The sequence below is a fragment of the Megalobrama amblycephala genome, linkage group LG10 (genome assembly GCF_018812025.1).
Source record: "Megalobrama amblycephala isolate DHTTF-2021 linkage group LG10, ASM1881202v1, whole genome shotgun sequence".
Lineage (NCBI taxonomy): Eukaryota > Metazoa > Chordata > Actinopteri > Cypriniformes > Xenocyprididae > Megalobrama > Megalobrama amblycephala.
Window position 1 is genome coordinate 22,543,782 of NC_063053.1, and position 144,179 is coordinate 22,687,960.

Genomic DNA, 144,179 nt, shown 5'->3' on the forward strand with positions numbered 1-144,179 from the left:
TGCTTTTTACAATGCAGATTGTGTCAAAGTATAGCTTTACAGAGGGAACATAATTTTTGGCTGTACATCAGCTAAAATAGCATGATTGTCCAGCTTAAATTAGTTCAGTATTGATTCTTTACATTGTAAAAATCATTAGTTATTCATTTACCTATACTAAAAAGTCGTGTACGATAATTTTCTTCCAAATACGATAATTTTGAGCTTCTGGTACGATAATCGGACATTCCCAATCTGGCAACACTGCCCCGATACCAAAGACCGATACCTCACGTGACATAACTGACGGAATTGTCCGTGCACAGAGACAACGGAGGCAACAGCAGAAACAATGTCAGCCTCAGAGGTGTGGAAATACTTCAAAATTAATGATGACAACACACACATTGCGAACTACATGCTTTCAATCACAATTCGTTATCAATTTGTGAAGGCGGGATGGGCGGAATCGCGCTGAATGACACAGACCTCTCTCGTACGCGCTCTCTTTCTTTCTTGCCCGCGATCCCAATTCTCTCAGACAGCGCGCGATCAGTTCTCCTCACGCCTGAATGGTCAAATGCACACATAGTTGTCAAAATGTCCATCGTGTGGAGTATCTCAGGTAAATACAGTCGGTTGTGGCGTAAGTGGACGTAAACATTTGGGTGAAAACGTCTCGGGTTACGTCTGTAACCCTGGTTCCCTGAATAGGGAACGAGACGCTGCCTTGTCGCTTTGGGAACGCCTCTGCGCCAACGCAGCGTCGATGTTCCCATGAAAGGGAACAGGATATGTGTCAGTATCCATGGATTCGGTCTTAAAGGGACCGTAGCCTATATTTGTCATTAATGTTAATGAAACAACAAAATATGTTAAATAAATGTATACATGGTAAATAAACATACTGTATCTGAAAAACAAGTTTATTTAATTTGTATCTCTATAGCATTTGTTGTATTGTTTGTAATTTGTTTGTAAATTTCTTTTTATATAACAACAATTATATATATTGGTAATTATGCCCTTTGAAGGTTATTGGACACTGTAAAATTTTTGTTCTTTATTTTGTGACAAGCACATAAAAATTATTACTTTTTTCATTAGAGTAATAATAAAGAAGCTGTCCTACATTCATTAGTCTCACTGTGTTGTGCTTGGAAAATGGCGACATCACCAACAAAAAAAAAAAAAAAAAAAAAAGAAATTAGAGAGAGAGAGAAATTAATAAATGTATATGTATCGGTATCGGCGAGTAGCCTACTAGAAAAAAGTATCAGTGCATCTCTACTTATTTTTGTCACATACTGTTTTTTGCCTACTATATAGATGCAGCCATAGTTCACCCAAAAATGAAAATTCTGTCAGCATTTACTCACCTTCATATGGTTCCAAAACCGTATGACTTTCTTTCTTCTGTGGAACACAAAAAGAGATTCCATAAAATGAAAGTGAAAGGTGACCAAGGGCTGATAACCTCCAAATATGACAAAAAATATATAAAACATAAAAAGTATCATAAAAGAGGTCTATAAGACTTGTGTTCTGAAGCATCTGAGTGAGGAACAGAGCAAAATTTATATTGACTTTTGCTTTTGCTCCAAACCACTATCTCAAATATCCTGCAATTTAAGTATGCACACATTTAAATTTGGCATATTTTTTTCTCAAGGAAAGTATGTTCGGCTTCAGAAGACAGATTTTTTTTGTCATTTTTGGAGCTTGACAGCATGTAGTCACTATTTGCTTTCATTGTGTGGAAAAGAACAGTGTGAATATTTGATAATTAAGAATTATCAACAGTTAAAAGTGTTGATAAGTTGTTAGGAGATAAAATAGGAGGTATTGAAATTAGTCAAAGATTAGGACAGGAAATTTTCACTCAGAGACAAGTCATTACAAATATAACCCATAATACTTGCCACTGGAGGGTGAAGCAACACTGAGGTGGAGATCTCAATATATATGTAGAGATCCTGAATAGTTAGAGATTAGCACTATACATAAATTTGATTTTCCCATCACATTAACAGCCCACTAAATGTAGTGTCCACTATCTCCCCACAGCTGCCACCAATTGGGAAATTTACTCAAATCAGAGTCAGTCAAACCGCATACTGAGGCAGTTCTTTAGCTTAAGGTAGACATCAACCAAGCATGACGGGACTTCATTGAGCAGGCTAAAGTGCAAGCACTATCTCTACCAGCCCCTTACAATTTTCTATTACAGAGTAATGTCAGGTTGAAAATTGGTCGACAGGAAGCTGTCAAAACACAAATGCTCTCCAAAGTGATACAGTCACTCAACAAACAGAGAAACATGTCATTTCTCTATTCATCCATGCATCAGCAGTGACAGCGAGGTCTCCTTTGATAAATGGGAACGTGAAAGAGGAGTCAGCATGAATAAATGGAATCATTCAGCGCCTGCAACACATCAGTATCCATTATCCCATAATTCATAGTATCATCTTCTGCAAACCTGAGAGCTGACATGTTTACAAGAGTATAGCCCCCCAAAAAACTAATAAAATATAATAAATCTCACTCTTGTTTTGGAATTTTAAAGGACACAGTAATGTCAAAGAAAAAAACTTAACTACCCCAGCGGCTCGAAAATGTGTCCAGTTAAATTATGAAGGACAAGCAGCTTAAATGGAATGTCACTTTTGCAGATGAAGTTGGTTCCAAGCCACATGAGGCACCAGCAAATTGGCAGACTTCAGTTACCCGCTCTCCTTGCCAGCGTTCATGCTGCATTTCCGAAATACCCTGACAAGTGTCGTCCTTGAGTGACTTTCATGTGTGAGTTTCTCTGCCATCCAGGGGGTACATATTTCTTCATGTTGGTTTGGTAAAGAGTTGCCATCTTTAATTGTGAAGACACTGGGCAAGGTTCCACCATCTCCGGGTGAAGATCAGCAGTGCTCAGGACTTCAGCAAACCTCTTATTCCTCCTCTCCAGGTCTTTCTCTGGGAGTACAAAAGAGCCTAGACAGAAACAGACAGAGAACACAAAGAGATGACAAATGTGTGTGGTAAAAAGAAATGACAAAAAACTATCTTTTATACTCAACCTTGAAATTATATTTTAGTTTTTTTCTTTTCTCCTGTGCAAGATGACAAGAACCCTTGCTGGTGGCTGAGTTGGTTTCCTCAGAAAAGTTGGCGTTGTGTCAGACAACATCAGGTCCAGGGGTGGTCTCCAGGGCCCTCAATGGAGCTGCAGACGTTTTCACGCTCCCTGACCGATTAACTTCTATTTACTAGCTTGTCTCACTGCATCAGGCATTGAGAGTTTGACTGCCATGAACGGTCACAGTCTGTCTTTCTATTGCTGTCTGGTTCATGGAGGAAGATGATCTTGTCAAGGATGTTGCAGTCCATCAAGTGTCCATTTTGAAAAGAAAAAAACATGTTTGTTAGACTATAAAACAAATTGCAAAGATGACCTTTGGGTAACTCAAGCTTATTGTGTTATAGGAAATAAAATTAAATGATTTTGAATAGTTTTCAAAATTAAAACTGAAAATTAACATTGGCTAGTAGAATAAAAGGTGTTTAAAAGAGGTGAAACATTTTGTAATACTAATGTTCTCAAAGAAACAGCTGGGAACTTTTCAAGATAAAATGTTTCTGGTGCAAGTTATTCATTCGAAGGAATCAAGAAAGAAAGAAAGAAAGAAAGAAAGAAAGAAAGAAAGAAAGAAAGAAAGAAAGAAAGAAAGAAAGAAAGAAAGAAAGAAAGAATATGATGCAATAAATATAATATCATACGACAGGAAGATGAAAGTATAGAACAGTAAAGATGAATATGTAGGCTATTGTCTTTACACTGGATCCCTCACACTGGAGTTTACGTCACTATAGGCCTTTCGGTTTTTCTATCTTAATATAAATACATGTCCAGAGACAACCTTTTCCTCACATGTAGGCAATGCTTAACATGTTTTACCTAAAAGTGGGTAAAATTAATACTCCCAAGTGTAGTGAGTTTTACCTGTGGCGCTTGAAATGCTTAAATATTATAAAGTTCGGTACTGCCCTCTGGTGGTAGCCTACACACAAGAAAGGGTTTATCGCAAACGTTAGGGAAAATGCTCAGCATCAAAACCATTGAAAATCACGTAGTTGGATGCTTTTTCATTTATTCACTTTCCTGAAGTGTTCTAGTATTTCCATATAGCAACAGTTCATCGTATCAATGTCTGTAAAGCTCCAAAGAGAACAAATAACACAACAGAAGCACATCAAGCGGTTTACATGACACTTGGTATGTTCCAAGAAGCCTATTTCCTGCATATTCAGATTGATAGATACATGTAAGAACCAATGGTTATCAACGTAGCTGGGGTTTAAAAAGGAAAGATAAGAATCAGTTATAAGTAGTAGGCCTGCTTGCATTTTACAATGACCATAAAACAGAGAATAAAGCAAGGGTTAGAATATCTTTAATCAACACAATGGATCAATTTAAAACATGCTTTGACATTTCCAATGCTCAAAGGTCTCTAAGAAATTTGAATGTGCCATTACTTGCGTAGAAGCCGATCATCATTATACAACAACAACAAAAAGACTCTTCACCAAATGATTATGATGTAACGCTACACCTGTTCAGGATTAGTTAGGCTAGTAAATGAGGCCTAAAAAAGGAGATTATGTGGAAAAACTGTGGTTGCTCCCTCTGACCAAGCTAAGATTTACTAGGCGTTTTATGTGTCATCAGATCAGAATAGCCCTTCTTTCAAGTGTTCCCTGCAGTTTTCACACCGCTCAGTTCTTTTAGCACTCTGCTCGTTTTGGGTCTACCTCTCTCCCTCCTCCTTCCCCAATCTGCCTCTCTCCCAGTTTCAGTGGTATAGCCGGTGCCAGTAATTGTACAGTGTTTATAAATGAACTGCTTGTTTAGAGTGTGGGAAGAATTTTTTATTATGTAAGAAAACCCAACACCAGCAAATCCAGGAGCCAAAGATCACCAGAGGCTTGAAAAGCCTTTGATCTTCATTTCTTTCTTTTCTTCTTCTTCTTTTTTTCTTTTCATTAGACAGAAAAACTACAGACAATATCACAAAACAGACTTTTTTGCAATCTTTTTGAAAATTATCTATAGGTAACAATATAATGTTTCCAAAAGTGGATTGCACTACCATTTCTGCAGTACTGTTTTTGACAGGAAGATGGCAGTACATGTTTTGTTAAACTGTACAATATCTCAGAATCCTGAAGTTGTTGTTTGGAAGTCAGAAGAGAAGTCACGGGGTAACCACTAATCACTGCAAGGTCAAGACATAAACATCCTAAGGGACTTTCTCAAGTGTCTACTGCCTCCTTTAGTGTGAGATCTGCCAGTTTGAATGGAAAAGCCTCTTTTTGTAAAATGCATGGGAAATGAAATTGGAAGCCTTGAGGATTTCCCCTTCTTATTTCACCCAACTCTCTTTCATGAAACCTTTGCCCCTAATTTTGAATGCATGATTGACCTTCCTGCTGTCTCGTCATGTGACTGATTCATCCTCCAATTTAAAGTGATCCATCACTGACTCATTTACTACATATGCATCAATGGAAATGTATTTAAACACATGTACCAACTGATCTGATTCTGTTCAGTGGTGTCACGCACCTACTATTTTGAGAGGGCATTAGTGACAGTTCTAGAAGTTTTTCCTAAGACTGTGAGCCATTATAGCCTAGTTGTGTCATGGGAACCGGGGTTAAATTCTGATATAATATACATTTCCATAATGAACCAAGCACTAAATTTTTATAATGCAACTGAATTTGACTGCCAGTAATTGCCCTGCATTTTCATACATGGAAAACAGCTCATTTGATTTTTGGATAAAACTGTTTAGATTTAATGTATATAATATTAATATCTACAAACGATATATGACACAATATATATTGAATGGGCATGACGCCTATGACTCCATAATTCTGCTATGTACATAGATCTGTGACTGTGTTACTTAGTAATACTTCAGTCAGGTGAGAATTTCCAAAGAACATTTCACAGCTGGATGACCTCAATACTGACATAACTAGTTTGATGCCACCACCTTCCCACAGGTGTTTAGAAACCTCTCTAGACAACCTGTCAGAACTAGTTAGGCATTTACAAATCAAATTGCTCCACTTTACTCAACTCCTCTCTGCTCCTGATTTATTCCTTATTGCGAATCATCTTCCTGACCACACGCAAAATGGGGTTGATTTCGGCCCTTTGGCCAGTCTCCACGTGTTTGAGGAGCATGTGCAGTCCTTGCAGATTGAGCCTCGCTCCTGCCTGCCAGCCAGACGGTCCCAGAGAGGCCAGATTTACGTGCCGAAAACTCCCCTCACTAACAGAAAAACTTTGGCTCTGACCCCTGACAATAAGCATACTCCCTGTCTCACCAAGTATGCGGTTCAAATCAGTCAACCCAGATGTCAAAGACAAACCAGTTCCTTTCAGCTCCGTTCTGCTCTTATGAGACATCTAGTCTGGAATACATGTGTATCTTACATTTACAATAAATCATATAGCAGATGATTTTATCGAAATTGACTTTGAAAGAACACTCATGATTTGTTTACAACATCAGTATTTTATTTAAAATACTGCATATAAGCAATATCACAGATTTTTTTTGTTTGTTTTTTGCAGGTTACATCATTACTGCAGTAGGTGGCGACAAGCGACTTTTTAAGTGAGTCATTAATTCGTTCACTAAACTGATGCATTCATAAACACTGATTTATTCAGTAAGAGACAAGTTGACAATGGGCCTGCATGTACCAATACCCACACTTGCATTCGCAACCACTTGAAAACACTTGTACGCGACAGGAAGTAAGTGCACAAGACTGTCAAGGAGTGCTCAAGGTCTAAAAATGCCAAAGCTCAGTGCACACTAAACACTCTTTGGAGCAGTATTTGAGATATTTCTCATCGTTCATCATGTTCAAGATTTTGCGTAAAACTACAGTGTATGTTTAATGTAAGTGTATAGTATGATACGATAGTGGTAGTAAGACGTAAAGTGTGCATATTTTATTGGTATTTAGATGAGTATGTGTGTACTGTAAAAAGGTCTGCTTTTATCTCTTAATTAGAAGTATCACAAATAAATTGTGATGTTGTCTGTTATATGGACTACTGACCAGAAGTTTATTTTAAAATGCCTTTAAAATAGTGAAAATTAAATTGTGTAAATAAAGCTTTACAAACAAGGCCAGTCTTTTTCAGTCAGTCAGTCTGTCAGTCATTCCACCAATTCATTTAGTAGCACTGAATCATTCAGTCTTTATGAGTGAGTAAGTCATTGAATTATTCATTCAACAATACTGCTTTTTCCAGTAACGTGTTTTTCTCTGAGACACAACAGATTGCCTTTGGATGTGGTTTCATTGGCGGAGTAAAAGTAGACAAAGTAACTGGCAATATTGTGTTTGAAATATAAGTTTTTCAACATTATTGTACAAATTATTGAACTGTTTTACAAAAGTAATTACTGTATCACTTGCATTCACTCTTGGCATTAACTTTATTGTACCAGTTATGTTGTACCAGTTAATCGACTGGGATTAACTGGGATTAAGTCTGAAGTTCTTGGCTTTTAGTACGAATATGTTAACCTACTATTATCTATAAGCTAGTGTGCTCCAAAACCATGACAAAACTCGCATTTAGAAGATATAAGCATTCAAAACTTACAGTCTCTCATTTACTCCAATATGGATCATTGATTTTGATGACATCATGCTGCACTTCAGCTTCTCATCAGATTTTCTGTCCAATCAAAAGCTCTCTAGAATCTACAGCGTCCCACCCCCAAATAGATGCTGAAGCTGCGGCTAATGGTCACTTGTTCACACATTTACTATTTTCTACATGGTAAATGGCACAAAGTGCACTATATAGGGGATAGGGAACAATTCAGACAGTGTAAATATGCTTTCCATGGGGGTGAATGAAGTCTAGTTTCCTTTTAGGAAAGGAGTTACAAGGAGTTCTATCTGAATAGACATCTCAGACTAACCGTATGAGGGGGGAGGTCACTGGGTGCCAGATATTACTTCATAATAGCCAGTAAATGCCAAGTTTGTTTGTATTATATTTTTGTACAGAGAGTAATCCACTTTAGTGAATTTTCAACCTACATACCTTTTATTGGGCCAGCATAGGGATTTGAAGCAGGAAACCAGAGCTAATGCCTACACTAACTTCAAACAAATGCCAGGAGCTCTTTAAATGTCGGGTGGGCAGGAGTGGGGCTCGTGTTATGGGGGGCAGATGGGAGAGAGATGTACCTGGAAGTGCTGAGTTCAGAGAAAGAGAGACAGATGTCTGCTTCTGCTTATCTGGAAGGCTAGAGTTGGTCATATCTACAATCCTAAAACAGAACAGACGCCCAGGGGTGTTACTATACGGTTCGTGGGTCAGCCAACAAGCGCAATGCAAGAGTGCACAACTAGAACATCTTCCTCCTATAAGTACTGCTCCAAAAATCCATATATGATAAAACAGCATATGTTGTTAATAACAGACTCCTTTCCATCATCTTTAGTGACCCATTTTGGCTGCTAGATATGAGTCTATCCAGTGATGTTTGGAGTAAATGAAGACAAGATTGTCATTGCAGGTCATTATAGAGCTTGGCAGATATCAAAATGTCTAAATGTCCTTGCCTTGAATGGCTCATTCGGATGTAAAGAGGGAGTGAAAGGATAGACGGCTAAATTGTGTGTACTTGGATCGATTGTCTGCAGCTGTTTAACTCTGTACACACACCATAAGGTTGAAATGCTCTGGGTTTATATTTAAATATCAACTGACACTAACAATACACATTGTATGCATTACAAGGATAAACGTGTCCATGTTAAATGATACATCAACAGCCCTGCAGACTGAACTGATATAGTCTTTGAATGCGGTACACACACATGCCATGTCCTCTGGACGTATTGCATTGGCTGTTAAGCTGAAGTACAGACTGCCAGAAATCTTCGAAAAGCCACAGCCACCCTCACTTTGCTTCAACACCCCCCAAAAACAGCTCAGAAATGCCGAGCTGCCCCCTCGATTTGTTAAAGAGAAACTTTTTTTTTCCCTTAAAAGAGGCCAAACTATTTTTACTGGCTTCGGGTCCTTACAGAATGCATATATGGAGGTTTTTGGCTAGAGGGAAAGCGATCCCTCAGAAATGCACTATACGTCTACATGTGGCAAATATTTCTGCTCCATAAACTTTAGCAGCTATGTCTGACAGTCAGTGCACTGGAGAAATGCCTGTTGTGATGATGGGAATATTCATGCTGTGGCATCCTCAGGTATTCCATACGCAGATGACAGGTCTGGACGCATTTCAAGAACTGCAGTGTCAGAAAAATAAGATATAGCACAATAAGTACAGTGCTTATTTGAACACATTTAAATTAAAAATAAAAATAAACACATTTAATGAAAAAAATATTGAACAAAAAATCTGGTAAGGTCAAAAAGAATAAAAACAATTTACACACAGCAGTACATATTATTTTAAGTAATTATCAAGTTTATTACATCCAAAATTATTTTTTATAATTAATACAACAGATTAATAATAGTTTTAGGTGGGGTTTAGGCCATATTTGTCTTTTTTAATAGTTATTAGACTTGTTTTTTTCTGTATTCACTACCGCAATATTTATCAACTGATAGAAATATTCAATATTTCTTTCCACAATTTCTTTTGGTAACATTTTAGAATACCATTCCATCATTAATAAATAGCTACACATGAATAAATGAGTAATGCAATATTAACATTCTAGTAACTACTGTTAACTAACAAGAAACTCTGATTAATGAATTACTAAGTAATAGTGCTCAGTTTAATTAGGTAGTTCACTATTAGTTAATCAGTAACTATTATTTTTTCATACCTCCCTAAGGACTACTAAGAACTACTATATACAGATTCATAATTAAAGTGAAGAATGCATAATATATAATTAATTCAAAAGTAAAGATCATGGTAATTAGTAATTATTTGGATCAGTATTCTAAAGTGAAATGAAAGATTAACTCCCTAGTAATGACTAAAGTCATTGTAAACTTTTGAGGTTTTTGGTAAGGTATTGAGGTTTTTATAAATCTATTGATTAGCTAACAGTGAACTACCTCATTCAACTGAGCACTAACACTTAAAGGTCCAATAGGTGATTCTCTACAGAAACATTTTTTGTTATACTAGTTAAAAGTCTACAGCAATCACTATGTTAAACAGTCTAAATGTATTTTTAATAAATATATATCGTCTGTGGAAGGTGTAGGACTATAAAATGTTCATCCAATTAGTATATTCAGTACGATGTCCAAACTGCCTGTCAATGCACTGTATGTTTTTATACGGAGCCCCGCATAAGGCATGCAGGAAAAAAAGTAAATTGTGCGCATGATTTAGAATACTATTTTTTTTCCTACATGTCATGTGCGGGGCTCCATATTTTTACCCCGTGTTTCATGCTGCGCAGAGTTTCAGTCACGGAGCACCTCAAACAAACAGCAGCCAGCTTTTACAGTTCCTACCGACTCAAAACAATGAGCTTATGCTCAGTTCACACCATAACTACCGTAATTAAGAAATGGCAACCTGTGACGTTCTAACTGGAGCTGTTCAATCAAACTCGGAATTATGCATATCAATGTCAACAGTATCAACACCGAACTTAATCTGCAGCAGTCAGGTACAAGGTAGCAGTCAGGTACTCAAGTTGTTTATGTTCATTATTATTGTAATGTTATGTGCTTTGAGACATGAGGTAGTTTAACGCCGTTTCTTGTGATGCTTTGCGGAGAGCTGTGTATGTGCGTTTATGTGTTTTGGAGGCAGGGTTGCCCGGTTTTCACAACAAAACCCACCAAGTTGCTAAGTAGCCGGGGGTAAAATCTATGTTTTTTTGGTGGGGTCCCCCTGGTAAATTTTGCATTCCAGGGGTTAAATATCATGTTATTTGGGGTCGCTTCAACCCGCGGACATGAAAAACAACCCATGGCGACAGCGTTAAAGTATCCCAATTCCGCGGAAAAACCACGCACTTGGCAATGCTGGCCTGGCTTTGGATGGCGATTTGCAGAAAGGATGGAATCTTATGCTTTCAATGCTAGCAGGCTAACATTAGCATTTCCCAGATCACCTACTGCACCTTTAATAATTATTTAGTCAAGAGTTTCTAGAATGGTAATATTGCATTACTCATTAATGACAGAACAGTATTCTAAAGTGTTACCTTTCTTTTTTATTTTATTTTCATGCATTTTTTTATTCTTGTGCAACTAGTTGTGATTTCTGTATTATTATAAATCTTCTCTTCCTTATTCTTATGAATAAGGTTGTTGTTGTTTTTTTCAAAAAGAAAATACCGAAAGCATTTTTAGGAGACATGTCATGACTAGAGAGGGTGGGGAAGGGCGTAGGCTATTGAGAATCCCACAATGTCTTTCTTTCCTTGCCAGCAGCACTGTTTATGAAAGTGTGTTTGGATTGCCCTCCCTTGTGTGAACAGTTTGTGCAGCTAAATCATGTTTTATCTTTATCGTATAAGGTTTGGATGGACACTTCCTGTTGATTGTTTAATACTTCCCATGTGCTAGTACACCGAAGGCATATTTGTGTGCTGACAGATATGAAGGTTGTGATGAATGTATTAGTTGTACCTTAGATTAGTGTTCATGCAACGTACGTTTCAGCAGCCTATGAGAAAAAATTGACTCTGTGAACACAGTCTGAACAATGGCAAATGAATCACACACTGTACTTGAACATACTGTATTACACACAGTGTAATTCACTTCCACTACTAATAGCAGGATTCCTTTCCTTGAGACTTTCTTCAACTCCCACAGATAGATTCATATGACCACATAATTCCACCACAAAGGTCAAGAGGTCATGGGTCAGGTCACCTCCCTCCATTTGCGGGACCCAAATGCCAGTTAGAATGCCTAGTCTCTTTATTAATAGGCTTACAATGAAACCCACAAGGTTGAACCACAAGACCGGATATATGGGGTCCGCAGAGGCATCAAGATGTGGGGCTAAACCAGCACATCTGTCACACTTTGTGTGTGTGTGTGTGTGGCTTTCCTTTAACATAGATCTTGATTAAATCTACTAAAAACATTACAAAAATATCAGAACAGGGTATGTAACTAAAAGATTGTGCCCTTCCTGACAGTATATTCCATACCTGAACAATTCTCCTTTGTTTTTCCAAGAGAGAAGTAGGAAAAAACATATATTCTTTCTTTTGATTACACAGACTTCAATGGAATAATCTATGGTGGCTGCTTGCAGGTTTTCACATATTGCAGTAAACTTTAATCAGACCTCTTCATGAAGCTTATAATTTACAAATTTATACATAAAAAAAAACCTTTAACATCTTTAACAGCTACATCATTTCATTTCGCTCCTCGAGTCAATCCTTGACATGAGGCACTGTCATGGAAATAAATATTTAGCCATTTTAAAAAAGTTCAGCTTTGATATCTATATTCTCATTAATGTCAGTCTTACAGGAAGTTTCATTGCCTTCTATTTCACCACAGCTGCCTGTACAAAGTGAAAGTTATGACAATGATTTATTTTGCTAACTTGACCTTCATGGTTGAATGCAATTTAGAATTCAAAATGCCTTTTTCCCATGCAATTGCCATTTTTATGAGCAATTTTTGACTGACCCACCCATTAAATGAGACTATGGCTATTACATTAGTATCAACCCGAAAACATGAAGTCATACACTCCCAAAATTGAAACTGCCCCGAAATGACCCAGAGAATGCAATGCAGGGTGAACATATAAACCTCTTCTCTTACAAGACAAACGTCATTACGTTAATAAGTGGGATAAAACATCAGATATGTTTGCGTCAGCTGTGTCTGACTATGTTTCTGCAGAAAGACAGGAAAGAAAGTGTTAGAAAAGACAGTGTTTCTTCTTATCAACAGGAAAGACAGTGTTTAGTTGGTTTATATTGCTTGGTGTTTCTGCAGCACTTGTATGTCCTGGTGATCACTGATTGCAGAAGGGTTTTCCTGTGGATGCACTTGGGCCAGTTGGCGTAGGACAATGATGTGGGCAATGTGAGTCTTGAGCAGCAACTCCAGCTCGTCCTCACTGCTCCCCAAGACGCTCACTCCATTTACCTCCACCAGCCTGAAACAGAGACCAACATCCTCAGAACAAGAACACTACTAACAGGGGCGTCACTTAGGGTACAACAGGGCTAAAGGTGCACCGGGGTAAAAGGCGCATTTGACTTTATTCTCTTTTAAACCACTAGATAGCACACAATTCAGTTCAGCACTTTTCTTAACAACTGTTTTTGATGATGCATGTGGAAATTTGGCTGATCTTTGACACGATCGTGAAAAGCAACGCAAAGTTGATTCTGCGCTAATTTGATTTTAAAATGTAGATTTATGTAGCAAATGAGAAACGATAAAATTACTGACAATATTTTCAGACAAAGGTCTTGTTAAAAACATTTTTCAATAACAAGAATATGTAAAAGTATGGCGTTTGGAGTAAAAGGTGCCCCTGCTGTTGGGGCTAAAGGAACAATAATAAACAATAAACAATTTCTTAATCTTCAGAAAAGAAGTGAATTGGCCATCCCTCTTGCGAGAAGTGAATCAAACTGATGCTTTCCATGTTCTGTGTGATTGGCTGTTTGTCACATGTCTGACACTTTCAGGTGCACGCTCTTCAGAGTTAATCGCAAACTTTAGTTGACAGAGAACGTTTATACCGAGCGATGTGAGACCGCCGATGTGGGGCTCATAATAACATTCGCTGTGATGTTAATGTTAGTTGTTATATACCCCCTTTCCACCAGCACGAACCGGGTGCTAGTTCAGAGCTAGTGCTAGGGCCAGTTCGGAGTTGGTTCAACTGACGAGCCTTCTAAGAACCGGTTTGTCTTTCCACGGGCTAGAGAGCCAGCACAGAGCCAGGTCTTACGTCACTGTATACGTCTCATATTTCACAGCAAAGCTAGCGCCACAGCGCCAAACACAAACACACCAGGCTTGTTTGAGATGCGTCGGCTTCTCACAGATCGATCGGCGCATGACATCAAAGCACCGCGAGAACGATCCAAAAGTCGTATGCTCTTCAAACACTCCCGCGGATCCGCGGCACCCGCCGAATCGGTCTGCACTGCTCCGATGCATCTCGAACAAGCCTTCTATCAACAATCGCGGATGTTTCACTACTGTTGATGCTCATGGCTTTGCGAACCTACATTGGCATCCAAACACGGCTCGCCGTAATTTGTATATAGACGGCGATTACAATCGAGCTGCTATTTCAAAAATGGCGGTCACAAGTTTCTTGTTGGTCACGGTAACCCCGCCCCCAGCCCCTGACGCAAGCGGTTCTTACTTCTAGCCCAGCAATGTTTTGGTGCTACTTACGAACCACTTTTCCTGGTTCGGAGCTGGTGCTTTGTGTGTCGAAAGATAAAGAACTGATTTGAAACTAGGCTCTGGCTCCGAACCAGCACTCAAACTGCCTTGGTGGAAAAGGGGTAATAGAGAGCGTACCCCTTTATTTTATTTTGTATAGTTCATTTTGATGGTCATGTTTTCTAAATGTATGGTTGGGGTTAAAAATGTTGGTGCAAATGCATAAAATCCTGCTTAATGTGAGTAATGCTCAAGCAGGCATGTTGTTTTAGTGATCAGACAGGAGAGGGCGTCCGCGGAAGAAAGGTGCGAGCGTAAAGGACAAGCGAGAGAATTAGTTTTTGCATTGGTTGAAAGAGGCACGCAGAGATTTTGTGAACTACGAATAAGTGTAAGCATTAAACAACATTAAACTAACCCTTCAAACCAAGCACGCCTGGAACTTCATTTATTTCGGCATGCAACACTGACCCTGATCTAAACCAGGTTGGGATTATCTGGATTTGTCTCTAAACCTACTCTGAAACTCAGACTTTGATCAGCTAGCTTCATGCAACAGGCCTCTGGCTTCAAATCCCAATCTAAAAACATTTGAAATTATTATAACTTTAATTGTGTTTATGTACATATGTTTGCATACACATTGTGTATAACCCAGCTCAAAATGGAATACCTAAAACTCCAAGCTCATGTACTAATCATGTTTTTATCTGTTCCTTGTGCATAGCCATCCACATTTTACATTTCAGTGTTTTCCTGTTATGCTCCCTGTCTCCTACAAATTTCCATAGCAACAGGGGAAAAAACACAAGAGCTGATGGAACCTCTGTGATCCTCTCAGCTCTTAAAGGCTGGAAAATTCGGGATGTTTCTTGGCATGTTTTATAAAAGGCCAATTAGAGGCTTAATTCATCAAAACATCTATTGCACTGAACTGACCTCTTTGATCTCACATTCTTTCACATTTCGGTTGTTTTAAGACTATGACCCAAAGGTTATAGTTGGTGGAAATCATTTAAAGGAATAGATTGCTATTCCAATTTCCATTTTTGGGTGAACTGTTCCTTTAAATTCCAGATTACATTTTGGTGCATGTAAAAGAAAGCTTGAAGGCATGCTAAAAAAGACTGATAATATAGGTTGAAACAGGTGAAACATTCTTCAAATATTTTTAAATCAATTACCTGTCATTCAGACAGAGACTAGCACCCTCAGTGTGTACCACCATCAATCCCTGGCCCTCTACCCAGCGTGCAGAGAAACCATAATGACCGCCTGGGTCTGCTTTCACTTGGGTGGCCACCAGCATGACAGGAGACTGCAAAGAGACCAGCTGAGTCAGAGTAGGGCTCTTCCTCTTAGCTTTCTCCTGCAGGAAAAGGAGAAGAAGAAGAAAAACAGTTGAAAAAGCATAAAACGCAGTAAATATCTGATTGCTCTGATTTTATAGTAACAGAACTGGAAAGTCAAAGGATCTGTCCTTGAAAAAATGTGAAGTGTAAAAGCTGACAGCCTCTCTGATTTTATTATTATAGAAAAAAATTTACTTGATTATTTGTGGAGTAAGCAGAATTTTAAATCAATTTGTCACAAGCCAATGGCGGGAGAAAATTTTCTTAATTATTTCTTACCATCCATGAAACTGTATTTTGTATTATTTTTTTATTAAAAATATATATATTATCGTTATGACAATGCAATTTTTAGCTGTTTTTTTCTTTCATATTTATGCTTAAATGCGTTTAAATTAAATGTGTCATGACTAATGAGTACACCACTAGTAAACATGCATGATCACATAAATCCACACCCCCAAACCAATAGCTGAGACAAAGACTGAATACAGGAAGTGAGTGAAAAGATAGATGCAGAGTGATCAGGTTTCTCTGAACATGCAGCAGAAAAGTCGAGGTGAGGGCTCGAGTCTCCTGGCGTGTGAACGCCCTGCGGCCAAGACTACTGAGCCTCTCCCCAGACATGGGCACCAGACAGCTCGCTCACACAGGAAACCCCCCTGCAGAAATGCTTAGGAGCCCTTATCACCCCACTGTTTGGACTCCCTAGGGCAGGACGCATAGCTCGGGCCTCGCTCAATTATTTAAGAGAAGCAGCAAAAGGGCAGGTACTTAAGAATTAATCATTTCAGTCCACTTTCATTAGCTCATAATTTCGTCCAGCCTTCATACTAACCTAGTGATGGAGCGAGATGAGGGAATAGCTACTGGCCACAGAGCAAACAGAAACTAGAGAGCAAGCTGAACAATGGAAATACATATTATAACTTGGCAACTGTCTTTTGAACCGTAGATGTCGGGGAGGTGCTGCGCGAAGAACAATCGGTCGAGAAACGGGCACACCTTCAGAAATCCCCTAACTCTTATGAGATGGGAAAGGAAGTCGTGCCAAGCCCCGGATTGTAGGATTGTGTTTCGCATGAGGAAGGATTTCGGACTTGGTTAGAAAAGTGTGGCTGGTATTAATGATATAAGTGAGGTACTGTCAGTTACAATAATGGATTCGCAGGGCCCCGGAGTGAATTGTTGCATGCAGTAAAATGGCAACCTCAAGATGGACTATAAATCCCAAACAGAGCCAAAAGCTGCCACAACTATTAGCCACTGGGCCTCTTAGCCGCCAGTGCAGCTCAACACAGTGACCAAAAACACATCGGGAAGAGGGAACAATCAAAGTGAGCCTAAATATTGGGAGCTCTCAAGCCTGCCCGCAATCGCAGTATCTCAACAACCTTTTCCCATGAGAATAGTGAAACCTAATCTGAGTCTGCAACCACTACTACATCTCTGGCCTGAAGGCGAATGAAATGTAATTCAATTGAAATAAAAAAGGGAAGGTTAGAAAAGGTTTGGGACATATTACTTAAAGGGGTTTTTCCCCTTAAATCCCTGAATTTCAGCCGTAGACCCCACGTTTGCCGGCATGTGTTATTTTTCGCTCTATTTCAACAACTCCTCCCTCCCTTTTCCTGTCTTTTTTGATGCACTGCAGTCACGACGGATTGCTGAGATTAGAGGCGATGATGAAATATTTCCTTATTGTCAGATAATCTAGGAAAAATAAATGGCAGCCTGCTCCTTATTAGGGCCCAGGCTTGTATTAGTTCCCAGACTGCTCTGTGGCCTGACCTGCGCCTTTCCCTTGATTAGGTCATATGATAAACATTAGCGGCACTGCCTCTTTCCCACCAACTCAGCACCTAAAGACTGTGGCCTGAGGGCGGCAACGTGACACGCTCTTTTCTTACAAAGTCCCGGTCGGCATGTGTCCTTTCATGGCACCTCGTTAGGTCTCTACCGATGAGATGAAAGAGCCGCTTTAAAAGAGAACGAAGGTGGGAAAGAATCACCGGTACGGCCACAAGGCGGATAGTTTTACACTAGTGTTTTGTGTCATCCTGGCTTTTGAAAAACGAGTGGTGTTGGTGGCAATGGCTCACTGTTGTGGTGACCGTCATTGTGAAATGCCACCATTAATTTGCTTCCCATGAAGCAGATTAATTATAAAGTTTGAAAGATGGCAAAAGAAATAAAAAAGCTGTAACGCGTTACGAGAAACACTTCAAGACTTCATGTCAAATAACTATTCATTTTTTCCCCAACTGTTTTTGTATGTCCAACAAAGTGCTTGCATATTGGGAAAAGCCAAGACTGTAATGCTCACATTAGTACCATATGTTCAGCCTCATTAAAATGTGGTCTAAAATAATAACTACTGGCCTGCGTTCACATGTCAGCACTATATCATTTCATACTGCACCAGGAAACTCTTGGGAAACTAGATCGGGGGAGCCAGTCTCACCTTGGCCTGGGTCTTCTCCAGAGCTTCACGCAGGTGAGCCACCTGCCGATTTAGGTGGATCAGTGTGATCTCATCTTTAAACACCTGGCAGTTCACCCTCATCTTCTCCAGAAGTCGGACCTCTGATGGCCTGAGGAGTAAACAAACACAAGCTGCTCCCTTGAGCTCTCTTAAAGGAACAGTTCATCCAAAAATATAAATTGTGTGTTTTTATTCCCATGAGTTAAACTTCAGTATATTCTTCACACAAAGCTACCGTACGGCATCAGAAGACTTGTAATATATCCATATTGTTATATGAACCACTTTTATGATACTTTTAAGTTTTTTTTAAATTATTTTTATTATTCTTATTTGGACTTTAACAGTATCTCATTCACTTTAATTATATAGAAAAGAGTGGACATAACATTACATTAAAAATGAACATCCTACATTCCACAGAAAAAAAAAAGAAAGAAAAGTCATATGAGTTTGGAACAAAATAAATGATGACCAAATTTTCATTTTTAGAAAACTATTCCTTTGTCTTGGATCAGGAAGCTGATCTGAACAGATTTCCAACGTTCTGTCACTTTATATCAAAGATTAGGCTCTTTATTATTCTGCGGCTAGATCTTAAATAAATGCAAGTGGTCTAAACCTCTTATGTTCTCAGACTCAAATATCTTAGATTAATGTCATCCAAAAACCCTGAAACTTGAAAGATTTGTTTGCATTTTTGCTGGGGAAATGGCCAAGCACATGAAGGACATAACGAAACAAAAAACAATAAGCTTTCAAGCTAAGTGGCTTATCAGGTAATTAATGAGGACTTGGACATATTGATTTATGATGGTATTTTCTCACACCCTTATCCATTCCTGCTTTCAATCTGTCCAGCTCGAAAAGATGTCAGAATAAATCAAAGGCCGTAAATCTGAGAAAAAGCAGGAAACTACAGGGTGAGACCCACACTGGCTTTTTCCTCAAACACCCTTTCTTTATTTGCACACCTCATAAATTAAACAGGTACGGATTCCCATTTTGCAAAGGTAACTGTTTTCACATAATAAGGCTGATCCTTGACAGAAAATCCGTTTTTGTCTTCCAGTGAAAAAATAACATCATGAAACATCATAAGGGTAAATAATGAAACTTTCTTTAAACATTGTCAGAACCATGTAGATATTTAATATGTTAAGAAAGTACATTAAACGCTGGAATAATGGGTCCAATCATGAGGCAGGACTGGGCAGCAGCTTTCTCTGCACTTTAGGAAATTAGGAAAGATCTGTGGACTACCCATTACCATCATCCGACGCAACTTTCAGCACTGACGCCACAGAAAAATAAACTGTAACAGACTGTAAACAGAGCATCAAAAATCACAGGATGTACAGTCTCAACAAGGAAATTACACTGAGGACATCCAAAACCAGCTCTGATCATGAGTTCTTCCAGCCTCTCCTGCTGGAAGATGCAACACATCATTAAAGACCAACGCATTAATGAACAGTTTCTTTTCCATGTGATAATTCCATATAATTACTCAACTTCTCTGCATTAACCTCCAGCACATTCTATTCTGTTTTATGATGAGAGGATACTTACTTATTCTTCTGCACTGGTGCTGTGTTAAGACTGTCCCTGAGTGTTTGAAGGCTCTGTCTCTTCCTCTTCAAACTGTCCTGGGCTTCACTGAGACGCCTCTTCACTTCCAAGCTGTCTGTTTGCACTGCATCCATGTCTCCCTCCATCTTCTTCAGCTCTGAACAGAAGGCCACCAGGCCATGGTAAAGCTCCTGAACCTGGTTATCATACAGACACAGATCAACTAAAATCAATAGTGGAGAACAGGGTTAGTTGTCACATTTTTTCCTCATGGCAGGTTTATTATTCAAAGTCTATTTCTGCTTAAGAACATACCTCTACGTTTCAGATACAAAAACATTTCCACTGTTATTGCCAAGGAAAAAAGACACACAACTCTGTGACGACATGCTCCAAAAGTGGGCACAGTGGTACTGAAACTTTAATTTTTTGACAAAATTCACAAGAATTATTCTTATTTATGAGAGTTTTGAAGTAGAAACGTCTCGGTTATGGAGGGAACGGAGATGTACACAGAACGTGACAGACTGAAAGGAATCCAAAAATAAATTTACTATTAGAGAAAATAAGCATTTGCACAACTGGACTTTTGACTCAAAAACTAGTAGTTGCTGGTGTGACAACTAGCCCCAGTCTTTATTTGAATAAAATGGTGAAAAATACTTTTTCTGGTTTTGTTTTGGCTTCCTCCAACAGGATAATATTTACCTGTATGATGACATTTTGAAGGGAGGCCACCTGTTGGTTTAGCTCTCGAATCTTGCCAGTGTTGTTTAGCAGATTTTTGCTCTCAATATCATCAGCAGTACGAAGGTTATTTGGGGAATCAGGACCATCTTTCTGTGTTTTGAGAGGCAAAAGTTTAATTTTAAATTTTAAAGTTTTACTCCTAAGTTATGTTTGTGTGTTTTAATTTAATCCATTGAAATACTCGGCTTAAAACATACAATTCTGTCTACCTTCCTACATAAGTGAAGCTCCATTAGTCTTGTTTCTGAGCCAGGCAAATCTCCAATCTGCTGCTCAGGGGAGAACTCATCTGAAAAACGTGGAAAAATAGAGACGGTATGTAAAATTAAATTTACTGTGTAAATTCCAGAGCACTTACAAGCCACAAGCCATATATGATTCTCTCCAAATGCAAGACTAAATGGCTGATCTTTTCCAAAGAAGACAAAAGAAAAAGTCCTAAAAATAATACAATAAATTGAGCGCAAGTCAATTTATTTTGTGTATGTATGCATAATCCCCAAGGACACACTAATGGCAAATAAAAATCTGTATATTATTATCCTTTTTACTGCAAATAATATAATATAATATAATATAATATAATATAATATAATATAATATAATATAATATAATATAATATAATATAATATAATATAATATAATATAATATAATATAATATACAGTACAGTCCAAAAGTTTGGAACCACTAAGATTTTTAATGTTTTTAAAAGAAGTTTCATCTGCTCACCAAGGCTACATTTATTTAAAATAAAAAACAGTAATATTGTGAAATATTATTACAATTTAAAATAACTGTTTTCTATTTGAATATATTTGACAAAGTAATTTATTCCTGTGATGGCAAAGCTGAATTTTCAGCATCATTACTCCAGTCTTCAGTGTCACATGATCCTTCAGAAATCATTCTAATATGCTGATCTGATGCTCAAGAAACATTTAATGTGTACAATTGTACAAAATATTTGTGTACAATATTTTTTTTCAGGATTATTTGATGAATAGAAAGTTCAAAAGAAGAGCATTTATTTGAAATCTAATCTTTTGTAACATTATAAATGTCTTTACTGCCACTTTTGATTGATTTAATGCATCCTTGCTGAATAAAAGTATTCATTTCTTTAATTTCTTTTCAAAAAAATAAAAATAAAAATTCTTACTGACCCCAAACTTTTGAACGGTAGTGTATATTGCTACAGAAGCTTTGTATTTCAGATAAATGCTGTTCTTTTGAACTTTCTATTCATCAAGGAATCCTGAAAAAAAAGTACACAACTGTTTTCAACATTGAAAATAATCATAAATGTTTATTGAGCAGCAAATCAGCATATTAGAATGATTTCTGAAGGATCATGTGACACTGAAGACTGGAGTAACGATGCTGAAAATTCAGCTTTGCATCACAGGAATAAATTACTTTGTCAAATATATTTAAATAGTACACAGTTATTTTAAATTGTAATAATATTTAAGGTATTTGCATTTACTTGACAGTCTAAATTAAAGTGTTGGTGTCATCTTCTGACTATAAGGTAGATCTTCATACATCTACAAAGACAACATGTACTCATTTATAAATATTTTATTCCTTTTTGCTTGTATATATACAATACCTTCTTTGCTTTTCAGGTTGAAGTGATCTTTATCTTCATTAATTCCTAGCATCCTCAGGCAGGACTCCATTACTTTTCCCACACTTGTCTCTTTGGGTGTCCTTAAATGAACTGTTTGTTCTGACGCTAAATCAAAATAACAGACAGATATAGGCATTTTTCAAAGCTTTAAAATGAATTGTAAAAAATATATGTTGAACTATTAGATGGGATAAAATTGCATTGGCAGAATGGTACCATTGACTGTGATTTCAATGAGATGTGAGTTCTTCTGAAACCTAGCATTTTGCTCTTTCTGTCTGTGAGAGAGAACATGACACATATTCAGGTCAACCTGTGAATACTGTTATGAACATACTGTTAATTCCCTTTTGGTACTGATTTGTGATTACACTTCATTTTACATTCTACAGAGAAGAAGGACGCTCTACCTGAATTTGAATGAGCATCGGTTCATGTTGATGCTGCTAACTTGAGGAGAAGAATTTGACTTGGTCATGGACACCAAAGCCGCTGTGAATTTCTCAACATTGTGTGGACCAAACCTTTCTTTTGGGAGAGAGAAAACAAGTTCAAGTTAGCTTCTACAAAATTACAGACAAAAGTACTCAAACAATTCATGTTATGGTTATGCTATGCTACCCAGGAGGGAGTTGAGTCTTTGGGTGGTGGCGTTCGGTGGGTGTAACTCATGGTAGATGGCAGACAGGAGTCTCTCTCTCTCCTCCAGACTGGACAATTGAAGGATTTCAAGGGTGTGGAGATCAATAGAAGCGATGTGAGTTCCACTGAACTCTGCATCTGTAGGGTTTGATCCACCCAAAGCCACAACATTATTATTAACATCTCTTCAGACTGTTGCTTCTGATAAATAACACTAATGGATCTCTAAAAGAGATCTTTACTGGTTTGAATATTCAACAAATAGCCACTGCAAATCATTAGCTAGAAATGGTAAAAGTCTCTGTGGTGTTGTATTGGTGAGTAAATGTTGTTTTTCCCTTTCTTTTTAAGTTGATGCATGGAAATACTTCTCAAAATGACGCAATAACATAAAAGTGTAAATGAGTAATACATAATCTAAACAGCTATTGGTTTGCGGTCTATGCATTTGTCTCTTTGAATGTTTGGCGAATTAAAACATTTAAAAAGGGTGGGAAAATAACAAAAACAAATGTGCAAACTGTACTTTACCTCTAATGAAGGGGAGGCATTTCTGTAGACCAATATTACTAAACCACTGGCAGACCTCCTCCGTGTTCAGCTCTGCTAAAGTTTTGGCATTGTACCCATTAGAATCCTGCTAAACACACACAGATACAGACAAACTCACAATGCATACAAATTATGTTTAAAGTTCGTGACATGTATGCATGCAGACAGATTCATCAACTTTCAATGCAGACACATTCATCAAATAACTGTTCATGAACACACTTCTGCAGAGAATTAACACAATGGAAGATGTGTGCACACACACAAAAAAAAAGACCAAGTTAGAACATTCCACCATAAAAGACAGAAAATAGGTCTTTAAGAGATTTTTTCTTTAACCATGGACAATTTTCGGTGCTCCCATGAAACGTTGCATGAGTGTATTTGCGTATACCCTAAAGCTAGATACTTTAACTGTACATAAAATGAGGGGTATTTTCATGCGAAACAGCATAAAGGTTTACAAAATGGCTGTAGTTTGCAATGGTCTCATCAAGAAAAAGCCCAGTATTTCACTGACTGTGAAATATTTTTAGTGCATTTGAAAGGACTTTTTTAGATGGTCAATGGGGTTAAAAATATGAGTCTATGCTCAGTGAACATTATGTATAAATAATAAAGTCTGCCACTGTACTGCATGTCTGTTGACTTAGAGCCTAAAATTATGAGATATGAGACACATTACACAATTTTATCATGAAAAAACTGCATTATCATCAACACCAAAACTACTTGAGACTAAGACCTTGAAACAGAAGCAGAAAAGCAAAAAAAAACCAAACAAAAAAAAAAAGTTCTGAAAAAAAAGGCAATACCTTCACTGCATTTTCTCCAGTTTGGTCTGTAGACTGGGGAATGTAAGATGCTGGGAAGAGAAAAACAACAAGATCACTGTCATGCTGAAAAGACTAGATTTAATTTATATGCTAGTTTATGGTTAGTGTGAGTTTGGGGTCTTGCTTTTGGACCAGCACTGGCATAATATTCAACTTGCAAAAAGCTTATAAACCAAAAAGTTTTTCTGGTTACCCTAGTTAAAAAGCCATGGGAAGCATCTAAAACACAATACATAGTGTTTCTTTTTCAGCAGGGTGGTCATTTTCAGACCTGTCATTTTCATATGAGTCATCAAAACAATAAATACAATAGGGAGAGAATCCTAGCCTTTGTCATCCAAGCAATTGTCATCCAAGAAAAGTCACATCACGTCTTTACCAACAGTTATCCTTCTTTGACGTGGGGATTCCTCATCTTCAAGGATTTCGTCTTGCCCTTGGCAAGTGGAGTGAAAGGTATGACTTCTCTGCACCGTATCACCCAAACTACAGGACCTAGTGACTGGTTTCTGTGACAGGATGACAAAAAAGAGCATTCGTACATTTTATTAAGTTATATTTTTGCCTTTTCTTGGCTTTTTAGGATAGGACAATACAGGAAAGCATGGGGTAGAGAAAGGGGAAAAGGATCGGCAAAGGACCTCAAGCCGGGAATTGAACTCGGGTCGCCTGTGACACTCGACCCACAAGGCTATTAGCACCAACATTCGTACATGTTTAGTGCCTTTTAAATGTCTTCTGTGTGAAATATGGATCATATTATTGTCATTTTCTTACTTTTATTTATAAACATGTTTCATTTACAAAGGTTATCCCAAGTGATTTTACCTTTTGGTGTGTTAGCATGCTTATCTTACTGCTCAGCGGTAGAAGCCTCAACTCTTCCTTTAGCAACTCATGGCTGCTGGCATCCTTGTTGCTCAGGTCATCTAAATGAGTAAAACAACACATCAACAAGATGTCAGCACTATCAGATGATCCCTAAGCTGATGGGAAAGAACTTTTGGATCTGGAGAAGCCCTAATTCTGTCTGGGTCATTGAGTCCATCTCTGGGAAACAAAACAAGTAGAACTTTAAGCTAACATGGGAAAAATTGGTCTCAAACTCAAGTCTGGACACTCCAGAACACCATATTTGGTGTATTGTGCTCTGTGGAACACACTTGAAAGCTTGGTTGGAATTTGTGTCAAATTAATAATGTCAGCCGGAAACAGCTACTTAATCTCTGTATGCTAGTGCTAATACTTGAGCTAATAATGTTAAGGAGGGAATGAAGCCGTTTCTTTTCGTATATGGGCTCTGTAGCATCAGACATCAATAATTTATCACGAGCCTGGTCCGCACGTTCGGTAAATATATGCAAACACACAGCAAACCACAATGGAATACTGTGGCATGTTGCAAAACTGGGTTGACAGTGAAAAGGACAAGTGAGGGACTGTCTGGCAGTGGCATAGTTTAGTGACCAGTGACATGCTATGTTTTCCCACAGACAGCAGACATTCTAACATTCCCATAACCGCAATGCTTTTTGAACCCCCTCCACTTCCTTCATAAAAAAGAAGCAGCAAAAACAAACAAGTGCTGGGAATTGACACACTGAAATTATGGTCTTTAGCCCTATCAAAAGCCCACTGTCTGATCCCTGCAGATTCTGCATAATAGGGAATAGTATGTGTTTGGCATCGGTGCCAGGTTCGTACATTGCCTAAGGAATACTACTGGCTTCTATTAGATGGTAAAATATTAAGTGGAACACGGCTGACCATGGAGAATTTTGTTTGAACCTATTGATTTGTCAGTATTGCAATACTCATATTAATTACTTTCATTAAACTGGTTTTCAAACAGAATATGGTCAGATGAAGATGAATATCTCAGCCCAACAGGATAGCTTTGAGTGAACTAGAAAATGTTTAGTTACAAATGAGAACATCATTAGGTGACTCTAAGCATGTAAAAGCACAAAAATTCCTGAAAAAAGCACCCTGGTTTCCACAAAAAAATATTAAGTAGTACAACTGTTGTCATTTTTAATGACAAGACATGTTTCTTGAGCACCAAATCAACATCATAGAATGATTTCTGAAGAATCATGAAATATATTCAACATAATCATCTCTAAAAAGATCACAGATAAACTGAGAATACACAACAATAACTCCTCCCTCTATATCTGGTTTTCCTTACTGGCTGACCTCAGACACTCATAATAGGCAATAACTGGTCTGGCACCATCATACTGAGCACTAGATCCCCACAGGGCTGTTGTTCACCCTGATGGCTCACGAATGTACTGCCAAACATAGTACAAACCACATCATCAAGTTTGAGGATGACATCGCAGCGGTGGGCTTCATCAGCGATGATGAGTCATCATACTGAAAGTAGCTGGAGCATCTAGTAGACTGCTGTGCAAACAACAGTTTCTCTCTAAATGTTGACAAAACATTTGGAGACATCGACATCACAAAGTCCCGCACTGACCACCTCCCATAGCACATCAATAGGTCTCCTGTAGAGACAGTCAGGATGGAAACATTTCTGGGTCTGCACATCACTTGTACTACCTCAAGAAAGCACAGCAGAGTCTCTTTGTGCGGTGACTGAGGAGGGCAAACTTTTCCCCCACCCATTCTCACCAGTCACCACATTCTACAGAGAAACAATTGTAAGCATCCTAACAACATGGTTTGGAAGTTCAGACCACAAGGCCCTGCAATGCCTTGTAAAAACAGCTGAGAGAATTATTGGAAGCTCATTCTCTCCCATATCAGACATTTACCACAAACGGTATATGAACAAGACCCAGAGCATCACATAAGACCCCAGCCGTCCCTGCCTCGTTAAAAAAAAAAAAAAGGCTTACTTGAGTACGGGGGCCAACACAGAGAGACTTTGCGACATTTTTTTCCACTAAAGCTCCTCAATGGAGGAGAAAGAACTGATGCACTGAGAACAACTGATAAAACTAGCAATTAGTGATGCACCGAAATTTATGCAAAAAAAAACAAAAAAAACACATTTTACAATTTTTAATTTCGGCCAAAATAGTTTTGGAGGGCTGAAATCATCGACTTCTTCAGTGACGAGTTTTGACCATTTCAGTGTCTATCTCATACACACAACATGGATAAACTACAACAGGTAAACATTTAAAGGTGATAAAAAGGATCTTGTCGTCGACTGAGAAACCACAGACTTGTTACTGAGTATGCGTAAGAACAACCCCCCCTCATTTCGAGGGAACGCCTCCAAAACTCGTGCACGAGTATTTGAACACAAGTGTTTACCACTGGCATTCGCTGTGTGGTGTTAGTGGATTCATTATGTCGGACTCACCGCAGGTAACTCATAATCTGCAGTTGTTACTCCTGTCTCCTGACAAAAACATTGCATGCGGCGCCTGTGGAGTGTGGAAAGTTACTGGAGCGCGCAGCCGCGCTCATCTCTCACAAGGAACGTCATGGCAGTGATTGACAAGCCAGAGAGCCAATCCGCACACGTCTCTCACAAGGAATGTCACGGCAGTGATTGACAAGCCAGAGGGCCAATCGTTTACGCGATAATCGCGTAAACGATTGGCTGATGTTTTTAAGGCCCTACCTCGTGCACAGATGATGTATATTAATTTTATTCCTTTCAGTGCACCTAATAAATAGTCTTTTATCAGTTAGTAAAGACAGTTTCAAGTAATATTGCAAAAATGTATAAAACAAAACATCCTCTTTAGCACCTTTAAGCAGTGTGGACACAATTCGCATGACCAAAATTAATACTAGAGTAGCAATATGTAAAGGAGGTGGCTCGTTTTTTTACTACGACTGTACATGCCACCCTGAAAAGCATAAAGATTGGGGGAATTCCCCAAATTTAATGAACAAATTATTATTAATTAATTATTATAACCATTATTGCTACTGTTATCAGTGCATTATTTACATAGTACTTCAAGGTGACAGAGTAACCATTTGCATATGTTGCTGTTTTCTCAATTCAGAAACACAAAGCAACACATTCACAAAGCAAACACAATTTAATGGATTGCTCATTTGGGATCTCAGTAAGTCAGGGCCATCATTATTTAGCCATGTTCATTTGATAATGTATGCAGGCATCGCTTTTTAAATAAAACTACATTTACCATTGGCTTTCTGAATGCAGTAAGACTGCACTCTAAAAAAAATCCGTAAAAGTAGGGCATAATGTACTGCATTAATTTAACGGAATTTTCCGTGTATATAGGTGTTTTACCTGTATTTAGAATTCTGCACTTCATTGAGTTGTGTTTTAGATTTAACGGAAATGTCTGTAAAATTACTGGATAATGTCCAGGTAATGAGCTGCCAGTGCTTTTTCCATTATTTTACGGATTTATTTTTTACAATGTGTTATGGTAGTTGTGCCAGGCACATAGGGTTGATTTTGTGAATAAGAAGTAATGTTTTTGGCTAAACTAAAGTCAATTGTGGACAGTGGTGGGAAATGAGTTGCATTAACACACAATTAACATGTAAACTCAACTTAAATACTTTGTTTAGTGGAAACTCAATTTGGCAAAGTCATGAATCAGACATGTCATCCTCAATTTAATTTCTTGCAGTTAACTACTAGCTAGCAATAGCACATATTAGCAATAAACATTTTTGTACTTTAAGTCATGCACAGCATTTACAAGCACAAGGACATAAAAAATAGTACTTTAGAAGTCTTCAACAAATGGTTATATAAAACACTAACATATCAGAAACATAAAAGAACACTAAGTCTTACCATTTATTAATCTTGCTCAAAAACATCACTTAATTTCAATATTTACATTCCCTATCCAGTCCAATGCAAATAGAAATCCCTTGCCCAGTTTCAGTTAATGCCCACAAAGAGTATTCATGTAGTCCCAACACAAATGTATGAACTTCTACTTTACCAACTCATGTGTATTGCACACAACTGAAATTAAATTGTGACGTTTAAGAACTGTCCCACGATACCTCAAATTAGGTACACTGAACAACCAGCTTGTTTTTTGTTCTTGTTTAATTGAACTTTATTTTCCTGTATGTAAGCTGCACAGCAAACTTTGTAAAATAATTTTATTTTATATGGCTGGAATGACAATAAATGTGACTTGACAAGCAAGGGGAAGGGAGTGTGACTTCAATCAAGTGTGATTAAATTGTGAGATTAAATTGACCTTTAAATTGACATTCAGAATTGGTCCAACTTCCTGGACTGTGTGAAACTGTCCTATTTAAACAAGCGAGATACTTACAGAAAATACAAAAGCACAAAAGATAATGATTTCAAATAGGAGAAAGCGAGACAGTGTTTAGTCCCCAGACAGAGCTAAAATGCTCCAGCAAAGGACAGGAGGCTTTCAGAAACTGGGCCACTTCACACGGTCTGCGTGGTGAAGTCGGCCCTCTGACAGCCTCTGGTCGTTCTAGACAGTGAACAGGAAGAGGATATGTGCAGAGCCTGTCCCGAGACTGCAGAGAAAACCCAGTAAAGCCAAGGACTTAACACAGGTCAAGATCTGAGGGAGCCAACAACCAGATCTCGCTGCAAGAGAATAACATGCATATGTGCTACAGTCCAACACATTCTCCTCTGTGCAAAAAGCTAGTAAATTGCAAACTGGATTAAAGGAATACCACGTGGCTGAAGGAGGTAGAGGTACAGATATTCAGAGGATCAGAGCGCGAGAGGCCTTCGGGATCGTGGGAAGTATCTAGGTCTTTCCGCCCTGCCAGCTGTTTCCCCAGTCTCCACAGGGCCCCCACTGTACTCTGGACCAGTGTGAAACATAGCACCAGAGAATACAGTTTCCCCCAAACCAAACTTGCTGAACTCTCAGAAGAGCGAATGATGAAGAAACACATTCAAATGTTAATCGATTTAGGGCTTTACTGTAAAGCACACCTGTGTCATCAGCATTTATTCATACCGGCAATGGTATAGTAACAAATAGAAATATAACAGACATTGAGAAAGACTCATTTATAGAAGATCTGTGGCAACTTCTCCAAATGCCTGGAGCAACCATGTGAAGGTTTCTGACTGGAATACAATGCTTGGGAACAGGTCATATGGCTTCACGCTTGGGATAAATGTGTACAAAAGCTATCCCTCACCACAGACACCTTTGTCCTAAACAGATTACCCCTTGGTCACAAAACAGCGCCTCAGAGGGTGTCATTTCTCTAGACCAATCAATAAGCACCTTAGTTTTCGGTAAGGAGCAACAGCTCACTTCACTAAAGGGTCTAAATATGCTTTGAGGAGTTGCTTTGTGCATGATGAGACCTGCACAGTGGCATGTCCACCCACGCCATCTGAACTGTGCCCTTTCTGCTGAAAACCACACCTGGATGAGGACATGAGTAAAATTGTCAAAAAAGGATGAGTCATGAGAGACAACTTTTCAGTATTTCAGACTAATGCGTAGACGAACAATTCAGACTGCCTCAGATTTCTGCCTCATCTTAAAAATTGCTATGCAGTAATTAAAGGTTACATACTGTAGTTGTGCTACATACCAACCTCGAAATATTTGTAGATGTACACGCACCATCATTTTTCTGTGGTTAGGTTAAAATACCCAACATTTCTGATTCTCTTTCTGGTGATATGGCACATTCCACAAATACACTGTACACTTTAGTTTTCCATGACTTTTTTTTTTTTTTTTTTTTTTTTTTTTGAATAGAGGCATAACTTATTTATTTATTTATTTTTGTTATGAGAACTATTAGATATCTTTGGAAGAGTATTGTTTAATATAAAATTAAGTAGTATTAATCATATCTGATGTTGGTATACTCCCACCTTAAAATACCATTAAAAAAGGTTTGACATAATCAATTACATTTTTGCCATTAATATTCCTATTAATACCTATTTAAATATTGATATTTTATTCATTGTAGTAAAAATGCACTATATTTTTAAAATTAACTAATTATGCACAATTGTAACAGTTTTTATATTTTAAATAATATTTAAAGAAGTTAAATAATTTCCAGGCCGATAGAAATAAACTGTATGCACCTACTTTCACAAAAAAGAGAGAGAGAGAGAAAAGGCACTGTGTACCTTATTCGTAAAAAGTGCCATATAAGACAGCAGCTTCCCAATATTTGTCAAGCTGCTACAATCAGTCATACTTAGTCATCAGTTGTGGTTAAAGGTGCCCTAGAATTAAAAATTGAATTTATCTTGGCATAACAAGAGTTCAGTACATGGAAATGACATACAGTGAGTCTCAAACTCCATTGTTTCCTCCTTCTTATATAAATCTAATTTGTTTAAAAGACCTCCGAAGAACAGGTGAATCTCAACATAACACCAACTGTTACGTAACAGTCGGGGTGTACACCCCCAATATTTGCATATGCCAGCCCATGTTCCCAACATTATGAAAGCCATAAGACAAGGGCAGGCAGTATTAACGTCTGGATGTGCACAGCTGAATCATCAGACTAGGTAAGCAAGCAAGAACAATAGCGAAAAATGGCAGATGGAGCAATAATAACTGACATGATCCATGATATGTGATATTTTTAGTGATATTTGTAAATTGTCTTTCTAAATGTTTCGTTAGCATGTTGCTAATGTACTGTTAAATGTGGTTAAAGTTACCATTGTTTCTTACTGTATTCACGGAGACAAGAGCCGTCGCTATTTTCATTTTTAAACACTTGCAGTCTGTATAATTCATAAACACAACTTCAGTCTTTATAAATCTCTCCAACAGTGTAGCATTAGCCGTTAGCCAAGGAGCATAGCCTCAAATTCATTCAGAATCAAATGTAAACAATATAACAGTATACAATACTCACATAATCCGACGCATGCATGCCGCATGCATGACGAATTCTTTGTAAAGATCCATTTGAGGGTTATATTAGCTGTGTAAACTTTGTTTAGGCACTGTTTAAGGCAAGCGCGAGCTCCGTGGGCGGAGAGCACGAGATTTAAAGGGGCCGCACACATAAATCGGCTCATATTTAATGATGCCCCAAAATAGGCAGTTAAAAAATTAATTTAAAAAAAATCTATGGGGTATTTTGAGCTGAAACTTCACAGACACATTCAGGGGACACCTTAGACTTATATTACATCTTGTAAAAAAACGTTCGATGGCACCTTTAAAGCAACAGTTAAAAAGGATAGTTCACCCAAAAATGACAACTCTGTCATCATTTACTCACAAGTTGTTCCAAACCTGTATGAATTTCTTTGTTCTGCTGAACACAAAAGAACATATTTCGAAGCATGTTTTTAACCAGGCACCATTGACTTCCATAGTATGGAAAAACATACTCAATAGTCAATAATGCCCCATAACTGTTTGGTCACAAAAATTCTTCAAAAGTGACAAACATTCTTCAAAACATTCTTCAAAAGTGACAATTAAAAAAAATGTCACTACAGGTAAGGACTATTGTGAAGATTCATCACAAATCAAAACAGACTCACCCAGATTATGCTCAGTGAACTGCAGCAAACTGATTCCAGTATTGAGGCTTCCTGACAATGCAGACAAACAAGTGATTATTTCAGAATGTATCATGGTTAAAACAAAACTACTCTTGCACAAACGTGCCAGTGGGCTCATCATGCTGCTAACGCCTCTTACTTTTTCGAGGGTATTCAGGAAGAGGGGGTACTTGAAAGGAGCTACGCAGGAAGTGGATTGTAGACTTGTCCACGCTGTTCTTCTTGGTGGTTTCTTCCTCTTGAGGCTCCACCTGAGGATGTTCTTCATCTTTAGTCTCACGATTACCTTCAGACTCCACGTCTTGGTCTACATCTTCCTCACTTTCTTGCTCTCCTGTAGCAGCACTGCCAATACTGTCCACTCCTTCACTGCCTGAAGTTTGCTGCAGACTTTCTTCTTCCGAGTTTATGTCGAAGAACTGGTCGTCGTCTATTACGTCGGAAGGTGTCGGAGGTATGAGGTTAATGACCGGTGGTGTGAGAAGATCACCATCTCCAACATTAGTGCTGCCAGAACAATACAGAAGAGAGTCAAGAGCAGAGTCTTCCTCATTGTTCTGGATCACTCTGGGCTGAAACGGTAAAGAGGAAAGTGGTGCAAGCTTCTTCTTTAGCGCTGTTCTTTGGCACACAGACACAGAACTAGCAGAGCGACCAATGGTGATCTGTTGAGGTGGCCCACAGCGCTCAACTTCAGCAAAGCTAAATCCAGGGTTGTCTATTCCCAAATCTTCAACAGCAATATGGACGCTCTCCTCATCCACAACAGGCTTGGGATTTTGTGGCTTTTCCTGATTGTACTCCAAGCAGTCGTTCTCAACAGTCCGAAAGCAAGAGCAACACAGGAACCTTTGTATAACTCCGATGATGTTTTCTTGCCTGGAATGCCTGTTATCCGCATGCTTTGCCATTTCAATCGCTACTTCCTCCCCATTCCCTGACCCTCTCAGTCCCAGAAGAAACTAAAAGTCTGAGGATCAGAGACAGAAAAGCATGGCTTTTTCACCTCTATCACCTAAACCTTCATCGAAAGGAAAACAGACCCTCTCAAAGCATCAATATGCAAGACCCTCTCACCGAAACCCTTCCGAGCAATAAAAAATAAATCCTATGTAGGTTGTTGCTTAGCAGTGGCCTGAAAGAGAATAGAATGAGGCTTTATGCTTTGGCTTCGATGAATACTTGAGATGAATGCTAGTTTCAATTAAGGGCCTTTCATATGGAAAGTACTAAGGACACGGCTCTGCCCTCAAAGAGATGTGCGAATATAATTAAGAGCATAGCTGACCTTACCAATAGAAAAATTACAATTAATTTAGAAAGAGCAGTATATCAAACTACATCATAAATTGTACTAGGTTTAGGTATATCTTGTTTGGTCTGTTGTTCCACTTACAGTACAAAGTTGCTATGATGCTGCTAATGCTAAGCTTTCTGGTACATCTGATACACGAGGATGTCACTGAGAACAAACATAATTTGCCTGGTTATAATGATCTTTTCCTTCATTTGATCATTGTATAATTACTAATTGAGGAAATGTACACACACACACACACACAAAACAAGTTTTTGCATCAAAATACAGTGCAAAAGTTACATCTGATCATGAGACTAAAAGATTCATAATTTGAGATACACTACCGTTCAAAGGTTTGGCGTCAGAAATGAATACTTTTATTCGGCAGGGACACAAAATTGATCAAAAGTGACAGTAAAGACTTACATTGTTTTACAAAAAACAAAATTTCAAATAAATGCTGTCCTTTTGAACTTTCTATTCATTAAAGAATAAAATAATGAATGCAAATGTATCACAGCTTCCACAAAAATATTAAGCAGCACACCAACTGTTTTTACCATTGATGATAATAATAAATGTTTCTTGTGCACCAAATCAGAATTTTATGATTTCTGAAGGATCATGTGACTGAAGACTGGAGTAATGATGCTGAAAATTCAGCTTAGACATCCCAGGAATAAATTACATTTTAAAATATATAAAAATACAAAATGTATTTTATATTGTAATAATATATCATAATATTAATCCTCTGGTTTCGGTGAAGATGCCAGTACAATCACTTGCATTTTTTTCCTGATAATGGTGAAAAGAACTTAAAACATGTGTTTTACTGTATTTGTGATCAAACTAAATCTTTCAAAATCTTTAAATCATATTGACACAAACTTTTTAACAGCAGTATGCATAACAAGAGTTACAACCTTATCTGAGTTAGAAATGCAAATAAGGATTACAGTACAAGGAATGTATATATTTATAAAAAAAAAAACACTAAATAAAAGTATTGCTGCTAGAGGATTCCTTTCATATAACCTTTATATTTCAGGGCCAATAAAATGCCTTCAAGCACAAATCATAATGTTTTAATTATCACTAATGCCTTTGAGCACAGTTGGAGAAGAAAGAACTGTCAGCACTGTATCAAGCGCTCCATGCAGAAGAAAAGGTCACCATGCTCCAGTACTTTTTTAAGAGCCAGTTGTTAAGCCTGTTGATCAAAGGCTCCACTGATATTTATATATGTATTTAAGCAAAAACATTTGTGCACAATAAAGGATGACATTGTTGGCTGCAGTAACTGTGTTGCATGACTAGCATCCATCACAACTAGGCCAAGACAGAAGAATTTGCATTGTTTTCTACATTTCCTGCTGATTGTGGGTGGTAATTTGTGGGATTCTGCTTAATTTATTTAAAAATGGTCAAATATATTGAAAAAATAATCAAATTGGCCAAAATGCTTGATATACAAACAAATAAGGGCAAGGGTTGCACGGAGGAGTTCTGTGCTTGCAGATTTGGTGTAAGTCTAGTCATAACCAAAGAGCTTGAAACAACACTTCTATGTATACTGACAAATGGGATTTTACTAGAATCCAATGAAAAGCACACAACAGAGAGAGACAACTGCTATCCTGAGAATGGACTGCATTTCATGATTTCAACTCTTCTAGTCCTGACTGGAAAAAAAAAAAAAAAAAGATTTACATGTATACTGAAAACTATTTTACCATGTATTACAGTTTTGAGAAACAATTGCACAGTGGCTCATGTGCGTCATTCCCTTTTTTTGGCAGGTATCTGTTGCTTTTCCAGGCTCATAAAAAAAGAGCAACTGGTACATAAATGTTTCTAATCAGTGAAGCAGGTCAGAGGGAACCAGATTTGCTATTCGTTCATCAAAACATAATTCTCATAAAATAATTACTCATGTTCTGTAAAATACATTTTTATAGTATAATGACATTTTCATGATAAAATAAAGCAATTATTCTACATTGTGTCCTTTCTGGCAGCACAAACATGCTAATACCAATTAAGTTGCTATTAAGGAAACATGGCATTTGTCGGACTGCAGCTATCTGTCAGGATCCCACAGTCAACATAGGCTGAGTGTGTTCCTTCAAGGCTGCAGTAGCTCTTAAACATTTAATGGGTTTGAGCGTTTTTAAAGACTTTGAGTTAAAGCCTGACTTCTTCCCCCCCTCCCCTACAGCTTCCAAAATCTAGTACACACATTAACATCCCAGACTGTTAAAGAACTGAAACCCTACCGGGGTCTTAGTTCAGGAAACACCTCTGACAGACCTCTAACAGTCTGTCAAACTCATTTAAATTACCAAATTGTAGGGGCTCTGTATATTTAGTTCACATTTTGTATAGTTAAGCTGTATCTGCGAAAGGTAAGAAGGTGGAGGATTCCCTATGGTTGCCACAGAGTGTCACTAGCGTGCAGATGTTCTGCTATCAGAGAAGAGGGGAGGAGAGGGAGAGGCGAGTTTTGCAACTTGGTATTTCAAGTTTTTTGGGTCATGTTACTGAAGAACCACACAAGTGCTTTTCATTTACCACTCAGCAAAATGGATACGACATGATACCTTGATCAAATATTTGTAGGAATACCAATTTCACCCTTAAATTCTTTTAAACGATATTTAAACGCCATTTGAGAATGGCTGCAAACCGAATGCTCTCTTCCTGTCAAATGTTTTCATCCAAAAGCTTTTGCCAAGAGCTCTTATTTCAAACGAGAATATTTTGCAAATATGTTTTGCACTCATTTGAGCTAATGTAACACATGGCGCACTAAAATAATGAAATAACTTTAATAATTTTTTAAGGGGGTGGCTATACATCTTGTATAATGAGATTCTCTTAGGCACTGGTCCTAAATACATGCAATAAATACATTCTTCATGACAAATGAGGAGAGGGTTACTATCCCCCTTCTACTATTTCCCAACTTTTCTCTTTCGAAGCATGTTTTCTTTTGGTTTTGACTGCACTCGCCACCACAGAGAGGGAGAGAGAGGTAGATCCGGGAGAGGGCCCAGACTCATAGCCAAAAACAACAGTGAGTTTCAGCACTGTCAGAAAGGGCTCCTCGCTAAAGAAAGCTGCAGCACGGTTTTTAACACTCTCCAACATATTGAACATTTCCTGTGTTGCTCGTGTTTCCCTGGGCTGCTCTCCTGTTCACTGTCACAGAGCAAGCTGCTCTGTATGGCCACACCCACTTTGGGTTTAACAAATCTAATTGGTTGAGACTAATTCATACAGTATATTTACAGTCAGCTTCTTTCGCCATCTTCCCAGGCTTCCACAAATACGGACCCTTAATTGGCATTTTTCCTAGGAATTTGCCTGAATAACAACCATCTGTATGGGAAACAAATGATCACCAGTTTACATTAATTATAATCAACTGACGATTATACATAATAGTTTAAGGGGCTATTTACATGACACTGTTTTCAACTACAAACGGAAAACTTTTTATGTGTTTTGGCTGTTCATTTACACAACAGTGACGTTTGGGGGGCCTGGAAACGCAAACCTTTGAAAACAGGTTTCAAAGTGTTTTTGAAAACGATACTATTATTGTCTCCATGTAAACTACAAAAACACGGATTTGTGAAAACGGTGACGCCACGCCTATGCGTATTACGTGTTCAGTCTGTAGGCGCGTAGTGTTTCTTTACAAAGTGACATCGCCAACTACTGGCCTGGACAAGAGAATAAAAAGATGATGCCCCAAACAAAACAACATGGATGTATTTGTATAAAATGCTAGTGTTGCCATGTGAAATAATTATAAGCAACTATTAAAATAAATAAATAAAAGCTTTTAAAATAAATAAATAAATAATCAGCTGCAGACTATATTTGTGATATTAAATATGACTAAAGATATTGATATGACTATACCAGTGATATTAAAAGTTGTAGGCTATATACAGTAAATCCTAGCAAATCTTGGTTTATATCGCTGCAAAATGAAAAAATCATACACACTATTGTACAGTTCTAAATATAAAATTTGTTATATATTACTTTATCTACCTCCATACAGTACACTCGTGTAAAGCGATATATACTATATAGCATGTATCTCAACTGCCTGATTTATTATCGTCACAAAATCATCATATTAGTATATTATCAGCCGGCTCTTTATATAAGTTGGATATATAAGTATGTCCAACTTCATAATACATATATTATACTCGCGTAAGGTTACAGCATGTCTAAACTGCTTGTTTGATGGTATCATCGCAAAGTATGAACTATATTATCGCTCAGCTCTAATCTGTTGAATGCAACCATAAGGGATGAAGATATTACAAACATTAACATCATGATTTTCTGTGAAGCTGCTACAATGAATATTGCCAATTGCGCTATACAAATCAATTTGACTTGAATGCTGTTATCGGGTGTTATTTCCATTTGTGCAAGCTTATTTTGGTGAGGTAAGTCACTTAATATGGGTTTGTTTTGAAAGACCAGCGATACCGATCAAGCGATATCCGGCAACACTGCCAAACGGTTAAAGATTTGGATTTCTAACATGCTTTCCCATTGATGCACAATCCAGGAATTAGCGAGTTACTGAGATGACAGTACTGTTATTTTGGCCTTGAGCAAACAACCAACCAATACCATTCACAGAGAGAGTAACTAGCATGACTAGTGCGAGGCTATCCTTCAAATGATCATTCACAAGTTAAAAGTCTCAAGCACAAGATTCAACTCGTGCTTTCAACTGCCCCTCCTGGACGCAATTATAAAAATAAAATGGGAGTCAGTGCGGTGGAGGGATGGTGGACAGATTTTTGCAGGAGTGAGGTAAGCAGCTGTTTGTCTGCAGTGTTGTGATTCGGGGCATTAAATGAACATATGCTTCCTTTTTTTCTGGAATTCTTTTCCTGTAAATAACTCGGCATTAAAAAAACTTAACATAATATTTGGAAAAGTGTTCAATGCAACTGTCATTGAATGTGACAGGGACAAATACAAAGTGCATTAAACAACATCCACATAAAAGCTCCAAAATAAGGAGCATAGGAAGTACAAATATTTAGTTATCAATGATGAGCATGTTTCGCACAGCTTAACAGGGCTGTGTTTTCTTCAAAAGCCTGCTTTCTCCTTGCTTGTGAACCAGAAACTACTAGGACGCACCTAAACAACATCATCATGTTTGTGTAGAGCTCCTGACTCCAAAGTTGTAGCAAATGTGGCCAAATATTTGGAGTTTCCCCTGGTGGCTGGACCTTAATGACTATTGCATTGAAGACTCTGTCCAAATAATTGAGAGAAAAGAGGCAGAGAAGAAGGAGGGAGGCGTTGACCTGAAACCTCTTTCACCTCTCCCCCTTTAAAGCCCTGTGGCTTCAATCCCATAATCAATTATCCACTGAAGGCTGGAGACCACCAAAGTTTAGCTGCTGTGAGGATATAGGACTGCAGGAGTGTGTGTGAATGAGTGGGGGTGGTACAGCCAGTTTTTTTTATATATATATATACCATATACTTTGTGTGAATGAGCAATGAGCTATTTTGCATTTAAAAAAGAACAACTAAATGCAGATGTATGTATGAAACAACTGCTGTGCTCTTTGCTACAGCTGCAATTCTATGTATATTGATAAGTGTCACTAGACGGAGAAGATGAAAACGAAGGTAAACAGTATCCAATACAAAGTGATTTTAACAGACAGAAAGATTAATAGTGCGTGTGTGAAATGGGGTAAACACAACATGCAAACATCGACCGACAACTGAAGGGTGAAATAGAGCAACTTAAATACACAGTGATAATGAGGTGATAACGAACAGGTGTGATGATTTGATGAGTGTCCATGACAACTGCTGACTGATGGGAAACTAAGACAAAGAAACATATGTGACCGATGAAAACAAACCGAAAGTCCATGAAAGTGAAACTAAAGATGAATGAGTCCAGATAACCGTGACAGAATGCCCCTTCCCAGTAGCGACCTCACGCCGTAGTAGCAGAAGTGAGGGAGGGATGGAGAGGGCTAAGGAGGTGGTCGAGGCGATGACACAGTGAAGACAGGAGATGAGGGGATGGTGTAATCCGGATGATGAGACCCTGCCGGCGATGATGAAGGAGGTCTGACGGCACAGACCCAGAGCCCAGAGATGACAGCCGACGGTGGAGCCAAGGGAGGGAGGAGCCAAGGTGGTGTGGAGGCTGACATCAACTGGGGGATGACAGACGGAGACAGAGCCGATGGATCCCAGGGCACAGACGGAGAGCCGGTGGAGAAGAGGGGTATCGCTGGCACAGGAGGTCTGGGCGATGCTGCGGCGGCGATCATCTGAGGTGAAGCCAGACAGCTGAGGTGAACCCGAAGGGAAAAAGGAGCCTGCTGCAGCCGCAGGGGTGGAGGAACGGAGCGTAGCGGAAGGTCGGAAAGTCTGTGGTGAAGGTGGAGTGACGACTGACCAAGGGGGAGCCAGTGGAACGAGAGAACGTGGTGGAGCCATAAGGCCGTGGGTGACTGGTGGAGCCAAAAGTGGGAGGAGGCAAAGGTGTAGCCGACAGGTCGCCAGTCTGAAACAAAGCAAGACGATCTGAGGCCAAAGGCGGAGCCACGAGATCCTCTCTCTCAGGCGCTGATAGATTTTGCTTGACCTGAGGCTTGAGGACACAGCTGAGCATCCCAGGAGATGGCAAAGGGCTGCAAACTTTTGTCAGAAGTGGGGTTGGAGGACTGGCTGAGCAGGGAGGTGATGGAGGCAAATGAAGATCTGAGGAAAACAAAGCTAAGGTATAGTCCATTGTGCTGTCTAGAAACAATGGTGAAAGTTCAGAGGAAACTGATAATTCATTGTCCAAACAGTCCATTGTGCTGTCTAGGAATGATAAAGAACCTGAAATGGGGTGGGATAGGGTGGGAGATGATACCTCTGTACTGAAGTCCATCAGCCAGTCCTCAGTCTCTATTTCTACCAGTATACCATCGGCCACCGATGTTGCGGGCTCACACCTTTGGTCAGTCTCACTGGGGAGCTCCTCTTCCAGGGTGAGGGTCAGTGCTGTCCACTTATCCTTGGGTCTGGCTGACATGTCGCGGCGAGTGGTAGTGGTAGTTAGTGCCAATCCAGAACAAATCACACTGAATAATCCATTTTTGGGTCAGTCAATCTGTCACTAGATGAAGATGAATGTAAACAGAATTCAATATGAAGTGATTTTAATAATAAAAACAAGAACAGACAAAGGGTTTAACAGTGCATGTGTGAAACAGGGGTAAACACACACAACACGCAAACATCGACTGATAACTGAAGGGTGAAACAGATCAACTTAAATACACAGTGATAATAAGGTGATAACGAACAGGTGTCATGATTTGAAGAGTGTCGATGACAACTGATGACTGGTGGAAAACCAAGACAAAGATACACATTTGACTGATGAAAACAAACTGAAAGTCCATGAAAGTGAAACTAAAGATGAATGATTCCAGATAACATGTGTTACTGTAATTTTACCATGGTTAAGAAGTGCCCTATAATGAGCTTCTATAAAATGATTACAATAATAATACAACAAAAGTCGCAGATGTTCAATAGTTTTATGTATTAAAATTAAAGCTGCTGTCCGTAGGTTTTGCCTCTTTGTCGCCATCTCTGTTTGCAATCGGCAATTGCAGTGATATGTGGAATTATTATCTTTATGTGCATTGTGCATTCAGTGCGGATGAATCTTATGTTTGCTGTCAGTCACCATACCGGTGTGGATACTGTACTTCAGAATCACAGATTGTAGTCTTGAAGTATGACTAAAGTAGAAATTTTCACCGTAACATCCGTAACACCGTCCTCCTTCTTATATAAATCTCATTTGTTTAAAAGACCTCTGAAGAACAGGCGAATCTCAACATAACACCGACTGTTACGTAACAGTCGGGATCATTATATGTACGCCCCCAATATTTGCATATGCCAGCTCATGTTCAAGGCATTAGACAAGGGCAGGACGTCTGGATGTGCACAGCAGAATCATAAGACTAGGTAAGCAAGCAAGGACAATAGCGAAAAATGGCAGATGGAGCAATAATAACTGACATGATCCATGATATTTTTAGTGATATTTGTAAATTGTCTTTCTAAATGTTTCATTAGCATGTTGCTAATGTACTGTTAAATGTGGTTAAAGTTACCATCGTTTCTTATTGTATTCACGGAGACAAGACTGTCATTTTCATTTTTTAAACACTTGCAGTCTGTATAATTCATAAACACAACTTCATTCTTTATAAATCTCTCCAACAGTGTGTAATGTTAGCTTTAGCCACGGAGCACCATCAAACTCATTCAGAATCAAATGTAAACATGCAAATAAATACCATATTTACGCGATTAGACATGCTGCATGACGAACACTTTGTAAAGATCCATTTTGAGGGTTATATTAGCTGTGTGAACTTTGTTTATGCTGTTTAAGGCAGTCACGAGCTCAGGGGCCGGGAGCATGAGAATTTAAAGGGGCCGCAGCCTGAATCGGTACATATTTAATGATGCCCCAAAATAGGCAGTTAAAAAAATGAATAAAAAAATCTATGGGGTATTTTGAGCTGAAACTTCACAGACACATTCAGGGGACACCTTAGACTTATATTATCTACGGCACCTTTAATGTTAACAACATCAGCATTGCGTGACTGTGTATTTAGTGTGTATTAGCGTTACCTGTAGATTTCAATTTCTGTAGCCACTCCGCAGTCCGAAGTCTTTTGCTTTTTGACCACGGCTGAATCTCCAGTTGTCACTGATTATTGTCATTTGGACCTTTCTAGATTACAATCCGCCATCAAAATTATAAGTTTAATTATTTCAGCTGCTGTGAGAAAAGGCTCCGCTATCAGCAGTAGTCTAGCTGGGACTCCTTCCTTTCTGTTTATAGATGTGACGTAATGACGCAAAGAAGAACTGCTGCATGCTCGAATTTCCTGTGGAAATCCACCAGTATAATTTTATTATAAAACATTATTACAAGCTTACTGTTGTGAATCGGGAATTAATTATGATTATATAATTAATGTTGAAAACTTTAAGCTGTTGATAGCAAAGCAACATTAATATGTAATGTGCAGCTCTGATCCAAGAATTTAAAATAAGCAGTTTCGGTTTTATCATTTTGATTAAACAATTAACAAATTTTTTAAACAACAGTAAAAATACTTTTTATAACAATAATAATAATAATATTATTATTATTATCAATATTATTATTATTATAGTATTCTGACAATTATAAATAATAAATAATTTAAAATGATTAAAAATTATAGATATAAATAATTCAAGATATTTCGTTAATGGTGTTTATTTATTTTTTGTACCAAACAAAAGGGATACAGTTTATATACAGTAAAAATGCATATATACACTATGCTATAGTGTAGGGTTAGGGTTGCCTCTATTTGGCTTTGTGTTAAAGTCAAGGAATAGTTTATTTGCCTCTTTTTATAAGAACCCGTGCTGTTCCCACACCCAGTGTGGTTAAAAGAAAACCAATTCATTTGTCTTTAAATGAACTGATTGGCTCTCAGCAGCTAGAGTGTAAAGATGATGACATGAGTTAATCTCTCTCTCTCCCTCCCTCCTTTTTTTGGTTGGTCCCCTGTTTATCTTTTTATAGAAGGGGCCACTCGTCTCGTGCTTGTCAGCATTGTGCATTTCTTTTATCCTCCCCTCTCTTTTATGCAGGGAGAAAATGAGCGAAAGAACGAAAAAGTGTTTGTGTGCGTGTGTGTGAGATGTGGCTCATGAAGACCTGATTTACAGGATGTGGGTTGCTCAGGGTTCCTGACGTGTCCCAAACCCTTTCTTTAGCCCAGCTTTCCCCACACACACACACACACACTCATTTAATGGCATTATGAGCTGCAGTGGAAACGTTTTACACTAAAAGAAAAGACAAACTGAGGCTTTCTACAAACTTTCCCATGGGAATGGTGTTTATGACCACCGGTTCCTGCTTTAAGACACAGGTCAACTGTTATCAAGGATTCACTGGCAAAGATAAAAAGGCTTAGCTTGACTTTTTTTTTTTTTCTCATATCAGATGTAAAATATTTCAGTCAGAACAATTTACAGAAGACAGGAAGCAGAGAGGGGAAACAAGAAAAACTGTAGCAGCGGAGCAGAGAGGGCCCAGAGAAGCAGAGAGAAGTCTCTTTGGTTTCTGTGGTAACCAAGGGGGATCTGCGGTCTGGTCAAAGGTCCTATTGTGGCAAACGCATTATCAGTTCAAAGAGGGAGGAGAGAATGTAAATGAAGCACCATGAATTTCTTGTCAAAACAAGGCAATTTGACCATCCTCACTGTCAATGTCATGATCTTTCTAATGGACCTTACCAAAATATAATATAAAACCACCATAAGAACTGTACAGAGTAAAAAAATAAGAAGTGATTGCGAGATAAAGTTTAAAATAAGGTCACAATTGTGAAATATAAAGTCACAATTAGCCTATAATAACATAATTGTGAGAAATGTGTGAAATTACAGTTGTGAGATAAAGTCTAAATTCCTAATTACCATAAAGTCGCTAATGTTAGATATGAAGTCATTTTGAGATTGCAGTTGTGAGTATAAATGCATAATTATGAGATATAAAATCACAATTGTGTTTATAAATTCATAATTGTAATATATAAAGTCACAATTGTGTCTATACATTCATAATTGTGAGATATAAAGTCACACTTAGATATACACCAATCAGGCATAACATTATGAGCACTGACAGGTGAAGTGAATAACACTGATTATCTCTTTAATCAGTGTTATTTGAGTATAAAGACATAATTGTAATATAAATTCATAACTTTAAACACTACAGACTTTATATGGAGTATCTCACCTTGTACTTGTGCAACGCTCCATTCAGAAACCCTCCACTCCCCCACTAGCAGTGGGTACACAAGCCTTAGGGGCACACTAGCACACCACTGGCATGTAGTTCATGCGCTCGCCCCTTTAAAGTCCTTTAATGGCCCTTGCGCCTGAGCTGCCATAGAAATCAGTCCAAATGAATTGCAACACTTTAAGAATGGGCAGATTAGAGGAGGAGAGGAAACAAAGGGACATCAAATATGGCATGCAGCAGGTCGGACAACAAGTCCGTCCCCACCAGATTACACCGGCTGCCTGGCAGACTGTCCTTTTCAATACAGCTTGACCTAATTTCCAAAACATAAGGATTGTTTCCCGTCAAGCTCCATTGTATATCAGCCCAATAAAAGAGCCACTAGAGTGTAATTTGGATGGGCTTCTCTCTCAATTCACGCTTCTTTAGAAGTATGTCGCTTGAAAGGAATTATAAAGGTTTAATTGAGTGTGGCAATTGATTGGATGGCCCATATTGATCACTAGTAGGGGAAGTGATGGAGGAAGACACCTCCTCTTCAAAGAAAGACAAGCAGAAAGAGCAGATGGCTACAGTGCTATTCTTCAAATTCCCTCCCTTTTAAACAAATGGCCCATGGTGTCATGAGTTTTTCATGATGATATTACTGACACGAGGTGGACCTAATCCACAAGTCTGCTTGCTTAATGGGACAAAGGCTGAAAAGCGCTCATGAATAAAAATGAGGGGGCTTTCTGACAGGCCTTAAAGAGCCTCAACCTGACTGCTCCTTCTGAATCAAAGTAAGCCTCTGTCTCAGTCTGATCTGCAACCCTGAAGCGTCCCAAGTTCAACCACAAAAGTTTATAATCTCAAAAATAGTATAGACCTACTTGGTCAGAGCTATCTAAAGGGATAGTTTACCCAAAAATGAAAATTCTTGAGTCATTCCAAACCTGTATGATTTTTTTCTTCTGTGGAACACAAAATAAGACAAGACAATTTTGAATAATGCTTAATCTGCTTTTGTCCATTTTATAGAATCAAAGCAAATGGGGTCCAAAACAACACCGAATTCACTGATTTTAAAACACTGTTTCACAGAATAAATAAAATGATGCAGGTTTGGAACGACTCAAGAATTTTCATTTTTGGCTGAACTACCCTTTAAAACAAAAAGTTGAATTGAAGAAGGAAAGTTGTTACTGGAATTACTCATGATTTAACTCATTCTCACTTGAAAGCATCATGACAATGTCACATTCCACAGATGCATCCGTCATGATGGCTAAATCCAGTTTAATTGTTTGTCTGCTGTGTGGGCTGAACTTCTAATACTGATCATTTTTGTTTTGGGAAAACATATGCATTTCATGAAAGGCACACATGGCTCATGGCTTACCTCATATACAAATCTTCTTTTTGAGACAAAGTTTCCCTCTTAAAATCATTCTCCAAAGTCATAACTAATCTTGTGGCATGCTGTGCAGCTGAGGAATGTGTTTACTCACAACGAGTGGGTCTGCCATGGGCTTATGAGACAGAACCCAAGGCAAAAAAAACCTAAATGTTGAGTTGCAGTTTTTTTATGGTAAATTTATTTCTACCGTACTCAGCCTCATGTCGTTCCGATCAAACCTATATGAGAAATACGTTTTTTTGTTGTTGTTGTTGTTGTTGTTTTACAATTTCTTAGTGTTTTTTGTTCATACAGTGAAAGTCAATGCTGTACAATGTTGTGTTCAAAATATCTTCCATTGTGTTCTGCAGAAAAAAGAAAGTCATACAAGTTTGGAACAACAGAACGAGTAAATGACAGAATTGTGTTTTATAACACACAGTTCAGCTTGTGTGGAGGTGTGTTTGTGGGTCAGTGTGTGAGATGTTCACGAGACAAAGCAGCAAAAGAGCGAAAGTGATCATGTGACCGCCCCTCCTCTTTCTCTTTGCTGTCGAACATGGTGTAATGTCCTCAGATGGATTACAGGCAGCTGTGTGAAGTCGGAAACCTTCAGCAGTGAGTGTAATTATTTATCCACCTGTTTTACCCTTTTTTATTCATAATATTTGACCTATTAAAATAAAGAGTTTATACAAAAGAATAAAGCATATGAAATCACTTCAAATGGTTTATTTATAAAACATAGAACATGATCAAAGTGTTAGTTCCTCAGTACTCTAATCTGATTTGCTGAGCAGCATTCCAAAAGTGATGCACTACATTTCACTGGTTTGGAACACATATAAGTGGGATGAAACAAACAGAGTATGCTTGTGTGAAAATTATTTTGCATCCAGTTTAGTTTGCAGAAAAAAAAAATAGGAATTAAATTTAGGGCCAAATTTAGTCAGAAACCTCTTGTTTAAGGAACCGTTTCAAGCCGACCCTCAGTGTCTATTATATGCTGCCAAAGAGGGTTTCAAAGTACCATCATATAAACTTACCGGAGTAACAGGCCACTAACAAAGCACAAAGCCGGTTCTTGAAAGAACACAAACACGCATGCACACAGTCACACACACAATATGCATGTTGACAGAGGCTAATGAACGTCCTGCGATCAGCTGCCAAGAGCTGTGAGAACCACTTCTCGGGCTTGTGGTGTCCTGCTGAGTCCCTGGAGCACAAATGAGCATCGTGACAATATATTTCAGCACAGGAACACAAACTTAATCACAAAACTGGGAATAGCGCACCTACATCTGATACTGAAAAGTGCACTTATCCAACTTCATCAGAAACAAACACGGATCCTCAGCTTGCCAATAGGCTCTGTAACCAAGGGAATTGACATTTATTGTGCCGGAGAAACGGTTATAGGAAACTAGACACCTGCAATCCAGCCAATTAGCTTATGAGGGAATAGTACTGTTTCATTTCCTGACACTGAATGGCCTTTTCAAATGATCACGAATAGCCACGAGGGTTATTCATGCTCAGTGTTGGGGAAAGTTACTTTTTATAAGTAATGCATTACAATATTGCGTTACTCCCTAAAAAAGTAACTAATTGTGTTACTTTTTATGGAAAGTAATGTGTTACGTTACTTTTGCGTTACTTTTTCTCATCTGGGCTGGAATGTTTGATTGTTTGTTTTTAGTAGTGACGTGATTACGACGTAGCAAGTGGAGGCAGAAATCCGAAACAACAATGGAGGACAAAATTATTGTCGCTGTACGATACATCTTTGTACTTTTATAGAAACAGGAATAAAAAGGATCTTGCTTGGAAGAAAGTGAGCGAGGAGGTCGGACAATCTGGTAAGTTGTAAAAAATGCTCTTTACTCAGTTTGAGCTGTATATATACATATTGCGACTACAAGCTAGCTAAAGCCGGCAAATTGAGCTTATTCGCCGTATTTTACAACTACTTACCCATTGACGAGTTGATGTGTTTATTGGCAGAAGCCCCTCTCATGGCGCAAATTCGCGTCTGTTGTGAAGTGAATTTCACGCTCGAATGAAGCGAGTAAACTCAAAATGTTCAAGCGTCTAACTACACGCGAATAGCGCAATTTATTTGCGCAAGTTGTGTCTGGTGTGAACGGCCCATTAAGGAAATGCAAATTCATGCCTGTACAGTAGAGGGCACAGTTCAAACAAACAAGACTTTCTGGATTGCAGAAGAGAAGGATGCAGCTGTCAGTTAATAAAGAGGAAAACAAAGTAACTGGTGTTATTTACTTGAAAAAGTAACTCAGATATTTTGTTGTAAATTTAAAAGTAATGCGTAACTTTACGCAACTCTCGTTACTTATAATGCTGTTCATGCTCGACTTATAATCAAAACCCAGACAGATCTCTTTATGTACTTGCTTAGATGGGACTTTTGTCTCAGCGAGTTTAAGTTTTGTTTCTTTAGTTGGTAAGTCTATGGGGCAAATTCACTAAACAATTTACAGTAACTGTCATTGTTTTTGGTAAAAACACACTTATTTACTTCTTTATTTGTCTCAATTGCCTGTTTTATTTTTTACTCTGGGGAAAAACAGGCTTTCAAACAAATTGCTAAAAATCTCAGAACTATTTGCCTGGTGCAGTTTTTTGTTCTTTGTGTTTGTGCTTTTTTTTTTTTAGATTATGACAGCTGATATTAATCAAATAATGAAGAAAAGCAGTGATAGAATTGCTGCTTTAAAAAAAAAAAAAAAAAAAAAAATTAATTTAAAAAATAATAATAATTTAATTAAAACATAACAATTCCTATGTTTCCCACCTGTCTGGTATGGGATAAAACAAATCTTTTTAGCTATTAAAAACCAAGTACCCCAAGAAATTTAAATCACCATTCTTAAGGAGGCACCATTTGTGATCTTTTTCCTGTTCCACCCACTTGGTGTCTCATGGGTATTATATCCTACGGTAGACAGCGGCAAGCTGCTACATACTCAAGTTGCCAAAGGTCCTCCACTTGCCTTGACCCCGGCTGACACCCGATCCCTCTAAAGCCATCTTTTATTCCTCCTTCAAGAAGCAACATTAGGATCATTCTTACACCCCTGCTGTTTGGTTGTGGTGACCTCTAAGCTTATGGGAATCCAAGGCCAACAGCAGAGTAAACGGCAACAGTCGGTTTCTAACAATCATCTCTCTCTCTCTCACGCACGCGCTCTTCCGGCATAATGTTTAAAAGGAGAGATTGAGGGTTAACCGAGTGGTGCTTGGGTTGCTGTCTCCCGTTCCGGCTCTTGTCCGAATTAGTTCAGGATCACCGGTGCTGCCAATGGTGTGTTCTCAGGCTAGCACTGCATTCCTCACAGCATTTCATTCTTTCATACAGCATCTGTCCCTCAGCCTACAGGCAAACCCAGTCATTCACAGAACAGAATAAACTGCAATTTGATAAGTACTTAAAGGCATAGTTCACAAAAAATGTTCCGTTCCACCCGAATTTTGTAATCAGAATCATGCACTATCCAGGAAGTGATAAAATCAATCTGATCTTCAAGGTGTGGTGACTATGAAAACACCTTTCTTCAGCTGATTATGCGATATTTTAGCAAACAAGATGCTAATCTCCTGTCTGTCTTGTAAGTGCAAAACTTGCTTTTAAAGGTGCCATCAAATGAAAAATTTTATTTATCTTGGCATAGTTGAATAACAAGAGTTCAGTACATGGAAATGACATACAGTGAGTCTCAAACACCGTTGTTTCCTCCTCCTTATATAAATCTCATTTGTTTAAAAGACCTCCGAAAAACAGGCAAATCTCAACATAACACCGACTGTTACGTAACAGTCGGGATCATTAATATGCACGCCCCCAATATTTGCATATGCCAGCTCATGTTCAAGGCATTAGACAAGGGCAGGCAGTATTAACGTCTGGATCTGTGCACAGCCGAATCATCAGACTAGGTAAGCAAGCAAGGACAACAGCGAAAAATGGCAGATGGAGCAATAATAACTGACATGATCCATGATATCATGATATTTTTAGTGATATTTGTAAATTGTCTTTCTAAATGTTTCGTTAGCATGTTCCTAATGTACTGTTAAATGTGGTTAAAGTTACCATCATTTCTTACTGTATTCACGGAGACAAGAGCCATCGCTATTTTCATTTTTAAACACTTGCAGTCTGTATAATTCAAAAACACAACTTCATTCTTTGTAAATCTCTCCAACAGTGTGTAATGTTAGCTTTAGCCACGGAGCATATAGCCTCAAACTCATTCAGCATCAATGTAAACTTCCAAATAAACACTGTACTTACGCGATTAGACATGCTGCATGACGCACACTTTGTAAAGATCCATTTTGAGGGTTATCTTAGCTGTGTGAACTTTGTTTATGCTGTTCAAGGCAAGCGTGAGCTCCAGGGGCGGGGAGCACGAGCAATTAAAGGGGCAGCAGCCTGAATCGGCACATTTATAATGATGCCCCAAAATAGGCAGTTAAAAAAATGAATAAAAAAAAAAATCTATGGGGTATTTTGAGCTGAAACTTCACAGACACATTCAGGGGACACCTTAGACTTATATTACATCTTTTGAAAACACATTCTTTGGCACCTTTAAAGAATTAAAAACTACTTTGGAAGATGCACACACAAAAAAAATAAAAAAGTCCTCTTGATAAATTATAATTTTAAGAGTGTGCTTTTCACATTTTAATGCTAATGTTCATGTTTCGCTGACTGTTTATACTGACACCTATAGGTGTGGATGTATTAAGTTTGTTTACAAACTGCACTAAAAAAGCACTATATACAATAAAATACTCAATTTACAATAAATACAATTATGGTAATTGTAATATAGCTAATTAATATAATTATTTTTGCAATTATTAGTAGTACTGTAGTAGTAAGGGTGCATGAGAGTGCAACATAATTTTTATTTTTATTTTTTTTTTTAAACTGCACCTTTGGATTCATTGCATAAAGTGACGTTAAACAAACTTGTAAATCGGTGTAAATGAGCTTGGGGTGTAAAAATTTTTAAGACACTGATTGACAGTGTTGCGTCAAACAGGCTTTGATGATGTTTCTCTCTTGTAATTGATGCACATGGTTTGAGCCCAACCCTTGCCTGCAGCCACACTCAGGAATGTGCTAGAGAAGGGAAGTTCTTCTCTTTGGAAGAGCACAGTCCTTCATTGCAACCATAGAAACGCCCCGCCATGAGCACCTACACTGCATGCTAACAACTGCAGAATGCCAGAGTATTGTGAAGATCTGAATCTGTGTTTTGATAAGGGTGTGTGATCATGACCTAAAAAACAACAGAAAGGAGAGAACAAAAACACTACAGAATGTTAAATGCTTGAGACGCCCAAAAGTAGCTCTAAAGTACATGCTCTGTAACAAAACATTTAAAAACACATTAGCAACTTAACGTGTCTAAAAAAAAAGAGAGAGAGAGAAAGAGAGAAGCTTTGTTTATACAGTCACCGTACCTTCAATAAAGATGACAATGACTTCTGTATAACAAGCTCAGACATATTTTTATTGCTGCTCAGGTCTTCCATGACCTCACCCCATATCCAGATTCAGCCTGTACCTTCATTCAGGCTGACGTAGCAGAAGAATCCCAGGAAATCTTTTGGCAAAGAGGAAGTTTGGATTGCAGAAGCTCATTTCATCCGGGCCCTGACAGCACAAGAGGCAATGTCATCGTGGGCCAGGGCCAGAGCGTTTCATTGTTCCTGCTCATGGCACAACAAAAGAGGTAAATAAACATCAGCAGCCTTGACTCCCCTCTGCTGTCAGTCCAATTAACCACAAACCCATACCTCTCAAAACGTCTATTTACCCATGACCTCAACGGCTCGTGCCTGAGGTGTTTTTTTTTTTTTTTTTTTTTGGCGGAAGGGGAGGGGGGAAAGTCTGTGTGTATCTGTTTTTGTGTGTATGTATTTAAACTGCTCTCATACCGTTCAGAGATTTTTGCTGACTCAACAGTTATCTTTCCTGTTCAATGGCTGAGTATCCCATCCAGCAGATAAAGATCTGCCCTGTGTCCAAACACACCAAATCACACAATTCACACATTCACAGAGCCACTGAGATTTAAAGACCCATTAGGAACGGACATACTGTAGAGCATCAGCCTGAATGTATACTGCAAAAACAAAAACTCAAATATCTTTGTCTTGTGTGGTATGTTGTTTATTGAAATATTGTACTGTATATTGGTTATCATACTGTTTATTTGGACATTCTACTTAAACTGTTTTCTGTTTAAATTAGATGTTTAGCTTGCATTAATTTATGTGTGATTGCACTGTAAAGATTGCTCTAATTTCGCTGTACTTTTAGTATAGTGACAATAAAGAATCTTGATCTTGTTGTCCAGTAAAATATCTAAACATTACTAAAATAAATAAATAAAATTACCTGATAAGCATACCTGAATATAAGTGTATATATTCTAATTAAATACAGCATTGTTGATTGGCAGATGTTTGTGAATTTTAAAAGTGAATTTTACTGAAAAACAAGGCAAAAAATATAAAATTTAAAAAATAGTAAGGAAAGAAAATTCTCCAGTGTCAATGAGGGAAAAAAACATACAAAAAGACAAAATAAAAAGAAAAATCAAATGCCAAAATGTGACAGCAAAGCTATGCTAAATGTTTAGCCATCACACTTCATCCGGCAGAACCGGATTTCCTTTTAAATTGCAACCTGTAGCAATAACAATATTGTTAAGTAGTTAGGCAATAAATAAAACTGCAATATTGTGAAGTGTTTAGAAATGTTGCACTGTCTGTCAGCTATAAAAAAAAAAATATATTGTTTACAAAAAAATTAAATTTAAAAAAGTAAAAATATTGGTAGTATTATTCAGTTATTTAGTTTTAATAAAGCATTAGTAAAATAAACATTTAGTCACTCACAACTGTGTGAGTTATGGTTATTTGAAATACTGTATATTACAGCACCTCACTATTGGTTTTAGTAGTGCAAATAGCAATATAATAAAAATAACAATTTGTTAATAAAAATCATAATAAAACAATTATTACTATAGTTTATTATTAGCCTAACTTTGAGATTTTTACATTTGCCATAAAAAAAATAAAAAAAATAAAAACTAGAATTGAATACATAATTCAGCTGACATTCTGTCACAGGTGTATTTTCATTGGTTATTGTCAATAAGGCTTATTCAATCAGAATTTAGAATCCTGTAGTCCTGATTTCTGTTGCAAATTTAGCAATAACTGATCTGTGATAAATCACTGTATATAATAATTATAATTTCAAACGTCTCTCTTTATGGGGTGCAATCCAGGGGCCAGTTGCATAAACATAGCCACTAAGTTAAGACTGTCTTAAAGGGTTAGTTCACCCAAAACTGAAAATTCTGTCATAATTTATTCACTCTCATGTCATTCCAAATCCTTAAAGGTCCCGTTCTTCGTGATCCCATGTTTCAAACTTTAGTTAGTGTGTAATGTTGTTGTTAGAGTATAAATAAAATCTGTAAAATTTTAAAGCTCAAAGTTCAATGCCAAGCGAGATATTTTATTTAACAGAAGTCGCCTACATCGAACGGCCAGTTTGGACTACATCCCTCTACTTCCTTCTTTAATGATGTCACTAAAACAGTTTTTTGACTAACCTCCGCCCACAGGAATACACAAGAGTTGCGTTTATAGAGTGTGTTTGTCGCCATGTCGTCGAAACGCTGTTATTTTCATCCCGCAGTCCAATCACCGGGTCTGATTCCGGCTCAAATTGATAGGGTAAAATTAAAGACATGTTTACAATAACACTGAGCGCGTGCATCTCCACGTTATGGTAAGAGGCGTGACCTTTCCGGGCAAGATGCGCTATACTGCTGTCGAATCACAACACAGGAACCGCTGGCACAATCAGAACTCGTTACGTATTTCTGAAGGAGGGACTTCATAGAACAAGGAAGTCATCAGCCCATTTTTATGACAGTGGAAACAGCGGTATACAGATAAGTAAATTATGTGAAAAATACTGTTTTTTTACACGCGAAACATGAACACATGTTATATTGCACACTATAAACACAATCAAAGCTTCAAAAAACCATGAAAAACGGGACCTTTAAAGGGTAAGTTCACCCAAAAATTTAATTTTCTGTCATTAATTACTCAACCTCATGTCATCCCACACCAGTAAGACCATTGTTCATCTTCGGAACACAAATTAAGGTATTTTTGATGAAATCCGAGAGTATCCGAACCACACATAGGGGTCCAGAAAGGTATTAAAGACATCGTTAAAATAGTCCATGTGACTACAGTGATTCAACCTTAATGTTATGAAGCAACAAGAATACAAGTGCGCAAAAACAAAACAAAAACAATGACTTTAACAATTTGAACTGTTGTCATACGCAGTTGACGTAGTGAACGCAGTGCAGAGCTTCCGTGTTTACGTCCGAACGCCGGCTCAGTATTGGCCGATGCTGCGTGTGATACTGATGCAGGAGCCGGCCAATACAGAGTCGGCGTTCAGACGTAGAACACAGAAGCCTGCACTGCGTACATCAACTGCGTATGACAACAGTTCAAATTTGTTGTTAAAGTCATTATTTTTGTTTTGTTTTTTCACACAAAAAGTATTCTTGTCGCTTCATAACATTAAGGTTGAACCGCTGCAATCAGTGGACTATTTTAACAATGTCCTTACTACCTTTCAGGACATCAAAAGGTGCAATGTGTGGATCGGATTTCATCAAAAATATCTTAATTTGTGTTCCGAAAATGAATGAAGGTCATATAGGTTTGGGACGACATGAGGGTGAGTAATTAATGACAGAATTTTCATTTTTGCGTGAACTAACCCTTTAAGACTTTCAATCATCTTCGAAACACAAATGAAGATGTGTTTAATGAAATCAGAGGGTTCTGTACTTCCATTGGTAATCCACGCAACTAACACTTTGCTGATTCAAAAAGTTCATAAAGGGACTACAATAAATCCATATGAATTGAATGGTTAACTCCAAATTTTCTCAAGAGACGTGATCGCTTTATATGATGAACAGATTGAATTTAGGCTTTTATTCTCTGATTTTAGAGTTTGACATTATTTTACCTTTATAAAAAACACTCTTTATTGTCATGAAAACAGATCATGATTACATTTAAGTCTTTAATGTTGTAACAGATCAACATTACATTGTCCTATTATGAACTGCCACTGGGCATTTCATCATTCTAATTGTGTCATCTGATAAATAATGTGTGAACACTTGCAATGAAAAGGATTACATTTTAATTGCTGTGTGTTTGACAGGAATCTTATGTGTGAGACAACGAGATTGCTAGTGTCAGCACAATGTTACAGCAGACAGTGTTTGTAAGTGCATGTTTCCCGTCCATTATTAGCGATGATGTAATGACAGAAGGCGTTCAGTTCACATATTTACTGTCATCATTATTGGGAGGCTAATCCTGTCATATGACCATTGTTCATCACTACCGGCAGATTGCTTAATCTCCCTGAGAGCCTGAAGAGAGAAAAAGAGAGAGAAGGGTGGATTTAAAATGTTCTGATCTGATGACCCATGACATCAGTCTGGGTCATACCTTCCAACCAGGACCACACAGACGAACAGGCCTTCCATCAAATCACATCAAAGCATTGCGGAGAGTGATTGAGTCTGGCTGAAGACAGCCAGAGACATTGGCAAGACAGATCTCGGTATTCAAATCGAAGCTTAGTCACTCATTCAAGCCATATGACCAAAGCATGAGAGAAAAGTAACATGCATACCAACCCAAGAAGTCATCAAAACCATCAAAGATTATGAAACAATGGCTTGGCTGATTATTGCTCAATACAGTCCACCGATTACGGCTCACCTGCAATTAATCCAGAGCAAACCACACTCTCTCACTTTCTGCCCGGGTAAGATGATGCTCTGTGGGTGGTGGTCTCCAAAGGCCTGTCAGGACAATGGATCAAATGCCAGCGCTGTTCCTTTGAACTATTGTGTCTGTGTCTCTCAAAGGCATTATCTGACTCAGGACTACCTGGCCTGTCAGTGAAAGAAGCAGGCACTGCTCAATGTAGCAAAAAATCCACTTGTCTGGTATGTGACATGGGAAATACTTTCCTTTATTGTGCTGCTTTGGGTTTTCTCAGGGAAATCTTTCAGGTCTCTGAAGGGTGAATAAATGTGGATAAGATCATGATTCATAGAGTCCTTATCAAACTGCATTGCTTGCAAGAACTTGAAAGTGAAAAAAACAACATTTTGCTAATTTACACAAATTGTTGGATATAATAAAATCAAGAAATGTCAGTTTAGAAGTAAGAGATTAACTACATTACAAGTGTTTGCTATCAGCGATAGTTCTCAAGATGAATCATTGCTAAAAAACTGAGAACAGTCCAACAAAAACAGCCACCCCACTCCCTAACCCAAAAAACACGATTATCACAGTGAGGAACTGAGAATCCACCTCTCTGTACACGCTCAATATAGACAAGACAAGACAGCTGATTCATTTCACTGTTTAGGAATAAAACCACCAGCACCACCCTACAACTTGTTGAGAGTCGTCCAAATACAATATGTCAAGCTCTGACTGTCATGATTGAGCTGTTGTATCTCAGCAGTGTAAAGACTAGGGGTGCAACGGTTCTTGGTAAAAAAATCGAACCGTACCGTTCTCCACTTAAGGTTCGGCACGTACTTGCACCGTGGTTCATTTCTAATGACGACACATCTATATGGTTTGTTGAAAAAAGCAACGTGTAAAACAGACAGTTCGGACAATGTATGTTTCAGTCGATGAATACACATTCTGGCTTCCCAAAACGTTGTTCAAGCATTAGACAAGGGCAGGACATCTGGATGTGCACAGCTGAATCATCAGACTAGGTAAGCAAGCAAGGACAACAGCGAAAAATGGCAGATGGAGCAATAATAACTGACATGATCCATGATATCATGATATTTTTAGTGATATTTGTAAATTGTCTTTCTAAATGTTTCGTTAGCATGTTGCTAATGTACTGTTAAATGTGGTTAAAGTTACCATCGTTTCTTACTGTATTCACGGAGACAAGACTGTCGTTATTTTCATTTTTTAAACACCTGCAGTCTGTATAATTCATAAACACAACTTCATTCTTTATAAATCTCTCCAACAGTGTGTAATGTTAGCTTTAGCCACGGAGCACTATCAAACTCATTCAGAATCAAATGTAAACATTCAAAATAAATACCATACTTGCGCGATTAGACATGCTGCATGACGAACACTTTGTAAAGAACAATTTTGAGGGTTATATTAGCTGTGTGAACTTTGTTTATGCTGTTAAAGGCAAGCGCGAGCTCCGTGGGTGGGGAGCGTGAGCATTTAAAGGGGCCGCAGCCTAAATCGGCTCATATTTAATGATGCCCCAAAATAGGCAGTTAAAAAAAATCTATGGGGTATTTTGAGCTGAAACTTCACAGACACATTCAGGGGACACCTTAGACTTATATTACATCTTTTAAAAAGACGTTCTATGGCATCTTTAAACTAAACTCATTTAAGCCTTGCTAATTTAAACGTTCAAGAGCAAGACGTGAAAGAGAACTCACGCCCTTTATCTCAGACATCGCGCAAATACGGAGTTCTCTTTCAAGTCATGCGTTTGAACGGACAAATTCACACAAAAATTATGTCAACATGCCCGTCTTGGCAAGTATCCTAATAAACATAGTCGGTTATGTTTTGAGTGAATGTATAATAGTCGAAAAAAGAGCAAGTGTAATAGTATGTACTGGATCGTGCATTATGTCTTAAAGGGAAAGAAGCCTATTCCCGCTGCCTGTGTTTTTAATGTTAATTAAACAACAAATGACAAAGAAATCACTCACTGCTCTTGACTGAATAGCTTTTGTAGCTAAATAATGATTTATCTTTATTTGATTTATACAGTGAAGATAACATGCAGTGTTATTTTATATGTGATTATTTTATTCATTTTCTGTACCTGAAAACTACTGTTAGATACCTGAAAAGCACTGTTTATTTTATTTGAATCTTTGCTCTATTGCATTGATTTGTGCTGTTGCTTGTAGTTTGATTATTTGTTCTTATTTTCTTTATTTTTATTTGACAGTAGTATTTTTTTTTTACCTGAACATGGCACATACCGAACAGTACCAAAACTGTGAGCCTAAAACCGTGATACAAACCGAACCGTAAATAAAATAAAGATGTAAAAATGTTTGTTGGTGAAGAGTTTTTTTGTCAACAATAGTGAACATGAGCCAAAAATGTGTATTCTACCTCTCTGGTAACATTGCTGGATTCGAGGCCACCTGGGAACCCTTTCTTAATCATATATCCAATGTCAGGGATAACAGTGTAAATGTTTGAACTTTTTATTGTTTCCATGATTATCACATTGCCTGTGCCCGCATTGCCTGAGTCTCAAACACCATTGTTTCCTCCTTCTTATATAAATCTCATTTGTTTAAAAGACCTCTGAAGAACAGGCGAATCTCAACATAACACCGACTGTCACGTAACAGTCGGGATCATTAATATGTATGACCCCAATATTTGCATATGCCAGCTCATGTTCAAGGCATTAGACAAGGGCAGAACGTCTGGATGTGCAGAGCTGAATCAACAGACAAGGTAAGCAAGCAAGGACAATAGCAAAATAACTGACATGATTCATGATTACATGATATTTTTAGTGATATTTGTAAATTGTCTTTCTAAATGTTTGGTTAGCATGTTGCTAATGTACTGTTAAATGTGGTTAAAGTTACCATCTTTTTTAACTGTATTCACGGAGACAAGAGCCGTCGCTATTTTCAATTTTAAACACTTGCAGTCTGTATAATGCATAAACAACTTCATTCTTTATAAATCTCTCCAACAGTGTAGCATTAGCTGTTAGCCACGGAGCATAGCCTCAAACTCACTCAGAATCAATATAAACATCAAAATAAACACTGTACTTACGCGATTAGACATGCTGCATGACAAACACTTTGTAAAGATCCATTTTAAGGGTTATATTAGCTGTTTGAACATTTTTTTATGTTGTTTAAGGCAAGCGCGAGCTCTTGGTGCGTGGAGCACGAGAATTAAAGGGCCAGTAGCCCTGAATCGGCTCATTTATAATGATGCCCCAAAATAGGCAGTTAAAAAAATGAATTAAAAAAAAATCTATGGGGTATTTTGAGCTGAAACTTCACAGACACATTCAGGGGACACCTTAGACTTATATTACATCTTTTAAAAAAAAATGGCACCTTTAAAGGTTCTTTATGAGCCAAAGAAGCACTGTTGGTGCTGTTTAGCTCCATTTTTGTTGAAGAAATAAAATGTGATATGGCACCTCTTATGGGTTCTACATAGCACCATTTGACAAAGGTGCTACATAAAACCAAAAGTTGCTCCCTATGATTACTGTACGAGCCAAGAACCACTTTTAGTGCTATATAGCACTTTTTTTTTTTTAGAGTGTATTTTTTATCAGCTTATTTCAAGATCAAAGACCACAATAGGAGAAATAACTCCCTAAGAACTGGTAAGATCATTTAGTCTCACTATTTTAGTGAAGAAGAATATGCTCTAAGCTTCAGGATGTGACACCAATCTTTCAGTTTCAGTTGTGGCAGTTTGTGGCTTGCTGAAGAGATACTCAACTACTCTCATTTTTTAACATTTTGGAAGGAGTAAACTTGACATATGTGGCTTCAACAACCACATGCATTTACACTTGTCCAGTTTCATTTGGAATGAGTCTCAGACCACCTCCTGAAGTGGTTTGAGTGATCAGATTTAAATACATCTCAAAAGCGTTTCAGAGGGCATTTACACCTGGTCTTTTTAGGATCAGACAGCTATCAAATCAGAGAAAACACATGAAGTGACCAGGTGTAAACAGGCCCACAGACTCAACATTCACAAAAGCCATGACTGCTTTAGATTTGGATGAAGAGTGCCAGGCATGCTAGTTTGCAGAGCAGCTAAATGAGAGATGCTGGCACAGGTGAGGAGCAGTAAAAGCCTTGTAAATGTACTTTCTCAACCAGTTTATGAATGCTGGTGATTTATTAGTAAAATGTAAACCCATTAGCACACACTTGCTGTGGGTGAAACCATGTGTGGCAGCCCAGAATAAACGCATCGTTTCTCTATATCAGAACAATATCCAGCATACTGAATTAAACACACCAAACTCCAATTAACAATGTTTCTTCTTATTTTCTACACAACACAACAAAACAGATTGTATCTACATTGCACATTATGAATATTTGCTGTTAATAGTCAAATGCTGTTAATGCTAAAGAAATACTCAAAATATGCCTTCAAAAAAACTTACGAAAAAATTAAACTCACATTCAATGTCCTCTTGAATTGTGGTCAGAAATCCATTTAACAGCACCACTCACCGCATACAGTCCACTTTCTTTTGGCTAGATACTGTAGACACACTGTGAACGGGTTGGGTGTAATATATGTGTGTGTGACACTGCAGGATTACAGCATTAAGAGTGTACAGATGTGGGAACATCCACAGATGGGCCATCAACCCACTGAAGTTGGCACACTGACCTACTGATGGGCACCAATCAGCTTCCACTACCAAAGTAAAGAAGATGAAATCATTTATCATTAAATATAGAGGTGGTTCCCATACATCCAAACAAAAGCTCTTCAAGACCTCAGACAGTCAATATTTTAAAGGGTTAGTTCACCAAAAAATGAAATTTCTGTCATTAAGTACTCATGTTTGTAACGACATTGTACCCCCATGTTGTTACAAACCCGTAAGACCTTCGTTCATCTTCGGAACACAAATTAAGATATTTTTGATGAAATCAAAAATGGCTGTTTTGATGGACGTTGTTGCCTATGTGGGGTTCAGAAACCCTTGGATGTCATCAAAAATATCTTAATTTGTGTTCTGAAGATGAACGAAGGTATTACGGTTTGGGACACATGAGGGTGAGTACCTAATTACAGAATTTTTTATTTTTGGGTGAACTAACCCTTTAATGCAAGTGCTTAAAGCAGATACTGTAATGGCAGGAGCACAGACAAGATGGGCTAAAGCCTCTTTGAGCTAAAGCTGATTAAAGAGGGACAGATGGACCCATATCTGAGTAAGAACAGCATTATTCGCACATACATAACACTGTGCAGACATCACTGCACATACACATCTGTACACATGTGGGGGATTCATCATAAAGTAGGTCAACAGACATGAGCATCACTATTAAAAAAGGTTAGAAACCAGTGGACTATTCAGATAAATATCAAAATTATAATAGATCCATCCATACAAAAAAATATACTCACAGGTTTAATTCCAGCCTTGAATCATAATGGGAAATGAAGTTACTCCATGAACCACTAATGGCAGCACAATGACCTTTGCCCTTCCTTCTGTGGTCTTGCTTCACTTGAGAAATCGCTCTGGGCAAGTCTGCATGATTGTTAGCCAGCCAATCTGGAAGCTGCCATAAATCTACTGAGGAAACAAATTGCTCAGTCAACACTTACAGAGTAAAACAATTAGGAATGCATTAAAGTATAATCTCATTAACCAATATCTAAACTCTCAGGCCTGCTGTCACACAAACTATTACAACTAAATTAAAATGCTCAGAGTATAGTTATTCAAATGCACAGCCTAGGAAGGTAACTGCAAGATCTTTCCTCTTTTGTCTTTCTACATGCAGATATCAATTAAAGGTGCCCAAGAATGCTTTTTCACAAGATGTAATATAAGTCTAAGGTGTCCCCTGAATGTGTCTGTGAAGTTTCAGCTCAAAATACCCCATAGATTTTTTTTAATTAATTTTTTTAACTGCCTATTTTGGGGCATCATTAACAATGCACTGATTTACACTCAGCGCCGCCCCCTTAAATCGCGTGCTCCCTGCCACACGAGCTGTCGACTATATTACAGCGCATTTACAAAGTTCACACAGCTAATATAACCCTCAAATGGATCTTTACAATATGTTCGTCATGCATGCTGTATGCATGCTTCGAATTATGCGAGTAAAGTATTTATTTGGATGTTAACGTTTTATTCTGAGTGAATCTGAGGCTGTCCTCCGTGGCTAACGGCTAATGCTACACTGTTGGAGAGATTTATAAAGAATGAAGTTGTGTTTATGCATTATACAGACTGCAAGTGTTTAAAAAATGAAAATAGCGACGGCTCTTGTCTCCGTGAATACAGTAAGAAACGATGGTAACTTTAACCTCATTTAACAGTACATTAGAAACATGCTAACGAAACATTTAGAAAGACAATTTACAAATATCACTAAAAATATCATGCTATCATGGATTATGTCAGTTATTATTGCTCCATCTGCCATTTTTCGCTGTTATTCTTGCTTACCTAGTCTGATGATTCGGCTGTGTGCAGCTCCAGACATTAATACTGGCTTGTGTAATCCCTTGAACATGGGCTGGCATTATGCAAATATTGGGGGCGTACACCCCGACTGTTACGTAACAGTCAGTGTTATGCTGAGATTCGCCTGTTCTTCGGAGGTCGTTTAAACAAATGAGATTTATATAAGAAGGAGGAAACAATGGGGTTTGAGACTCACTGTATGTCTTTTCCATGTACTGAACTCCTGTTATTCAACTATGCCAAGGTAAATTCAATTTTTGAATCTAGGGCACCTTTAATCTTGTGAACACTTTTTGTTTTTTTTTTTACTTCAAAGAATGAGAGGTGGATCTGTCAGTCCTTATACCCAGTATAACCCCTTATTTAAGTGCAGATACTGAGTCAAAGGGAAGTTCTACCCAACTTCATATTAAGTGCTCCCTATTTATGCTTCCTTGTTTCATTGTCTGCAATATGTACTTTCATTGACAGGAAAGACTTCAGCATGTAGTGTCTTCCTGTTCTCGAGGAAGGTTTTGTGATTAGACACTGACTCAGCGACTGCACTACTGATTGACTCAACAGATGCGTAATTCTGAATCTGTGAATCATGAGAGCTTTAAAAATGTGCAGGGTTGCAGCAAAGTGCACTAACTGCCAAACATGCACTGCACTCACTGTGGAAAAGTAAATATTAAAAATTAATTTTCTTAATCAGTTCATTCTCTTTGTCTTGCGTTTGAGTACAAATATAAATATAAATATGTTTTTAAAAAAACTGTCTCTTAGCCCACTGAAATTGTTTTAAGAATGTAAAACAATCTTGTAAAGGACAAATGAAACAAGAATCTCATTAAAGGGATAGTTCACCCAAAAATGAAAATTTGATGTTTATCTGCTTACCCCCAGGGCATCCAATATTTAGGTGACTTTGTTTCTTCAGTAGAACACAAATTATGATTTTTAACTCCAACCGTTGTCAGTCATATAATGCATGTCAATAGGAACACCATCTATGACAGTAAAAAAAAAAAAAAACATGCACAGACAAATCCAAATTAAACCCTGATGTCCTAAGACACGAAAAAATCAACAAAGAAATTGCCTTGAGCATCCGGTGTGTGAGGTCTGATTCCTTCTGGCAACAGCGCGTTTTCAAACCTTACACACCGGATGCTCATGGCAGTTGGATATAGTGGTGTATTAGAGGTAAAAAATGATATAAATACTGTTCGGTTTCATGCACAAACCGATTGTTTCATGTCTTAGGACATCAATGTGTCATCACAAGCCGCAGGGTTTAATTTGGATTTGTCTGTGCATGTTTTTTTTTTTTTTTTTACTCTCATAGACGGTGTTCCTATTGACATGCATTATATGACTGACAGACTGCAACGGTTGGGCTTAAAAATCATCATTTGTGTTCTACTGAAGAAACAAAGTCACCTACATCTTGGATGCCCTAGGGGTAAGCAGATAAACATCAAATTTTCATTTTTGGGTGAACTATCCCTTTAAGAAGTCATTTTTGCAGTGCATTTACTTGCACATACAACATACTATTAAGCATCTTTAATCTGCGGTTTTACCAGCATGGCCTCCTAAACATGATTTTCCTCTTTATTACCTCAATAGATGATTTGGTTGTTTTCATTTGTGCATTATGCTCCAGATAAATTACTCCCAGCGGAAAATGAGGCACATGTTGGAATAATGGTGATTAGCATGATATTTCCCAGGGTGTGTTTGCATTGCAGATAGAAATCTTCAAGGAAATGTCTGAGAAGCTATGATGACAGAAACACTATTATGAGGAATTCAAACTGGTTAATCAGAGGGAAGTTAGCTAATGCTACAGTCCCAGGCTTTAACTATTTATTTAGAGTATAGTACGTCTTTTTCTGGATGCTTAACAACAGTTGCTTTATGCCGTGCTGTTTCATTGGACGTCCTAGCCACATTGTAAAATTAAATAGTAACATTGTTTGGCTTTGTAAATAGTAACAGCAACAATGTTAAAACGTTAGAATCAAAATTAAGTGCATATATTTTATTTATTTTTTGCGTCTATACAGGGAATACAAGACTACATACACATACTTTTATAGCGCATATAAAGAAAACCGTTGCTATTGCAGCGGTGTTGTTCATATGCATTTGCCAGCTCTACTGTGTGTTGCATTACAAGCAATTATGGCTACTTTAGGGATCTTATAAAATGCACTGATGTAGACATTTAACAAGCTCAGACAATCTTTTCTCAAGAATTAAATTTTAAAAAACATTTAGGGTGACATCATCTGCTCCTATTATTGGATTTGTATCTGTACAGCTCCACGAAACTGACTAGACGGCTTTCCTATCTGACCTCCTGGGCTGTTCTGGACTGCGCTGGTGTCGGACTTGCCTCATGAGATTTATTAAACTGTTTTTTGACTCACGCTTGGAAATAAACCAAGCTCTATTTGTGTAAAATGGATGTCTAGTCTACTTGCTAGTCGAACCGACAGCTATTCTGTACTGATTCCAGTAGGTTTGTCTCATGCACTTGACCAGGATTTTAAGACAGAAAAAAACCTCTTATGGAACCAAACCATGTGCAAAACTCCTCACAACGTCTTTAAAGCTATTTATAGTATTTTATAGTAATGCAACTATGCTAATAAAATGGTCTTTTAAGGAATAACATTCACTAAAGCCTTTTAAGTGAATCATTTTCCATCTAAACATCAAGTTTAATGCAATGCTATACAAGATTATAAAATATTTGAGAGCTTTGTTTGTATTTAACGATATATCAGAACATCAGTTTCAAAGCTGTCATTAACACCAGTAATCAGATATGCTATAGCTCCAAGCATCACAATGCACATTCAGTAAAACTCACAAGATATCCAGATATCAAACACTCATTCTTTGTCCAGATAAGAATGAATTGGCGGATCTTGAAATCATCACATCTTAAAAGCCGACATGCTTTTTTTCTAACAATGCCAAATTATTCCACCCTCAACGGTCGTCTAGAAGCCCAGATTCTCTGCAAGTCAAAGTATAACAGTGAAGTCTTAATGCTAACAGAAAACAGCTCATACAACTGTATAGCAAACGGACCCTTCAGTTTGATCATTTATCATCATTAACGCATTTAAATAAAACAAGTTTATATTGTTTGGAAGCCAAAAATAAAAAGCCTGGCTATCTTTGGTGGTTCTTATTTTTAATCATGGTTGTTTTGACTATGTTGTATTTTATGACTGAGGGCCGGTTTTCTTTCACTTACCAAAGTAGACAATTGCAGGAAATCAACTTACTTAGCACTTAGCGAAGTGGCTAACAGAGCAAATGAGAGTGTGTTGTCTTGATTGCATCGTTTCAAAGCCAAGGGGTGTGCGTTCATGGAAGAATTGAGAGATTGCCCAGGAGCCCATTTTTAACAATTCCCTCAACCTTTCTTCTCCTGCCAATGCATTGTCCGCCCCAAAATGCCTCATTCTTTTGTAGCAGCAAAGTTTAAGGGAAAAAACAAATGACTTAAATGGCTATGCAATACATATTTCCATTTGGCTCCATCTTAAGAAGTAGTTGTTTGGTCTAGTGCTGATTGAAGGTGATCACTTGTAGAGTTTCTATAAAACATGATGATTTTGGATTCAATTTGAATGGAGTAAACTCAAGAAGTTTGGGATATGACTCAGAGCTGTTTGTATGGTGAGACGCCTAATATGAAAGAGATGGATGACTGCTTTGAGATCTAATGTGCACAGTTGGCGTAGAGATGGATGACAAACCACGTGGTGGTTTTGGCCTGCCATGGGAGATGTGTGGGTGAACAACAGACAAAAGTCTGTACAGCTGTTTTGAGTGACCCAGTTAGTGAGTGACATGCTGGAGAGTCTATTGTCTATTATGTGTGTATCTGTGATGTGTCTGAAAAGCATACGTTTACCAATGAAGGCTTGTGGTGAGTAAGTTGGTGGCCCATGAAGAGGAAAGTCCACAGCATCACATCTCCTCCCGCCTTCTCCCTTCCTCTCACACTGTAAGCAAATCTACAGAAAAATGGAAAAGTACTGATCGTTTTCTGGCAGGACATTAGCCTATCTGTTAAAATCTGCCGGCACAGCATATTTTAAATGTCTGTGATATGATATCTAACACACTTGATTCAACTCATCAGGGCTGCATTTTCCAAAAGTATCATAAGCCGAAATAGTTTGTAGAACCATTGCCACCAATGGTTTCTACAATCAACTTGACTCACAATGCTTTTGATAAACACAGCCCAGATAATTAGCAAAGGCTCCATGACCAGAACTTGGCATGTCAGATTATTGATACACCTAAAATGTGAAGCGCTGGGAGACGATGAACTTCTTTTTAGAGATATTTTATGTTTTGTATATGCAGATGCATATGAATTTGTGCACATTGAAGGGTCTTTCATTTATTACAACATATGATAAATATATGTAGAGTGAGAATTGAATCATACTGTATAAATACTCTCATTTTATTTTTTCCAATCTATTGATACAGTATACAAGTCTGAACTCAAAGACACATACATATATGCAAGTAATTATAAAGCATTTTGTCTTGCTCTGATTCTTATGTATCATTTGTTTTTGTTTTCAATGTCTTGATCTTCTTATAGAAAAGAAAAAAATGATTATGTACAGTATAGTTGTAATTTCTTTCTCATGTCTGATAACTGCACTCCAATTTAAATAATAAAACTATTGGCTTTGTGATTCAGGAAAACTAATTAGTAGCACTAACTGATCTGAAATAAAGTACCCCAGTGTAACTCATCAGGGCTGTCAACTTTTAAAATCTAAATATGAATTGAATCTGAATTAAAGTAGCAAACAGGATGTAGAATCACAATTCAAATTTGAATTTAATGTTCATCAAGACAAACTTTGAATGATGGAAGAAATTGCATAATTCAACATAATTCAAAAAAAAATGTATGCATCAAGTATAATTAATACAGGTGCTGGTCATATAATTAGAATATCATCAAAAAGTTGATTTATTTCACTAATTCCATTCAAAAAGTGAAACTTGTATATTATAATCATTCATTACACACAGACTGATATATTTCTAATGTTTATTTCTTTTAATTTTGATGATTATAACTGACAACTAAGGAAAATCCCAAATTCAGTATCTCAGAAAATTAGAATATTGTGAAAAGGTTCAATATTGAAGACACCTGGTGCCACACTCTAATCAGCTAATTAACTAAAAACACCTGCAAAGGCCTTTAAATGGTCTCTGAGTCTAGTTCTATAGGTCTAGTTCTAGTTCTGTAGGCTACACGATCATGGGGAAGACTGCTGTCTTGACAGTTGTCCAAAAGATGACCACTGACACCTTGCACAAGGAGGGCAAGACACAAAAGGTCATTGCAAAAGAGGCTAGCTGTTCACAGAGCTCTGTGTCCAAGCACATTAATAGAGAGGCGAAGGGAAGGAAAAGATGTGGTAGAAAAAAGTGTACAAGCAATAGGGATAACCGCACCCTGGAGAGGATTGTAAAACAAAACCCATTCAAAAATGTGGGGGAGATTCACAAAGAGTGGACTGCAGCTGGAGTCAGTGCTTCAAGAACCACTACGCACAAACGTATGCAAGACATGGGTTTCAGCTGTCGCATTCCTTGTGTCAAGCCATTCTTGGCTTGACACAAGCCAAAAAGGACTGGACTGCTGCTGAGTGGTCCAAAGTAATGTTCTCTGATGAAAGTAAATTTTGCATTTCCTTTGGAAATCAGGGTCCCAGAGTCTGGAGGAAGAGAGGAGAGGCACACAATTCACGTTGCTTGAGGTCCAGTGTAAAGTTTCCACAGTCAGTGATGGTTTGGGGTGCCATGTCATCTGCTGGTGTTGGTCTACTGTGTTTTCTGAGGTCCAAGGTCAACGCAGCCGTATACCAGGAAGTTTTAGAGCACTTCATGCTTCCTGCTGCTGACCAACTTTATGGAGATGCAGATTTCATTTTCCAACAGGACTTGGCACCTGCACACAGTGCCAAAGCTACCAGTATCTGTTTTAAGGACCATGGTATCCCTGTTCTTAATTGGCTAGCAAACTCGCCTGACCTTAACCCCATAGAAAATCTATGGGGTATTGTGAGGAGGAAGATGCTATATGCCAGACCCATCAATGCAGAAGAGCCGAAGGCCACTATCAGAGCAACCTGGGCTCTCATAACACCTGAGCAGTGCCACAGACTGATCGACTCCATGCCACGCCGCATTGCTGCAGTAATTCAGGCAAAAGGAGCCCCAACTAAGTATTGAGTGCTGTACATGCTCATACTTTTCATGTTCATACTTTTCAGTTGGCCAAGATTTCTAAAAATCCTTTCTTTGTATTGGTCTTAAGTAATATTCTAATTTTCTGAGATACTGAATTTGGGATTTTCCTTAGTTGTCAGTTATAATCATCAAAATTAAAAGAAATAAACATTTGAAATATATCAGTCTGTGTGTAATGAATGAATATAATATACAAGTTTCACTTTTTGAATGGAATTAGTGAAATAAATCAACTTTTTAATGATATTCTAATTATATGACCAGCACCTGACATGTGACCCGTTACTGGCAAAATGAGTTGCAATGAGCAAATTTTCAAAAATGAGTTATTATCATTCTCACATTCTCTGTTAAAAAAACCTTCAAAATGGTGTATGATTTGTTGGAATCTGACAAAAAATGACATCTGTTTGTGTTACACCAGTTTGAAGCTGATAGAGTCAGCAAAGTCAATCTTGAGAAAAATCAAGTTAAAGTTTTCTGGAAGTTCTGAAACAAAATCACCTAGCAACCATACCTTAAAATCCCTGGTTGTCACAAACCAAGTCAAAACTCATATCTATAGGAAAAATATACATATTCAACTTTTTTTTCCATGATTCCACAATTGTTTAAAGGTGCCCTAGAACCAGTTTTTACAAGATGTAATATAAGTCTAAGGTGTCCCCTGAATGTGTCTGTGAAGTTTCAGCTCAAAATATCCCATAGATTTTTTTTAATACATTTTTTAACTGCCTAATTTGGGGCATCATTAACTATGCACCGATTCAGCATGCGGCCCCTTTAAATAGCACCCTCCCTGCCCCCCGAGCTCTCGACTATAATACAGTGCATTTACAAAGTTCACACAGCTAATATAACCCTCAAATGGATCTTTACAAGATGTTCGTCATGCATACTGCATGCATGCGTCAGATCATGTGAGTATAGTATTTATTTGGATGATTACATTTGATTCTGAATGAGTTTGATGGTTCTCCGTGGCTAACATTACACACTGTTGGAGAGATTTATAAAGAATGAAGTTGCGTTTGTGCATTATACAGACTGCAAGTGTTTAAAAATTAAAATAGCGACGGCTCTCTTGTCTCCGTGAATACAGTAATAAACGATGGTAACTTTAACCACATTTAACAGTACATTAGCAACATGCTAACGAAACATTTATAAAGACAATTCACAAATATCACAAAAAATATCATGTAATCATGGATCATGTCAGTTATTATCGCTCCATCTGCCATTTTTCGCTATTGTTCTTGCTTGCTTATCTAGTCTGATGATTCAGCTGTGCACAGATCCAGACATTAATACTGGCTTGTCTAATGCCTTGATCATGAGCTGGCATATGCAAATATTGGGGGCGTACATATTAATGATCCCGACTGTTACGTAACAGTCGGTGTTATGTTGAGATTCGCCTGTTTTTCTGAGGTCTTTTAAACAAATGAGATTTACACAAGGAGGAGGAAACAATGGTGTTTGAGACTCACTGTATGTCATTTCCATGTACTGAACTCTTGTTATTCAACTATGCCAAGGTAAATTCAATTTTTGATTCTAGGGCACCTTTAACATTAATGAAACAGACAGCCTATGTATTAAAACCTACTGTACCAAATGGATCTAATATAATGTTACACATCAGATGTTCTTCCCCAACAGTTAACCAAACGTTCACTCAAGGCATAATAGATAATGTTTGCGTGAATACTCGCCAAGACAGATTTTCTGAAATACTGTAGTTTTGTGTATTTGTGTATATGTGTAGAACGGGATCACACGCTGTCTGAGCCGTCTTTGTCCTTGCGCTCCGGATCTGTTAGTCAGCGCTAGTAAGATCGTTTTGTTTACATCAGCTTTAGTTTGAAAATCACATTTCATTGGTTCAGACTTATGCCATCGAGAATTTGCTATATGTATTCACAAAGTTGGAATGCTGAGCTTTACAACGATACCAAACTTGTGCTGTGGGAAGCACCAGTAGCCCAGAAGCGAGCAGAGAAAACGGCATTTTTCATGCACAAAGGAAAGGTACTCCTCTCAGAAAACATACAAATAAAGATACTTTTAGATGTTTAATTTCTATTTGGAACATTGGGATCGCTAGACAAGGGCTTAATGAACATAGTTTTGTGAAAAACTCAATTTCAACCAAAATTGACATTTTTCATTTTTTTTGCCTGTAGCTTTCACGCATTCCGACTCATTTTGCCAGCACAGGTCATATATATTATTGCACATAATTCAGCAATATACTCTTTCTCTCATTCCAGTTCAGCTTCCTGTGATGTAGCAAATTCAATTCAAATTCATGCTTCAATTCAAGGGAGCCAATTCTTCATATATGAATTCTGTACAAACCTTATTGTCTTAATTGTAACAGTAATTTCTGATTTAATACAACTGCCCATTATAGCTGTAGAAAATTGTAACATACACAGCTCGACTACTCGTGATGCAACTCCACAGATGATTTAGCATGACATGCAGAGGTCCATATGCTGCCATGGACAGCATTACTCTTCTCACTCACTTTCTGTACATGCATGCTTTTGCTCTGCAATGACAAAGACCTGCCTTCCTCTCTACTGGCTATTAGAGAAAGACACACACACACAGTTTCACTCTCTCCACTCTTTCTCTCCCTCTGTTTCTCCCCACTTCCCTCTCTGGGAACAGAGGCGTGCTTCAGGCCGGGTCTGGGAGAAGAACAGACAGGGATAGGCCTTTGAAAGAACAGTATTGTGAGGTCACATTCTTCCCAAATGCGAGCGGGAGCCAAGTCAGTAGCTGTCGGAATTACCCCATGAATCATACCCATTGTGATGCCTACTCCAAGATGAGAACATGGAAAGGAATTAGGTACGGCTAGTCTTATCAGTCCTCCGACATGGACACAGGGTAGCCAAGTGTCCGCAGCGACAGGGCGACGTTCCTGCGACCATCAACGAGAAGAATTCCTCCGCTGCCATATGTTGTTACTTAAGGGTGTGCTGCAGCCAAGCAGAGTGTGCTTTTCCATACACGCCCGTCTTCCTGTCTGTGCACTTCCTCCCCTTGCCGTTACCCAGAGATCTTTGTGGTGGGTCCTGGAGTTCAGGCAATATTAGGTTGCACCTCTTAAAACATGTCAGCTTTGCGGTCAAAATTAAAGAATGGAAAAAATGATGAAACGTAATGTTTTATTGATCCTTTTCTTCAAGTTTCAACTGTTAAACAGAGAGAGAGAGAGAGAGAGAGAGAGAGAGAGAGAGAGAGGGTGAGAAGGGGAATGGAAAGACGGTTTCGGAGGAGGCGTGCGAGCGTGACCATCGCCACTCGCGAAGGGTGGTTTTCGACAACTTGGATTTATTAAGCATGGAGAATTTGCATGGAAATTGTGTTACCTCCAGTGTCTGACTCACTGTTTGGTCTCTCTGGCGGCACTTTGATTTAAAAAAGCGAATGCTGAGCTGGAAGTTTTCTGGGTTTTTACAGTCAGACCTTTGTTTTTGCTCCTCTCCTGTTTTCACTTTCGCAAGTTCATGTTTTGATGAGGAAAAAATGATTTTTACGAAGACCTCCAGTGGAAACATCAAAACACATGTTGAATATTAGATACACAGATACCTTGTTAGGAGGCCCCTGACTGCAGAGCGAAGCAGTTTCCCCTTTGAGCCGCTGTATCTTCACGGCAGGCCTGGAGAGAGGGAGATGCAAGCGAGATATGACAAATGAACTGTGTTCTTCAAGTTAAAAGAGAAATGTGTTTGTCATTTTAGTTACGGAGGATGAAAGAGGCAGAAATCAACAATGAAGCAGTGTAATCTAAACCACTTTACAATGGAAAGAGGCACAGTCTCTCCCAGGATATGGGAGGGGAGGACAAGGTTAAGGAATAATCGACTGGACCATTCAGATTGTTAGACATATGAGCTGTATGTCCACAAAGAGCTCCATCCTCATGGAATCCGATGATGGATGTGCACAGTGCCAAAAAAAAAACATTTTGAATGAAGTAATAGCGCTTTGAACAGGAAAACACACTGGCAGGAAATCTCATGTCAGCATTCTCCATGCACAGACCCCAAAAAAACACATGAGGAGAGGGAAAAGACAGGGTGGAAGGAAAAAGAGAAGTTAGGGATTCTCTGAACTCAGAGACACACATCAAAACAGCAAGTCTCGTGTGAGAGGGCTGTCGGTGAAAGTATTTATATGTTCGTGCACAGTCTGCACGCGCTCTGGGATGCTGTCTGTCAGTGGTCGGGGGAAAGAGGTGGTGTATATGTGCGAGTCATTGGTGGATCCTGTGGACCATACTTCATGTGGCCCTACCTCTCACTTGGAGGAAACGTATTAAATGGGTGTATTACAATATGTAGACTGCAGAGCTTATGGCCCTGTCCCAAATGGCACCCTAAACACTCACGGTCTTCCTACGAGTCTGGAGATTTGTGACGTAATGCCGCTTTGACTGTCAGGAATAAGTCTGCTGCGGAGCTCACACCAGTGCGTGCTTGGCAAAAGTGCGCATCGAGGGCGCATATCGACCGCAAAGGGGGCGCTCGCGAGCACCCATCTGAAACCTAAAATTGACAAATGGGACACCCCACCGTCTCGTGGACTTAACGGACACACGCATGCGTCAGCCATTGTAAGTCTACAAGATCGAAAGTGCTATGAAGTGTGCCATTTGGGACAGGGCCCTTAGGAAGTTTACTATGCAAAAAAAGAAGAAGAAAAAAATGCATAAAAAACCCAAAAAGCTCAGAAGAAAATGCATACACTAACTACAACAATTAGTCAATATTTTGTTCAAAGAGTTAGTTCACCCAAAAATTCGGTCATTAATTACTCACCCTCATGTTTTCCAAATCCGTAAGACTTTCGTTCATCTTCGGAACACAAATTAAGATATTTTTGATGAAATCCATGAGCTTTCTGGCCTCTGATAGACTGCAACGTTATTACCACCTTCAAGGCCCAGAGAAGTAGTAAAAAACGTTGTTAAAGTAGTCCATGTGACTACAGAGGTTCAACCTTAAAGTTATAAAGCAACAAGAATGCTTTTTGTTCGCAAAAAAATAAAATAAATAAATAACAACTTTATTCAACAATTTCTTCTCTTCCATGTCAGTCTCCTATGCTGTTGACGTAGTAAACACAGTGCAGCGAGACCGGGTACTACGTCAGAACGCTGCGTGTGATGCTGGCCAATAATGAGCCGACATAGAAACCAGAAGCGCTGCACTGTGTTGACTACATCAACAGCATAGGAGACTGACATGGAAGAGAAGAAATTGTTGAATAAAGTCGTTATTTTTGTTTTGTTTTTATGCACAAAAAGTATTCTCATCGCTTCATAACATTAAGGTTTAACCACTGCAGTCACGTGGACTATTTTAACCATATTTTTACAACCTTTCTTGGCCTTGAAAGTGGTAATAACATTGCAGTCTATCAGAGGCCAGAAAGCTCAAGTAGGATTTCATCAAAAATATCCTAATTTGTGTTCTGAAGATGAGGTCTTACAGGTTTGGAATGACATAAGGGTGAGTAAATAATGACGGATTTTCAACACTGTCATGATTTAAAAACATTGAAATAAAATCAGAAAATATAAAAGTTAATGCCAATAATTATTCTGGAGTCTCAGAAAAAAATTACATCACGATTCTGATTGGCTGATTGTGCCATAGGAACACAAACCATTTAATCACTAGTGTACGCCACCAATATTTGCATATACCAGCCCACGTTTCCAACATTATAAAAGGCATTAGACAAGGGCAGCCAGGATTAACGTCTGGATGTGCACAACCAAATCATCAGACTAGGTAAGCAAGCAAGAACAATAGCGAAAAATGGCAGATGGAGCAATAATAACTGACATGATCCATGATAACATAATATTTTTAGTGATATTTGTAAACTGTCTTTCTAAATGTTTCATTAGCATGTTGCTAATGTACTGTTAAATGTGGTTAAAGTTACCATCGGTTATTACTGTATTCACGGAGACAAGAGAGCCGTCGCTATTTTCATTTTTAAACACTTGCAGTCTGTATAATGCATAAACACAACTTCATTCTTTATAAATCTCTCCAACAGTGTAGCATTAGCCGTTAGCCACGGAACACTATCAAACTCGTTCAAAATCAGAAGTAAACAATATAACAGTATACAATACTCACATAATCCGACGCATGCATGCCGCATGCATGACGAACACTTTGTAAAGATCCATTTTGAGGGTTATATTAGCTGTGTAAACTTTGTTTATGCACTGTTCAAGGCAAGCGCTAGCTCTGTGGGCGGATAGCACGGGATTTAAAGGGGCCGCAGCATAAAATCGGCGCGTTTATAATGATGCCCCAAAATAGGCAGTTAAAAAAATTAATAAAAAAAAATCTATGGGGTATTTTGAGCTGAAACTTCACAGACACATTCAGGGGACACCTCAGACTTATATTACATCTTTTAAAAACATAATCTAGGGCACCTTTAAAGGTTTCGGTTTTGGATCTGCATCAGAAATGGCACATTAGATACATCTTACACTTGCAGCGACACAAACAGCCGTTTCGTTTACTGAAACTAATTAAACCTAAACTAAAACATAATAATAATTCAAAAATAGTAATAAAATAAAAGTTGCAATTTGTAAAACTGCAATAATCTTGTTAAGAAAGCGACAGAAAAAGCAGATGAAAACATGAAGGAGATGTAAAAAGTAGCGGGTGAGTGCGCAACAAAGAAACAAGCCCCCCCAAGTTGATTTGCTTGCTGGTGAGTAAGCTTTCAGTCCATTAGGCCAAATAACAACCAGGTGCTGTCACTGCAGCTTTTCATGTAAGGAAGGTCTGCTCTGTTTCATGAAGAGACGCAGGAGGTCGGGAAGCGGTCCAGCCAGAGCCATAAAGAGAGTTCTCACTGCATTTAAACTGCTCTCCTCTTGTCCTGTCACCTGAGTCACCTCTCCTATTGTCCAAAAGGGCACCATACTTTTCATTTCATGTTCTGACATCAATGTGCATTACAGTACTTTATTCCTTTGTAAACGTGGGTGTCATCTCCCTCTGAGTGAGACCTCCCTCCATTAACCGTTCATGCTGCTTCCCACAACAGAGCGCGAGGCCCCCAGGCCAGCACCAAACAAGCTCACCCCCCCCCCCCACCCCCCTCCCTCCATCTGTCTCCCCCTGAACTTTTAATGAGAAACAAGAAAAAGAGAAGGCGATGGAGGGAGAGGAATGTTTGACAGAAGTACAGAGGAATTTGACAAAACAACCACAGACAATAAATGTGAATGACAATAAGAATGGGAACAAAGACCTTTCCGACTGAGTTCAAACGGTAGGTTCTCTCGCAAATTCTCTCGGACCACCTGGACCACCTCAAGAAATCAAGAATCTGACTAACGCAGAGAGACTAGGAAGATTTTGTCTAAGAGTTTCCCCAAACTTTTCAAAGTTTTCTCAAAGAATCTGTGACATAAGCTCTGGAGAATCAAGGCTTCGACCAAAAACCACAGCAGAAAGAAGTGCAGAAAACATTTTTTATAAGTATCCATCCATAATTCAAAAAAGAAATGACAGGGAAGTCAATGCCTAGCTTGGGCATGCCGCATACAGTAGACGCTAACGGGTAAAGCCACTGCTGTGTACACTGCTCATTCGCATTCATACAATCCTTCCTTCAATGGGAATACATGTCAGAACAAGGACAGAAGACGTTTATCTCTTCCTTCTTGATCTAGTTTGTCAGCCTACTCTACATCTCAGCATCTTAACTTTGAAAAGCCCCATTCTAGAATCTTTTTGTACCTCTGTACTTGTTTGTCCCTGGAAAAACAAACCAAGTGGAGACGCTCATGTGTGACATCCAGTGTTAGTTCTCACTGTACGTTCACTCAACGCAAAGCGACGGTCAAGAGAAGATGGTATTAGAGTCAACCCAAGCAGAAAATCCACTCATTTATCTCCCCACCCCCCCCGATCTGAGAACTGTCATTATCTGACACTAAAGAGCACTCAGTCATGAAACGGCACTTCTCAGATTAAGGGACATTTTGGGGGGCACTACACTGTATGACTCCTCGGATCATATGTTCCTTAAGCTCGCTGATGACGGACAGCTTTGTTCATATCTCATAGTGAGACACATTCAAATACCTCTAGGCTCGAATCAGGCTGGGGTGTGGCGAGTCTTAATGCTTTTTTATGCTCAATGGTTCAACCTATATTTAAAGAGCCGTGTTTACCAATTTGTACTGAACCACTGAACAGTAAATCCGATGAGCATTAAAAACAGAATGAAATGTTTTAGTGGGAGGGTTTATATTGTTGCACGCATGGCAAATATCACTTCTCTTTCCATCAATCAACTTATACATAGTTGTTATTTAATCTTTAGAAAGGCAATGAGATGGAAAGTGCTTTAGAGGCATTAGACAAGGTCTGGAAAACCAGCAAATAATAATTTACATAGACTTGCTTTCACATCATTATTTCATGCAAACATGAAAGAATTTAAGGTTCTATACTGTATGTATTAATTAATGCAATAGCTAACATGAATTAACAATAAGCAACAATTTCAAACTATTTATTATTCTTGGTTGATGTAAATTTCTACTACATTTTTTTAAATTATGTTTATTCAGTAAGGATGCATTAAATTGATCAAAAGTGACAGGAAAGACTTACATTTTTACAAAAAAAAAAAAACAACAACAAAAAAAATCTCCAATATATAAATCAAATAAACGCTTTTGAACTTTGTTCATCAAAGAATCATAAAAAAAAATAAATAAAAAAAATCACAAAAATATTAAGCAGTACAGCACTGATATTAATTAGAAATATTACTGTTTTTACTGTATTTCTGATCAAATAAATGCATCCTTGGAGAACAAAAGAGACTTATTTAAAAAAAAAAAATAAATAAATAAAATCTTACAGACCACAAACTTAATGGTAATGTATACTAATACATTGATAACACTTTATAATAAATATACCGTATTTCTAACATTTCAAGATGTATAAGTTAACAGTTAGTTAATGAACATAAATTAACAATAGTTGATCATTGTTGGTTCATGATACCAGATGCATTAATAATGTTAACAAATTTAACCTTATTGTAAAGAGTTTCTTTATACCGTGTTCATGGTTTCTCATGTCAACGAAGCACCAAACAAGCCATAATCTACTCAGAAAAACAAATTCTTATTCTTTACATCGACCTAACTTTACTATGTGTTTGCTTTGCGTTATGTTTATTGGGCTCAGCAGGAGGCTCTAACCTAAAAGCACAAAGATTAATGACTGTGGTCCAGAGTGGTGTTATTGAGCGGCCACGGAGCAAACAGCAGACGAGCGGTGTGGGATTCCCCCCTTATCCAACACCAGATGGTGCGGCCCAGGACATGGTTTCACTTAACTGACCTCACATATTCTTCTACCTATTTCACATTTACTCTTGAAGACTGTACTGTAGTTATATTAGAAATGCTACTGTATGAGTATTCAGTAGTGTGCATTCCCACAGTCACTCTGCAGCTAGATATTGGTACACTGTAAAAAAAATCCCAGTAAAATTTACGGTAAAAAACCGGCAGCTGTGGTTGCCAGAACTTTACCGTAAAAAATACAGTAGCAACGTAAAAAAAAAATCTGTAAAATTGACGGTAAAATAACATATTTCATTAACTGATATAATGTTATTTTACCAACCTAATGAAGTACTAATATCTGTTTTGCACCTTTATAATACACTGACAGTCACCAAACACAGTGCTGATAAGAGTCACATGATGAATCAAAGTTCATCACAAGCAGATTTTCCACAAGCTGAGAAGGACAATACTAACATATAGAAGGTGCACACAGTGTCATTCACACACACAATAAACACCATCATGGTAACATGCATGAAATTTTAAAAATGCAATAAACATTAATTTAACAACATTAGATGTAACATAAAACCCTAATGTACATAACTGATTAGAAAAAAAATGAGAAAAACTAAGAAGAAACAGAGTAATTTCAACGAAAATATATAAAATGTGAAGTGTCACGCAGGGAATTGTGGGAATGTCAATTTACGGTTTTTCACTGTAAATTTTACAATGAATTGTCATTTTTCACTTCCAAAAACTGTGAATTTAACGGTATTTTACCGTAAAATTACATTAAATGTACCGTTAGATCTATTACAGTTATTCACCATATATAGTACGGAAACTTTCTGTAAACCAATTGACAGTTTTTCACTGCAGCATTTTTACAGTCTTTTACTGTTAAAATCACGGTCATTTTTTACAGTGTACTAAATGGTCCACGCAAGGCGTAGCTTGATTGGACCGCCCAAATTTAGACATATGAATAAGTGATTTCTGCCACACTGTCATAAAAATGAGCAAAACTTTTAGCTTGTTACTAGGACAGCAGCCTTAAAGGTAAATCTTTGTGCCTTAACAACCCCTAAAAGTTTTGCAGTTATGACATTTTTCTTCAATTTAAACACCTACAATTTAAGCAACTAAACCCTTTTGGTTACACTTTATTTCAATGGTCCACTTTAGACATTTTACTAACTATAAGTAAGTTTGCAACAGTCTACTAATACTCTAATGACTGGTAGTTGACTTGTAGTTGCAAAGTTACTTATAGTTAGTAGAATATCTAAAGTGGACCATCTAAGTATTACCACACTTTTTTTGGAAGTGACATTCAAAATCCTTTTGGCTCAAAAATCTGAAGGGGGCATGTGTGAACGGTCACCGTGATTTTGCCAAGTAAGACATGTTCCTGGATCAACATATTTTGTTGATCCTGGAACAACATTCCAGTCTCAACCCTATTCCTACCCCTAAACCTAATCTTACCCATAACTTATCCCTAAAATCAGAGAGGAAAGATAGGTAAATAACATTGATGTAGAAGCACCTAACCCTGGTTGCAAGCCTAAACTTGATATAAACGGTAAACTTGTCCCTCAAATCTGATTGGTTGATTGGAATGTTGTTCCAGGATCAACAAAGATGTTGATCCAGGAACATATCTTACTTGGCAAAATCACGGTGAGCTGTGTGAACATACCATATATACTACTATTCATAAGTTTGGGGTCAGTTATATTTTTTTCTTGAAAGAAATTAATACTTTTATTCATCAAGGATGCATTAAATTGATCAAAATTGACAATAAAAATGTTACAAAAGATTTCCACAAAAGCATCACAAAAAAAAAAAAAAAAAGAAATTTATTGTGAGCAGTAAATCAGCGTATTAGAATGATTTCTGCAGGATCATGTGACACTGAAGATTGGAGTAATGATGCTAAAAAATTCAGCTTTGCCATCACAGGAATAAATTACATTTTAAAACTTATTAAAATAGAAAACAGTTATTATAGTACATTGTAATAATATTTCACAATATTACTGTTTGTATTTTTGATCAGATAAATGCAGCCTTGGTGAGCATAAGAGACTTCTTTCAAAAACATAAAAAAATCTTACCAAGCCGCTTATGTTACGTGTATTTTAAAATAAAGTTGTCCAAATGTTCCTAAAAACTCAGAATATCTTATATTGTGGGTTTGGTTTCATAATTAGAGAAGAGTCCTGTGACCTCCTAAATTAGCCATGTAATGCAGTCGTTAATAATTGTTACAAATTATAATTATGCAACTGTTCCCCAGATAATGACTGTATTTTTCCACCTCTCAAAGATTACAGGATTATCCATTCGTACAGGCACTCTTGGCTCGTTCTCAACAAGGGATTTAGAGCTAAAAAGATTTAGTCAAAATAAAAGCTATAAAGCGCACTGATTTCTGGGAGATCCCTCTCATCATAATGGGGCCTCTACGATGCTGCACGCACTTAGTGGATAACACTATAGTAACATTCTCCAAATGCTGACATCAACGTTGGAAAGAACGGAGGTGGTTAGAATCAGTCAGCAGGGTGTGACTATGGTACGCCTGGCAATGGGTGCCCTAAAATATGCCAGGAGGAAAAGAGACTCCAAGTTCCTGTCCAGATTTCATAGGCTTGACATGACTTGGGTCTACTACACTACAGTTAAATCTTTATTTATTGAGAGTATTAAAAATGTTTCTTCAATGAAACCCTGTGAGAAACTATGGAAACAGAGTCCAACAGAAAGTCTAAACTGTAATTTGTGTTTGCTCAGTGGTTCGAGTTGCTGGACTTTGCCATGGCTCACTTGGTGGGTTTGATGGAAGAGGGCAAATGATATGTAATTGCCTCTTTCCAATGGTGACCCCGTATTACACCAAACAGTTCACGACCATTTTCAAATTTAATGGTAGATTTGAGGGGGTCGTTGTTATACAAGCCTCCTAGAAAAAATATAGATGAGAAAATAATCGAAGCACAAATAGTGTGTACAGCACTGACCACAGATCTTTTTATTTAATGGTCAGCTTAATAAATGTTTCTTGAGTGCCAAATCAATTTAAAGGTGCCCTAGAACTTTTTTTTAAAAGATGTAATATAAGTCTAAGGTGTCCCCTGAATGTGTCTGTGAAGTTTCAGCTCAAAATACCCCATAGATTTTTAATTAATTTTTTTAACTGCCTATTTTGGGGCATCATTAAATATGAGCCGATTTATGCTGTGCGGCCCCTTTAAATCCCGTGCTCTCCACCCACGGAGCTCACGCTTGCCTTAAACAGTGCCTAAACAAAGTTTACACAGCTAATATAACCCTCAAATGGATCTTTACAAAGTGTTCGTCATGCATTCGTCAGATTATGTGAGTATTGTATACTGTTATATTGTTTACATTTGATTCTGAATGAATTTGAGGCTGTGCTCCGTGGCTAACGGCTAATGCTACACTGTTGGAGAGATTTATAAAGAATGAAGTTGTGTTTATGAATTATACAAACTGCAAGTGTTTAAAAATGAAAATAGCGACGGCTCTTGTCCCCGTGAATACAGTAAGAAACGATGGTAACTTTAATCACATTTAACAGTACATTAGCAACATGCTAACGAAACATTTAGAAAGACAATTTACAAATATCACTAAAAATATCATGATATCATGGATCATGCCAGTTATTATTGCTCCATCTGTCAATTTTCGCTGTTGTTATTGCTTGCTTACCTAGTCTGATGATTTGGTTGTGCACATCCAGATGTTAATACTGGCTTCCCTTGTCCAATGCCTTTAATAATGTTGGGAACATGGGCTGGCATATGCAAATATTGGGGGCGTACATATTAATGATCCCGACTGTTACGTAACAGTCGGTGTTATGTTGAGATTCGCCTGTTCTTCTGAGGTCTTTTAAACAAATGAGATTTATATAAGAAGGAGGAAACAATGGAGTTTTAGACTCACTGTATGTCATTTCCATGTACTGAACTCTTGTTATTCAACTATGCTAAGATAAATTCAATTTTTTATTCGAGGGTACCTTTAATATATTAAAATAGAAATCAGTTGTTTAAATTGTAACTATATTTCGCAACATTACTTATGTTAAATTACTTACATTTTTAAATGTACTTCTTATCAAATAAATACATCCTCGGTGATCAGGAGACTTCTTTTAAAAACAATAAATCTTGGACCATTTTTTACATTCAAGTTGTATAGGCTAAATGAATTAACATAAAATAACAAAAGTATATTTCTAAATTAGCATTAATAAGATTCATTAAAGCTGCAGTTAGTAACTTTTTTGGGGTTAAAAATTATCCAAAATCAATTTTTGAGCAAGTACATAACCAGCCAGTGTTCAAAACTATCTCCTAACCTTAGCTCGATTCACAACGGTAAGCTTGTAATAATGTTTTATAATAAAATCGGTACTGGTGGGTTTCCGTGGGAAATTCGATCATGCAGCCATTCGTCTTTGCGTCATTACGTCACGTCTGTTTACGTAAAGAAGGAGTCCCAGCTAGTGGGCTATATGGCATGTGGGAGGATGCTGCTGGTAGCAGGTCATATAGCCTTTTCTCAAAGCAGCTGCAATAATTAAACTTATCATTTTGATGGCAGATTGTAATCCAGAAAGTTCCAAATGACAATCATCAGTGACAACTGGAGATTCACCCATAGTCAAATGCAAAAGACTTCGAACTGCGGAGTGGCTACAGAAATTGAAATCAACAAGTAATGCTAATACACACTAAATACACATAGTCACATGTTGTTAACATTAACAATTTGAGAACAAAGTGCAATAATAATAATCTGCATGGTTTGACGTGATCTGAGCGATTGTTAGATTTAATCACCATTGGCAGCGTGATTTATTTTATTTTATTCTCAGTTTGTCAGAACAAAAGTGGCAGATTTGTTACTTACTTGCTCAGATGACATTTTCCAGTGAAAATTCTTATTCTGGTCAAACTTCCAAGATGTAGAATCTGTGATTCCGAAGTTCAGTATCCACACCGATGTGTTGACTGACAGCAAACATTAGATTCATCCGAGCTGAGAGGTCATGCCAATGCACAACGCATGTAAAGATGATAATTCCTCAAATAACTGAAATTGCAGGTTTCAAACAGAGATGGCAACAAAGAGGTAAAACTTACAGACTGCAGCTTTAAAGGATTAGTTCATTTTGAAATTAATATTAGCCCAAGCTTTACTCACCCTCAAGCCATCCTAGGTTTATATGACTTTCTTCTTTCTAAAGAATGTAATCGCAAAAATATTAATAAATATCCTGAGCTTTATAATGGCAGTGATAGAGATCAATGAGTATGAGCTGAAGAAAGTGCTTCCATCCACATGCATCCATCATAAATATGTGCTCCACACAGCTCTGGGGGGTTAATAAAGGCATTCTGAAGTGAAGCAATGGGTTTGTGTAAAAATAATATCCATATTTAAACAAGTTATGAAGTAAAATATCTAGCTTCCGCACAAGCTGCTTCCGTATTCAATGTACGCAGAAAGTGTAAAACTTGTGCAGATCACAAAGCTTACGCTACGTCCTACGCCTTATTCAACTTACAGAAAAAGTGTAACTGACGTGACGTCAGTTTACACTTTCTTCATAACTTCAATAAGGAAGGCAGTCTGCCTACTTGTCATTGTACCAAACTTTGTAACATGTTGTCACTAAACTTAATGAAATTCTGTTTAGTTACCAAATGTTTTTTTACAATCACAATACACTTATTGTGATGCAAGTTTTTTTTTTTTTTTTTTTGGTGGTGGTGGTGGTGTTTTTAATGTTTTAAAACAAGCATTGTGCAAATTTATCAGTCAACACAATTGCTATCTCAACTGCAGTGTTGCAGTTTTAAGGAGAAAACACATCAAAAATGCAGTTTGAAACTGCCCGTTTATAGTCAAAGTCAAAGTTACAGTCACAGTTAAAGTTAAAGTCAAAGGCTAACAGTTGTAGAGAGCGATACATAACGCATTACCATTCTGATACATTGACAACCCTGTATAATTTGCTCTTCCTCTTCTTCTTCTGGATCAGTTTCTGGTTCAAACATATATGGCTGAATTAATCAAATATTTCCACTTGCCACTGTGTTGACCCAGCAGAACAGGTAGTTTGAGCTGGTATGATTGAGTGGAGGCCAGTACTAATTTGCATATTCATAGTTATTAAATGAAGCAAGGGTTAGAGTTATGAAGAAATTATTTTCACAGGAAAAAAAAATATTTAAATGTGTCATTTTAATTATCAAAGATTAGTTTTAAGGGATAAAATGATTGACGGCAGGGGGACTTTAATTGTAAAAATAATAATAAATAACTACTATTAAAATGGAGAAAGGTAAAAATGCATTATCTGTTTCTGTTTTGCCACTTCTATTTGATTATACGCATCTATGATTTTGCAGATGCTGGTTGGTTAGACCTAACATTCCTGCTGTTATCAACTAAACACAAGACGTCTACATAATTTATAACTACAATGCTGTAAAAATAATGACTTAAACTCTAGTTACCGTTACATTAACTGGAATCAGCCACATGTCTGTTTGATGAAAAGAGGTCAAATGACAGTCATTCTCTGTATCCACAAGAGGACCGGTCTGTGAGCCAGAACAACATGTGGAGGAAATTCATGTTCTTTGGATTCAAATCACAGCTGGAGACAGAAAGCATTTTTACAATGTACATGACAGGATAAATCCATGCTATTTGAGATCATGATCTGAGCTGGCTAACTTTGGTCTCTTTTGATCTTTGGAGAGCACCTGCATCTGATGGCTCAAGGAAATCCTTTTAAAGTGACTTCTACAGTAATGTGGGAGCAGTTGAGATGAGGCAGACCACTCTAATCTGACAATGGTTTTTCCTATAGCATAAACAGCAAAAAGATAGAGGGACATGCAGGTCCTCAGGACACATATGGAAGCCCTAAAACACATAACAATGATTAAAATCAATCCATGCTGACAGTCAGTGAATCGTACCACATCTGGGATGAGAGAAATCATATAAACCAACCCATATTCCACAAAAATATCATTACTCTTTTTGGCAAATGTGGTTGTGTCAGCATTATGCATTGATGCATGTAGATGATTTGAATGCATAAGTCTGAAAACACATTTAAAAGTGCCAGGATATGTGTGTGAGAGCATGTATATGAAATTATAGTAGCAAATAAGGTTGTTCGAAAGTATGTTAACCCTTTCATGGCTCAACATTAAGCCTTGTTATGCGCTTAATCATTCATCGGTCATTCACTTATCCGGAAATGGCGTAAATATAACTTATTCTGAAGCAATACCTATACTCATCAGTGTTCTATCTGCTCTTTCTTAAAGGGGTCATGACATGAGAAATCAAATTTGCCTTGATCTTTTGACATATACAGTAAGAGGTCTTTGTACCGGATAGAATCCATTATAATCACTGACACTGTCTATGCGGGATACAGCTGTCTGTTAACTTTTTGATGTACTCCACGTGCTTGAGTCTGCTGACAAGAGGACAAATGGAAAAGTAAATGGAAGCGTAAAGGAACGATCGCTTTGAAACAGCTCATTTGCTCATTTCTGTAGAGACTTCAGAAGGATACCAGCATCAAGAACAAGTGGATGGTTTATTTTTAATGCCGTCATGGATCACGTCTAAGGATTATATGTTTTTTTCTGAGAATTTGACTGCAAATTGTTTTGTAAATGAGGCACAGTGTAATGAAGAGTTCGAAAAGAGACTTTTGATGACAGATGAAGCAGTCAGCTGTATTAGATCCGACAGCAGCCACAGCGCAAACCGTAAGTTACAATAACAATTTCATAATGCTTCGTCTGTAAATTATGGTTTTATATGAATAATGTTTGCAAAACACTTACTCGCGTACAATAGTGAGTGGACGTTGATACTGTTTCCTATGCAATGATGTTAGCCAATCATAACAGTGGCCGTTTACTGACACGCCTTAAAGGAGCCGCCAATTAAAAATGGATAATTTTAAACAGAGGGTCAGAATGAAGGTTGAAAATAATAATTGTTCCATATATATATTTGTTTTTGTGTTTTTTTTGTGTGTGTGTGTGTGCAAAAAAATGTTATTAACATTATAAATGAACATCAAGAAACATATTAAAGTCCCCTTGTAGTCTATAATTTTAGCCCTTAAAACACATCTTTGATCAGCAAAATGACATATTTAAAAGTTTTTTCTTGTGAATTTACCTTAAAATAGCTTGAATGTAACTCTGCACCCTTGCCTCATTTCATGGATCAATGAATATGCAAATTAGCCCCAGCTCAGAGATCCACTCAGTCAACTTACTAAGGTAAACACTGCACAATGGTATCACTCTTTAAAACATCGGACACATAATGGTAATTAATACGATTAGCCTTTTGCTTGAATACGTTATCAAACAGCTAATAATGTTTTGTTAATGTTACACAAACGATGTTCCCGTTCGCCATGTCTGAGTCAGACAGCTGCCTTCTAACAATCAGTATCCTTACAAACGCTTTAACAACTCAGAATGTCAGTGGAGAAAGGCATATAGTTCATCATATCATCGTAATATACATCATACACCCGCCATATTGCTAAATCTACACAATTTTTCATATCAGCAGAAAAATATACCAGGATAACCTGGCTTCTCTCGAGACTCTCGAGCTAGTTCGCTGTTAATGATATGCTAAAGCCTACCAGCACATTGATGTGATTGGTTACAAGGTAGTTTGTGACGTCACAAACACCAGCAATTTCAAATCATGTTTTTGTGGTCTTTAGATCACTGCAGTTTTAAAGAGAAAATACTCAGCAATGGTGTTGACATATGATTTTGCACATGGTTTGTCTTAAATCATGTTAAAAACACCACACAGACATATAAACAACATTAAAAACTTGATTCTTTAAAACCATTTTAAAAATCCATGTCATGACCCTTTAAATAATTGTGATGCTTTCCCTTTAAAATGATTTCTAGGGAATTTTTTTCCCTTTATAAAGGGCAATATTTTTTCCTAACCTTATTAAATACATGTGTCATCTTTCATGTCAAATTCTTAAATTTATCAATAAATACAGTTAGATTTAAAGCTGCAAGCAGCGATGAAAGGGCCCTCTCACCCATGCCACCGCCACCCAGTGGCTATTGGAAAACAGAGCATGGTGGGCAATATGCTTTTAAGTATGTAAATATAGGAGGACTACGTCAAAGTCATTTGTATTTGCCATGCTTCCTGCTACCAACTGGTGGCGCTATGACTATAACTAAATATTGGTGTGTAGATGTGTTCAGGACAGGACTGTTATCAAACGTGAGGTTTGGAGCAGATCAGACATTGTATGCTTGAGTTACAAAAAATTCCTGTTTCGTGGTCTTAATCGCATACATTAGCACTTAGCCAAGTGTTGCATGATTTAACATGTTTCTAGCATCTTTGGTACTTCATGGCATATTTAAATCTGTAAATATGAAGCTCTAGGAGGAGTTTGTTAGAGCACAATGTGTGGAAATAGCAAAAACTGCAAAGATTTTGCATAGAAAATTCAAAATATCTCACTTCCTGTTGGGTTTTCACCCAGGGATTTTTTTGTAGGTATTGGGCTGTTACATGTTTCTACCGAATTTCATACTTGTACATGAAACGCAGCGCGAAGGGCGCTTAATTGAAATTTTGTAGGTGGCGCTATCGACCCATATCAGAGGTAAATTTTCACTTCTGACATGTGTGCAAAGTTTCATGAGTTTTCGAGCATGTTTATGCCCTCAAAAATACAATTCATTTCGGAGAAGAAGAAGAATTGACTGAGAAATTACAGTAGGGTTCTTACACCATCGGTGCTCGGGCCCTAATATAGACACTATAGAGCTGTTACCAATCAAATTAAATCAGTATCAAAAATTTGTAACAAAATCCATCTTCTTTCCACTGCAGAGAAAACACAATCTGATGTGGCATTTTGATATTAGACATGTATAAAATCAATGTCACATTTGCAATCATGCTGATATTCGGGAAAGCAGCACTCTTAATCAGAACCAGAACCAATGTCCAGAGGTGCTTCCCTAGTTATTTTTTGTTACTGAAGTTTTGTCTGGTCAGACAAGTAAAATTTCACATGCCCTTTCAAAAAATCCACTTGTCCCAGACAAGCATTAATATCAATCACTACTATTGAAAGCACCTGGATTTCGGAATAAATGGATTTCTGGAGAATAAATGAATATATTTTAATTGACAAAAAGCACCAATGACGTAACTCACAGACTCTTGTGAGCGAATAATAAACTCATTTAGGTTTAACAACAGGCTAGATCATTTTAATTAAATAATAGCAAAACAGTCTTAAAAAAAGTCTTGATATGTGAGGAGGTATGGTATGCCAACTGAAAAAGTTTGAGATCCACTTAGATCAAAGTTTATAATTCATCTGAGCAGAAATCGAGATAAATCCTGAAACCATGCAGTATCTGTGAGAGTATTAAGATGCACGAGAGATATAAAGATCAAACACATAGTCAGCGGGAGTTTGACTCAAGATCCTTTGTTGTTTCACTTAATCAGTTTTACCTGAAATCACAGCATGCAGCAATGGCAAATGATGAGCCTGGGCGCAGGGCAGATGGGGCTTCCTGTCTGGCATGGGTCGTGCAGGCAGGGCTGACTCATCGCTCAGGAGGAGCTGTGAATATGAGTGTGAAGATGAGGGGAAGTGAGTGCACTGGTGGCCTGCCTCTCCACGGGGCTAAATCACTGCCCTCTAATTAACAGCAAAATGGTGCTTGGTGGCCCCTGGTGCTTAAACCATTATAGACACCGTCTAACACAACTAATAACTTTTGCAGTCTGGGGGGTACACACACAACGCTTTGAGGTCTTGCTTTCTCTCTGTACTCAGTAAATGCCAATAAATAACAGGGACCTCCATGGTGAAAACACAGATGAAGATAGTTTCTTCTATTCAAGACAAATTTACATTTCATCCAAAGCAACAAAGTGCATTTAAGCTAAACATTTTCATCAGTATGTTCTCTTGGATTCAAACCTTAACGTTGTTAGTGTCATGTTCTATCAGTTGCGCTACAGAAATATTTCAATATGTGGAATATTTTAATACTAAACTCTGTTTCAGTTTACAGATGTCGAGATTTTACGAAGATATCTTCAAGGCTATTTTGTGAAATAGATCCTACTAAAATTATTTGGCAGCTTATAAGTCTGACCTATTGGAATTTTAAAGCAGCTTGCAAAATCTGCATACGATAACCACAACCGACCACAGACAAGGCGAAGTCTCTCTATATTGAAGCAGCTTTGATTATATCATTGTAAACAAACCTTGTAAACATGCCTCGTTAAGAAAAAACACAAAACAGATCGACAGTTCCACATTTTCCAGTCTGGGAGGAAGGCAAGTGAGCCAATATCCGCAAGAGCCTTGGTTATGGCTGACATAAGTCATTTGAAAGATTACACAGGCCACTGAGTAAAGTCTTTACAGACTCTGGTGTCATAAAAGCACATGGTCACAGACACAGAGGCTATGCCCATGTTTAATAAAGCTTTCCAACTATGTTGCCCTCAGTTGCCAACATGTGGTATATTTTTGCATTGACTGTGTCCACCCCAAACCCTCTGCTTTTGCCCCAACTTTCTAGTCATTGTGTATTCATATGAGGGGCCTCTGCCAACTCTGAGCTGGGCTTGAGGTGAAAGTATATCCCATTGAGCTCCACGCATGATTGCCGTCTTGGGAGTGCCACAGAGCGGCATCACTGGAAATGAGATGGGGTCAAAGGCTGCCTATGATGTAGTGTTGATGTAATATGGCTCCCATTATCTCCAACAATGGCCAACAGATGAGGAATATCCTCCCTAACGTCAGAGTCAATTTGGCCTAGAGAGAACTAGTGCCGCCTCCCTGCCAACTGCACACATTAAAGTATCAAATCACTAACTGTACTGAAGACAACAAGTTTAGCTATCCAGACTTCAATGCATGATTAAAAAAGTTATGAAATTAGTTAACACTAGTGATTGACAGTCATTTTGGCATGAAATAACAAGGAACTGTGTGCACATAAGTGCTGGATAATGTTGCTTTTAAAGACACAGTATGTAAGAGTTTTAGATTGAAATATACCAAAACACGTTGGCCACAATTATTGGCACCCTTTAATTCAATACTTTTTGCAACCTCCTTTTGCCAAGATAACAACTCTGAGTCTTCACCTATAATGCCTGATGAGTTTGGAGAACACCTGATAAAAGATCAGAGACCATTCCTTCATGCAGAATCTCTCCAGACCCTTCAGATTCCCAGCTCCATGTTGGAGCTTCATCTCTTCAGTTCACTCCACTCATTTTCTTTACAGTTCAGGTCAGGGGACTGGGATGACCATGGCAGAAGCTTCATTTTGTGCTCAGTGACACATTTTTGTGTTGGTTTTGAATCATTGTCCTGATGGAAGATCCAACCACGGCCTATTATTGGATTTCTAGCAGAAAGAGCAGATTTCGGTCAGGTTTTGAATTTTTTTTTTTATTTTTTATTTTTTTGGTATTTGATAGAATCCATGACACCATGTATCTGAACAAGATAGGCCCACAACATTAAAGATCCAGCAGTATAATTAACCATGGGCATGGGGTGCTTCTTATCCATGTGTGCACCAAACCCATCTGGTGGGTTTGCTGCCAAAAAGCTCTTTTTTTAGTTTCATCTGACCATAGAAGCCAGTCCCGTTGAAGTTCCAGTCGTGTGACAACTGAATATGCTGGAGATTGTTTCTGGATGAGAGCAGAGGATTTTTCTTGAAACCCTCCTGAACAACTTGTGGGGATGTTGGTGCTGTTTGATAATTTTTTTAGGCTTTCTGAGACTCAAGACTCAACTAATCTCTGCAGTTCTCCAGCTGTGATCCTTGGAGAATCTTTGGCCACTCAAACGTTCCTCCTCACCACGCATTAGGATGATTTAGACACACGTCCTCTTCTTTGTAATATGTTTAGTTGATTGGAACTTCTTAATTATTGTCCTGATGGTGGAAATAAGGGTTTTTCAATGCTTTAGCCATTTTCTTACAGCCACTTTCTGTTTTGTGAAGCTCAACAATCTTTGCTGCACATCAGAACCAGAGCTGGGTAGTAACAGATTACATGTAATCTGGATTACATAATCAGATTCCAAAAATCCAGTACTTGTAATTCGAGTAAACTACTTTTTAAAATGCTCGTAATCAGACTACAGTTACTTTTTTATGGATTACATGATTACATATTATTTACACAATGGCAGTAAGTTGTTCACAATTCATTGATTTTCCTAATTTTTCATTTTTTTAACCTTTGTATTTTTTTCATTATAAACCTGACGCTTATTTACGTTCGTGATTCTTCAAGTTTTTCCGGCGATGAGGGGGAGGGGTGTGGAATCATGCACAGAAATCAGCAACAACAAGAAATGATGGAAAATGGAGGGGAACAGAGCTTTTAACCACTGGATGTACAGACATCATTTCATTTTTAAAGAAAGACATGGGAAAAACGTCACTGTTTAGTATAAGCTCTGCGCCTACAAGGATTAATTTGCTGTCCACGGTATCAGATTCAATTAGATTTTTCTTCATTGTTATTATCATATGCAATTCAAGTGTTTTGAGATGAAATATTTGACCTTCAGTTTCATGTTCTTTAATATTCATTTTTTTGTAATGTTGCTATTGATTGTTTTTTCTTCATTGTTACTATGCGCTTAAAACGTTCTGATATGAATATTTGACCTAGAAATGTTATTGCTGTGAATTTCAAAATTCATGTTTGCAATGTTGCTATTGTTTGATGTTTTTCATCGATTCTGTCATATGCACTTCTAGTGTTTTTAGATGAAGTATTTGAGGTAGCAGTGATATTGAAGCAGACTATTTTAAAGTATTAACTGTCTATACATTGCACTTTAAAAATAATCGGTTGAGGCTCTTGTTGGTGAATAGAATATATTTTTTGGAATATATTTTTTCTTTGTATCTGTCAAAATAGTACAAGATTATCCTACAATATATGTGATCAAATAAGGGTTAGCACAAAAGTAATCTAGATGTAATCCAAAAGTCAAATTACGTTACCAAAAATGTGTAATCTAAGAGATTATATTACTGATTACAAATTTTGTCATGTAATTTGTAATCAGTAACTGATTACAATTCATAAGTAATCTACCGAGCTTTGATCAGAACTATATTCTTTGGTTTTTCTCTTTGTGATGAATGATTATGGGAATTTGGCCTTTGTGTTTCCTCATGTTTATACTCCTGTGAAACAGGAAGAAAATAATGTGCAATTATATTGTTTTACTTATAAAAAGTAAACTTTACATTTTAACTTTTTGCCAAAAATAATGTTGCACAATATTGCATTACTCATATTTTAAAAAGACATTTAAGGGGGTATTCACACCAGGAAAGTCCGTTAGTTCACTTGCTTTGGTAAGGAAAGGATTTTTTTTGGTTGGTGTGGTTTGCTTTCACACTGCCCTTTTTGCAAGTGAACCGAAATCTGTAAATAAAATGTAAATCTGTGTGCTAAGGTCATCCATTCATTGGACAGAAACCAGTCTAGGGAGGAGCTAAGCTATTAGGGCAGATTCCATCGGCAGTCGTAGTAGAAGCCTGTTCTAATGTGACACTGCAGTACATTCCTGAATGGCTCATTTTCAGATTTATGGGGAAAATAACAAATGGAATGTATGGATTTTTACCACAATAGGGTAGTTGTGTACACACACTGTGGACACATAATTATGTTCAAAAACAATATAAAAGTGAATTTTGCATAATAGGTCTCCTTTAAAAAATAATCAATCGTATTATGTGTATTATCTCCAACACTGGTGCTTCATAGTGCAATAATTGCTTCTTTGGGCTCTTGACACAGTTCCTTTAGCTTTCTTTTCCAAAATAATCTCCAAAACTTGCAAAGCAAATATCTGAAATGCCTGCATCTCCCTATGGAGTCTAGAGGCCACTGCAGAAAAGAAGCCACGGTTCCAGTCCCCCACAGCAAGCCCATGAACAGGCATGGGGCAAGGTCTACATACCAGCAGAGGTCCTCATCAAGGACCAGACAGAAGACATGGCCTTACTCACAGCTTGCGTCCCACACACAAACATGTCTCAATAGGAAGACACACCCTGACCCAATCTGTCATCTCCACATTCCTTCTCTGCTGGGTGAAGTCTGAAAGAAATTTCAGGGTTAGCAAGGTTATTTGCATAATACAATGTCTTGATTAATCAAAGCAAGCTAATTCATATCCATATGCATGGATATGGATATGCTGGACTCCATAGCAGCTTTAAAGGGAAGCATCCAAGGACCACCCAGGGGCCATCTGACTGACATCTAAAGCAACCGATCACAGTTTGTTTTGTCCAGAGTCATGTTTTGGTACATGAAAATGTAGCATCAATGTCTCTATAATAACAGAACGATGTGTAAAACACTTGGATGTATTTTAAAGAGTCTATGCCGCAAACTTCACATACTTTTAAAAATCCAGCATTTACTTGATACTGATAAGGGCTCATTGTCGCAGTTGTATACGCGACAGCTTTCTTCTTCCATGAGAGGTTTTTGCGTCATGGCGGGATTGTTTCCAGGTGGACTGTAAAGAACGTGGCACAAACTTCTCCCTGTAGAATTCAACCAATCAGATAACGACTTCGAAACTCCTGAAGTGTTTCCAATTTTGTGTGCCATACGCATCAGACGTTCAGCCAACGGTCCATGGCTGTGACGTCTGAGGCAGAGACTAGCTAATGTAACCATTATCATGAAACAGTTAAATCTGAGTAACTGTTATATATATATATATATATATATATATATATATATATATATATATATATATATATATATATATACATACATACAGTGCCCTCCACAATTATTGGCACCCTTAGTAATTATGAGCAAAGGCGGCTGTGAAAATAAATCTGAATTGTTTATCCTTTTGATCTTTCATTCAAAACATTCACAAAATTATAACCATTCATTGAAGGAAAACAGTTGAAAGTGGGGGGAAACTCACATTATGAAATAAATGTTTTTCTCCAATACATGTTGGCCACAATTATTGGCAGCCCTAGAAATTCTTATGAGTAAAATATCTCTGAAGTATATTCCCATTCATATTTAAATTTTTTAGCACATCAGGGTGATCATGAACATGAAATTATCCAGCTGAGACTTTCTGTTCCACAGGAGTATAAACATGAGGAAACACAAAGGCCAAATTCCCGTAAACATTCATCACATTGAGAAAACCAAAGAATATAGTTCTGATGTGCAGCAAAAGATTGCTGAGCTTCACAAAATAGAAAGTGGCTGTAAGAAAATAGCTAAAGCATTGAAAATCCCCATTTCCACTATTAGGGGAATAATTAAGAAGTTCCAATTAACTAAAGATGTTACAAATCTGCCTGGAAGAGGACGTGTGTCTAAATCGCCCTAATGCGCGACGAGGAGGAAAGATTGAGTGGCCAAAGACTCGCCAAGGATCACAGTTGGAGAATTGCAGAGATTAGTTGAGTCTTGAGTCTCAGAAAGCCTAAAAAAATTATCAAACAGCACCTATATCCCCACAAGTTTTTCGGGAGGGTTTCAAGAAAAATCCTCTGCTCTCATCCAGAAACAATCTCCAGCATATTCAGTTGTCAGACATGACTGGAACTTCAAAGGGACCGGCTTCTATGGTCAGATGAAACTAAAAAAAGAGCTTTTTGGCAGCAAACCCACCAGATGGGTTTGGTGCACACATGGATAAAAAGTACCCCATGTCCACGGTTAAATATACTGCTGGATCTTTAATGTTGTGGGCCTATTTTCTGCTGGAGGTCCTGGACATCTTGTTCAGATTCATGGTATCATGGTTTCTATCAAATACCAACAGATAAAAAAATCAAACCTGACTGCTTCTGCTAGAAATTCAATAATGGGCCATGGTTGGATCTTCCATCAGGACAATGATCCAAAACAAACATCAAAACCAACACAAAAATGTGTCACTGAGCACAAAATGAAGCTTCTGCCATGGCCATCTCAGTCCCCTGACCTGAACTGTAAAGAAAATGAGTGGAGTGAACTGAAGAGATGAAGCTCCAACATGGAGCTGGGAATCTGAAGGATCTGGAGAGATTCTGTATGGAGGAATGGTCTCTGATTTCTTGTCAGGTGTTCTTCAAACTCATCAGGCATTATAGGTGAAGACTCAGAGCTGTTATCTTGGCAAAAGGAGGTTGCAAAACGTTTTGAATACAAGGGTGCCAATAATTGTGGCCAACGTGTTTTGGAGAAAAACATTTATTTCATAATGTGATCCCACCCCCACTTTCAATTCTTTTCCTTCAATGAAAGGTTATAATTTTGTGAATTTATTGAATGAAAGATCAAAAGGATAAACAATGCAGATTTATTTTCACAGCTGCTTTTGCTCATAATTACTAAGGGTGCCAATAATTGTGGAGGGCACTATATATATATATATATATATATATATATATGTTCACTGTTGGCAAAAGTTCCATTCTTATTTGGCTATGCAAGACAGAAGTGATTATTCAACGCACTGTGTGCTTCCTTTTAGAAGTAAGACCTCCTGGAAAAACGTCTCCTGGAAAACTTCTATCCAAAAGCATAGGTAATGGTCTGGATAGCTCTGAGGAGAAGCAGAACAAACATGTATTTTCATTGGCACACTGCGATCGCATTGTGTGGGGCATGCAACTTCTGCAGACCCCAGGCGATTGAAGTTTCATCCAGTGAATGATGTCATTGGATAAAATGTGGCATTCTGTATGACTAAAGAGTTGCATCCCCACACTGCAGAGATCCCAATATCAAGAACTGATGCTGTGAAAGACAGGACACAAGTTATTACAAGATATTTATGGGTACGTCATTCTAAACTCCTATGAGTTTATTTCCTCTGTGGAATTACATTTCGAATCTTCATGCAGGATTCTTTTCTGTTTTCAACAACCTTTAAAACGTCAAAAAAAAAAAAAAAAGCATCATGGAACTGTTCCATATATCTTGTAGGGCTGCCATCTAATAGTTGACCAAGTGTTAGTCCATGAGAAGAGGCTTTGTCAAGCAAATTTTAATTAGTGGGTTAGTCGCAGTAAAACAAAACGTCACAGGATGTGTGTTAACATGGCTTGTCCATTATGTTGGGCAGGTAATCCAAACATTCACCATTCATCATTTATCAATCCTCAAACATGGCTTATCATTTGAAACATGTATGTAGTAGCCTAACGTTAGCCACTTTAAATGGCCGCTTGCTTTAAGGTTAAGGTGTGAAAAAAAGACCAAAATTTAAGTCATTTACCTATAATCTTCGCACAGTAAGCAAATGTAAAATATAAGTCTGAATTATGAAGGAATCTTTCAGTTCAGTGAAATGAAATGGTTAAAAAAGTGAATGACTCGTTCACTTAAATTTCTTTTTTAAGGCTAATTCCTTGATATATTACTCATTTGTAAGTCTCTTTGGATAAAAGCATGAATGTAAATGTTTTAAGAAAAAAAATTCTCAAAAAGATTCATGATCAAGGGAAAAGTTTGGAATAAATGAAAGATTGTATTGTCGTGTGAGGCACTCACTCACATTGCCAGGCATCCCATGACTTGCATTTCAGATAAAGAAATGCTTTAGCGAGGAGGGGGAGCTCCCGAGATTTGACTGAAACATCATTCCCTCGTTCAGGTTGTTCATGAAGCTCAGCAGCCTGTTTTCAATATTGTTGTAGCACAGTTGCCAAGCATAGGAACACACCTGAGTAAATACACAGCACGCTTTCTCCCTCTCACTCCCTTTCCCAAACACAGATGAAGAACTCTTGGCGCTGTGAGGCAGCCGTTTCTTCAGTCTTCATTCTTCTCACTGTCAGTGCTGTTAGGCTTGGCGATTAGCATAGATCCATCTCACTTCAGGGTATTGTCTGATCAGACAACAGCATATCTCCTCCAAACCCGAGGCCCAGGCTTTTCAGCATACTGTACTGCATGAAACCACTTTGAATCTTCAGTATCTCACTCCATCAATCTGTCCTTCAAGAATTTCAGACATTGAGAATGTCAGAGAACATGTCTGGGCCTCCTTATCTAATGATGAAGTCCCAGGGTTTAAAAGGATAGTTCACGCAAAAATGAAACTTCTGTCAACATTTACTCGCCCTTGTGTCATTTCCAAATCTTTATGATTTTCTTTCTACCATAGTATGCAAAACATATTAACAAAATGTCAAAGCTACTTTTTTCATTTCAAGGAAAGTGAATGGTGAGCACAGTGGTTTAATTGTTTAATTGACTGTACTTACTGTACATCAAGCTATCACAAACTTCATATCTTCAACTTCAATCATATGTATTACTAAAGTTTTTATGGTATTTTTTGGTCGTTTTGACTCACAGTCACCATTTACATTTACTATGTGGAATAGAGCAGCTTGGACACTCTGCTAAGCATCTCTTTTTGTGTTCTACAGAAACAAGCATTTTATAAAAAATGTTCTAGTAGCTTTTCTGCAGTACCCCTAATGCCGAGTACAGTGACAATCTGGTACTCGCTGATAGGCGCTGCTTTCAATTGCTACCATGCATTTTTGTGTGAGTGCTCTGTGAAGAGCATCAAATGTTTATTTTTACATGTTTTTTGAAACGTTTAGCATTGTAGCCAATCACAGACAGGTCTGTTGAGCATGTGAATGCAATAGCCATTCAGAAGTGTTAGTTAGTTAGAGTTAAGAGATTTGTTGTGCGATGTAGATTATAACAGGAGTATTTGCCAGAGTGAGTTTGCGCTGAGCATAATTGATTGACAGCTTCAGTGATTATGACCAATTTATAATAAGAATAAGTCTTATTTTTCCAGTGGTCGACGAAGTACACAAAGTACTTGACGAAGAACTTGAGTAAAAGTACAGATACCCTAATAAAGTACTCCAGTAATAGTATTCTGTCATTAATTACTCACCCTCATGTTGTTCCACACCCGTAAGACCTTTGCTCGTCTTCGGAACACAAATGAAGATATTTTTGATAAAATCCGATGGCTCAGTGAGGCCTGTATTGCCAGGAAGATAACTAACGCTTTCAGATACCCAGAAAGCTACTAAAGACATATTTAAAACAGTTCATGTGAGTACAGTGGTTCAACCTTAATGGTATGAAGCGACGAGAATACTTTTTGTGCGCCAAAAAAACAAAATAACGACTTTATTCAACAATTCAAAACACTGCTTCATGAAGCTTCGAAGCTTTACAAATCTTTTGTTTCGAATCAGTGGTTCGTGTATCAAACTGCCAAGGTCATGCCCCCCCCCCCCCCCCCAGTGGTGAACCTTTGAAATTTCTAAACATTCCGAACCACTGAATCAAATCTGTCAAAACAGATCTGAGAATGCTACATGCCAAAGTTTTATTTATTTAATATTTGTATATTATTTTATTTTCAAACAGTTAAATAGTCAATAGTTCCAATAGTTTTTGCTATGGTACTGAAATTGGTACAGGGAATGGTAAAATTTTACTGGGTATTATATCAACCACTGAAATGTTGGTATTGTGACAACACCATCAGAAAGTCATAAGGGTTTGGAATGGTTGATAGTGAATAAATTATGATTATCCCTTTAAAAATAGTCAAAAAATAGATTTAGTATACCTCTGAGTCTGAGCATGGCAGAAAAATTAGAGAACATCCACAGCTGGTTGAAAGAGGAACTAGTGGAAGTAGTTGCCAGTTCCACTCATGTCATCTACAGTTGTAACTAAATGTAGAATCCATAACTTTCTCAGCTTCACAATGGGGCCTCTCAGTCTGAATGACATAACCCTGTTTGCCTGTAAACCAGGAAAAAGAGAAACAGAATGGTTATAATGACTGTATTGGTGGCCCTCTTTGCCTCAGAGTGGGGTTTTGGCTGAAACACTAGGCAGCATTGGAGGGCCAGCAAGTATTAGTGGTTCCAGAAAAGTGCTATGGGCCAGTTTCTTTCGTATCTGACTTCTCTGCTCTCATGTTCTTTTTCTTGTAGCCTTGCTGTTTGCTGACTGGGAAGAAATTGATTTTTTTTTTTTTTTTTTTTCATTTATTTACAACTTTTTTAATACCAAGGCAGCCTGTTCCAGAGTTTTATAATGGAGGTGAGGTAAAGACACGCCCATGTCACACCACCAAGCCTCTGTAAAATTTTACAGTATCCCACTGTGTCCATGGAAACCTGATTTAAGTGACGCAAGACTCATGGGAACATTATTTACTAACATGATTGCACTGTAAAGGGAGGTGGTCAAAAGTTACATAGTTACAAGTCAATGTGACTTATAGTGGACTAATTACAGGCGAAGTTTCTCCGAAGTAATCTGGGGTTAGGTGCCTCACTTAAAAAGACATTTGAACAGGACAGTGATTGCAGTCAATTTTAATAGTCCATGTTAAAGGACAGTTCTATTGTTCATTGTCAAGAGTAGAAATGTATGAAGCAAAGCTTGCACAGAAGTCACTTTTAAACCAATCAGCTTTCTGATGGTAAGCGTGGCGAATTTGAATATAAACTTGAGCAAAATCTGTGTGATAAACTTTTTTTACCTTCATGCAAAACTGCAGATTGCATGCATTCCTTTTGGAATTACTGGATTTTGCCAACAAAATTTAAACTGAGCAAAGATAAATGTGACTGCATCTATCAAAACATTGGTTAGGTTGATATTTTTTGTAATGGCTGATAAACAAGAAATGGCCAATATATAAATAAAATTTAAAAATTATAAAAAATAAAATTTAGTCATTTTAAAAAGTAAATTTAGGCATCACAAAATCATAATGTACTCTTTTGAAAAATGGATATTCATTTTGAGATTTGCCAAAGATTAAAGGCACAATATGTAAGATTTTTGATTAAAATATCCAAACCACTAGAACAATGTCATATATTTTGTTGACTTGTGTACTTACATTATCCCAAATGTTTCCAAGAATGTTTAAATCCAGAGAAATAAGACCGTGTTTTGCGTCGCCTATCAATGACATCATACCCATGTTACCCTCGATTTCCGGTTTTATTTTGTAGAAACCATGGAAACACCAAAGACGCTTTAATATATTATGCGTTTTATTAGACGGATGAGCAACTGTTCGGATACATTCAACAACAGAAATCTAATTGTTATATAGCTCAACACAGTAAGTCTAATTGTTTAAATGTCGTTTTCTTTATTTGCCGCGAGTACCATGTTTTACCATGCCTAATAGCTTGGTAAAACATGCTTACTGCAATATGCAACAAGTCTCATTAGCAATCACTCCAGCGGCCTCGTTCCACTCCACTGGCTTTCAGCCACACCCTGCTTCATACTACAGTAATGTTAATAAATCTTTAATACATTAACTCATCCATAAATACGTTTTCTGCCCGAGTCTCGTCGGATTCTTTTCCACTGGCTGTTGACGTGAAGACAACACCTCCCATGATTCCACGAAATCAAGGTGGCATCAAGCTATGCCTTTGTTTTGAAAGGAACTCTAGCAGTGAAAATTGCTTATTGTGCCTTTAACATGCACAATTAAATACCCAACATCGACTGAATGTCACAGTATGCGCGTGTAGGTAATCCAAGGGAGAGAGATACATGATGCTGAACTGACAATCAAATAACATTTAAAAGACAACAGGAACATAAGCACTACACACAGGAATATAACGCTATTGCAAGACCAAGAACAGAGGCAAACTAAGGGTTTAAATACACTAGGGAAATCATTAACAGAACAGGGAACAGGTGGGTAATTAATTAGGAACTATGGAAACTAATAGGGAATATTAGTTGGGACATTAGGGAACATTGCAGGCAGGCAAACGGGAAAACCAAAACACAGTGATAATAAAACAGAACTAAACAGAACATAACCATTAAACAGACACAGATAAACTAAAAGTATCTGCAATATCTGTCTGATATAAATCTGACCTTGAACCCTTAAATCATTTGTTATTTATCTAAATGAACTCACAGTACACTTATTTGAAGACAATCTCTCTGGAACAACTCACATACCACAGAAATAGAAACCAAGAGCGCAGGAAAATTCAGTTCAACTTGTCGCTGTTAGGACAGAAACTTGGAATAACATGCTTTTCGTGTCTGGTTCGGACACATTTTAAGTGATATTTTTTAAGCATGATGGAAAATTCCCCATTCACATTTGATGGCACATGCCATAATAAAATCTCCATCTTCCTCACTAAAGCTCTCATTCTTAACCATATTCTCTCTCATCTCTACTTTCCTCTCTCTCTTTTCTTTACCCATCTGGCTTTTATAAGAGCCAGACCCCTATGGAAGCATATTAAAGCAACACAACACTAACGGCAGGAGAGGTAAATGGAAGGTAGTGAAGTCTTTTGAACCTCTGTTACAATATAACCCCCCTAAACACATCCAGCTGGCCAAAGTTCAGGGAAGACATAAAAGGGGCTTTTGCGTGTTACCTCGGAGGATGATAATAGCCAAAGTACCACTAAAACTACTGAGACACTTCACAATCAAAGGAACGTCTCCCCTCACTTATTACTGGCTGCTAATGGGAAGTCTATATGAAGGAAAGGATGTCCATCTCATAACATGGGCAACAGCCATCGTAAAGGAGAGGAAATTTTCTGTGAAAGCGATTAAACCCAATTAAACTCGGGTCAATTAAATTTCCTAAGACCGGGATTTGTACTAATTTCACATGACAAGGTCGTCAATGTCATTTTGATGATAGTACAGAGACTACAAGTGAAAAGCAGCTTTGCTTTTGGATCATGTCAGCAGCATGAAGCCCAAAGTTCAAGACTGCAGATGTAGTATCTGTATCTTTATTCTCACACACTGCAAAACCACAGATCTGTTTGCATTAGCTCTGAGAATGTTGAAACCTCTAGTCTTCTACCATATGGTCTGGTTTGGGGTGTCTGTTTGGAAAAAGACAAATAGAAAGATTCAAACGGAGAGAGAGAACGACAGTTTGCATGTTGTTGGTTTGACGATATCGATGGTGAGTATTTGCACGTATTGTGTGTGTGTTTGTGCGTCTGTGTACGCAGTTTATGTTTGGGCCATGTGTTTTCTGTGGTTCCAGTGTGGAGCTTCTACCACACACAGTAAATATGAGCTTGTGGCAGGACTGCAGGGTTTCAGGAATGCTCTCATGTGGTAAGGCCGCTAACCACCATTGACAAGAGAGTCAGGAGTCTTTCCTCATCCTTGCTGGCCGGTGACATATGAGAGACATGAACATTCTCTTTATAGATAATTGGAAGACAAACAGCATTTGTTTTCCAATATCTTGAACACAGCATAGTAACCATTTCAGGCATAATAACAGACAAATGCATATTGCAATATTATTCAAAAAATATGTATTGGGGAAAATATACATATACACCCTATACCGTTCAAAAGTTTGGGGTCAGTAAGATTTTTGAATGTTTTTGAAATGAGTCTAATTAGAGTAGGCTACTAATCATGCACACCTGACACTCATCAGCCCTCACCAGCACTTTAAGAAAATAACACACACACACACACACACACACACAGTCATTTGCCATTTCTAAATGCCAAGTAGGCAAAGTTTAGACTTGCATTCTTGGTAGTTTGGACTTGGCAAGTTCGACTCAGGAGTACAAACTCTCAAGGACGGGAAGACAAAAGTCTGGTAATTCTGCAACTGGGACAGCAGCCCACTTGACAACGTCACTCATCTCGCCTTGGCTATCCTCACTGTATATTAACAATGACATTAAATATGATAAACACTGCTTCGAAGTTTTACAAATCTTTTGTTTCAAATCAGTGGTTCGGAGTGCCAAAGTCACGTGATTTCAGTAAACGAGGCTTCATTACGTCATAAGTGTTTCGAAATTTCAATAGTTCACTTAACTTTGGCAGTTTGATACACGATCCGAACCACTCATTCGAAACAAAAAATTCGTAAAGCTTCAAAGCAGAAATCGGCCATCGCTAGATATTGTTGAAATTAGCCTACTTGACATTCATTTTCACTTAAATGTAGGCCTAATGGTGACATATATCATCGGAAAAACTAATGCCAAGGCATTGCCATTGTAACTTACCTAACCTATGATGACATGACAGTTGAGCCTGAGCGCGTCAGCGCGGGCATATCTCACTTTAGAGCGTCAGCGTGGGCATTTCACTCACGTTGGATGCGTCAGCATCACATTTGCATAGGCTGTACTATTTGAATTCGTGATTGGTTGACTGCCAAAGCAAAATATTAAATAGAACGAAAAAATAACGTTATTAACCGGTTAATGGCCATTTCAAATGAGTGTTTCTGTTCAAAACGATTAAATCTGATTCAGTTTCCGTTTCTGGTTACGTTCCGGTCAAAATTTCGTTCATTCGTTCCGGGACAGCAGCCCACTTGACAACGTCACTCATCTCGCCTTGGCTATCCTCACTGTATATTAACAATGACATTAAATATGATAAACACTGCTTCGAAGTTTTACAAATCTTTTGTTTCAAATCAGTGGTTCGGAGTGCCAAAGTCACGTGATTTCAGTAAACGAAGCTTCATTACGTCATAAGTGTTTCGAAATTTCAATAGTTCACTTAACTTTGGCAGTTTGATACACGATCCGAACCACTGATTCGAAAAAAAAAATTCGTAAAGCTTCAAAGCAGAAATCGGCCATCGCTAGATATTGTTGAAAAGTCGTTATTTTGTTTTTTGGCACACAAAAAGTATTCTCGTCACTTCGTAACATTAAGGTTGATCCACTGTAGACACATGAACTGTTTTAAATGCGTCTTTAGTAGCTTTCTGGGCATGTGAAAGTGTTAATTATCTTGCTGGCAATGCAAGCCTCACTGAGCCATCGGATTTTATCAAAAATATCTTAATTTGTGTTACGAAGATGAATGAAGGTTTTACGGGTGTACAACGACATGAGTAAAAAATTACAATTTTAATTTTTGGGTGAACTAACCCTTTGAAACTACATTTCGTGACACAATAGCAGTAGTATTTTTAAAATTATGCAGATTTTTTTCTGCACCATTGACACTTGCTGGTTGGTGCGAGATGCATTCTGGGATACCTGGCTGTCTCAAGTTCGCACAAGTCACCTCCTGATGCATCCTCGACAAAAGGGCCGGGGCAAGAACACATCTGGGGATTTGAACTGTACTTGGCTAGATGTGAAACTTGAATTGGAACAATACTTAGGCAGCGAATGATGATGTTTCACAAGAACACAAGTACAGCATACAAGAGCGTATATTGAGAAAGGGCTATTGTCTAGTCTCATCTAGTCTCACACAGCAGAAGTTCTGGACTCTATAGCAGCTTTTACTGGCTAAGGATCGCCCAGGAGGACGTTTGACTGCATGAAACGCAACCAATCACAGTTCGCTTTGTTCTGTGTCATGTTTAGGGGTGTGAAAATGTAGATGTCCCTACAATAATAGACCGGTGTGCATCTAATAAATTATTCATTCAGGAACGTTGTGCAAGTTTACTTCACATACTTTTGAAAATCCAGCATTTAGTTGATCCTGGTAAGCGTTGTAAACACGACGGCGTTCTTCTTCCACTGGTGTTTTGCATCACGGCATTTGTTTCCAGGTGGACCATTAAAGAACACAACACGCACGTCTACCGGACATCCCATAGAATTTAACCAACCTGATGACACCTTTGAAAATCCTGAAGTGTTTCCAATTAAGTGAGCCATATGCATCTGATGTTCAGCCAACGGTCTGTGGGCGTGACGTCTGAGGCTGAGACTAAGTCTCGTCTGATGCTACAGACTCTCTTACCTCAATACTTACCTGCTCCTGTTGTACCTTACCGGTGTTGATACAATCCAGTCAGCCAATTCATCACCCAGTCATCCAGTCATTATCCAGTCATCCCTCATCTCCTCGTTTGATCCCTTGTGTGTGTGCGCGCTCTGGAAATCTGTAAGACAAACCCAATGTTACTATCAAGTCATCCTGCCACTCAAGTATCTCTCTATTGATCAACTTACCTGTTTAAAGACTGTGTTCCTGTCAATTCACTAATAAACTTACCCATTTTATCTTATCCAGCCCTCTACCGTCATTGTGTCTAAGCCTGAACTTGACAATCCTTCAGAAGGATTTACAGAGCTATATGCAGCCAGGAACAACATAAGATTTGATAAACTTCCCACCATTTAATCGTTATCATTAGTTCTTCTGGTTGTTACCAACAATAGCATTAGCATTAAAAGGCTTAGTATGAATAAAAACTCTTTTTCATAGTATGTCAAACTCTTTTAAGTCTAAACATCATGGAAAATTTGATTCATCATGATACAGCCCCTTTAAAAGCAACAAACAGACTTCCCAAAATTGGTATTTCCCAGAAATGGAGAAAAATATATTTCTAGTTTAACAACTAACGCTGATTAGCTGTTGGTCCGAGATGAATGTTTCCACAACCACAACATCCAGAGATGGATGTGAATGGAAAAAAAGGTGGGAATGAAAGAAAACATGAGGAAAGTGAAGACTTATAACCAATGCCAAATACAACGCTTGTAGTGATAAGCTCTCAGTATGCTTTATGAGTTCATCAATAAAATCTCAAATTCAGAACTTCAGATCTGCCAGAAGGAATGAGAATTTGTTCCAGCTTCACCCCAAAAGATAAAACATGTGGACATATTTTAAGCATTCCCTGATATGTCTATCAGCAAACCTTGAGACTATTTGAATACATTACCCAGACATCTAGGAGAATGGAGAATGAAAAAAACTGGGCTGGTGTAGCTGACCTTGTGTGCCAGAGGTTCTGGGAAATGAATGCAAAAGGTGAGATAAACCCCAGCAGCTGTGTGTGTGACTGATGCCACACAGTGAGACAGCACTTAGAGAGGAAAAGCAGTTTCTTTCTTCCTGCACATGGAATACTACACCAATGCAATCATATTCATGATCATTATCAATGTTTGGGTTAGACCCAGGAAACACAGACAAGCCTAAGGTACATTTGCACGACAACGATGTACTAAAAATAGAAACGTTTTTTTTTTTTTTAATTTTAAGCAATTTTAAGTTTATAACTCACAATTCTGACTTTATAACTCACAATTCTGACTTTATAACTCACAATTCTGACTTTATAACTCACAGTTTTGAGTTTGTATCTCGCAATTCTGACTTTATAACTAACAATTCTGACTTTATAACTCACAGTTTTGAGTTTGTATCTCGCAATTCTGACTTTATAACTCACAATTCTGACTTTATAACTCACAGTTTTGAGTTTGTATCTCGCAATTCTGACTTTATATCTCACAATTCTGACTTTATAACTCACAGTTTTGAGTTTGTATCTCACAATTCTGACTTTATAACTCACAGTTTTGAGTTTGTATCTCGCAATTCTGACTTTATAACTCACAATTCTGACTTTATAACTCACAGTTTTGAGTTTATATCTCGCAATTCTGACATTATAACTCACAATTCTGACTTTATAACTCACAGTTTTGAGTTTGTATCTCGCAATTCTGACTTTATAACTCACAATTCTGACTTTATAACTCACAGTTTTGAGTTTGTATCTCGCAATTCTGACTTTATAACTCACAATTCTGACTTTATAACTCACAGTTTTGAGTTTGTATCTCGCAATTCTGACTTTATAACTCGCAATTCTGACTTTATAACTCACAGTTTTGAGTTTGTATCTCGCAATTCTGACTTTATAACTCACAATTCTGACTTTATAACTCACAGTTTTGAGTTTGTATCTCGCAATTCTGACTTTATAACTCGCAATTCTGACTTTATAACTCACAGTTTTGAGTTTGTATCTCGCAATTCTGACTTTATAACTCACAATTCTGATTTTATAACTCACAGTTTTGAGTTTGTATCTCGCAATTCTGACTTTATAACTCACAATTCTGATTTTATAACTCGCAATTCTGACTTTATAACTCACAATTCTGACTTTATAACTCACAGTTTTGAGTTTGTATCTCGCAATTCTGACTTTATAACTCACAATTCTGATTTTATAACTCGCAATTCTGACTTTATAACTCACAATTCTGACTTTATTTCACAATTCTGACTTTATAACTTGCAATTGCATGTTATAAAGTCAGAATTGCGAGATAAAATTCTGAGAAAAAAGTCAGAGGTTATAATTTTATAATAACAGACGATAACAGACTATAACTCACAAATCTGACTTTATAACTCACAATTTATGTTTATATCTTGCAATTCTGACTTTATAACTCGCAGTTCTGACTTTATAACTCACAATTCTGACTTTGTAACTCGCAATTTTAAGTTTATATCTCGCAATTCTGACTTTATAACACGCAATTGTGGGTTTATATCATGAAATTCTGAGAAAAATAGTCAGAATTGTGAGATAAAAAGTTGCAATTATACCTTTTTTATTTTTTATTCAGTGGCGGAAACAAACTTCCATAGAAATTTGAGTTTAAGGAAGTAAAATTAAAATGAATTGAAGAACTGCCTGTTGAAGTTCTTTGAATTACACTTCATTAAACACTTCCTGTCATTCCAATTCAAAATATAATTTAACTTACTGTAGGGTGTGGACAATTATACTTCAAATTCCAACTTATGAATTGAAAAGAAGTAAATTCTTAAATTCTGAATTTTGTCCAATCCTGCCAGCATTGTAATTACTCTAAAGGCATTCTTTCCTAAAATCCCGGAATGTGCTGCATAATGGTTTTTCCATTTGCAGACCAGACAGATGTTTCTAAGATGCTTGAGGCCAGATTGTGTCTGTTCTTTCCATATTTATGGCGGATCATACTTTTGCTAGATCATAATTACATATACTGATCAATGCCACATGCTCTTAACCTGTTCTAAAAAAACTGTGAACAGTGCAAAAAAAAAAAAAAAAAATCCCAAGTACTACAACCGTTTATCTTTGATGCTTAATTTGATTCAGTGAGTTTCTTGATTCAAATAGTTTCTTCTCTATTTCGTGAGGCTGAATAGAGTTCATCTGTGTTGTCTTGCATGTAAAAATGACTGAAAGCGGAAGGTGCGCTGCTACAGCTGCTAATCCTGTTTACTCAGTAAAATAGAAGGTATGATACAATCTGCCTTTGATAAGAGTTACTTATTGATTAAGAGATCTGAATGAATTCCTGCACGCTCTGATCCTGTTGGCTAGTTGAGAACAGACGGCGAGAGTCCGCCCCACTGGTCAAGGGGACTCATGACATTAATTACACGCTCTGTTAACATTTGCCCCTAATGTTCAGTCTTTGTGGGGTTAACTCCTTCCTGACAGAGGAGAGAGTAATGGGGCTTGAGGGGTCTATTTTCCGCTAGTCGGCCATGACGGATGTTCCGTGTCCACGCCGCACCCTCTGTGTTTGTCTGAGGGCCGCGGTTAAGTGCAGTGCTCAGCGCACTGTATAGACCGAGTGGATCTGCCTCTCTCCAGGTGACAGGGAAAGGACTTCCGTCAAAGCCTCTGTTAGATCCAGCGCAGGGTAAAACGAAAGAGCTTTCACGGGTCAATTATTGGGTTTCTGCTGTTGTTTAGACCCTTGGAGAGACCGAAGGGGAGAAAGAGTGGAGATGGATGTGAGAAAGCATGCAGTGACAGGATATTCCCCTCCTTCAGTGAGCTGTAGAGTAAACACAGAGGAAGCAACAGGAAGCTTCTCAGCGCTGTGTACAAGGCTGGACTCGTAACAGATGTCTTAAGAGGTGTATTGTACATAAGTAGACGTATCTCGAGGACCGTAGACCAGGTATTTGTTTAGGCTAACTGAAGCACTCTTGAGAGGGAGACTGTAACTATTTGTATCAACAAGCAGTCAGATTAACAGAAGTGAGAGAATAAAAATTCTAGGAAAATGTGGGGAGGTGTAACTGGGTTTTCAAACTTTTTGAAGCCACAGATCCAAATACATTGATCTCTTCTTCATAAAATATAATGATAATGATAATTTCAAACCTATTTAAAAAGCCTGCAAAAAGACAAAATATGAACCATTCTTCATTCTTCTTCAAAAGTAAAAAAAAAAAAAAATGCAGGTGCAAAGTACAGTATGGCATATAAACTCAAAACACAGAATCCTAAAATACATCTGCAGAGGACTGAACATGAAATATCACACTCAGACACACACCTGGTTGATTCTGGGTGGTGCTCTGGGAAAAAGTGAGCGTAGGTGGAGGCCCGGGGAGGTTCCTTAAACATAGACATAAACACACGCACACACATACAGCATATCTGCAGACGCTTCTCTCTTTGTATTGAGACGCGACACGCCAGGAAGTGTTCGCCCAAATCTGTTATGACACGCTCACCATGATGCAAATCCCACACACCCTAAAGAGGGGGGCAACAACATACTTGCACCTTCATGAGGGCACACTGTGTCAGCGGGCCACACTTTAGCTTTACCACTCAAGCAGAAATGGAAGCTTTAAAAGGCATGATTCATATGCTTTTTCTTGGATGAAAATGTCATAGCCTATAACAGCCACTAAAACGTAATGTGCTTGGCACTCAGCTTGAGCTGTGAGCTTGTAGCTTCAATGAAAAGCAACAGTTTTCAATCATTGCCGCCCCTAATGAACTCATATCTAGTTGCACATGATAACGTTTCATGTAGTTGTTATATTGTGAATTTACATGGTGTAATACAAGAAAAATGATTTGACAGCTGTATCATTTGACCTGGCAAGCTCCACAACACATGTTTGTTATTCTTTGGAGAAAGAGCTGTTTACACATTTTCCATTTAGGAGAGTACTTATATTTCATATAAGTGGTTTTTCTCATTACTACAGTATCAATTCATACTTAGGGTAGGATTTTGTTCAAATCCCTAAATCTAAGTATTCAATTTGGACTGGAATGGAAATCTTTTGGAAATCTATGGAAATCTATTTTCTAAATGATCTTACTGTGAACAATTCGTTCATGCATGCAAGTTTGATATTCCTGAATTTGTAAATTTTTTTGTTTTGTTTTGTTTTTAGATCAAAATTTTTAATAAAAAATGTAACTTGTTCTTCTGATAAAACTTCTTCTCTATGGTGATACAAGCAGACTTCTCCAATCATTTAGTCCGCCTCTTTCTTACAATAGACTGCAAGATTTAGATTGCATTTAGATCTGCCTCCATCCAATTAACAACTGATGGGTAGAACCAAGTCAAGCCCCACTTTTTGTTTTCTTTTTGACTGGGATGTATATGGAAGAAATTATCTGTCACTGTTACATCGTGACTTTAAAGGATTAGTCCACTTTCAAATAAAATTTTCCTGATAATTTACTCACCCCCATGTCATCCAAGATGTTCATGCCTTTCTTTCGTCAGTCGAAAAGAAATTAAGGTTTTTGATGAAAACATTCCAGGATTATTCTCCTTATAGTGGACTTCAATGGCCTCCAGACGGTTGAAGGTCAAAATTACAGTTTCAGTTCAGCTTCAAAGGGTCAAACGGTATATGCTTTATAAACACAAAAGATCGTCTTGCACGTGCTTCCGCTTTCCGTATTCTTCAAAAAGCTTATGCTGTATGTCCTACGCCTTCCCTATTCAACTTACGGAATGAACGCGGCGCCAGATCCATTTTTTTCCGTAAGTAGAATAGGGAAGGCGTAGGACATACAGCGTAAGCTTTTTGAAGAATACGGAAAGCGGAAGCACGTGCAAGATGATCTTTTGTGTTTATAAAGCATATACCGTTGTATTTTTTTTTCGAAAAATGACCGATCGTTTTCCTAGATAAGACCCTTATTCCTCGTCTGGTATCGTTTAAAGCCCTTTGAAGCTGCACTGAAACTGTTATTTTGACCTTCAACCGTTTGGTGCCCATTGAAGTCCACTATAAGGAGAATAATCCTGGAATGTTTTCATCAAAAACCTTAATTTCTATTCAACTGAAGAAAGAAAGACATGAACATCTTGGATGACATGGGGGTGAGTAAATTATCAGGAAAATTTTATTTGAAAATGGACTAATCCCTCACCATCTGTGCTATGGACATGAATGAAATCTCAAATCATGCTATTGCATTTGCTGCACTATTGCAATTGGCTGGAGTTCTGAAAACCTGAATCTTGAGTTTTGAATTCTTCGGGATGAATCACACCCTTTTTATGGTGAATATGAGTTGTTACCATCTGGTCGAAGGTATAGGGTACTGTTACTATGGACTAAAAATCTTTTATATTCTCCAGTATAGCTCTCTTAAATTCTTGTGATATCACAGTTGTCATTGTACACCTATCTGTTGTGAGAGGAAGGTTGGTGTTCGATGTTGGTTGTATTTGTAATGTGCTGTAATCTGTTGATGTTTGCTTGTATTTGACAATTGCTGTTGTTGATGACTGAAGGGTGCCACAAATACAAAAAGATTTTCTGAAAGGACAATAAACAAAATAAACTAAAATGAGAGAAACATTCACATAGACCAGCACTGAAAGAAGGGCCATGTCTATGGAACAAAATATCATAAATACACATAATATCAGAATACCTTTATGATATTGTGGTGGGCTCCAGAAAAGCTAAGGTTGGGATGGGCAAAATATAGATTAATCAATTTTACTCTTCTTTTTGATGTTCAACTGATATCCATTCTTAAATCCCAAGATCAAGTTTTCAAGTTATGAAGAAAGTGTAAACTGGCGTCACGTCAGTTACACTTTTTCGGTAAGTTGAATAGGCAAGGCGTAGGACGTAGCGTAAGCTTTTTGAACTGCAAGTGTTTTACACTTTCGTACATTGTATACGGAAGGCGTTCAAGCGGAAGCTAGATATTTTACTTCATAACATGTTAAATATGGATATTTCTTTACACAAATGCATCGCTTCATTTCAGAAGACTTTTATTAACCCTCCGGAGCCGTGTGGAGTACACGGATGGATGGATGTGGATGGAAGAACTTTATTCAGCTCATACTCGTGAACCCTGTTCACTGCCATTATAAAGCTCAGATGCATTAGGATATTTATTAATATTTCTTCGATTGTGTTCATCAGAAAGAAGAAAGTCATATACGCCTAGAATGGCTTGAGGGTGAGTAAAGCTTGGGCTAATTTTTATGTGAAAGTGAACTAATCCTTTAAGGGAAATGAACATGAATCGATCATCTCTTTCTCTTTACTACTATTATAGCACAAAAAACATGAATGAACATCAGAAAGTATGTTGAAACATATAGAACGTGTTTTTGAAATGTATCATGTCTCATGTAATCGCTCAATCAGTGTTTCAACCGCAGAAAGACATCAATAAAACAGCTTGTAAACAATGTCACACAACATTGTATTTAACTTAGGAAAGCCATACCCAGACCTATGTGAAACCAAATAGAAACATGCTCAAAAACCATTTCAGACCACCATAGCAACACAACAACACACAAAACATCCAAAACACCACAGTAACTCATAACGACACACACATAAAAAAACACTAAGAACACCATAACAACATGCTAAAAAATATTCAACATACTAAAATGCTTTAATCACCTTAGCAATGCAAGTTATAAACTATTCACCACCCACAATGTCATGGCACTGTACCAACGACATTTGCAGGGTCAAGCACCATTCACCCGAAATCTAGTTATTTACATGGTTTGTTGTTCTATAGGAAGTGAATTGTAGAGAAGTAAGTGTAAGCTGCCTCTTGAACTATTTTTAACTTTTCCAAAGGGTTGTTTGGACATCACATCTGGTCGGGTTTAGGGGCATAGAGCAACTCTCTGAACCTGTGTTTGTGTATGTATGTAAGTGTGTGCGTGTATGTGTGAGCATGTCCTGCCTCCAGTAAGAGTGGAAATCGTCCATCAGGATCAGAGACCAATAGTAACATGCATACCCGCCCGGGGGACAGTGTAACTCAATCCAGAGCAAACAATGACAGCTAAAGGAGTTGAACATTTCTGGCCCTCATGTGGCTGGGGCCTGTTCGTGGGGCTCTGTGTTGATGCACGCTATGATAGTCAGTCCTCCTACACTGATCAATGCAAAGACAGGGAATCCACCTCCAAGCGGGAGGATCTTGGAATCAATTTCAATAATATGAATTTATGCCAAGTTCAAATTTTTGTAATTTTCCAAATCCGGAGGGCTTGTATGCGGCTTGAACCTACCCACTCAATGAACCCATTAAAAGGCAAATGTCCTAAGTCTCAGAAATGTGGTAGCTAATGTTTAAGGCCCAAGCGATGAAAATGTACAATTGATAGTAGTACAAAATACAGTGAAAATATTTTTTTCTATTTTAACATATTTTAAAATATAATTTATTCTTGTGATGGCAATGCTGAATTTTCAGCATCATTACTCTTCATCTTCAGTGTCACGTGATGCTCAGCATTGAAAATAATAAGGGATGTCTCTTATTATTAAAAATGTTGAAAACATTATATATCCAATTTTTTGTGGAAACAGTGACACCCTTTTTTCAGGATTTATTGATTAATTGAAAGTTCAAAGGAACACCATTTATTTGAGATACTAATCTTTTTTTAATATTGTAAATGTCTTTTTCAGTGTAATGCATCCTTGCTGGACAAAAAAGAACATGATATCACTGATATATATTAAAAATATACTAGCCTAAATATATATTAGCCTATACTGTGTATATTTATTATGTAGCCTATTATAAATGTGTTATAAATACACTATTATAAATGCCTATTATAAATACACACACACACACACACATATATATATATATATATATATATATATATATATATATATATATATATATATATATATATATATATATATATATATATATATATATATTTATGTTGTATTATATTTAAATATAATACATTTTGATAAATATTTACATGCATGTGTGTGTTTGTATGTATTTATACAGTATATACATAATAAATATACACAGTACACACACATATATTATGTAAACACAGATTTTTATTTTGGATGCAATTAATCATTTGACAGCACTAATGGACAAAATGGACAAAACATGATAAAAACTTGCAGCTCTGCAATTGAAAGTGGCTCATACGCACACCGTCATTCATCTTGAAATTATATGATTCAGTTTTCGTCTTACGATTGGTTCTTCTGTAGACTTAGATGCTTTTGATGACAAAAGGAAGTGCAGTTTAGCAGTTTCTGCCAATGAACTGGTATTTCTGAATGGGCTGACGATGGGATTTGAAGCGAAGGTATTTGATGAACATAACCTATACTATGTGCAGAGAGCATTCACTCAATATCATCTCATTTTTGAAGGAGGTGGTGTTCAGTGGCTTTTGCATCTGAACTCTCTCTCTCTTTCTCTCTCTCTCTCTCTATCTCTCTCTACATATATATATATATATATATATATAGCTATAACAGCTATAACAACCTCAACTCTTCTGGGAAGGCTTTCGTCAAGGTTTAGGAGTGTGTTTATGGGAATTTTTGACCATTCTTCTAGAAGCGCATTTGTGAGGTCAGGCAGTGACTCTAATTCATCCCAAAGGTGTTCTATTGGGTTGAGGTCAGGACTCTGTGCAGGCCAGTCAAGTTCCTCCACACCAAACTTGCTCATCCATGTCTTTATGGACCTTGCTTTGTGCACTGGTGCACAGTCATTTTGGAACAGGAAGGGGTCATACCCAAACTGTTCCCACAAAGTTGGGAGCATGAAATTGTCCAAAATGTCTTGGTATGTTGAAGCATTAAGAGTTCCTTTCGCTGGAACTAAGGGGCCAAGCCCAACCCCTGAAAAACAACCCCATACCATAATCCCCCTCCACCAAACTTTACACTTGGCACAATGCAGTCAGGCAAGTACCGTTCTCCTGGCAACCATCAAACCCAGACTCGTCCATTGGATTGCCAGACAGAGAAGCATGATTTGTCACTCCAGAGAACATGTCTCCACTGCTCTAGAGTCCAGAGGCGGCGTGCTTTACACCACTGCATCCGACGCTTTGCATTGCACTTGGTGATGTGAGGCTTGGATGCAGCTGCTCGGCCATGGAACCCCATTCCATGAAGCTCTCTACGCACTGTTCTTGAGCTAATCTGAAGGCCACATGAAGTTTGGAGGTCTGTAGCTATTGACTCTGCAGAAAGTTGGCGACTTCTGTGCACTGTGTGCCTCAGCATGCACTGACCCCACTCTGTGATTTTACGTGGCCTACCACTTTGAGGCTGAATTGCTGTTGTTCCCAATTGCTTCCACTTTGTTATGATACCACTAACAGTTGACCGTGGAATATTTAGTAGTGAAGAAATTTCACAAACTTACTTATTGCACAGTTGGCAACCTATAACGGTACCACGCTTGAATTCACTGAGCTCCTGAGAGCGACCCATTCTTTCACAAATGTTTGTAGAAGCAGTCTGCATGCCTAGGTGCTTGATTTTATACACCTGTGGTCATGGAAGTGATTGGAACACCTAAATTCAATGATTTGGAGGGGTGTCCCAATACTTTTGACAATATAGTGCATATTATATATATTTATGGGTTTCGAAGACCCCACAACATGATTAGAATCATAGCTACTTTTGGTAGTCAAATGTGTAATAGAGTATTTATCATGCCTATGCATGAGCACTATATTATGAATGCTAGACATGTCACTAGACATTTGAGTCCCGTCAGACAGGAAAATCAAACGCTGAGCACTTGAGAACATCAGCTTTAGCGCTTGAGACTCTCCACACAAACCACTTTCTTTTTATGACACCACAACGTCTACAAATAACCCTTTAATTCCTCAGAAAGATATTGTCATCACTTTCTATCCAGTGACCTCATCCTTTTATCCCCACTTTTGGACTTTATTGAAAGTGTGAGGGTGTTTCCAGAGACTAATTATGAGAATGGGAGACGTAAAATAAAAACGGAGAAGTTAAGCTGCATGTGTTTTTCCTGTTTCTAACTGACACACAAACCCCATCTGCCAATGTGCAAATATAGAAATCGTAGCTTGTTTTAGTGTGATATCAATAGCTGGCTACCTCAGGACAGTTTGTGGTCTAAAGCAGGGCAGGGAAAGTGATGGAGAGTGTCACTTGTAGATGGTGGTGTAAAAAGGTCCCCAGATGTGACTGCAGAGGAGTGGCAAAGCCAGACAGTCCCTCAGTCATCTTGTTACACAGCCCTGACGCATGTGGTACACATTAGAGCTTCACGCTAATTGAAACAAATGACTGCGGGAGAAATGCACTCTGCTATCACTTTAAAAGCATGCCTGAGTCGTGTGTGTGTGTGTGTGTGTGTGTGTGTACTGTACATTGCTAAGGTAACATGAGGACTAGCTTTAAAGGCATGAATCACTGGAAACAGCCATTTTTGCATGTCTAAGATGATCTCCTGCTTCTACACTGTGCTAATAACTGAATCACTGAGTAGAACCTGAACTAAGTGGTTTGAAGTTCATTTATAGACACAGAAAACAGCTCCGTCACCTCGTTCCTGTCATACGGGTGGGCCCCTTTATGTGTGGGGGGTCCATTAACGTTCTGGAGGATCCTGCATATGCACCACATGCGCTCGTCTGGAGATAAGAAAAAGTGCCACCAAAGACGAACTGAAACGCTGATGTCAGTGCAGAAAATGACAACGACTGCCGTATCAGCTTTCTAGTCACTTTCAAATCAATAGAAAAATGGAACCTTCCACGCATTCATGCAATGCATTTTTTCTAAAATGTAGTTTGTTTAAGACTCAAAATTCAGTCACACTTTTCTCAATAAGCCAGGTTGTAACAACAGGTTGCTTCAAACGTGCTGATAGTGATGCACTAACAGTTCATCAGCAGGAAATCAAATAAATAGAACTTCCCTGGCTGATTCGTGTTCCCTCATATCTGATTTCACTGTGAAGTACTCAACGACATGAAACGTAACTTACAGTAACACGAGAAGCCTCTTCAACAGTTGATCTCCTAAAACAGAGAACACCACCTGCTCCCCAGCACAAAGAAAGAGGAAGATGAAAGACTTTGAATCTATGAAATGATAAATAAATAATTGATGTTGTTTCTGTCATTATCATTTTAAGTGTAGAATTGCAAATAAAAACAACAATAATAATAATTAATGATGATGATAATAATATATTAATATAAATATATATATTACATGATTAGGCGATTAATTCATCTAATTAATCGCAATTTAATCGCACATCAATTTTGGCTGAGAAATTACCCCCAAAAGATACATAGAATTTTTTACACATGAATTTTTGGGCCATAAGGTTGAGTAAATGATGACTAATTTCTTTAATTATTATGGAAATACATATTATATATATATATATATATATATATATATATATATATATATATATATATATATATATATATATATATATATATATTTTTTTTTTTATAAAATTAGACTATAAGAAAACTAAAACTGCCAGTTGGTGGTGGTAAATGTCTTAAAGGTGCCATCGAACGTTTTTTTACAAGATGTAATATAAGTCTAAGGTGTCCCCTGAATGTGTCTGTGAAGTTTCAGCTCAAAATACCCCATAGATTTTTTTTAATTAATTTTTTTAACTGCCTATTTTGGGGCATCATTAAATATGAGCCGATTTATGCTGCGCGGCCCCTTTAATACTCGTGCTCCCCCGCCCACGGAGCTCGCGCTTGCCTTAAACAGTGCCTAAACAAAGTTTACACAGCTAATATAACCCTCAAAATGGATCTTTACAAAGTGTTCGTCATGCAGCATGTCTAATCACGTAAGTACAGTGTTTATTTGGATGTTTACATTTGACTCTGAATGAGTTTGATAGTGATCCGTGGCTAACGGCTAATGCTACACTGTTGGAGAGATTTATAAAGAATGAAGTTGTGTTTATGAATTATACAGACTGCAAGTGTTTAAAAATGAAAATAGCAACGGCTCTTGTCTCCGTGGATACAGTAATAAACGATGGTAACTTTAACCACATTTAACAGTACATTAGCAACATGTTAACGAAACATTTAGAAAGACAATTTACAAATATTACTAAAAATATCATGCTATCATGGATCATGTCAGTTATTATTGCTCCATCTGCCATTTTTCGCTATTGTTCTTGCTTGCTTACCTAGTCTGATGATTCAGCTGTGCACAGATCCAGACGTTAATACTGGCTGCCCTTGTCTAATGCCTTTCATAATGTTGGGATCATGGGCTGGTATATGCAAATATTGGGGGCGTACATATTAATGATCCTGAGTGTTACATAACAGTCGGTGTTATGTTGAGATTCGCCTGTTCTTCGGAGGTCTTTTAAAAAAATGAGATTTATATAAGAAGGAGGAAACAATGGAGTTTGAGACTCACTGTGTGTCATTTCCATGTACTGAACTTATTTAACTATGCCGAGGTAAATTCAATTTTCAATTTGATGGCACCTTTAATGATTAAGACGTTCATTCAGTCATTTTACTCATTCAGACGGCTGATTCATTCAGGAGTGAAGTAAATGATTCTCTTTAGGCTTGTTGGACTTGAAGCAGCGCTGCACAGACCGATCAGCGTATGACATCAAAGCTTCACGAGAGCGATTGGAGAGCAGACGGCTCTTTTGAACTGCTTTGGCTGTATTTTGATGTCATACACCGATCGGTCTGTGTAGCGCTGCTTCAAGTCTAACAAGCCTTTTATGAATGGTCTGCTGAATCATTGCTTTCACTCCGTTCGTTCAAAACGTTCAAAAAAATAACACAATATAACATCTTATTTACTGAACTGTTGTATAAAATCAGTACTGCATTTGCACCTGTTATATAGCCTCGGCTATGGGACAAAAACAGCACTAGTGTAATATTGCACTCATTACTTATGTGATATTGCTTAACATATATGATCTAAATATGAGACAAAAACTCAAACAGGGGCATTTTTGCCCCCATATCTTTAATTTTAGGGACTTTCTGACTGCATTCTATAGGCTTCATTGCACAATGAGTTGTGGCCCTGCATCATATTTGTCATCAATCAACTGTAGCCTATGTAACGTCAGATGATCTATACATAGGTCTGGGGTGGGAAAAGTGCATTTAATGTGTTAAAAATGTTAACACGTTACATTTTACAGAAATTAATTAATCTAATTAATGTGTTAAATCGCTAATCATATATATATATATATATATATATATATATATATATATATATATATATATATATATATATATCTTATTATTAATTGCAAATATGCAGAATTGCCTAATTATAATAATTATTGTTATTGTTGTTAATTGTAGTAGTAGTAATAGTAGTAAAAATGCAGAGTGGCAAAATCCAGGTTTCCCAGAACCATCCTACCGCCCCTTTCGCTTTCCTCTGTCATGCCATTAGCTGTGCCAAGGTAGACAAATCAGACTACTCAACAAACACAACAATGTCGCAAATGCCACAGTGGTTGCCCTCCTCAGGAGGTCGAACTACAAATAACTACCTGTTTGTAAATTGGGATAGGAGGTATTTTAACATAGAAAAATTATCTTTATGGATCAAACTAAACTTGTTTAGTTTGATCCACAGCTAAACTAGTTATAGATCCATTCCCCTGTCACAAGACAACACCCTATTCAATCCAACCTTGGATATATGGTACAAAAAAAACAAAACAAAAAGAAAAACGTCTTGGATGTATAGCCTCTAGCCACACATCAATCCAAGCTGCTTCGTAAAGCTCTCACATGCACACAGGACAGCAATTAACATTCTTGAAAATTGCATATTTAATTAACGTAAACTGATACAGCCCCAGGGACCGCAGGGTCAATCGATGCATGTGGAACGCATGAAAGCTGGTCTTTAAGAGAGATGCACACAGACATGCACACACTCCAGAATCTGTGTTCCAGTTAAGAGGCTGAAGTCATCAGACGAGGGTGTCTCTGGAAATCTGTAGTTGTGTTTAAAGCCGCACCCCTGGCATTCTGTCTATACAAGTTTAACACACCACCCCAAAAATAAAGAATTGTTATGGAGGGGATTTTCTAATACTCTTTACCCTCAAAGAAAAAGCAGCACGCTCTGCGGAATCCAGTCGCCCACGCACTCAGTCAGGACACTTGATTCCAATTAGATATTTTCTTTACTTTCTTGTTCTAGCCTGTCTGGGCCTCTAGACTCCAACCCTCCCTCGTTCTTTTTCTGACACACATCGACTCCCTCCCGCTCTTATTTTCAGACCTTTTCTTTCTATCGCTCTCCCTCCCTCCCTCCCGTCTCTCTCATTGAGGGTATCATTGTCCAGATCAATCAACTATTCATTACTGCCTACATTTAGAAGGCAAGAATACGCTTAGCTCATGTTCGAGACTGTGAATGTGGGTTTGTGGGCCCTCAACGTTACAGGAAACAAAACAGCTCTCCCATACATCACCCATTTGACTCCATTATTACACTGTGACAAAGGAAGGGAAAGGGAACGAATATCTCATACTGGCACAGTGAATTACATGCGCTTCCTCTTTCACATCAACCCAGACTGGGCCATAAAGAACAGCAGTAAACAGCTTAGAAAAACAACTTGGAATTGTTTCTTTGATAATAATAAAAGAGTGCAGCTTTCCTTCCTTGTGGTGAGGTTATTTATTAGTTTAGGTTGAAGAGGATCTTTGTCTGCGGCCGCGTTTGGGCTGTAGCTATGACAGCATGGGCACATTAGACATACGACACTTTTGCAAAGAATGTGAAAAGCATGTAATTACCCATCCAAACACTAATTACTGTAATTAAAACATTTAGCCAGCCTTTGGAATACATTTTTCATTATCTTGTTTGTTCTTTTCTTTCTCAGGATAACACTCTCATATTTGCATATTTGCGACACTAGTACTACGAGAATGAAAATTACAGTGATAACAGAGCAAAATTACATTTATGCAGTCTTGATTCATTACTTGACTTGAATTCATTACTTCTGCTGAACACAAAGAAAGATAATTGGAAGAATGTCAGTAACCAAACAGATCTCGCCCCCCATTTACTACCATAGTAGGATAAATAAATACTATTGAAGTCAATGGTTGGCGAGATCTGTTTGGTTACTGACATTCTTTCAAATATCTTCCTTTATGTACAGCAGAACAAAGAAATTCATACAGATTTGGAACTACTTGAGAGTGAGTAAATGATGACAGAATTTTCATTTTTGGGTGAACCATCCCTTTAAGAGATCTTACTAAATAAAATCATCCATTTGACAATGTTGGTCTATAGAAAAAAAATAATGTTACTTCATTGCTTGGGCTGTCAATCAAGTACAAAATGTAAACCACTACTATTTACATATGCTATTTTATGCTAAATTAATTTAAAAAATGGGGGGAAAAATGGAAGACATATTTGTGACAGAACCATGTGGACGAAAATTATAGCGTTAACAGAGACAAATTACAGAGCAGTCTTATACGCTGAACTAATCACATATATTTGCTAGGAAAAACCACAACATGAAGATCATTCAAAAGACATTTGGGGGAATGATCAAATAGATTACCGTTTTATTTTATAAATGATATATATTTTTTCATTGTACTTAATTTACAATTAACAGCCCTTTTGTTACATTAGTTTACGTCTGCAAGTTTGTGTTTCACAATAAAGGTCAAAATGTGCTCACACGCATTCTTATAAAGCACAACGCTGATGATGTGGATCAGCGTGTGAACACGATCCTCTCTGTGCTCCAAAAAACATTGTCCTCTCACGAACTGGGATGCCTGGAATGTGTGTCCATTTATTTAGAACACCAGAGTGCAATTACGACTTGAGAGGAGGAGAAAGAAGGAATGGAAATAGAGGACAAACGAAGGGCACAGATTTGTTATTGCCATCTCTGAAAACCACAGAGAAGATTAAGCATCCTCGGTTATTCTCTCTGCGTGATTTAAAAGACTCTAAAGCCTCGAGTTTTTCTAGCACAGCCCCAATAAATAAAAAGCACATAAAGAGTTTGCTGTTAAAGCCAAACCAGATCAGTACAGATATTATGAAGTATATAAGAAAACACAATACTCTCCTTCCACACGCAATTACCCTCGAAGATTATTTCCCAAATCATTAGAAGTATCATTATGATGTTCTAAATCAAACTGAAGCAAAATATTAGATTTATCAGAGATTCCCGTTTGCTCTCAGGCAGAAATTCATCAATTTTGATGCTTGATAAGGTGAGCATGTGGGTGGTGATTCGGATGAGACAGGAAATCACGCAAAGGTTTAAGTTTGTTTGTAAATATTTGTTACATTGTGTGTAAAGGATAAGTAGAGGAAGCAAATTTTCAATGTTCCCAGGCTTACAAACACGCACATGCACAAGTACAATCTTGCACGAGTACAGTCTTACAAATCTTTTCCTGCCCTGAATAGATTTGTCAGGTCACCATATTAAGCAGCTTACTTTGAGAAATGATGCCTATTCTCATGGTCAATTAGAGCGGAGGAATTAACAGCATTTGTATTGATGACTATGGGGAAGTCATATCACCGGTAGAGCATGTATGCGATTAGGTAACCATGGACAGCTGGGCACGTATTGACGGTCTAAAGGTCATGCGTCTCAGGGGGCTTTAGGAAGCAACTCTGATGAGGCAGATGGCTCCTATCCGGGCAAACCTATCATCCAAGTTTCCCTACTGCTGCTGAAAACACCAATATTGCTGGTCACCAGCACAATATTGGGTTTTTGATGCTGGTCGTGCTTGTCAACTGGCTTACCAAGCTAGACCAGCACAAGCCAGGATTAACAAACTTTAATCAAAGCTGTCAAAACAGGTCTTTTCAGCATGATGCTCACAATAATATGATATCTATACTTAATACTATAAGTACCCCTTAGTTCTAAAATACGTACAGTATAAATGATTTGTTATTTTCCTGGTTGTGTTACCCCTTTATTCCCAAGACTTTACATATTGTTCCCCTATACTTACATGTACTTACTTTATAGGTACACTATAATTTTTGAAAGTTACGCTGTAAATTCGCATTTGTAATTATGCAGTACTTTCCAGGCTGTAATCTAAAGCGTTACCCAGGAAATTTTGAAATCATCTGCTTTTTTCCTCCAAATTTTTTCCATCATAATGTGGAAACAAGACATGCTCACACTTAATAACCCACCAGAATGCCAGTGTACAAGCTGAGGAACATCAATAGGGAGCATTCAACTGCCAATCGGTTTTGTTTAATCTGTTTATGACCGTTATCTTATAAAAGCAAGGAAGTTGCAAGACCTTACACGTTGATCAGTTATTAAGTATAATTGGTGTAAGATCTGAACACAATCACTGGCAGACTGAAAACATGAGGACATATGATGGAACTTCATTGGCTTCTAAAATGGCTTTGATCCAGAAGTGGCTGTATGGATCTTGAATAGATTCATTTTCAAGCACTTTTACAGACCTTAATTTTTTTTCTGCAAGCCCTCCCAGAAAAACTACCCCCCAGATGTCCGAAACGTATGTCTCGGTTCTTCCACCCCTTCCCTCTATGAGGGAAAAGCTACTGCTCACCTGAGAGATAGTCATTCATCACAGCAGTGCTACAGAACAGACATATGTGCACAAACAAGCCCCTTCGGCTGTGAAGAGGGAAACATTCAATAAGTTAAAAAACTCATCTTGCAGTCAGCAACCCCGACAAATCCATCTGACCCAGGGAGCCAAAAGGCATCTGTACCTCTTTAATGGACAGAGCAGATGGCTGAAGCTACTGGTGCTACACATGTTTATAGCAGCAAAGGTAACCAAAACCACATATTTAAGGCAGAATGTCAGGTTTTACATTGTAACTAGAGATGCACAAATGTATTGGCCAATAATTGGTATCGGCTGATAAAATCAATTATTTTCATTATTGTTTATTGTATAAAAACAACCAATGATCAGGGCAGATTATATTCTGTCAATCAAAAGGGAGTGGAAAAAACCTGTCAGACTGAAACTCATACTGTGTGTGAAGAAAATGTGTTGTGTTGAATTTAGGGCAAGTTAACGTGACAATAACACATTAACAGTTAAAAAAATAGCAACATAAAAGCAGGCTCTATTTGACCCTATGTATCACCCGTAGTTCAAGCCAGGGTTGCCAGGTTTGCGGTTTTTCCCTACACCAAACATTATTTGTAGCGTGCCTCCCATCCAATAATCACAAAGAGCTTTGTTCTTTGTTACTTCTGATAAGAAACAAAGTCTCAGCTTTCCAATTCTGTCCATTTTATGTTTTGATGCTCTTAAATCTGACATGACATCATGTCTCATGTAATTGCTCAATCAGTGTTTCAACCGTGGAAAGACGCCAATTAAACAGCTTGTGATTGATATGCATGAAAAGGTATTCAGTGTTGACAGTTCATTAGTTGGCTATAAAAAAAAACACTACACAGGAGCTTATTTACTGTTAATTATATATGAACTGTTTGAATAAATGTCCCATGAAGACAAGTATTTATGAAAACTACCTTGTGTGCAACTGAGCTCCATACAAACATTTCAGTTTTTGAGTGTAATAAATATCGGTTGAATATAATAGCTCTGTTGTTAATTTTAACCTCTAATATTCTAGTAATGTACCAATTGAGAGGGTTCCCGATACAGGTTACAGCATTACTTGGGAAAGTTTTTTTTTTTCCTTAAGAAAATCAAACTATGGGTATAGGCAGATATCCTTCTAAATAATCGGCTATCGGTATCGGCAGAGAAATTTTGCATTGCTGCATCTCTAATTATAACTACGTTTAAATATATGTATTTATATAGAATTACTATTTATATCTATTTAAACACATAAGCATTTACATCAATGCAATAACACACAAGAATAAAATATATAAAATACAAGTTTTGGTGGATGAGTTATGAGGTAGTACCCTGTGTTCTCACCTTGGAGTCTGCCGACTGTGACTTCAGAGCAGCAGATGTGTCAGACACAACCATCTTTCTGATGGGGGTCAAGGGAGGGGCCAGGGACGTTCCCCTTGGACCTTCTAACCAGTCTATCATTTAAGAAGGAAACTAGGATCACTGTGGCACACATGAGCACATTCCTAGTCTTTTACTAATTTGTTAAAACTGGCACACCGCAGATCCTTGACAGAAAAAAAGCTCAATAGAAGGGTGGGTGGAAAATAAAAATATAATACTTCATATGCTGTGCCTCAAGAAAAGAGCTGATCTGTTTCAAAACCTAGTGAGCTGCCTACATACAGTACATAGGCAGCATTATTCTAAGCATGTTCCTGATGTGAAGTCTGTTCAAAATATTCCCAAAATGCACTGTCAAGCACATTTCAAACATTACAATAAAAAAATAGAATATAAATATATGATAAAAATGGAGCATTCCAATTTCGCTTCGAGTGGAGTTAACCTATGGCAAATTCAATTGAATGCGTATGATTTGGAAAGGCACACACCTCTCAATAAAAGGTCTAACAGCTGAAAATACATGTCAGAGCAAAACCAAGCCATGAGGTCAAAGGAGCTGCCTGTAGGGTTCAGAGACAGGACTGTATCAAGACAGATCTGGGAAAGACTACTAAACTAATTTGGCTGTATTGAAAGGTTCACAGAAGCATGTAGCCTCAATAATCCTTAATGGAAGGACTTTGGAACAACCAGGACTCTTCCTAGAGCTGGCCTAGCCAAACTGAGTAATTGATGGAGAAGGGCCTTGGTTAGAGTGGTGACCAAGAAGCTAATTGTCACTGATCTGGGCTTTATGACAAGACTCAAGTTTCTCCTTGGTGAGCACACATGAAAATCCACTTGAAATTTGCAAAAAAAAAACACCTAATGGACTCTCTCAGACTGTGAGAAACAATATTCTCTGGTCTGATGAACCTCATGTCTGGAGGAAAGCAGGCACTGCTCATCACCTGCACAATACCATCCCAAGAGTAAAGTGTGGTGGTGGCAGTGTCATGCTGTGGGGGTGGTTTTCAGTGGCAGGGACTGGGCGACTCGTCAGCGTAAAAGGAAAGCTCAACGCAGCAAAATATAGAGTTAGCCTTAATGGAAAACCTAGAGCATTCAGAACATTGGACTGGGCAGAAGGTTCGCCTTCCAACAGGACATTGACCCCAAGCACACTGCTAAGACAATGCAAGAATGGTTTATGGACAACTCTGTGAATGCCCTTGAGTGGCCCTGGCCAGAGCCACTGTTTGAACCCAATCGAACATCTCTGGAAAAACTCGAAAATGTCTGTCCACTGATGATCCCCATCCAACCTGACAGAGTTTGAGGGGATCTAAGGAGAAGAATTGTAGAAAATCACTAAATGCAGAAGTGCAAAGCTTGTCACATCATACCCAAATAGACTTAAGGTAGCTGTAAAGGTGCTTTTAAATAAGTACTTAGTTAAGGGTTTGAATACTTGTGCAATGTACTTATTTCGTTTTTGTTTTTTAATATATTTGCAAAGTTATCACAGATAAGTGCATTTGAGGGGCAAGTGGTGTTGCTGCCAACTATGTTCACACTGTCTTTATGATTGACAACCGTATTTCCTTAAAGGTGTGAATTTCAAAATGTCCCGTTCAAAAAGCAACTTACAGCAGTGTCTCAAATACAGTCTGTATCAATGGGTAGTCAAGCCAAAAGTAATATCAAAGATGGCAACATTCATAAAACTGAAAAGTCTCATCACTTTTGACATGACAAGAGTCCAATTGAGCTGTGAGTTCATCCGTCAAATCTTCATTAACTGACAGCAGGTGGAGAACTGAGCATCTGAGTCGTGTGTAGAACACAAAACTGACAGGAGCAGTTCCGGTGGAGAACAGTGACTGGATCTAAACCCCTACAGCTCATATCTCTATCGCTGTAAGTTACCAAATCAACACATGAAAATCCACAACAGACATGAGTTTGTGCAGCGCAGAGCAGCTCTCTCGCACTGAATGACACACAACTAGTTGTCCAGTCCGGTTCTGTTCACACAGCGCAACCGTATTTTGCTGCTGTGTGAAGGTGGAGTGTTTAGAATGCTGCTTTAGATGGCAGCTGCCTGTATGTTTTCATTAATTGATTACAAGAATCAAGCCTTCAAACATAACAACGAAAGCAATTTTTTTCCTTTAGCAAAGAATGACTGCGCCTTGATAGCCAACGCTCTCTGTCAGTATGTTATGCCCCTACTAATGCAACTGTATAAATTAAGATTATGAAAGAATTATTCTGCTGTGTCTAACAATTAAAGACACTCATGTGTGGCTTTCCAGGGCAGGCAGCCAGGCTCTTGCCGGCACCAGTCCTGGCACTCTTTCATTCTTTGCGAGCGCCTCTATTCGTCCTCCCTAAAACATTTTTATCAGAAAGGAATGTGCGAATGAGCCACAGAAATCTGTCTCCACAGAAGGCAGTTTTCTGGGGTCGATTTCTTCTTAACATCTAATGAAGATGCTCATGTGTTAATTCTCGTCAAAAGAAATGTGCAATACACTTCTGCTGAAGTTTTATGAACCTACAATACTGAGTTCATCCCAGAAGACTAACACCACAACCAATCCTCAATAGGCTTTCACACCACAGTCAGAACATGAATATCAATTTATCAGATCATGGTGTCAAGCTTTAAGCCCAAAGTCCAAAAAAACAACAAAATCCTTTGGCCGCAGCACATATATGTGATCTCATTACGCATTCACAGGGAAGCACGGCAGCAATGGTAAATCACAGTTTTTATGTATATGTCTAAGGTTTGCCAAGCTGTGTGAGATACCATGTCTGAAAAAGCACTCCACACCTCAGCGGGAAACCCTAACTGATGTTTAATTCTTGGGTTTTGTGGGTCAGGGTCGTACCTCCCTGTAGGATCTGGCAGCTGGGGTTGGCAGCGGGCCAGAGGAAGGTGGTTTCAACACGGGTCCGCAGCCAGGCTTACCACTTCAATCACATTCCGCCAGTCGCTTAACGCCCCACGACAGCTGACATACACCATACTGCTCTCTGAAGCAGCGGACACTTCTGAGACCTTCTTCTGCAGTACCTGCAATACAGATATGACAAGTCTTCCATGTTTTTCCATAGAGGATATTTGTTAGGGATAATATAATATAATATAATATAATATAATATAATATAATATATATAATATAATATAATATAATATAATATAATATAATATAATATAATATAATATAATATAATATAATATAATAGTAACACTTTATAATAATTGCACGCTATGAAGCATTAGTAAATAGTTAATTCATCATTTATAAAACATTAATATACATTAGTAAGCCGTTTTTAAATACAGCTATAAATGTTTTTTTCTTGATTTATAAGCATATCTATAATATGTTTCATAATTGTATTTTCATACTTTATTAATAATCAATTTATTATTTCTAAATTAAGTATTATATAATTTATAAACCAGTTATTTAGGAGTTGTCAGTGGTTCATAAGATCATGTAGGAAGTGTAAGTAAATGATTAATAAACTATTTAAACATTCATTTATACATCTTATTATTTAGACATATACCCTTAGTATTGGTTACTTAGTGTTCCTACTGCAATTCATGATTAATTCAGATAATTATAAAACATTTAGAAGTGGTCAGTTAACTATTTTTGTGAGCTCATCTAAAGCGAGGACTATTTATGCTTTGTAAAGCTTTTATAAATGAGATTTAAAGGTTCAGTAATCTTCTGCACTGCTGTTCTCTAATGTTTTAAAGTTTTGACACTAGGAATATGTGTTAATAAAGTATTTATTAACACACTAAGTAACTAACACTATATGTCTAAATAATAAGATGCATAATTTAAATATTTTATTAATCATGTATTTACACTTCCTAAATGATCTTATGAACCACTGACAACTCCTAAATAGCTAGAACAAAACATTTATAGCTGTATTTATAAATTGCTTACTAATGTCTATTAATGTTTTATAAATGATGAATTGACTATTTACTAGTGCTTAACTAATGCTTAACTAATGCTTCATAGCGCGAGTTATTATAAAGTGTTACCAAAGTAATTTATGCATTTAGCAGATGTCCAAAGCAACTTACAAAAGAGGAGAAAAGGCAATTTGTCAAAGAAATGAGCATCAGCTATAACATCAAAATAATTATAATTAGCAGATAAATCTCTTTCATACTTACTAAATTTTGTGAAAAATTTTATGAAAAAGCTAATGACAGAAAAATGGCCAATATACAGTTTTTTTTATTTGCTTTGGCACTATTTTCACAAGTAAGGTGTTCATTTTCAAAACTCTTAGTACTAATCTCACAACAGATCATTAAACGTGCACTTTTTTCAAACATTTCAGCATACTCAACTCAACTCAATTTTTATTTGTAAAGCACTTTCAAAACCATAAAAATGGACCAAAGTGCCAAAGTGCTGTCCATAAATAGCAAACTTTTCATGGACCAAAGTGCCAAAGTGCTGTCCATAAATATCAAACTTTTCATTTTCAATTGTGTTAGCACAACACACGAAATCAGAAAGTATCCTTTTCACAACACAAAATAAGTGTTTCATCTATATAAATGTTTCATTCGCAGTAACTGCCTTTCATAAAGCTCTTATATCAAACTTTTCATTTTCATCTCTTTTCATTCATTTTAATACATTTGTCTATTATTTAATCCAACTGAACTTAATGATTAATCAATGGATCATTTGGTACATCTATAGATTTCTATAGACATTGATTCTATAGGCATAGTTTCTATAGAAATTATTTGCAATTTCTGATATGGATAATCAAATGTAATGAATTACAAGCAGTTTATCTTAGATGATGACCACAATTTTCAAAATGTGTGTGGTCCTGCAACACTGCATTGTGAACCAAATGTCCCAACAAGGGTGGTAACACCAGCAATTTTAGACCTTGTTTGGGCATATTTTTATTTTTTTGTCCCATGAGGAAAACAACTTATAAATCACATGAAATTATATTTTTATAAAATGTAAAAATGCAGAAAGTTTTCTGTGATGGGTACGTTTAGGGTTAGGATAGAATATACAGTTTGTACAGTATAAAAATAATTACGCCTATAAGATCAGTTATAGATTCAGTCATAAGAGTCATTTACTGTATTGGCAGCAAACTTTGTTCTACACAAAACCTCATGAACCTCATCAAACACCCTCACACCTTTTGATAACACACTGAATAGATACTAAACATTATGGATTTTATGTCAATTATGTCATTTAGGTAATATAAGTATTTTCTAATTGTGGCATATGTAACCTGTGTAAATATTTCAGCAACAAAGGTGATTTGAAACATATATCTTGCATTGTTTGCTAATGAATTAACTGACTTGTTAAAAGTACTAAATTGAAAGAAGATCATGTTGTGTTGCGGTGATTAAACCAAATGTTCTCATTACATATTACAATGATCTTGTGATTTGAAACAGTGATTATGTAGAATGAAAATATGTACAACTAGACTGAAAGCATGAGAACAAGTTTTGAAAGAATGACTTATGTGTGATCAAGTGTGATCAGTTTGGAGTTTTGTACTTAAGAGTTTTGAAAATGTACACCTTACTTGTGAAAATAGGATCAAAGTGAATTAAAAAAAACTAATAATTTTAAACAATTTTGTGTAAAAAAAAAAAAAAAAAAAAGTAATTATTTTTTAAATTAATGCGTTTTTTATTAAAATAAAATTAGTTGCTCTAAATGCTTAGCCAATATACTGTGAATATACAGTAGGCATCACAAAGTTATAACTGAAAGTATGAAAAATTGATTTTTATTTGTGATCTTCAAAGTAAGAGATCTGCTAATTAAACAAAAACAAAAAAACTTATTAAAAATAAAGCTAAAAAATAAAATTATTTTTAAATTCAGAAAATAAATTTAGGCTACACAAAATTAAAATTTATGAAGGAAAGTATGAAAAGAGATTTATGAAAGAGGTTCACATAACACTGATGTGAAACCAGACATTCACCCCAATGGAAAGCCTGTTTTAAACTGTCTGAATTGCTCCCTGTCCCTCATATAGTGCCATTCACCATATAACATAAGTGTGTGAACATGTGATCGACTTGTCCTTTATAGTGAAGGGAATGGGACACTTCAGATTCGAGAGATCATTTGATTGATCTGAAACTGAAGTGCATAATGATGTCATCAAAATTGTTAAATTGAGAGACTATACATTTTGAATGTATCTATCTTCTAAATGTGAATTTTGTCATTGTTTTGGAGCACATTAACTTTAAGACAAACATATTCATACTAACAGCCAAAAAACAAAACTTCCGATCTGATATCCTATTGGCTAATAGAATAAATTGTACACAATACTAACAATTATAATAAAATCACTAATATTGGTCAGTAACCGTGCTGATTAATGATACTAACATTTTGTGCATCCCTATTTGGATATGTTGAGGGAAAAAAAAGGCTGATACATTCTGTGGAGCTCCAAAAGTGTGTAGACTTTGGGTTAAAGGCTTTGCTGAGCCAAGATCGGTGTGTTTGAATGCTGAGGTGTCAATTCTGAAGCAGTGGGTGAATAAGCAATATTTCCCTCCACAGCCAGAGCTCGTGTGTTTAAAAATACTCTATTTCACAATCCTCCAGAGTGCTGGACGGAGGTACTAGGCTACATTTTCCTCCTGACTGCAAACGTAAGCATTCCTTCGGCTTACATTAAAACTTCAGTGTGCGTATGTGAAATGAAACCACTATGTTACTCTGACAGGCAAGATTCTATATGTTTCTTTCAGTTAGTTCAGCATTAAACAAAGAGGATAAGTGCCCCAACTGAGCTCTTCTGTATCTCAGGAGAGATTTCCTGGATGCATTCCTCGAAAAGATTTGCAGAGCTCAGCAGGGGGGGAAATACACAGAAGCCAACTGTATGGAAAAAATAGACCCTGACAGAAGAAATGATAGCCAACAGACGTTATTAACCTTTGTTACAGAAAATTGTGATCTGGCACATCGAGTTACAGTACACTCCCTTCAAATAGCAATCCATCTGAACAAGAATTACTGAACTGGAGATGCTCTTAAAAAAAAGCCATTCAACTCAACACTAGCTAGTGCTCATGCTTAACAGCACATGCAATGCCTTTCAAAGTAATCTTAAACTCCCGATGAGATTTATATGCATGACTTGGCCACTTCACAACATACTTTTCAAAGTTTTGGATGAGGATAGTTTAAGCTGGAAATTTACGGCATTGGCAATCAAATCGAAAAGACATAAATGATCGTCAAAAAAGTTTGCCGTATGATTCAGTACAGAATGCTGTGCTGGCCACCATCATCAAGTGGTATTGTTTATCACCGCCGACTGTTTTGCTCATTGTGTTTTTCCAAGTGGCTGATGCTTCTTATCTTCTCATCATTCAGAAACAAGCAGCAAGGAATGAAACTCTTTGGAAGCTTAGAGCATCTTTGAAACACATCTGCATGTTCTGCATATGCAATACAACTTCATTGCCAATACAGCCTAGAAATTTCTGATGAAATAACTATGAAAACTGCAATAACAATATGCGTTTCACGTTTTACAAGGCCATTATTGTGGGTGGTCCTGTGGGTTTGACTACCATGTGTATACTACCACCGAAGCAGCAAGACTACTTCAACACTCTGTTTGTAACTCCTGTATTAAAAGCCGTGAATACCTCAAGTTGTGTATGTCTTCTATCCACCACCAATTCCTTATCTACTATAAACTCTGCTGGGTTTGGTGTGATGTAGTGGATAAGCTGGAAGTTTCATTGGGCTGGCAAGGTTCAATCCCTTTAAGGAGTGTGCACTTGCGGTCTTGTGGACTTACAATGGTTGCCGTGTACCGTTGTCAGTTAAGTCCACAAGACCGTAGGAAGTCCCATTTGTCATTTTAGGTTTCAGGAGGGTGTTTGCAAGTGCCCCATTTGTGACTTTGTGCCCCAAAGTGCCATTATGTCACGCAAGTACGGTTGTCAAAAGTACCAACTTCGTTACCAATTTGGTACTGAAATTTTAAAAATGTGATGAAACAAGCATTTCCCCTAACATTTTGAGCACTTTTGAGCGAATTCTTAAACACCTCTGATTGGCCATTGTGTTCACTCACTCAACAGATATGTCTGTGATTGGCTACAATGATCAATGCTTCGAAAACATTTGGTAAATAGACATCTTTGAGCTCAAAATGCTGGGAGGAAATGCTAGTATCCTCACATTTTTTACATTTTTTAATACCGACTTGGTACTGAAGTCGGTTCTTTTGACAACCCTACATGAAAGTGTGGACCCTGAGGAACATTACGAGGGCTTGGGATAGGGCCCATAACCACTGTGCACTTAAACAATCAACTCAACCCCAGATTTCTCCTGGAGGATGTGTACTGTCATGTGTATTGTCACTGTCATATGCAAGATGACCACTTATGACTAACTGGACTTAAAATGTGCAACACTGTCCAAGTATAAGTTTTGAAAAAGGCCATCTTGACAAAATTAACAAATCACCATACTTAGGTTTACTCAGAAAAAAACATGACAGTGCTTTGAGATATAGAATCACATACATGGTCCATATTGGGAACTAAATATATATATATATATATATATATATATATATATATATATATATATATATATATATATATATATCACTTTATTTCAGTTATATATCTATTATCTTCAATAAATGAGAACCGTATAGTGTCAGTTAGGGTTAGTTAACAATAACAACATTGGTTGGGAGATGAGAACCAGTTCTTATTCTTATTCCATTAACATTTATAAGACATGCATTCTTACACTCATTTACTACTCATGTGCACCAAAAAACGATACTGAATCTACAGTACACCACAAAGCGTAACCCATGTAATCTGATTCCTAAACAAATTACTATTATGAGCCGATTCCATTTACTCAATCAAAAACATACTGCAAAACCAGTGTAATCTGATTGCTGAACAAATGAGACGGTTCTTTTTAGTAAATCAAAAACATATAGCGCAGCCATTTAAAAATCTATCCAAAAATAAGATTTTGTGATTTAGAAACAGACAGATGATGGAATTAAATGCATTAAGAAATGTATTTGCTTTCCCCCAAAAATATTTATTCTATAAAAATTGTTGATGGAACTGTGAGAGCAATTGGAACCAGCATCATTATCAATATATAATATACAACACAATTCTTATCCCTAGTGATGAAGCCAAAGTCTAAGCATTTTACATTTTTAACAGTAAGATTTAATTAAAGAAATCCATTTATTCGTGATAATTTTTTGATTATGCCACACACATGTGACTGTTGTTCTGTTGGATACTCACTAAAGATCTGACATTGCTGAGAATCTACAAACCCCAGTGGCAGACACCGCAAAATCACTGCTTCTTGAAGCCATCTGTGGTCTAAATGTGCTTACATAAGCATCAATCAAATGCATGTTTTGTGACCAAAGATATGTACCAGGAACACACAGGATACCCAACAGTAAATGTAGCCATTTAACTGCAACTGCTTTTGCTATCAGACTCCTTGTTTATGTTGCTGTCATATCGTTATCAATTACTGATTGAGCATGTCAGGACAAATAAAGAGCATGTGGCCCTGATAAACCATGCCATCCTGTCAGTGGCATGATGGGAGTTGATGGGAGTTGAACGCAGTGCCCCGCAGTGGTGGTATAGACCTTCCAGGTGCCCTGGCTTTGTACAGAGCCATTAGCACAAGAAAAGATGACCCGCAGAGTACAGAAGGAGAGCACGCAGCTGTGGTCCCACAGCTTAACGGACACTATGCCTGCCACAAGTAATTTAGACCTGGGCAAAAAAAAAAAAGGGAAAAAAAAGAGGGGGCGAAGAATGAAAGAAAGTCTATAAACTTTGTGGGTTAATCCCCTAGAGGTGGAAGCTATTATGTGAAGCATAGATAACGTACTGGAGCATATGGAAAGAATCAGTGAACAAAAGTGTGACACTCACACAAACGCACACGCAAACAGACATGCACGCATTATCTGCTTGCATGATTACATTGATGAAAAGTGTGGAGTGATTTATACCAAAAGTTGAACTTAACGTCTAGAATTTCATACAAATGTGCACAAAGATATCTGAATGCAATCAGAAGTTCAAGCGCACTATCCAACATGCATACTTCTCAATCTTCCGCTCACTCCAGTGTGCGCACACACACACACGAAACAAAAGCGTGGCTCGCTCCAGCACTGGAGCATGGCTGGGGAAAAGCTCAGTTTTCAGACTGGGATGCTTCGAGTTCCAAAGGGGCGTACATGAAAGAAAGCCTGCGCAAGGAGAGTGCCCAAGGATACACGGCGGTGCTCAATGTGAGGACAATTTAGGCCTGATGGAAAAAGTGGGATCAAAGGACTGAGCTCCATAATTGCACATTCCCCAACTAACACCGTGCCATTTGAAGAGCGAGCCAGACCTCCAGTCTCCTCAGAGAAACAACTACATTCATTCCTCTTTACCTAGCAGAGCTGCGCTCTCTGTTTCAGGGTTAGGCACAGAATAAAATGGAGAGGGAGGGAGAGAAAGAGAAAATTTGCCAGGGATGGTGAACAAATGGATGTTTCTGCTAAGACTAAAGACATATAACCAACAACACAGAGTCAAATAATGATAAATAATATACTGGTTTATTGCTTTCCAAAGATTCTGGCATGCTAAAGCATAAATTTATTCAGAAATGTAGAATCATCAATGCTCATATTAATAGTACTTGGCAGCTGCTAACTTCACATTCTCTACAGTTCAAGTTTGGGGCTGGTAAGATTTTTTTTATGTTTTTGAAAGAAATCTCATATTGCGCACCAAGACCAAAAAATACAGTAAAAACAGTAATATAGTGAAATATCATTACAATTTCAAATAACTGTTTTCTATATATATATATATATATATATATATCTCAGTGGCGTGCAGTGGTGTTCTAAAATGAGGAGGCACTTTTCTTCTTTTTTGATGTACTGTAAAGTAATGTTCATTGTAAATTGACACATCTTCCTTGTTAAATGAACATTACTTTACAGTACATCAAAAAAGAAGAAAAAAAAGAAACCAAATACAATTCTATTTTGTAATTTTACATTAACAATGTAATGTTCTATTTATCAAAACCAAGTCAATCTCATCAAGCATCAAGTGTTTTAAGCATTTCTACATTCATTCCAAAATAATAACTAAAGGCAATAATAATTTAAACAATATATTTTATTTGTTTATTGCGGTTTTTCTTTTTAATTGTCAACCTAGAATATTTTGGATCATCAGTCATGCTCCATTAACACCGTCTGTCACAGACACGAATTGTATTTTTAATTTCACCAAGCTGATTGCACTAAAAAAAACCCGCAGTCATCATGCTTTCAGTCCATTTCAAGTTTGATTTTGACGTGACATAAAGCGGTGATATCTAACTGGATGATCTGTTTACTTACTTTTCAATTAGTCTTCCGAATGATGCCATTATTTGTTCAGTCAAAATGACGATTATGTGTTTATTATATGTCTATGGTTACGACTGCGGTCACGCCGCTGAGTGGCAAAAGACTGAGCGGCAGCATTGGTTTTCAGCGTGAATGTCGCGAAAAACACACAAAACACGTTCAAAACGGAAAGGAGCTTTGCGACTGACTGTATAAATAGCTTTGACACAAAACCTGAGGTATATATTTAAAAACTTGTGAAAGCTACAGAAAAAAAAAGCAAATGGATTACTGCAATTCACAGAAACAGCTCAACTCCAGCAGAGAAACATGGATTTGCAGTTAGCATTTTGTGTCAAGTTGTTGGATTTTGAGGTAAAATCATACCGTAGCCTATATATTGTATTGTTATATATTATGTTGACAACTCATTAATTAAATATTTACCATCTTATATTCTGCATAATTGGGTGTTTTTAAATAAACAACACTGACAAAAACTATACTATAAAACTATATATGTTTTAGGGCTGGACAATATGACGATATAACATTGATATAAGTTATTAGGCGGATTTAAACCTACCTATATTGTAGTTATATATAGCATTCACAGGCAGATTTGCTTTATGTATTTCCCCACCGTCAAATCAGGCACATATAAATATCAGGAAACACGACTCCTGGCTGCATGTCAGGGGGTCTGATGAGTGCCAGACATCACTTCCGTTGTCAGAGCGTGATCAGACCTCACCAAGCGAATGCTGAACGCAGCTGGATATAGTGGCGTTTTAGAGGTAAAAAATGATATAAATACTGTTCGTTTCTCGCACAAACCGATCGTTTCATGTTAGGGTTGCCAACCGTTCCGTATAATACGGAATCGTCCCGTATTTAAGGCATCAATGAAGCGTTCCGTATGAAAGGCATACGGAACGCAATGTGTCCCGTATTCTCAGGCATGCGTTTTAATTTGAGAATTAATCATTCCTTTGTGACATTTGACAACATAGTCGTTCGCGGAAGGCTTTAAGACCAAGCAGACTTCTCTGTCGGCTTCACAGCGAGCGGGTCTCGCGGTAACGGAAAATCCCTTTCACTGTTCGCGGTTTGATTTCAGCATTCAGCCACGCAAGAAAACATGCAATCTCCCTGAGGGAAGAGGTGATCAAAAAGGGAAGTAATCTTTCACTATTGCTAATGTTGTTAAATAGAGAAAAAAACATGTTACGTTCATTTAAGTAGCCTAACTTGGACCTCATTATTGAAACACAAAATAATAAAGTCTCAAGCACCAAAAGCAGCCCATAATTCTCTACTTCTCTTTAATTGAAAAATATTCATTTTTATTTATTCATACATGGTTGCAACAACATTTAGTTGAAACTTTTAAGTACCATTGTTTTAAAAAAAATGCTTTATTGGCTGAAATTTTAAAGATGTTCAGTTATTATGCTTTCAAATTTTATGCCATCTATGTAGGCCTATCTTGCTGACATTTTTGTTGTTGTTGTTGTTTATGGTTTATGATTTTGAATAGAGGTTGATTTTTAATATCCATTGGTGTAGCTATATATATATATATATATATATATATATATATATATATATATAAAATGAGTCAAATTCAACAATTTGAACATGGAGCCACATTATATGGGACTGGAGGTGCACTGAGATCCCTTTCTCTGGAAATTAACCATATTGGGACTTAAAAATTAAGAAAAGTTTTTTAAGAATTATAATCTAAAAGGATATCTGTAATATGAGTTACAGAAATGCAAACTTTGGGCGAAAAACACAAGAAGTGTTTTTTGCCATTTTTGAACTGTTGGCATATAATGCAACAAAGGTTGCTAACGTCAACAGATTTAACTAACAGTCCTACCAATCTCTGTGTAAAATATGTTGTTCTAAAGTCATTTTACCCCCCCTGTAATCTGACTCCAAATCTCAGGTGAAAATTGTAATTCTGCCCCCCCTCTACAAAATATTGGATTACTCAGTAAATATACATCCATTACATTTAATATTTTGGCTTTCTTCTTGATTTATGTTTGTCTTTCTTTAGAAAAAAAAAAAAAATTGAGCAGGGAAAGTTTCTGAAATTTGGTTGATTTTGACACAAATTTACCCAAATGTTATGTCTGAGAACCTTTTATACATCTTTTATACACATACTTAACTGCCGATAGTGAAATGACATACACTGTGTGGTATAATACAAATATTTTGAGTGTCCCTTATTCTGTCCCTTATTTTCCTATAAAGAACCACGATTGTCCCTTATTTTCCTTTCCAGAAGTTGGCAACCCTATTTCGTGTCTTAGGACATCAGTGTGCCGTCATGAGCCGCAGGGTTTAATTTGGATTTGTCTGTGCATGTTTATTGACTCTTATAAATTGTGTGACCATTGACTCGCATTATAAGACTGACAGACGGAAACAGTTGGAGTTAAAAATCATCATTTGTGTTCTACTGAAGAAACTAAGTCACCTACATCTTGGATGCCCTGGGGGTAAGCAGATAAACATAAAATTTTCATTTTTGGGTGAACTATCCCTTTAAGTTAGTGGAAACCATGATGCATTTTTTTTTGGGGGCTTTTCTGATGAATAGGAAGTTCAAAAGAAAAGCATTTACTTGAAGTAAAACATTTTTGTAACATTATAAATGGTTAGTTTAAAAATTTACACATTTTCTCAGTAAGAATGCATTAAATTGATCAAAAATTTGGAGCATTAACATACCCTTTAATAGCTTTTCCAATAGCAAACCAGGATGCAATAGGTTGTAATGGGAACTACAGCATCTAATAACTGAATGTCATTAAATGTCAATAAATTATATTTTATTGAATATATTCCACATTAGCAACTCATGTTCAGTAGTGAAGAAAAGACTGAAACAATGAATGAATGGAGTACTCTTAAAAACGACAAATGTGGTAACAGTCAAGTTTGTATCCAAAAGGTCATTATAAAATCACTAATCTTAAAGGGACAGTTGATATAAAATTAAAATTCTGTCATAATATACTCACCCTTATGTCATTTTAAATCCATATATTGTCATTTGTACGTTTTTTTTTTTTTGTGCATGTCTTTACCTTTAACAACATATTGTCTGTCAAGCTCTGAAAAAGTGTCTTCTGTCACTGGGACAGTACCCTTTCAAATTTTACTAATATGTACCATTAAGGTATCAATATGCACTTTTTAAGAGCTATTATGTGCCTTTAAGGTACTAATATGCACCTTCACACCCCTTTTGTACCTTTTCTTTCTGATAGTGTTCTGTATGTTAAGGTAAAAATTCTCCTTTTGTGTATGAAAGAAATAAAACAGCATACAGGATTTGAACAACATGAAGGTCAGTTAATTTTGGGATGAGTGGTTCTTTTAAGTCCATTTACAGCTACAGTATGCTTATCTGGATCAGTGTCACATCACCTCAATATGGCACCATTATGGCCTGCATCAGGTCTATCAAGTCTGTCAGATTTATGGAGATATACATTTAGGATGGGTGGGGGACCTCTTGGAAATGAAATTCATGTTTGGCCTCAGTGCAGAGGCAATCATGGGGAAAATGATTCTCTTCAGGAGTTCTAACCAAGCCAAGGCCCAGAGGTCATAACAGAGTGTCGTTAGTGGATAAAGGAATGAGGAAAAGCGCAATCGGCCCACTCAATTTGCCATGCCAGCACTTTCTCTGTGTGGCCGTAAATTTAAAAAAAAGAAGAAGAAAAAAAAAGAATAGTAATGCCTTATAGGAGTCGCAATAACAAAAACACTTCACTGGTGCCTCTCTCTCTTGCTCTTTCAGCTGTGAACTCTTACTAGCCAAACTAGCAGACATCTCAAGTGACCTGAAGCCAAGTTTGGTTTATGTGGGGGTTTTTTTCTGCTGCCTTTGGTGATTAGTGGAGATGTTTTGAAAGTGCACGTCCCCTCACACTTTTCAGAGGTTGACTTTGACAGTCCACAAGTGCTTGCTATTAGGATTTGCTTGGTTTTATGTTGCGTCTAGACGTTAATAGTTGGTTTGTGCTTGCTCTCTCACCGACTCCCATCTTTCTGTGTCCAACAGATGAGCCCCTCCTCTCCGATCCAAAGCCAGACAGGGAGAGTGACGGTTTGTGCTACTAATGAAATAAATACACACTTGCGAGTTCAGTCTGTTGACAGGATTCCTCTGGGTGGATGGAAATACACAAGCGAAAAGCCAAAATGTAATTTGTGAGGTTGAGGGACTTTTTCACATCATGATAAATGTTAAATTCTACAACAAGACCATGTTACAAGAAGATACGATCTGTTTTTTGGACTTTTATATTGATGATAAGGTGGAGAGAAGACAGGAAATTATGTGAAATTGGATCAGGGAATGAAACTGGATTGCATTTCACATATGAGCACCACAACCCAGACCACTACTCTCTCTGATGATTTGTTTTTTTCCCCATACTCTTACAATTTAGTACCATGTTTTCTACCATGGTAACACTATGATTTGGAATATTAGAGTACAACAGTGCCCATCTAATTTATCAGCGGCCTTGGTTCTGGAAATATTTTTCCAATAATATTTTTCGTTAAGGATTTATAGGTCATGAACCAAACCAACCAGCTACGAGGTGAATCGCAACATTACAAAATTTGTTTTAAATAAAAAAATATTTAAAAATCAGACAAAGGTAGAAGACTGTATTTAATGGCTTCAATGACGGATAGAGCTACAATCCCATGAAGCATTGTGAATGATATGATCAAACTAAAAACATTATAATATTATTGATTTAAAGGGAACCTATCATGCCCCCTTTCACAAGATGTAATATAAGTCTGAGTGTCCAAAAATAAAAAAATACCCCACAGATCATTTATTATAGCTTGTCAAATTTGCACCTATTTGGTTGTGAGCAAAAACACAGCGTTTTTGTGTGTGTCCCTTTAAATGCAAATGAGCTGCTGCTCTCTGCCCGCTTTCCAAAAGAGGGTGGAGATTTAACAGCTCGCGCTTCGGTTGCTAAACAACAACAAAACTGGAGAATCTCACGCAGCAAAAATGACAATTGTCAGCAACGGTGTTCAGCCTTACATTGTTCAAACCGGAGTCGGACACTGATGGAGAGACTCGGGAAGAAGTTACAACTTTTAGAATGCAACCAGACATTTCTGAAAGGTTAGTAGATAAATTTATGTAGTTGCTGTGGAGTTGATTCAACTCTTCGACTAGCATGCGCCGTCATGTTAATCTTTTGTGCAAAACCTGTGTGGACGCCCAATATAGTGTACCTGTTTGCCAAATAGAGCCATACACACTCGGATGACATTTATGATTGCTATCATATGCTGTGAATGGTCTAATATATTTTCCAAAATATCGCTTGGACAGAAACGCTCCTTTTTTAGCAATCGAGCTTGCCAGGGTCAACTTGCAGGCTATCCAAGCTAACGAGACTCTAAATGGCCTCGTCTGTGTAGCCAATGACAGAACAGTTAGCATGCTTTGCTCAAACTTTTGCCATGGCGTTAGAACTGGTACACCTTTTCGCTTGTGAAAACAAAATGATGGCGCCATGGGTGGAAACGTGCAGATTAAGGGGCGGTAATATTATAATAAGATCCCCTTCCTACGTCACAAGGGGAACAAAATCTGAGCTTGCAGAGAAAGGCTTGCTAAAACAAAGTTGTTGGGTTGTCCTTTTTCACATTTTCTGGTTTGGTAGATGCACCGGGAAAAGTCAGATTTTCATGATGTCCTCTTTAAAGGTCCCGTTCTTCGTGATCCCATGTTTCAAACTTTAGTTAGTGTGTAATGTTGTTGTTAGAGTATAAATAAAATCTGTAAAATTTTAAAGCTCAAAGTTCAATGCCAAGCGAGATATTTTATTTAACAGAAGTCGCCTACATCGAACGGCCAGTTTGGACTACATCCCTCTACTTCCTTCTTTAATGACGTCACTAAAACAGTTTTTTGACTAACCTCCGCCCACAGGAATACACAAGAGTTGCGTTTGTAGAGTGTGTTTGTCGCCATGTCGTCGAAACGCTGTTATTTTCATCCTGCAGTCCAATCACCGGGTCTGATTCCGGCTCAAATTGATAGGGTAAAATTAAAGACATGTTTATAATAACACTGAGCGCGTGCATCTCCACGTTATGGTAAGAGGCGTGACCTTTCCGGGCAAGATGCACTAAGCTGCTGTCGAATCACAACACAGGAACCGCTGGCACAATCAGAACTCGTTACGTATTTCTGAAGGAGGGACTTCATAGAACAAGGAAGTCATCAGCCCATTTTTATGACAGTGGAAACAGCGGTATACAGATAAGTAAATTATGTGAAAAATACTGTGTTTTTTTACACACGAAACATGAACACATGTTATATTGCACACTATAAACACAATCAAAGCTTCAAAAAACCACGAAAAACGGGACCTTTAAAAATGAGGATTATGTATATTGAAAATATTGTACGTTTATTGCAAAATATGCGCATACAAATATTTAAGTAGTTTGAGAGCATAGGGAAATGGAAGTGTCTGTGAGCTGAAGTGTTCTATTGGTGTGATTTGCTTGTCGTGATTGGTGGATATTTCTTTGCAGAATCATGGATAATGTAGTTTTTACAAGGATTTATGCTGTTAAAAGTTTATTTAAAAAATAAGTTGAAAATGCAGGCTGATGGCTTCAACAAATGTATATACCATCGAAGGTCTGTTTTTAATGGTTTATTGTTAAGTTATCGTTAAAACTCAATTCCAATCTCTGTTTCAAAATCTAGATGGCTCTTAAATATAGGAAATGCTTTTATCTTAAAGGGACAGTTGACCCAAAAATAAAACATTGTCATCATTTATTCACCTTTATGTCATCACTTTATTTGGAACATAAAAGAAAACATTTTTGAGAATTTGGACCCCACTGTCTATCATAAAAGGGACATTTTTTAATCTTTGTGTTTCACAGAAGAAAGTCATAACATGAGAGTGAGTAAATAATTTGTGTGAAGTATCCCTTTAAAGTTAAGACTTCTTTTACATCAACATACATATTTCTGGCTAATATCAATAACTGATGTCTTTGAAATTGGGTTC

General features: G+C 37.5%; 1 protein-coding gene across 5 annotated transcripts; it reads right to left on the minus strand.

Moving 5' to 3' along the window:
• Positions 1-9,900: 9,900 nt before the first annotated feature.
• Positions 9,901-73,680, minus strand: LOC125277155. Of its 5 annotated transcripts, none has more exons than XM_048205448.1 (18): positions 72,709-73,680; positions 66,716-66,818; positions 61,716-61,884; positions 60,750-60,992; positions 25,079-25,179; positions 24,630-24,759; positions 24,230-24,279; positions 23,394-23,502; positions 22,842-23,000; positions 22,631-22,748; positions 22,437-22,498; positions 22,200-22,325; positions 20,794-20,873; positions 20,543-20,674; positions 19,835-20,031; positions 18,242-18,371; positions 15,610-15,794; positions 9,901-13,172 (listed from the first exon to the last, which is right to left on the minus strand). In XM_048205448.1, exons 5-18 carry the CDS (start codon positions 25,094-25,096, stop codon positions 12,986-12,988), a joined length of 1,683 nt encoding a protein of 560 aa, XP_048061405.1. In that variant the 5' UTR covers positions 25,097-25,179; positions 60,750-60,992; positions 61,716-61,884; positions 66,716-66,818; positions 72,709-73,680; the 3' UTR covers positions 9,901-12,985. The 5 variants fall into 5 exon arrangements, with proteins under 5 accessions (XP_048061405.1, XP_048061404.1, XP_048061406.1 ...); XM_048205447.1 differs by having other exon boundaries at positions 61,716-61,887; XM_048205449.1 differs by lacking the exon at positions 60,750-60,992 and having other exon boundaries at positions 61,716-61,887.
• Between the last annotated feature and the right edge of the window lie 70,499 nt (positions 73,681-144,179).

Bases quoted from the DNA above. Each gene is read 5' to 3' on its own strand.
- LOC125277155 (XM_048205444.1), bottom strand. From the start codon at position 33,021: ATGAAGAACATCCTCAGGTGGAGCCTCAAGAGGAAGAAACCACCAAGA. The intron at 25,180-32,732 runs GTGAGTCTGTTT...TTACTCATTTAG, and splicing joins GTTCACTGAGCATAATCTGG to ATGACCTGAGCAACAAGGAT. The intron at 24,760-25,078 runs GTAAAATCACTT...ATCCTGTCACAG, and splicing joins GCATGCTAACACACCAAAAG to AAACCAGTCACTAGGTCCTG.